A 144,179-nucleotide genomic window follows, 5' to 3' on the forward strand; every position below is an offset into this window, starting at 1 on the left:
AGATCTGCTTCTGTGGTGCGGCTGCTCCATTCCACAGGCTGCTGAGCACCAACTAGTCAGTAAGATATGCAAGGGAAGGGGTCACTTGAGTTTGAATTTTTTGGTTTCCTAAGTTGAAAAGTTCTCCCTTATTTGTGTGGCTCGTGGGCTGGTTTGTGCACTCAATAATCAGAAAATCTGGTTTACTCTCTCTGTCGTAACGTTTGGTTAAGTGAAATAATATGAAGAAACTGATGCCCGTGATTTAAATATTTTTTCAACATGCATTTTTTATGTTGAAACCTTAAACAGCATCTCTCTTGCACTGACAAATCTGTGTCAAGGGTAAGGGATTGCCACAAAATATTTCTGTTAAATGCCAGTGTATGTGTAGATAGATTCATGTATTTTCGCTATTAAGATGTGTTCTCAAATGTAAGAGTGCTTAAATCTGTTTCTAGTCTATTCTTTGACATTTAACCCAGTTTAAAAAGGAAAAATATAAGGTCTCTTTTACTAATTTGAAGGTAATCGTCAAACAGCTGCTAGAAACAACCTTAAAAGGAAATGAAAAATTGCATTTTCTTCACAGATATTTTCCATAAGAAATGGACACTACTGCATTTCTTATTCTCATTTTAGATATGCTAAAAATATCTAATACAACTTGCTAATAATTTATTTTTTAAAAATTTCATTAGCACGGCAATTAGTATGGCAATTTATTAGGAGACAGCTGGAAGGATCTCATCAGAAACAGAGTTTAAGAGGATGGTTGCATTATTACACTATTATTTTTCCCGTTCTACACTCCCTTTGTCATTCATTAGATGTGCTCAGAGCAGACTGTGCCTGAGCATTATGAGCTCCCATGGTTCAGTTCCTTGCCAATCTATCAGTTGACCTCCTGTCTTAATATTCTGACTAGTGAACACATTTGAAATGTAGTGAGTAAACCTTTTTTGATGCTACAGATACCTGTTTTTCAACTAACTGTGTTAATAAACTATGTAGTTAATATTATCCAGTTCAAAACCCGTCATGTCGCGACACAGCATCAGATCGGAGCAGTGTTTTTGCGTCCTGCAATAATCAAAGGAAAATACCAAGAGAAGCCACTCGATGTCAGTGTTGCTTCACCGAGTTTTGCCTAGCGCAGCATCCTTAAAAGCGCTGAAAAGCCCGTTTACAGAGATGTTTAAGTAGAGTCCAAGCCTTTTGAGGCATGTCTAGCTTCTGTGTTGCCTAGATGTTACTGTCCCCATAGTCTCCTAAATATTCTGTATGATGAAGGGATGGAGATTATAGCTTTGTCTGTTTTGTGAAGGGTAAGAATCACATCTTTGTCAGTTTAGGTCCACATTCAAGTATTTGGTGACTGAAATCAGGAGTACTTTTAAAGTTAATTATTACTGAAAATGCATTGGATCCAACTGTGGGAGATAAACTGGCAAGCTTTGGAATTTGTGAATTTTGTCTGGCTTTGATGCAGCAGAATTTCAGGGGGGGAAGTTATTTAAATATCAGAAATAAATGATTTGCATACTTACACATATGCTTCTTCTCTGCCTAGTGTTGTTGTTTAACCCAGGTTTACGTAATACATGTGGTTGATACCCTACTTTTTAAAAAATTCTCAAAGTTCAGGAATGCTGTTTGAACTGTGTGGATTTTTATCACTGTTTTTGTGGCGTTGTATTTGTCACCACTCTCTTATTATTTCATTAGCTTGTATAATATTCCCATATGCTGTGTTCTGCAATGTATGAACTGCACAATTTGGTCTCTCTAAATTAGTTCCTATCACCCCATTTTTAAAATTTGACTTTCATTCCTGTCCAGTTGTGCTTTGTCAAACTACTTAAAATTTTTCATAGGATCTGTCCAGGAATTTTAGCCATAGTTCCTAAAGACACCAGCTTTATGTGACCAAGATTTTTGCCTGTCTTATTTTCCTAAGTCTTTCATTTAGTATCACCTAAATCCTTTAGCCATACTTAACTTATTTGACAGAGCAGTACCAAAACTGAGTTCATAAAAATTGTTGGTCAGAATAGAGGACAAGGGTGAACAGGAAATAATTTCTGCACAGAATAAAAAGGTGAGGAAAGCTCAATCATTATATATTCATTATATATTAAGATCTAAATCATATATATGTTTTAGCCAGTGGCCAGCCAGAAAGGTGTGTGTAGCTTTGGATTAATGATAGTGCTTACTTCCCTTTAAGGAAGGGAAGGGAGAACTTGAGGAAGTGACTTGGATGCTCTGGATGTTCCTGGAGAGCAAATGATGCGCATCAGCAGGAATACAGGTTTAGTTATTTCACACTGGTTTAATACTGGATATTTGCAGGTATTTAGTTAAGTGATCTGTCTTCCTGAGAAAACTTACAAAGAGCAAGTCACACTGCAGAATCACAGTGTTTAAGGTTGGAAGGGACCACAGTGGATCCCCCAGTCCAGCCTCCCTGCTCGAGCAGGGTTGTCACAGAGAACATGGCACAGGATTGTGTCCAGATGGTTCTTGATTATCTCCAGTGAGGGAGACCTCACAGTATGTTCCATTATTTCCATCTATGCCTGTCTTAGGTGTTAATAACTTCATTTAGGTTCTATGAGCATGTGTAAACATAAGTATAGTTTTTGAAATTGCTTGCCAGTTTATGTGAAGTCTAAAAGCAGTTCTCATCCAAGAATCCAAAGATTTCCTACAAAATCTGCTTCCATGTGAAGTGGGGTTTAGGGCTTCTCTGTCAGAGTTTGCCAGAAATTTTTCCATTTGAGGTCTAAGTCGGAGTAAGGTGTTAGTTTGGCTTTTTTTTTAATCCCTTGAGGCCAGAGCTAGAGAATCAAAACTCCTTTCCTCACATATCCACCATGTATGCAAACTTTCCATATATGCAAACGTTAGAGGAGCTGATGAAAATATAGTCTGTCCCCACAGAGCTTGCCCTATTTATTTTTGGAACCTGTTGTAAACCAGGTTTTAAAAGCCCACCATATCTGATCTGTGATGCAATAAATATCTCCTTCTCTATACTACCTGTATTCTAAATTTTTGACTTATGGTAATTATCTTTTTAGCATTGTACTTAAATATTCTACTAGAATTATATTTTTATGCATTTCCAGATCAAACAAACAAACAACTATGTAATCACTTATAAACAGATTTTACTTCTATAAGATTATCAAAAAAGCTAATTGTGAAACATCTAATATTACAACAGTGTGTATGAATACACTGACTTAAATGTAGTAAATTTTCCTCATGCTTATCCTTTGGTGTTCCAGAAAATGAAGCTTTATGCACTTGTTTCAGAGCAGGAGAGGGTCGCATAATTCTGATAGCTCAGGTACATCATTATACAATTGAGCCTATGAAAACCCTGCAAAGTCTGGGAGTGCATAGATTAAAGATTTATAACTAACAAAATCCAGCTGATGGGAAAAATTTTCAACATTGTGTGTGTGATACAATGTGTTTCCATTAGGATACTGATGTGTTCTAGGAAAGTAGACGGGTTTTTATGTTTCTTTAAGATTTGAAGGTTGCAATATTGTGTAGTGAGGTATAGGCTTGTTGTCACACATACCTAGGCATCAGTTTTCCTTAAAAACCTTGATTTCTTTGGGGGTTTGTGAATGAAATGTTGCTTTGTGTCATTGCTAAGAGTACTTTATTAATTTCAGAGTTACAATGAACAATATTTTTCAATAGTGACAGCATTATCAACTTCAGATTTATGGATAATGCAGTTTTTTACTTATCAAAACAATTGTTGGAGTAAAACAAAGTTTCCACACAAATTCCACATCAGCTGTAAGATGTTTGCACTCATGCATGCACACACCACAGAGAGATACCATACTTTGTTGTCGGTGGGGGACAAATGCTAATCCTAGGAGTTCAGGTACTAATCTGGGATTGATGAAAACGGTCCAGTTTTACTGAATCTTCAATGAGGAGGTGGGGAAATCTCAATTACAGACTTTTTCAAACATCTTCAGCATTTTGGTGCATGAAGGTTGAGGAAAGGATAATATGTTCTTGTGTGTTTAGCAATGGTTCTTTGGTTTCCTACAGTGGTTTTTTTTTGCCTGTTTCAGAATACTCAGAGCTTCTAGCAAAACATGATTAAAAAAAAAAAAGAGGCTAGGCTCTTTTACACAAGTATCTATATTTGGGTATGTTTTTGCACATGCATATTTATGTGTATAAATGTATTTTGATTTTTATTTCACGGTAAATACTGTTATAGTTAGAGGTACTGAACATTTCATCAAAACTAAGCAGCACCTGACTGCTGAGTAGCTCTCACTGTAGCTGTAAGGATTCCTGTCCACTTCTGACTACTGAAAGTAAGGAAAGATCTGTGTTGTGAAACACTTGGCAGACATAAACACCTCAGTTATGATGTCCTTGAACTGTACTTCGAAGTTAAAAAACAGAGATAACCAAAAACACAAACCACAAAAAGAAAAAATAAATTATGTTTAGAGGTTTAATCTAATGAACAGAAGTAAGACTACCTGTCTTTAAAAAGTGTATGTTTTTAATGAGTGGACGGGGCAAAGAATAAGTATGCCAGGAATACTTATAAGTGAGGGTCTGTCTCAGACATTCTTTCCTTCTCTTTCTTGTTTCTTTTTTGCCTTTGCACTGCTATGGGACACAGTTATGGACATCAGCTGAATGTCACTCAGTAGAATTAACTGTGATGCATTTGTCCTTGTGCCAGGCTACCTGTTGCATTTGGAAGCAATCTCATTTTTCTAAAGCTGTTTTGGATGGAAAATGCTTCAGTTTTAGTTGCCTTAGTCTAAACAATAAAATGTAAATTAATTTCTATTTTAAAAAATGGAAATATTTAAAAATATATTTATTTTTATTGCTTACTGCAGAACAGTGGAAGACACTTCACCCATATGATGGATCTTGCATTTCAACTTAAATTTCTTTGCCATCCAGAGATACAGAAAACTTAGAGGAAAGCTTACTGTGTCCTTGTTCCATATCAGTCAAGGCATTTAAATGCCTGCACATTTGAAGCTCTTCCATGCCCTTATCTCTTTGTGTCTGAGCACTTTGTATCATACACAAGGTGCATGACGTTATTACCAGAACAAATGTTACTTGGTGAACTGTCTGTGCTGAGAGAGCCTTTGCTGAGTGGACAGCCAAGAGCAGAAAGGACTAGCTTTGAAGAAGAATGATTGTCACAAGAATTTTTGGCACTTCCCATGTGAAGCCGATACCCTGCAGTCCCTCACTGCACTTTGAGATTATTAGTCTTAAGTTTGAGGTTTCAGCCTACAGAGAGAGTCTGTGTATGTTTCCAGTAGGACTTATTGCTACCTGATGTTCTGCATTTACTACATAAATAAGCTCTTTACTGTAATTTAGAAGACAAAATGTTGGTGGAGTAAGACAAGTCTTCTAGCACGAGCTTTGCTGAGGTCTTAATGCCTTCCGCCTGCGGCTAGAACAGCTCCCCCCAGGAGAGACAAGGCTGCTCTCCCGGGCTTGGCAGGGAGATGCCTGCTCTGCTGGGCACTTCTTGCTCAGATTAGCATAGCCCAGCCTATATCACACACACACCCAGTAATACCTCATTTTGCCACTGGAATGAGGCCAAAAGCACAAGCATTACAGGGATATAAAGCGGGAAGTTACTGGAAAGAATTACAAACTAACGTGAGACTAGACCAAATTTTTGCAAACAGCAGAAAATGTGATCTTTTTTGTAGAGAGTTCTTGCATTTAATGTAGCTGTTTATATGATTGAAGCGCTTAATAAGTGTTTTCATTGAGTATAGTTACAGAACAGCTGCAGAAATCTTAAGTGCTTCTGTTCATTTTTTTTTCTCTGTAGTTTTGGAACTGAAAAATCTCAGAAGAAAACTGGAGGCTGACACAGATCAGGGTGATTCCTCAACTGTGCACTCTCCTGACAGAGGCACTGCTTTTGTGGGGTAGAAATGATGACAGGGGGAAAAAGGAAAAGAAGCACAGTCTGGAGGAAGATCCAGGCTGTTCGCTTTGAAGATATCAAAACCTGGTGTATGAGAAGGCTGCCTATCTTGAAATGGGTGCCTGTCTACAACTGGAAGGAAAATTTGGTTCCTGATACAGTGTCTGGGATGATGTTAGCCATCCAACAGGTGACTCAAGGTACAGTTAACTCATTTCAGATTAGTATTTTAAGTTTTTCTGGTCATATCTAATGTTGATTGGATCTAAATAAAAATATAAGGAAAAATATATAGTCTTAACTCATGTATAGAATGGATGTGCAAATGTGGATAGAAATGCATTGTGTTACTGTAGTTAAATTCTGGGGACCTTTACTATTTATCCCATACCTTTGACAATTTTTCAAACATTTAATATGGAAGGTGAGAGAGCAGTAACTCTATTCATACAGGATATGGTAATATATAATGTTTTATCAGTTAAATGACCACTTTTTTCTCTATTTCACATGGAAAACAAAATATAACTAAATGATAATTGCACTGTAAGATATGCTATTCTGGAAGAAACAAATGCATGATACTATTACCTGCAAAATTCCAAAACACAACAGGAAAAATTCACAACTTTCTGTGCATAAAGAATGTTCCTGCCAGAGACATTATCCAGGGAGAGGATCTGCGGCATCCATAGCTTGTGTGCTGATTTAATGCTGTGTTGCATTACCTACCACACCTCTTTTCAAGAAGCAATACAAAGTAGGGGTGGAGCTAGATTCCATTTTACAGCTTAAAAAAAATAAGAAAGGAAAAAAAAAGAAGGAAAAGGAAAAACTCTTCAAACCCTGCACAATGACCTGCAGAAAGCTTAAGTTCCAGTCATCTTGCTTAGTAAAGTGATTGGTACTAGGAAATAAATGCTTTTGTCAGTTTCTGCTGTGTCTTTGATAGTGTCACCTTCTTATGACATTATCTTATATTTATCTCAGACAAATCACAGCTTCTTATCTCAGATGAACTTTAGCACATTCCTTCATTTGAATGACATGTATTATTTCTTAACAATCTTCCATATTAGGTATGCTTAACTATCATTCATGTTAAATTATAAACACTCCTTTAATTGAGTTATGCTGGAGCTGGAAACAAATTATTTGTGTCAGTATTTGTGCTTTTAAAGTAATTAGGAACATCTGCACTGGCATGATTTAACTTTAAGAACCTTAATACTGCAAAGTACCTAATTTCACTGGTATGTGTGTATACAACAATTGTAATTAAAATGGTGCTAATAACACTATGTTGAAATTCATAAAAAATGCTACATTAAACAGCATTTCTGCAGTGTTGATAGTTTTAGCCAGGATTTTCGTGTTTGAGTCTTGTACCAAGAAGTCGTTTAATGTAACAGATAAATTTACAAAGATCCAGTGAAGACAAAAAATACAGGTTTGTGTTTTCTAGATTATTTTTAAATTCTCTAGAAACAATATTATCCTTATTTTATGCTGTTTAAAAAGAAATTGATTGAAACCCTTTCCTCCTGCTGATCTGTTTTTTCTTTCTCTGCTTGCTGCTTCTCAAGATTTCAGAATTATTTTAGGGGATGAAATAGGAGGAGAGTTAGAGACAGAAGCATTTCATCATGTTTGTGGTGCTTTAATTTGAATGCAAGATATTAGCTCTTTCCCTAGTGTTGTAAGCATTCCAGTTACCAGAACTATCCTGATATTTCCACAGAAAGATTTCATGCATGAAAAAATGTTCCATTTGTTATATAGCACAAAGCAAAAAACCCACATATTTTGAGAGGTCCTATTGTGACTGTTTCCTTCTACCCACAAGATAAACCAAGAAATTTTGTAATGAAATGAAAGGCAGAAATTCTAATAATAGCAGGGAAAAAAGGCAACCAGTGATAATTGACTTGTTGAGCATAGTGTCAACCTCAGCAACAGGTTTAAGCAAATTCAAGTATAAGGAAATAAACTTGAGTTACGAAGGTATTTGGAAAAATGTACAGCTGTATTTGTATGCAACAGTTTTCTGAGTGATGAAAGCTGCAAACTCCAGAGTAGAGAGCAGTCCAGTAGGCTGAAAATAATTAAGAAAGGCCTTCCAAATGAGCTGCATTTTTCACAATTTCCTTCTGTGGGATTTCTTACTCATCTGGCATTGGTCATATTCAGACTATTCAGGTTGGCAGCTGCTCCAATCTGGTGTAATGTGTTTGTCTTCCATCTTCTAATCTAAATTTAGATAAAATTGCTGGTTTCCCTTTGTATAGTGAGGAAGAAAAGATGAAAGTCGCTGTCCTTACTGTGTCATAGTGAAAGCAACAAAACTGGGCTGGGGGAGAGGAGACCAAGGAGTAGAGTGAGATGGGAAGGAAAGACAAGGGATTATCATGATGTGCTGCTTGGCATTTGTGATGAAAGAGTCATTGCTGAAATCAAAGAGTCATTCTGCAGTGTTCCTACAGTTGTTTCATTATTTGCTAAAAATGACAAATAAATATTAATTCAGGAGCCCCAAAATTCACTGCTGAACTCTTATATCCTGTTTACCTATTGAGACAATACTTTTATTGTCTCTGTATGTTTCCTCTAGTTTTAGAGTCCTTTATCTACTCCCACAGAATATGGAGAAAGAAGTGTCACAGATAGTTATGTTTCTAAAAATTTTATGAAAATATCACATAGGAACAAGACCCTACAAGTTCTAACAAAAAAACCCCAAAACCCTTGCAAATACACCAGTTGGTGGAAAGGCTCAGCTGGTCTTGCAGTCTCAGACTGCAAAGTCAGTCAGCTACAAGTCAAAACCAGTAAAGGAAATCAGGCTTCATCAGTTCCAGCTATTTAATATTAGTTCCAACTATAATTCAATAATGCTGACATAGAATCCTTATTCTTGCTTTGATACCTAAGGTTGAAAAAATAATCTTTGCATCTAAAATGAACATCATGATCCAGTCTTGAATTTTGCTATATGCTGTAATAGGAAGTTAAGAAATTTGAACTTTTATGTTTTGGTAATCACTACATAATTTATCTCAAAAATTTCTCAAAAATCTGTTATTGATGGACCAGAACAAGATGTCTCTAAATTAACAAAATAAATCCCTAATTTTCTTTTTGGATTAGCATTCATTGCTCTCTTCCATTTCCCTTTAAAACTTATTAATACCCCATCAACAGTGATTCTATGAAGATTCTTCTTTCCACTTAATTCTGTATCCCTCATCCTTGCAAACAAATTCAATTCCTAGATCCCTGTAGATGTCCCATAAATGCCTAATCTTTTTTTTCCTTTCCAAATTGAAATGGAAAACAAAAGGTCTGCAGTGCAGGTAAGTACTTCTCAGCAAGCTGCTTTTGTATTCTTCACTGGTCAATGAAGACTTAGTTTGTAAGAGTTAATGAACATTAAATTAGAGAACATCCAAAGGAGGGTAACAAGGATGGTGAAGAGTCTTGATGGGAAGCTGAATGAGGAGCAGCTGAGGTCACTTGGTCTGTTCAGCCTGGAGAAGAGGAGACCTCAACATCCTCATGAGGGGAGGTGGAGAGGCAGGTACTGATCTCTTCTCTCTGGTGACCAGTGACAGGACTTGAGGAAACTGAGGAGGGGTTTAGGTTGGATATCAGGGAAAGATTCTTCACCCAGGGGGTGTTTGGGAATGGAACAGGCTCCCCAGGGCAGTGGTCACAGCACCAAGCCTGACAGCATTCAAGAAGCATTTGGACAACACTCTCAGGCACATGGTGTGACTCTTGGGGTGTCCTGTGCAGGGCCAGGAGTTGGACTGGACAATCTTTATGGATCCCTTCCCACTCAGCTTATTCTGTGATTCTATGCTTGTGAGAGGTGGTGAATGACTGTGTTTACATCACTTTTTTTCTTTTCTTTCATTCACTTATTAAGTTGTCTATCTTGACTGACAAGTTTTCTCACTTTTGCTTTTTTGATTCTCTCCCCCATCCTTTGAGGAGGAGTAAGTGAGTGAGTGAGTGGCTGACTGGGTACTTAACTGCTGGCTAGAATCAACCCACCACAGGCGTGATTCATCTGACTAAATCTAACCATCTGCTTTGTTAAGGTTGATTAATTATATTAATAAGATTTCCTCTGAGTGTAACGGGATTGGCTCAGATGTAGACACTGATGAGGCAGACATCAAAGTTTAGGTGTCTTAACCATGATATCCGTGGCATTGTGGGTAATAAACAATTCATGTTTAACATGGCTAAAGGCAGGTCTTACTGTTGTCTTTTCTGTAATTCATCCATTGATCTGTCACAATAATAACAGAGTTATTTGTGGTTTTTTCATGTGACATGGTCACCCCATACTCATATAAGAAGAATACTTTGTTCAGCCTGGGTCTGAATTTTTCTTGGTTTCCTTACATGGTAAAATTAAGGTGCATTTTGATGCAGTCTTTCCATGTAGCTAAATCTCATATAACTGTCATCATGTTTTTTCTGTAGCCTTCTGAATATGTGCTATAGTCCCATCATATCTCTTCAGAGTGCAGCTGCTTAGCCTATTTTCACAGTGGTAACTTTTATTGCACCAAGCAATAAAATCATCTTTACTTTCAAGGCCTTTCATAGGTGATCTTTCCTGACATTATTTATTCATTACCAAGCTCTTGGTCCATCTATCATTAATCCACTTTGTTATCCTTCTTCAGTCTTGTCTTTTCAAACAAATAGCTTTGTGCCTCAGGATTTAAATTTTGCAGTGTATATTGGTTGGCAGTCATACCTCAGTATTTTGCTATTTAGAATGTGGGGTTTGTGGTTTGTTTTTTGCTCGTTTGTTTGGTTTTTTTTCCTGGGCAGAACTGCACACTGCTCACAAAGGCTAGCATATAGAAAGCAAGTAGTTAGTACCATGACCCATCAATAAGCTTCCCTGAATGTCCCTGAATGTAACAGAAGTAAAGCCAAGTTTTCATGAAAAAGTTTATAAAACAGATCCTCTGTCATGCAGCTGAGTTAATTGCCAGAGGAATTATTCCCCAAGTTAGTCTGCTTGGATATATATTTTAGTGTATGCAACTTATTTATGTTCTCTATACAGGTAGGGGACACAAATGTGTCTGAAGCATTTTGGTCATGACATGCTGTGAAAATTAAGTGCTCTGCATAACATCTGAAGTTGCCTTACTCTTTCTGGATGTAAATGCCTAATGTAGGTACCTAACTTCAGACGACGTCAACCCTTCTCCCCAAGCTTTTTCCAAGATCTCTCCTGAGGTTTTGATAATTATAAACCTCATCTTCAAGCCATTAATGATCAGAGAGGGTCCTGCTTACACAAATATATGACTTAAATTCTATTTTTTGGTAATTTTCTGGGTGATGATAATACTTACATCCTGCACTTTTCATTATAACAATTTAGAGCTCCTGTCCAATAATAGAAAAATATATGGGTAGGGAAATTAAACACACAAAAATACTTTTGCTTGAAACAGAGAAATGACTTATGCAATACTACATTGAGAGTTTAGGGTGCGAAGAATTCAGGTTTCAGTAGTTTGCTACTGATATGAATGTCCAACATTGCAATTGAGTTAGACCCTTCCAAAAAACCCCAAACCTACAAATGTTTTTCCAGCCTTCAAAAAGATGAGTACAAAACAAAGGCATGATACATTCTACTGAAGTATTTGATCTGAATGGAAGCCTCAGTGCAAAATTAGAACTTTGAAACTTCAGCTTCCTGAAGGATGATGACTTTGCCATGTGGGAAGTGGTCAAGCACATGGATATATAACTGATAGCAAACAGAGAAAATGAAACACATTCAGACTGAAGGCTGAGTTGGGTAATCACCGTCTCAGGATTCTGAAAAACTAGATGGGTTTCATTGTGGATCTGGTAAGACGTGCCCTAAATGATTCTGTCCAATTTGGAATTATATTCTGTGATTGCTAGTGAGCTTAGTGTTGTACCCCAGTTACAAGTCTGTATTGCAGATGAGGGACTGGACCAGATGCAAGCCATAGAGTTGTATATCTCTTTAGTAATAATAATTATAATTATAAGAATAATAATGCTAATGAAAAAAATATATACATGTAGAGCAATAAGGGATACCAGAGTGATTAATTCAGCTATGCAATTCTGAAGCAGGACTCTAGGACAGCTGGTGGGTTTTGTTTCAGATTTATGTATGGCTTCTAAAGACAAATCTGCTGCTGCTCTCAGTTAGAGGTAGTTTTAATGATGTGTTGGAAAATGATTACCCTATTTGAAAAAAACATGGGCTGCTGTGTGAGTTAGGAGGTGCAAAGAAGGTGATGACCACTGGTAGTGCTGTCTGTTGATCCATTATCACAAATATAGTGTGTTGTTTCGGTTGCCTCTGTTCATGGAAGATGATCTCAGCAGAATAAAAGGCTAGGAGAAGGAGCAGAAAAACAGAGATTATATTTGGGAGAAAACTTAAATGGCTCAGAGAGGTTAATTAAAACCTGGAAGGTTTTTTCCTTATCAGGAAAGGCTAATTAAAAGACGGTTGCAGCACATGGAGAAATGAAAACAAAGTAACATGAATATGTTTAGATTTAAAACTGGAAGTAGTTCTAAAAATATTGCATTCAAATACTGGGGTAAGAAGATGGATCTCCTTATCACATAATTCCATTCACAGATGTGCTAAATTACATGTTTGGCTGAGGGGGAGCAGACCACAAGGGAGGGTCTTCATAAGTTTATGCTCCCTTCCAATATCTGCTGCTGCTCAAAAAAAATTGAAGTTTTGAACTTGTGTGTATCTATTAGAAAGTTAAGAAAAATGTGTGGGAGTTTCAAAACTAAAATACTGCCACTGTATTTCTGATTCTATCTTTTCTTGCTAAGTTTGTGGATTCATAAACATTATTCTGTTTCTTTTGAAATAAACATTTTTCTGTGTGCTATATTGCATGTACTCAAAAGCTGCCTATTGGAAGCATGAGGGTGTAAAGTTTGGACTTTCAAATTTATCAGATTGCAGTGATGTCAGTGTTTGTAGTCTAAAAAACAATATTTTTTTTGCAGGCAGCTAGTTCAGGGATATGCTTCATATAGAATTTATATATACATTTGCTGCCTTTCCTATGACCTGTCATGAACAAGAAATGCTTTGGCTCAAGCGGATTTTGGTGGGCTGTTTTTTTGGAGGGTGGAGGGCCCTTGAGACATATTTCCTCTAAAAGTTAAATATGTAGATGGCATCTGATGAAATCAGTATTGTTATTTCTGCCAACTTCTTTTTTTTTTCATTCTCCAAGCCCAACAATAACTCACTGAGTCTTGGTGTGGTTTGTATGTTTTAATTAAAGTTAATTTAATCTGGAGCTGGATTTATTGCTGAACAACTAATTCCTTAACACTGGCTGGAGACCTTGACATTAAAAAAAATTAACTATACTGCTTTTCTTCATTCCAGAATGGGTGCCCAGTGTTTTGGAAGGCATGATGCCAAAAACTTATATAATTTTTTTTTTCTTAGCTTTTCATGGAGGAACCCCAGCTGTGTCTTCTCAAGGGTGATAGTTGCCGGGGGTTTATTTCAGGCTCTGATCATAAATGTAGACATAAATATACTCTGAGCTGACTAACTGGAGCTAATAATTTTATTAAGGGGTAAAGCTGCCTTGTAAATATACATCTGGCTTACAAATAACATGTGTAGATGAAATCAAATAAGCACATTTGGAAACAGAGCCAGAAAAACCTCCTGCAGAATGCATTGGAGAATCCATGTAGTCCATGATTTGTAGAAGAGTGTCCAGTTGAACTCTGTTATAGTTCTCCTATGCAAAGAATAATGATGTAAGCTGAATATGAAATTTGACATGTTAGTGAGTAAATGTGGGACAATGTTTCATACTTTACAGTTTTCCAGGAGAGGAGAAAGGCACTTAGGCTGCTGTGCATGCAATGTTTTATTTCTAGTGCCTATAAAATTCTTCCAAGTTACACATGTGCTAATACAGACCTGTCTAACAGACTGCTAGAAATGTGAATTCAGTTTCTGGATGACCTCTGACTCCTCTGGGGCCTCATGTCCAGGTACACTCTGGTGTACATACATCTTTGTATGACCAGATGAGCTGCGTGGATCCCTGTGCCTTGGGGTGCCTGAGCACCATGGACAGAGACTGAGAAACCCAGGAGATGTTGATTCTTGAAGGAAGAAATGACACCACATATAATCTTCCAGATCATAAAACTGTTAGTGTTCAGATCCTTGGCCACCAATGTGCCAAAATGAATGCCCTTTTCATGGATTTCAGAAAGTCCAGTTCATCTGGATTAAGGCCTGTAATCTCTCATGGTAGGTTTTTGTTTCTCCACTGCATTGATGCTTCTCAAAATATTACCTCATAGTTACCTGCTTGCCAGAAACTCCTTATGCTTCATTTTCTGTTTATTCTTACTGAAATACAGAGAGATTTACCTATAATCCACTTTCAAAATGCTTCGTTGATTCTGGAGGTGGCCGAATTCTTCAGGTATTATGTCTGACTGGTGGATAATAGCTCATAGAACTCACTGTAAAACAATTTAAAGAATCTCTGTGGTGTTCAGATATTGTGTCAAATTCGTCCTAAAGAGGTCTTAATGTCAAGACTGATAGCTTTTCTTGAGGAGCTCTATTAAAAGAAAACACTAGAAATTTTTAATGTTGGTTTTGTATGTATCTAAACTCTATTATGTACAGAAGGGTCAAGCTGTCTTGAATAGTGAAATCATAAGTGGGTCCTGCCATCAACTTGTTTCTTGTACCATAATGCTTGCATATTTTCCTTTTGAACATTTAAGATACAAATGTCAGGATGTGGAGATCTGTAAAGTGGCAGAATAGAACAGTGTTTTCTCAAACCTACCTTGGATGTAGTTGTCAGGTGATACATTGAGAGAGCTGCATTTTAGAGTCTGAAATACTGTGAATTCAGGTACTATGGCTAACAGAGCTGAGGTGTTTAACTCTCACCTGGCTGAAGGAGTCAGTTGCATGGGAAGGAACTGCACTGAAGCATCCTCCAAAAAAGAGGGTGGTTGCCAAATCAACGTTGTGCGGTCTCTGAAAGATTTTTGGTTCATTTTTGAGGATCTGTCCTTCCATTTTGTCGTTACATTCTTCATTTGCCTCAGGCTTGAAATGACAGAAGAACCAAGGAATGATTTTAAGCTCTGGGTACTTTGTCACAAAGTAAGTCAGACAGAAGGTACAATCCACTTGTGTAGGCCCAGCAAATGGGGCCATTATGTAACAGAGGTCTTGCAAGCATGAATGTGCATTGAGAGAACTGATACTGAGCTTCCCAGTTTTTGGAGGTAAATGACACTATTTCCAGAGGATCATTTTGTGTTAAAAGCTTTTACAAAATAGCCATTGTCAAAGAACCCTCCAGAACTGTAGGTTTGTGTAGGAAAACTGTTATGAAATATGATATAAATTTTTTTTTTCCTGTGGTGGGTTGTTTTTTTCTTCAATAGAAATTAGCTATCCTGGAGTTAGAAATTAAAGCCTGGGATACGACTCATTGGTTGTCTAATTTGTTAGTTCTCCAAGAAGCATTGATAGGAGCATCATTAAATATGTGTCAATTCTACATTTTAGGGCATCCTCAGAAATACCTTTTATACTTCATAGTTCAGCTTAATGAAAAAATATAGAAATTGTATTTTTCTGAAGCATCAGAGAGTGACCACAACTGCAGATAGCATTTTTGAGTGGGATAAGATGAATTAGTGTCATTTAGGGTTCCATAAACCTGGGTCTGACCAGCTTAGTATAGTCACATTTAAGAGTAAAAGGTTACAATTACAGAAAGTTATTTGAATATACACTCTATCAGAAAGACTTTTAAAATATATAGCTTTTTACAGTAAATACTAAATGCTACTAATGTTGATATTCCTCAAATTAATTATAGGCTTAATACTTTTCCTGCTTCTTCAGTTAATTTCTGGTTTGTACCTAGTATTTCCAAAAGACATGGTAGAGCTTTCCTCAGAATAGATGTATGTGTCAGGAGCATATTTCCAGATGCAGAAAATTGTTAACAAGTTGACCATACTCTGGTGATTCACAGCTCTTTTTCCTATGCGAATTATTTTTTTATTGCTGTACTTTTGGCACTAGTCTAATCAGCACGAACTACCAACTTAAACTGAGACGCTTCTCCTGTGGTCAGAGATGGCCTTGTTTCTCTTTGTATCAAGCTTGTTATTTTGTAGTTACTTGCATTTGACACTGATTAACAGTGGGGAACATCGCTTGCTTTTCAGAGTGGCGTGCCAGAGGATTGTTAAGCACCTGGTGCTAGTCACAGGCTATGGTTTTCGGTGAAAGTGTGTCCCACAATGTTATCTTATGATAAGGAGGTAGTTAAAACAAGCAATATTAATGTACTGTATCCAAACTTACTGTTCAATATTTGTTTGCATTTCTTTTCATGGAATTTGTATTCTTATATGAAAACCTTAATGTCACTGCCATGGGGGCTTCTCCATATTACCAATGAAGATTATGTGAGATCCTTACTTTATGATCTATTTCTTTTAAGTATTACTGTTTGGAATGAAAAAATAATGTTTCCTGTCTTTTGACAGGAAAGCTCTTGAGCACATGGAATGCACTGCAGTGAAGTTTAATATGAAAATTAATGAAATAAGCTGAAATATACTACTGATTACATCTTGAAAAAGTATTTTAACCTTTAGAACATTTGATGCCTAATCAGAAAGCCTGAAGTCTTTACTAATTCTATTTTATAATGGCTGTCTGTTCTTACACACTTCAGTAAGTGACATGCTTCAGTAATGGGAGTAAAAACCTAACGAACAGAGCCAGGACTCAAGTCAAAGATTGGTAATTTTAGCTCTGTCCTGATTGCAATGACCTCTCTATGAGAACAATGACACACTGCTTCTAGAAACTTAATATAAAAGAATGTGAAAGGTCTAAGTGAGAAATGGAGAAAAACAAGAGCTGAATTTAAGTTCAGATTATCTGCCTGTAAACAAGTGATATTTATCAACAGCAGATAATCTGGATTTATAACCATAACCAGGATTTACAGGCCCTTCCCAAAAATCTTCTAAAGTACATAGCTTGCTCGGCATTCAGTACTGAAACTTGTGTATTTCCCTTATGCTTGTCCACACAGACAGGTAAATTCATTTCAATTATGTTGCTATAACTAAAATGAGGCTGAAGTTATACTGATTCTTCCGATTCCTTTACTTTTTAGAGAGTGAAATAAATTAGCCTTGCAAAATGCTTTGTTGAAATGTTGGAATATCTGTGTGAGTAGTATTCAACTAATGAATTAGTTCCAAATTTTTTGTTTCCTTTTGGTTTTGTTCATAAAATGGTTATAATGGAAGAGCTTTCCAGCGTTAAACAAGCTTTAAAACATTCTTTCTCCTATTCTCTATTTCCCCCCCCCTCCTCCATGCTCAATTTTGTCTGGACAGGGTCATGCAGTTCTCTCCTGTGCTGTTTTTATTCTCCTCAGGCACACCCTTCTGTGTTGCTCTTGGGTCAGAATCTCCTTCTACCTCTATTGATCATGTGAACATAGATATCACACTACAATTTCAAAGATCTTTCTGGTTTATGATAATGCTGTGCTAAGAGAAAAATGCAGAAGTGGCTATCAGTAGATGCACTAATTGCACTAGATGAATTGGCTGAAAAGCAACCAAGTCCATTTCTGTTTAAAAGAAGTCTAAACACATTAAAATATCTCATTTCCAAGTCATAATTGATAGTGCTACTTTGCTGAGCACAATGTGGATGAAAATGATTCATGTAGGATTCATATCAGCAAAATCTGCATAGTGAGGTTTTTCTAAGAACAGATGAACTGCTTCACTGAGAACTTGACACTTCTGATCTTTTGGCATTTTCTTGCCTCCCCCCACCATGTGCACTTTGTTACAGACTCAAATGAAAATTTAAGAAGGAGATTTTGAATAAAAATATTCAGAACTGCCTCTGAAAGCCCATAAACAAAGACATTCTTTGGCACTCTCCATATTGTTAAAGCCCCATAACACCAACATTTCAGGTAAAGAATGCTTTCTGGAGCAGTTAGGAAAGCTTGGTGAGAACAATTAATCCTACACATTTAGTTTTCTTTGGAGATCTCAAATGAACACAGAAGGCAACTCCATTCCACAGATCTGAATCACCTCTGTCCCAGACTGCACATGGTCATTCTCCCAGTGCACACACGTCTGTCCTAGGCTTGTGAGAACACTCAGGTTGAAGGGGAATTTCAGAAAGGCATCTTGTGTGTTACACAGGCCAGTCCTTTCTTCCAGACTGCATGATTCCCCAAAATTAATGGAGCAACTGTGCAGGGCAAGTTCTCCTTCTTAGTTTCCAGTAGTAAGAGCTGTGAAATGGCAGTAGAGCCTGCAGATCTGAAGCACAGTCTGGGGAGTCTCCTTCTGATGACTTGCAAGAAGTCAGTGCCGTCTGACTTGCTATCTTAGGTATCCTGAGTTGAACAGCAACCAAATCTGCTGCTTTGCACGAGTGTCTCTGTTGAAAGATGAGTTCTTGTCGTATTCCGAGATTTTCTAGGAAAAGGATGGATGCTGTCCTCTATAGCTAAGTGGTGAAGGTAATTAGTAAGTCTATAAAGTTAAACCCTAACCAATTCAGTTTGTTTTCCATCTCAACATGAAAGTCAAATACTTTCTGTTTCTGAACTGACAGCTTTACACGATGAAAGAAATGTTAATATTTAAAGGCTTAAAAACCCCAGGCACCTAAAGAGGATGAACTCTGGAATATTTTTTTGTTTAAGAAATTAGAAGAAAGCAGACTGAAGGGGCTCCATCCAAACCAAAATTACAGGTTTTGAAGTATTTGTAAGAAATAACCATCCCATTGCCTGGAGACCTGGCAATCTCAAACCCATGTTTGTGAGGGTGGGGGTGAAACAATGCTGCCTCCTCCTGTGAGGCCTGGCTATTAAAAGAGGTTTGGAACCACTGATGGAGGCAACTTGGACACATGGTAGGATATGGGGATTTTGATGATGAAATGAAAAACCTTCCACAGTTCTTTCTGATCCTTATTTTACAGTAGTTCACTTGTAATCTAGGTTTTAATAAATGAAGATGATTTTTTTTCTGCTCTTAATAAAACTGTAGACATTTCCTCATAAAAATAAAAAACAACAAAGAGAACAGAACAGTTTTATCTTCATACAGTGAAGTAATTCTATTTAACTTTCTACAGGGCTGGCCTTTGCTATTCTGTCTTCAGTCCATCCAGTTTTTGGTTTATATGGATCTTTCTTCCCTGTCATTGTCTATGCCATATTTGGAATGGGACGTCATGTTGCAACAGGTAAGTGTCTGTTTGTTAAAATAATTTTCAAAAATAAGGAGCTGGATGCTGAAATTTATTTTTGTTTAAAGGTCAATGGAAGGACAATTATCTATGATTAAACAGAAATAAGATGTTTTTGTGCTTCTCTTTACAACTTTTTTTTCCTTCACTTCAAATACTTTAAAGAGCCTCATTAAGAATATATTGGAGTTACTCCATATATTGGAGTTACTCCTGCCATTATAATTTAATATTGCACTGACACTTCCTTTGTAAATGTAATTTACTAAGAGCTTTTGTATTTTAACTCTGCTTTAGAAATCTGCTTCAGGCTAAGAGTTTAACAAAGGCCTCTGCCAACAAGATGTATGCAAATGGAAATGAAAAATGTTTGAGTGCATCTTAAACCACAGAAAACACACGTTGCTTCTTACCTGTCTAAAACACAAATTCTGCATTTCTCAGGGGAAAAAAACCCCAAAAAACTACTTTCTGAGCCCATTACCTGCCATTGTATTAAAGCTAGAGACTCTCCCAATGAGGACTCTTGTCCTCTGCCAGAGTAGTTAGGTAGATAGTGAAAGGTGCTGGCTGGCTCATCTGCTGGTAGTTATGAGTTACAGGTTTACCCTCAGCAGAGCCTCAGCAGCTGGAGAATTGAATGGTTTTGTTCTCCTAATAGGTAGATGAATGCTCTGTTTCTGAGCCCAAAGAAATCAAATTATGGAGGGAAGCTGGAAATACTACTCATTAGATTGAACCCCAAATTCTTTGCTGTGCAGAAGTGGGCACTTGATGGCCCCTGAAGTTTGCAAGAAGGATGAGATAGGCCCAGTAGCAACACACAGCATGTCTGGGTAAAGGGAACCTGTGGCTGTCAGAAGAATTAAGCAGGGAGGAGGTATCTCTTCCTTGAAGAGGAGAAAATCTCCTGAAAGGAGGAAAGATAGTTCTGGGTAATCACACTCAAAATGAACTCTGCAGAGTCTGATTGTACAAGTGTATGCAATGTTTTAGTAAGAAGATAGCAACACATTTTGAGTACCCTTTTTTATCTAAAATATTCAGTTAAATTATAAAAAAATAAAATTCTGAACAGCTATAAATTGTCTTAGAGAAAAAGGAAAGCTGAAAGTTTGTATTCCCTTGATGCACAGAAAGTATTTAAGCCTTTTGATATGCAAAAAGGATCTGTGGATGTGTTAGTGTCTTAATATGTATGAGTAAGGGACTGTACTCAACTCATGTTAAAAAGGAAGCATTCCAAAAAAAGGTGAAAATTTAGAATCTGGGAAATGAATGTTACTCTTGAATAGAGACAGATTAGTACACTCATTAAAATTTTAGCCTATTTTAAAAAGCTGTTTCAAAACTGAAAAATTTAGCAGTGTATTGTCAGAAGTTTGTTGGTGTAAGATTATTAGGAAGACAAGAATCCATCATATGTAGGAAAGTAGATAAGTAAGCATCTGGCTGACATAAATTCTAGTAATGAAAACAGGTGATAGAATAGGTAAGCAGAAGCTCTTAAGTCTGACGTTTTATCCTTGGGAGGGAATACTGTTCAGAAAATAACTTACTGAGTTCCACAGCTTCATGTCTGCAGATTTCTGCACGGTCCTTGGTGTGGAAACCTATTCCATTCATAGGTCTCTACTTCAAAATTTAACCTCATTCAAAAAAAGGTAACAAAACAGTTTCCTTGCATTGATGTATTTTTTTTTTAATTAATAAATTTGTGTGACATATATTGTTGATCCTTTCGGTAGAAAGGTCTCATGCACTTGTTCCTCCAGCCTCAGTTAAGGCATCATGGTGTGTAGCTGAGTGTGTAGGAGGTATACTGCCTGCCTCAAGTGCTCTGTAATTCCTTAGGTACGTTGGAGACAATCACTTACCAGAATTTTCGGTAAGATCTGTGATGCTCTCCGTATGTACACAGGCTGTAAAAGTGCCCTTTGTTAGTGAAGGCAGTCATGTTAATATGAAATGGAAAATCCATCAATGGCCCTGTTCTGTCAACTTTTATTCATTTGAAATGCCTCTTCTTTGAAATAGCTGATCTACTTCAAAAGATTTCCCACCTGAGCAACAAACACCTACACCTTTTTCATGACTTTTTAAAATGTAATTGATTTTGAACCATCCTGTCAGACAGCTTTGTCTGTCATAGTAACACATACAAGTCTTTAATTTAAGATAGAATTTTATGTAAGCTCTTTTCAAATTCAATTTTATGTAAACTGTTTTTTTTTTTTTTTTTGGGGGGGGGGGAAGGGGGGTTAAGTAAAAATAAGAGAACAGCCAAAAGGAAAAAAAAGCAATCTGAAAAGCAAAATATTTAAAACTATCCTGAGTGTTTCTTGAAGAAAATGTATTTTAGGCCTAGATAAAAAAAGGGAATGTGATCAAAAAAACCACCCCTTCATGGTTCAAGGGCAAATTAAGGGGACTGTAATGGGTAACAGTGTGTAATAGCACTTGAAAAATTGAAAGCTTGGCTAAATGAGGTGGGTGGGAAAGCCATGAAATGTGACGGGTCAAACTTGTGCAGGAGTATTAAAAGGCTAAAAGAATTTGAAGAATTCTACAGAGAGTATGATCAAACTGATAGTTAGAAGTTCTATAAATACACCAAAATCAGGACAATGAGAAGTACACCGATAGGACACCTTTCTGACAAAGGGGTAACAGGGACATTCTGTGGCAAGGCCACAGGATTATCAAGTTGTCAGTATAATTTTGCAGGGTAGTTAGAAGGTCTCTGCAGGGAGTCCTGGGAACTGCAGACCTGTTGATAACAGAAATAAAAATACTGAATCATAGAATCTTACAACCATAGAATGGCCAGGATTGGAAGGAGCCTTAAAGATACAACCCCTCTGCCATGGTCAGGGACACCTTCCACTAGATCAAGTTGCTCAGAGCCCCTTCCAACCCGGCTTTGAACACTCCCAGGGATGGGACAAAAAAAGATATGTATAATCAGACCCTGCTGGAAAGGAATTAATGTGACTTCTGTAAAGGAAAATCCTACCTCACTACCTCCTAGACTACTGTATGAATGTCAACAAGCACATGGAGAAGGGATATACTTTGACTATAAGATATCAGAATGGTCAAACAGCTACTGATAAGGTTCCATACCAAAGGTTACTAAAGAAACTAAGTTGCCCTTGTGATAGAAGGAAAGTCCTTTTATGAATTGGTTGAAGGATATGAAGCAAAAGGCTGGACCTCATGGTCATTTTTCAGGGTGGCAGTATCCCTGGTGGGTTCCCAAGGAATTCATGCTGTGAGGTTTACTCTATGAAGGCCAAGGTGAGGGTAGGACTGTGTTCACCAGGTCCTGCAGCGGTAGAAAAAAGGCGAGTTCAAAGAGAATTCGCTTTAAAAGACTTCTAAAGTATTGATTAAAGAAAACAGTACAGCAGATGGTGAACTTCTGGAACCTGCTCTCAGAGGACACTATGGAGGGAGATATACAAGCTGGCTCAGACAAGCCTTTGACAAATTCATGAATTCTAGTCCACAAACAAAATCAAAAAAGGCCAGCTAAGGAAGTACTTCTCTATCACAACAGCTATGGATGCTGGCAATAAGGGCAATGGCCTGCAGAAAACAGCCAGGCCTGTGTGCTTTCCCCGGGTAACAGCTCTGATTTTCACAGCTGGAGGCAGAGTACTGGGCAAGATGGGCCATTGTTCTGACATAGCAAGATATTTCTTACGCTCTAATAGCTCTGCATGTTTGCGTCTTTCAATGTCGAATTGTCATCCTCATTTATCTTTGTGTTATTAAAAATGCTATACCTCTCTCAGCAAATAAATGTTTTTCTCATAATTTGCCTCCATTTATTAGAGTGCTAGGTACTATTTAATGGGCTAGGTGCTATATATAGTGGGAATTAATTGCCCTAGAAATTTGAGTGGTGAACACTTGGGATTCTAAGACAAATAGCTGCTTGATCACATCCAGGGTGAGTTAAAAGCATTTCTGATAACTTGAAATCATTGTAAATTGTTGTATTTGAATCTCTTTTGTAAACCTGTCTAAACGAATGTGCTAAAAAAAAAGGATTTATATTTAATTTGCCTGTATAAATGGTATTTTATGGGAAGAAATGTGTGTTACATAGAAAAATTACATTAAAAATTGTTCTTATGATGACAGGAATATACAAAATGGCACTTTTACTTATAATGGCTATTTTGAAAAAGAGACCATGAGTGATGAATACAGACAGATATACAATTATTGGTGATTAATGTGTGGCTTTTTTTGCAGGAACTTTTGCTTTAACTTCCTTAATATCTGCCAATGCAGTTGAGCGCCTTGTTCCTTCAGTCAGAGCTAATTTCACTGCAAACAATAATTCCGGAATTCTGGGTTTGTCGGAATTTGAAATGCAGAGGATTGGAGTTGCAGCAGCAGTTTCATTTTTAGGAGGAATCATTCAGGTTGGTGGTGATCACATTTTCTGTATGCTACTGATGTTCTGCCTTTGCAACAGCTGTGACATTCATAATACTTTTTTTACTTCTCTGAGAAGAACTAATGGAAACATCTGGTTCAATGGTCATAAATGATGAAATTAATGTGCTTTAAGAATTTGCTACTCCTTTGTTGAGATGTAGTAATTATCTGTATACATGCTCCTAATGTGTTACAATATGAAGCAAAAACCACATTCAGTCAGCTCTAATATAACGCTCACTTGCAGCTGGTGTCCCCTTTCCTTCTCCTTCAGAAATAAACATGAATCAGCTCCTGGTAAGCACTGACATATTCCTGAGGCTTTCTGTTGCCCTTGGCTTGAAAAGAAATACTATACAATATCCAATAATTAAAAACAGTAGGGAAAACTTTAAATTCTCTTTGGAGTTCACACACCCATCATTAAAGTGAAATAGTAAAACAGATGTCTTCAAATGATTCTCTAAAGTTTATTCAAATGATCAGAGGTCTTTTAAATTTCTTCTTTTTTCTTACTCTGGCCACAAGGGCCAAGTTCCTTTATCCATTGCCAGTTGCTTAGGTCTTCAAAGAAAGCTTCCCTCTTTTCTTGTAAATATTAAAATAGAAGAAATGTTCCAGCTTGCAATATTGCAACAACTCCTGGGTACCTGGGCTCCTGAAAGAAACCCAGACCCCTCCACTTGGTGCTTTGGATGCCTCTACCGTGCAGAGGAGGAGCAAAGGAGCCCATAATGGGATCTTCAGTAGCCTGTGTGCTTGGCAGGAACTGGGGTGCATACTTAATGTTAGTCACCAGGAAATATCAAGAAGCATTGTTATTTCTGTTGCATTTTTATAATTCTTTTATTGGTTTATGACCAGGATTCTTTTCGTGGATTATGGCTTAGGGTGGGAACATGAGGGACAGCCTACAGACAACACGGAAAGCAGAGCTGATGCAGATTGTGCGTGGCTGTGCCTGCACGTGCTGTCCCAGTGCACCACTATGTGAACCACAGCACCGCATCTTATGCAGGGTGCTTGCAACAGCAGAGCATGAATGCAGATCTTCATGCAAGAGACCTGTGCTCACAGGTTGGAAATCTCCTACATCATCCTCAGAGAGGCCAAAATGCCTCACACAGGAAGTTGGTGCCTGCATTCATTTGATCTCACTTCAAAATCCAGTGCAGAAATTATTTTGCTTGGTGGCTGTAGAATCCCATTAGATGTGTAAGTTCTCTAGACCTCTTACTCTTTCATCCTGAAAAGTTCTGCTTTTTCATATGACTTCAATTGCATCAGCTGATTTATCTCAGCCTATGTCCTGTTTAATCCTGACTGGAATGAGAAGAACTACAAAATCCTCCCTGCATCTTCAGAGCAGGTCTGGTAGGGAACTGTGCCATGTGCATGGACTCCTCTCTCAGGTCAACAATGTCACTTGCAATAGAATCATATTAACACAGGTGGTGCTTGTTGTGCTGGCACTAGTCCTTTCTGTGTGTTTAATGGTTGGAGACCAGAGTAAAATACTTATTTCCTAAAGAAGTGCCTTGAAGCTATTAATACTGTGATACGTAGGTGAAAGTCTGGATCAAGGCTGAGATTAAACTTTGCCATCTTCCCAGGTGCTGTTAAGTGTGGGAATCTATGTTTCTCATCATGATTCCAGTCTCCCAACTAACAGTTGCTGCAAACCCCAGAGAAGGTGACAGGGCACATTGTGCTCTTAATGGAGAGCTAAATCAGTCACCTTCTTCTATTTATCAGATTAGATTAGAAATTAATTAATAGCCTGGAGTTAATGTATATTCTGGGACAGGAAGCATTTGAGGCAACAGCTTTTCATTGAAGACATCCTGAAATACAAAAAGAAGTTGTATTTTCAGTGTAGTTGTTATTTGGGATGGTACTGCTCCGGGAAGGGAGCAGACCTGGGTTATGTTATCTACTATAAGACTTAAATTTTTCTGAAAAACAGTCAAAATGCAGCTCTCTAACCAGCCACTAATTGCACAAAACAATGGATGCTGTGACTAATCCATACCTTGGGCAGCCTCCACATGAAGGATGAAAAGTCCTTGCCAAAGCAGCTGTTTTGTTCTTGAGAAGAGTAGGTAAAGAGCTGAACACCCTCGGCCTAAAAAGCAATTTGATACTTTTTTTCCAGTAGCCTAAGTACTCTAAACAGCAAATAATGTTATAAAACAAGGGAAAACATACAAAATAGTGAGCAATGGAGGGAAAGCATGGGGGGAGATGTTTTTGAGATGAACTGCTGTTGGCTAGTTTGTGTTTAGTACAGACCACAACTGTGCATTTATGTGTGAGGCAAACTCTGAGCAGGCTCTGTGAATCTCAGCGCCATCCAGACATGAAATAAATTAGAACTGTTTTCTGGTCATAAGACAAGAACAGGTAGAGCTTATCAGAATTGAAATTTGGGGCTTAGCTGATTAAGTTTTTCTTAAGTAATATATTTCAGAGTCCTAAAGTGCTTCTGAAATCTAATGTTGAGGAAGTTTTCATAAAAGAGGAAAGATATTTAGTTATATTAAGAGGCATTCTGATGAAGATAAAATAGTATTAAAATAGAAAAGAATTAAACATAAAATAAAACCTGTAATTACCAAAACCATTTAATATAATGCTTTCATTATCTCATTTTTAAAAGCAGGCATAATGGAAGGCATAATGAAGATTTTTTTTAATGTTTGCGTAGCTGCTACTCTATAAGGAAAAACAGGGTATGAAAAACAAATCAACTTAATAGAATTCTTCCCTGATATTAAATACCTCAGAGGTATTGATGGGGAGAGAAAATGATGGAACATAACAGATACCTGTAATTTTGTAATTAAATTGGATAGTCCCTTTATAACATTAAAAGAATCCTCAAAAGAGCTTTTGGGTAAGATTTTTTTTCCCTAGTAATATATTATATGTGCAAGAATACTCGCATAAATATATGTGTCTCTAAAAAAATATTAGCATACTAAATTGAAATTCAAGATTAAGATTTGCTGAATTAATAGAGGAAAGCTCCTTGCAGATCAAATTGAGAAAAAAAAGTTTACCCTAGGAAAAAGCTTTATTCTCTTAAGACCACAGTGTTATAGACTTCAGTTGGGCTACTCTTCTGTAAATGAGAAATAGATGCCTATTGCATTCCAGTCTTGAGACATTTTTATCGGTAATTTTTTCATCTATTGTATTTTAAAAACTAATGTAATTAGTTTCTGATATACCGTGTTGGAAATAAAAATGTTTCTGGTTTTCAGGAGAGCAAATTTACACAGTCTATTATCAATTTGCTTAATAACGAAGGAGCACATTTGAATAAGAAGGGTGTTTTTGTTAGGCAATATTCTTGTCCAAATCTCTATTTCCCTGTGGGAAAAATGATGCTGCACTATTCTATGTTACACATAGTTCTGGAGGTAAAAACATGAGTCTATTGTACAGTGATAACCAGGAAAAAAGTTCATTTTTCTTTTAAAGTGGAAATACCTTCTTGCAGGCTCATATTCTGTATCTTGAAAACTACAAGTGGGCTGGGTGGATGCTCTGGTTCCCACAGTTATGGTCGAGCATACCATGTGTTAGTACAGAAAGAATATAGAAAATACTTTTTCAGGTCCTGGAATGAGGAAAGTCCACTCTGCACACCATCAGAAGCTACCAGACACCCTCAAGACACCCAGAATGAACATAAGAGCTTCAACTCAGAAGACCAAAACCTACTGATCTACCAGTTAGATGTCTATTGAAACAGGCCAGGGAGAGTTTTAAATTGGCAACTCAGTCAGGCTGAACTATGTCTGTCTGTTTTGTCTGGAAGGTCCATAGATGTCTTCACTTTTGCAACCTTTGATTTTGAGATAACGAATAAAATGTACTAACTGAGAGGCTCACAGTCTGTACAGTTTCCCTCCAAGAGATGTTCCCCACGTCTGACCTCATCTACCCACCCCATGCAGCAAATGATCAGAAAGGGCACCACCACTTTTGTTCGCTGTAATAGTGAAAAAACCCCTTCCAGCACAGTGACATTTTGAGGGGCTTAAAATTCATTCTCCAAAACTGAATCTGTGCAGAAGGTAAAATGATATCAGTCTTTCGATTTCTGTGGATAGAAAGTTTGACGTTAGTGATTTCCAAAGAACTGTTAAGTGATAAAAATTTTTACTGGCCATGAAGTTAAATTGACTACATGTTGAATGGAATTTTAATAATAATAATAAACTGAGCATGTTGTCATGGGAAGAAAGTATTGAAAGTGGACAAGAACCAAAGGTTCTGAATTAATGAACATAGAGGGCTTTGCTTTTTGCAATTGCTCATTTTTCTTCTACTGGCTGAATTCCCATTCTCTTCTACTTCTCAGTGTAAAATTATGGAACAGTAAAGACAGCTGCAAGAAAAGGTTCCCTTAGTATTATCTTTCTTCCAATTTGAAATGTACTTCTCTTTTTCTATTTATTTTTTTTAGAAATCACACCTTCCACCAGTTATGTCTAATCACTTCATTGTATACCTTGTTTCTGTGATCTTTTCTCCTTTACTGTGCATTAACTCAAGCCTGCTTTCCCTCATTTTCTCTTTATTTTTTCTCCTTTCCCTGAAAACTCTTGATTCAATTTATGTGAGTTTATTCAAGAATGTATAGCTGGTGAAAGCAAAATTAATCTCAAGAAAGTTACTTCTTAATGAGCCTTTTTTTATGCTGTTATGTACTGAAAATGCCACACAAATAACCAATAGCCAAGTGCCTTTCAAACCATTTTTATATTGTGCATGTCCTTTCCCTGAAATATGCTTTTCTTCTCTAGGAACGAAGTTTTTTAAAATTAAAAATTCTGAATACAATTCTAAAATATGTGAAAATGTTGTTTCTTTTACACTTCAAGAAAATCCCAGTATTACTACAAATAAGGGAGAAAAATATTTGCCTTTATTTTCTTTTTAAATTTTCTGTTCTAGCACTTCACTGTCACTTTTCTCTGTAATTTGTCTGCATCAGGAAGGAAGAGAAATCATACAATATACCAGAAAATAAAGTCGAAGACCTGCAAAAATGAGCATCACAACTGTAGCCAAGACAAAGCAGATTGTTAGACATTTCTTTAAGAATATTGAACTTTCTACATTTTGGTCAGTGTTACTGGGTGAAAGATTTTATGACATAGTGCAATGTAATGCAATTGTGTGGTGTCAGCTTAACTCAGTTTCAAATGGTGTTTATTCAAAATGCAGTGGCAGCCAAACTTACATGGCTGTTGCCCAGCATGGAGGGTTAATTGTAGAATCAAGCTGGGCTTGCGTAATTTTAAGTATATCTGTCAAGAAAACTCACATGGAACTAGATTTGGGAGGCTTGTTTCAAAACTTTTTGCCTCCTCATGATCTAATCGGTTTCTGTGCGTTACTCATGTTGCAAGGACTACAGGAGGTTCCCATACCAGCTTATGCTGAAAAGTACACCCTCCACCCAGGATGTTTTCTGTTCTGGTTGCTTCACTGTTAGACCTTCTCCATGGAAGATGTATGGGTGCACATCATATTTATTCAGCTATCATGTAAATAAAGAGTAGGATGTTCATGATGAAGAAGAACTGTCTTTATTTCTGGAAGTCCTGAGCTACCTTCTGCGATAAGGAGGGGGGACCAAGTGTAGTCTGTTGCTTGTTTAACTGAGTGGCTACAGAAATTGTCTAACTGAAACCATACTCATGGTTTGCATGTATTTTACATAGCCTACGGTTACAAGCAACCAATAAAATCTATATTTGAAATGTGATCTTTTAGTTAGTACCTGTGAAGCATCCTCTTAAAATGATGATTTAAAAAAAAAGTAAAAATAAATAAGTAAATCTGAGAGTGATGCTGAAGTTTCTAAGTTCAGCAATCATTTTCCTGTAACTCACAGTAAAAACTTTCTCTGAAATGCTAATAGTAACTAATAGTTCTTTGTGACATTATGCAGTACACAGAATTGTCTCTGCGGTTTAGATTCCAAAGCTAAATAAACATCCAATTTTCTGGAAGCTAAGCTATTACACAGTTAGAAATTTCACATTGAGACAATAGAAACTGATCTTAGAAAACAAACAAAAATTCACCCGGGAAGGGAGAATTTAATTCTTATTGAACTTTGCTACTGTGAGCAATGTTTTAAATATATTAGTAGGCACACTGTTAGAACAAACAGCTAAACAAAATATCTGAAATTTGTAATTATCAGTTTTAGGCCTGACTAAATAAATTACTACCCACTGAGGGTATACAGTAATTATCATTATTGGAGTCCAATCTTGAATGACAATCAATGTTCCAATTGCTCATAGTACAGAGCAATTTACATGCTATTAGTGGGAAATAGAAGAAAAATCTCAGATTTAATCTCTCAAATGGAAGAGGAAATTGCTCACTAGAGATTTTGTAGTAAATTAAAAGCCACTTATTTTGGTAATTTTGTTTCTTTTGTGGTACTATGCTCAAAGCTCACTGCATACAGGTGAGTTTTATGGTGAAAAAAATCAATGGTGTTCAGACATAAAGAATGATATCATCTGAAAATGATACTTTTAGCTTCAGAACAAAACAAAACAAAAAAGCAAGGGAGACTGTATTATATTCCAAAATTATGATATTTAGTATGATAAACACAAAATTAACCTCTTAGAAAATATGGTAACAAACAACTCTGTGCCAAGAGCATGCAACTTTTCAGGCAGAAGAACAGCAAATGCAAAAGACCATAGAAATAAGAAACTGCAAAACTCATTGTAAGGGGAGATAATGTCAATGTAACTTAATGTGGATCAGAAAAGCATTAAGCGTTACGTAAACCACAGCAGCAACTGTAGTCATGTGACAACTTTGTTGAAAGAATTCAGAGTTGTCAAATCTCATACTTCGGAGGGAAAGGCTCTTTGAAGTCCAGGATAAGGGGAGAAAACAGTTGAACACAATAATACTTTGTCCTGTACGCCTACAAAGTACCTACAATAATTGTAGATTCCACTGTAGTTTAAATTCCTGGATTAGAGGTCTCACCACAAGACTCTCCATAGCACCTCATAAATTTGGTATCTGTTGAAATTACTAATGTTGGGAATCCTGATAGTGACATGATGGCAACCAGTAAGCTGGGGCAAGATATGGCCCTTGGCCCATTGAGGTTGGATAGCAGTGGAGCAGGAATGAGACTTAGAACCAGTCTCACTTTTGAGTTGCTGTACTTCGTGTTGCAGTGTCGAGTTGATGTTTTTATGGTGTTTATCATGCTCACGTATTTGAGCAGGAGAGAATACTAAGAGTTTCTTTGAGTCTGCTTTTGTTACCAAACCAGTGTTAGAGTCTGGTAAACTAGTGAGTAAAATAGTGCAGGTAAACCCACAAAACTTCAGTGGGTTCCATTTTCAGCTACATTTGTCCTTCAAAGGACTTTTGCTTTGTACCTTTAGCTCATTTATCTTATAATTTATTAAAAGGACTCTGGCTCATTGTCCTATCACCAAGAAGCTGCATTTATAATTGCTGATCCTCCTGCCTTTGCCTTCTAGGTAGCGATGTTTATGCTGCAGTTGGGCAGTGCCACTTTCTTGTTAACAGAACCCGTGATAAGTGCGATGACAACAGGAGCAGCTACACATGTTGTGACTTCACAAGTGAAGTATCTGCTGGGAATGAAAATGCCATATATATCGGGACCACTGGCATTTTTTCATGTGAGTTCATTGGAAGAGATGGGTTACTTCATTAGCTATCATTTTATTAAATAACAACGCTATTTGTCTCTGTGTAAGAGTAAGGAATTTGTTATACACATGTGTGAATGAACAGAAGATGAGCCTTCATCTTGCTTTGATTGCTAGTAAGAAAAGATTTGGAAAAACTTGATAGAGAACTAGCAGGAATGGGCACAGTAATTAATTTAAAATAGATGTGTTAGGGCATCAATAATTCCATTTATTATTCTGAGCCATTATACACTCATACAGGGAGGGTAATCTCTTTCTGGATCAGCACATGGAAGGAATATAAACATAAATTTCAACATAGTTTCTTCATATGCTGCTGAATGAAATCTGACCATGATTGTGGTAAAAGGAAAATGACCCATGATTTGTGCATCTCCTATGCAAAAATTACTCTAGATATGTTGTTTATTACTTTATGACATGATACTACTTTGCCATAAACACAGCAAATGGACAGCTTTAAGGTAATTTTTATAAAATGCATGCAGCATTTCATGCAGTATTGTTGCAAATGAGCAGTTAGGCTGCTTAAAGAATCACCATTGGCAAAAGCAGGTATGAGCTTAATACGAACTTATGAAAGTGCGACTCTAACAGAGTTCAGTGGCAAGGTTCACTCACTTACTCCAAGGATGAAGCATTCATAGGAAAATTGCATTAGTATCAACTTAGAATGGATTGCATGGAGACCGAGGTTGAAAAGGGTAAGGGTGCAAAGGGTATGGATACAAAAAGATAAGGTGAGCCAAAGGGTTTAACAGAATTTCTTCACTGAGTAATTTAACATTTATGAAGTGATTAAATGGGATTTTTAATAAATATAACAGACTTAATTACAGTTCCATGGTAACAACATTCACACCATAGTAAATTTACACTCACACACACAGGCAGAGATGTATACATGTCAGTCTGTGAGTGTAAAGGTGCTTATCAAAAATTCCCCCTGGCTTCAGTGAAATACTCATGGCAAATGCCTGAGTGTTTCTCAACAGGCAGGTGTTGCACCTCGAAGAGTATGTGCATGTCTGTGTATCAGCCCAGGCCTCGCTGTAAGTGATGGTCTTTTGAGAATCGCAGACTTGAGGGTTCATGAGCTCTGAGAGGTGCCCCACTGAGGGAGGTGATGGCACAGCCCACTGTGGCCCAGAAGAGCTCAGAGGGACTCACTTAGGACTCCTGTGTCACAGGGTGATTTGCTTTAGTCATGAGTTAGTTTCCATCCTGGCCATAACCCACGCTGGCAACTACTGGAGTTTCCAAAACACTTGGAAATTGTTTCCAAAACTTCAGCAACAATGGTGCCGTTCTGCTTGGGCTCCAGGTCAGGTAGGGAATGTTCTAAGGCTGTCAGGGGATGACTGATCACCCTTTGTTCCCCACCTGGGCCGGACAGCGGATGTTGCTGTTACAGTGTTGCTCCCACCTGTATCACGGGAGAGCACCTGGTACGCTCAAGGACATGTCACCGCCCGGCTGTTTGGTCAAGGGCAGGGGGTGATGCACCACCACCACTGTCATGGTTACAGCCCTCAGAAAGTACATACTTTTGGCTGAAACCTTAAAGAGCAAAGTTGTATAATCTTATTACACAAAAGACATGAATATATTCTTGATGGTTACTTATTCCAGCAAGCCCTGAGTTTAGGTGCTGTGAGCACAATCTCTTGGCATTATTCGTATTACAACACTCCCTGCCAAAATGATACATTGCTCATAGTAAAACTGTATTTACTTGCTGAGGTGATATTTAAGTTGCACTGATAGTGAGACTTCATCCAGTCAGCCACTAAATTAGGACACCTTATTTAAAAGCACTGACTGTCTTTGTGTCCTTTATTTTTTCTTATTATTTTGGGAAATTTGCTAATGTGAACTCTTTGATTAGAAGATATTGCTTTTTAGAATGTTTTTTTTTTCATAGTATTTTATAAATTTGGCAGTTTTTCATATGTATAGTAAATTGGTAAGTTTTTTACAGGACCAATTTATTAATAAAAATTAGGGGCATGTAATAAACACAATTAATTTATCCATTTATCTTGCAGAGACATACCTAAAAGTGTCATAGCCATTTCTATGAATAGCCAGTTGGCTTATGAGACTATTAAAAATGATTCTTCATATATTAATTTTTTTTATTATTTAAAAACCTTTTCATAAATGATTCTTAATATAAAATGTGAATAGCCTCTTTTTCATGGTGTTTCCATGGAGACTGTACTTACATATAGGAATATTGTCATCTTGTAGAGATGACTGGTGTTAAGTACTGCAGCCAAGGCATAATCAGAATATACATTATGAGCAATAATAAAGAACTGCAGTGATATGAAGAAATATTTCCACGTTGGTGTGCTCATGATATCATAAATGAGGTCATTCAAATGCTTTGAAAGAAATCTATTCCCTTATCCCTTGTATTTTTAATGTATTTGAAACAAGTTCTTTGCCTTTCACTTCTCTTTTGAAATCAAACCCCTTTGAACACATTCCAAAGAAAAATTTTCCTGATTTTTTTTAAGGTTCTGAATTGCTCTGTAAATTGTGTGAAAATAAATTACCAAAAAAAATTTGCTCTGTACAACTTGAAAGAATAATAAAAAAGGGACAATTTTACTACATAAATGTTTTAAAATGTTTCTGGTATCTATTCAGACTTATGAGTTTCCTTAAGAAGGTACAGTATCTCAGTCAGAAACACCAGAGCTAGACTTTAACAATAATTTTCTTCTGTCATTGTAGTTTTATGTGAAAATTATATGAATTAGATATAAAGTAGTTTGCACATGTATCTAGAGAGTGAAAGGCAACTTTGGCATCTCTCTGGACATGTTCTTTACTTCAAATCCTTGAAATCCAAAGACTGGTACTTTTGCTTACATTTTTTTTCTTTGTCCACTCCAAAACACCTCCCACTCACAAAGCCCAGTTTTGCCTCAGGCAGCCTTTGGGTTGGCAAAGCAAGAATAAGAATGTTTAATAAAGTGTGATAGGAGAGTTGCAAGTATAGCAAGCCAGTGAAATGAATTCTTTATAGCATGTGAGATCATGGTTAAATACGTAGAAAGGGACTATGCATATGGAGAACAAATCTAGTACACTGGCCTTGAGCCTGTGGTATTTTTGTGTTTACACATAGTTCACGTAACTTATTAAATTTTGTTTTCCCTGTACATAATTTGTCACAATTCAGTTGAGCTGCACAGTGCAGCACCACTTGGTACTTTGCAAATGGAAAGGGAAAAGTGAAGGTGAAGAAAAATAATGAGGGAATACTGCGTGTGAGAGCAAACTTTACAAGGGACAAGAAAAGTGTCAAGTTTTACTCAGCATCTGAAAACAGAAGAACATACATGTATTTGCTCTTTATTTATGTATAGATATGTTTCTCTTTCCACACGTTTCTGAGAAAATACAATACTGCAAAATGAGCTGCAATGTAAGAAACTTGCTTTGCAAAACGGCGTCTTTTGTGGCCATGCTGCAAGTTTGTTGCAAAATCCTTGTGTGGTTTTGCTGAAATTATCTGAAAAAAATCCCAAACTTTCATGTTCTGCTATCAGTCCTTTTTTTTCACCCCTTTTTTACCCAGTTACTTATACAGTTTACAATATTTGCCTGTACATTTCCCCTCCAGTGTGACATATTTAAAAAAAATCAGAATGAAATATTTTTTAAAATGAAATGAGGTTTCACTCTTAAAATGCATTTTGTTAAATAGCATGTTCCTTTAATTCTTTTGTTTGCTTCAGCCTCTATACTTATTTTAGGGCTAATCTTTTGGGGTTTCATGTATACACTAAAAAACCCAACTCAGAGCATTTCATTATTATATCCAAATACACATCCTTTCTAGAATGTAAACCACTACAACATTCAATATCACCCTATGAAAGTATGTGAAAATATGGTGGAACTCGAAACTGCTGGTTTCCCACGAGAAAAGGAGCATTCAATGTCTGTATATATATGTGCAAAGCTGGAATACTTCTTGTTTCACTTAGGTCCAAATTTGCACTGATTACCAAAAAGTCCACTGATTGCTTATGATATTGTCAGATAGGTTCCATTAAGAATCTTTACACAAAACTAGCAGTAAAACTAAAAGCACAAGAGGCAAACAGCTCAATTAATATATTATTGCTGATTTTAAAAACTTTTAAAATTATATAATGAAAAAGATTGCTTCGTACACTGTAATATCAAGCTAAATTCTGCTGGATAATTTCCAAATTATTTCAGTAAGTGCATTATCAAAATATGGTAAATTCTGAATTTATAATTATGTTTTTGATTAAAACATTTGTAAATACTTCTTTTGAATCAGATGCAGATGCTACTGCAAGTTTTAGCTTTATGTACTTAGGATTTATAGTTTGATCTTGGCTAAGTACAGTAACTGACTGGACAGAGTACCATGTAAAATCTATAGTTTAAAGAAATGTCTATTATATATGGTAATTGCATTCATGTTAAGAGCCACATGCTCTTTCTTTCTTGTGAAAGGGTCTCCTTGCTTTACTGGTCATATCATGAATTGAGTGGTTTTAGGTTTTCAGAAAATGGTTACCCAGGAATCAACTAGTCAGTCAAAGCCCTTTAGTCTAATGCAGTAATTAATTTCATATTAATGTATTACTGCCAGAATTGTTTTAGTGTACTACAGACGCTTTGGGCATAGGGCTGTTTGGGCTACTGAATTCGAATGAGGTACAAAGTTTTGGTAGTTCCATTATTTTTCATTTATTGACTGATGTAGACTAAATACAGAAGGGTACGATTTCAAAAGAAACACCAAAGGATGTACTAGGCAGTTCATATAAAGATTCTGTTGCAAAGTCTGAAAAACCTATGGCAAAGGTTTACAAGATTTGGATATATATTTTTAAAATTAAATGGAAGTGTCAATGTGTCAATAGAAGTTTTTTAGTCACTTTGAAAGATGGAAATTATAGCTTGTGCATATTTCTTCACTAAAATTGTATTTATTTACTCAGTCTTTTGTCTCACTTTGTCTAGGAAAATTAGGTTTAATGCCACGAACACAGATAGCTAATGCTGACACTTTAATCGACAGCATTCATTTCAAAACAAATCACATCTCTCTCACTTCAGCAAGTAGGAATCAACCCATTTCTTCCCTTTTCTTGCCACTTCACCTTAGATCTAGCTCACTCTTTGTTGAGTTTGTGGGCAGTTTTCCAGATTGCCTCCTTTTGTCATAATTAATCACAGCTTCTGCTTGGGCACTGAGCCAAGTCCTGTCCTTTCTTGAAAATGCATTCTTGGAAAATTATGGGTACAGAGCCTAGTTCCAAGCCACTCAAGATACAATCCACATATTGTCTGATTACAGTAGGGCAATATGTGGTTAAAAACTGTGGTTTAATTGCCATTCTTCAGATTTAAGACATTTCTAGATCACATTACTTAACAAGTTGATTTTAAAATATTTTCCTGGTTTTTGAGAAATGTTTCTGCTGGGTTTTATTGTGCATTCTTAATTGAAACTCTAAGGCTAAATTTCAAAGGACTGGACTACTTTTTCCTCTTTATGAGGAAGTTACTTTTCTGTAACGAAATTTAGATTGGGTTTTTTTCCATTTCTAGATTTTGAAAATATTCTCAGAGAGAAAAAATCAGGAAGTTATTTTAATTTACTCATTCTTCAATATGAGCATCACCTCTTCAATGAGTGCCAGAATCAGAACAATAGAAATAAATTTTATCATCATATTGACTACCTTTCTGCTAGAACAGGGTTTTTTCCTAAGATAATTCTCTAGTACTTTTTCCTGTCCAATATAAATATGTGTATTTAAGCTCCAGACTGTCAAAACTTGTTAGTATTATACATGTATTTGAATATAAGCTCTCTGAAGCAGAAAATTATTAATCTTTATTTTGATAAAATTACAAGTGTCACTTTTGATTTTTTTAGTGGTCTTCTTAATCATTGCCGGAGAAAACACCTTTTTTTATATATCATTATTATTATTTCAAGCCCCAGTTGCTTGATTTTATTATCCTTAATGTCGGGGTTTTAAAAAAAAAGTTACTTGTGATGATGTCTAAATCTACATCCTACATCTTAACTTCTGTTATCTCTATGGTTTATATTTCAGGATGCACAGTAGTTCCCAGAATTTAAATGCAGAAGTCAGGGGATTGAGCCTACCTTGTTTTTTCCCCTACAGCTTTAGTAGGCATATGTATTGTATCCATATTTATGGCTTGCTGTTGTTCCAGGCAATAGACTTGCTTTTCTTCAGGAGTCCTGAAAATAAGTTGTGATAGAGATCTCATTATTTCTTTATTTATCAGGATAGATATTCTCTCTTTCTTCACCCCTTCTAACTGTTTCAGCAAACTTCTAATTTTTTTCATTACTTTCTGTTAATCTGCTATCATACTGATTTATGCCTTATTTCCTGAACCCACAAATTCAGCATAGAGGCAAAATTATAGTTCACTGTGTCATCTGTGCTGGTTTGAAGGCAACTGCATTCTTCCGAGTCTGTTACTTACAACATTGTATTCATCATCAAATACCTCGTTGCTCATCACTGTTGTTCATTCTACGCCTGTTCCATATTTTTATTCCCCATGTTCCTTACAATTCAGCACCATATTTCCTTTCTTCATCACAGATCCAACTATACTTTTCTAACTTGTTTTACAGGTTATTGCAGCACTTATTAACTGCTGAAAAGCTGAAGGCCTCCCATTCACAGCTCCATAGCTCTGGCCTGGTGTCCTCTTTCCCTTTTAGCTCTGCAGTCAGCAGAAAAGGAAACAAACTGGGCTAAAGAGATAACTTTAGTTATTTAAATCACCAATAACATATGTATGCAAGCTTGGCAGCCATTTAGTGTGTGCAGCCCCTGGACCTGGTCAAAGCATGCTCCATGGAGCACTGTGAAAGGGGCAAGAGCAACCAGCGGGGAGACTGAGGATGGCCTGCTGAAATTACTCTGGAAAAACGACCCACAGATTGCAGAGGATGCCCTGAAGAGGATGCTCATCTTGGAAGATTCCTGTTGCATCTCTTCCCATCCAGCCACTACTGCATTTTTCATTCCCTTTTCTTTTTTTCTCTTCTTCTCTTTCCCCCTCTTTTCTGTCTTTTAATTTTTTTTTCTCAGAAATAACTTTTATTACTAGAATTGGTGGATGTTTTATGCTATATCCGCTACAAATAAACCTTTGTGCAAGAAACTTTTCTCAAAATTTTTATGTGGCACTCATTTATCTCACTGAACTTAATGAGACTGAATAAGAAAAGGAAACATATCACATTTATTGGAATTTTATCACTTTCTTCTACCAATAGAAATGTTAAAATTAATTTATACAAATATTCGCTGCTTTTTTTTTTTTTTTTGGTGTGTTTTCAAAAATCCATAGGAGTAGTAAATTTGTGGATTTCCTTCCTTGTAAAATCTAAAGTACAGGCCAAAAAGTTGACCAATGACTAAGCTCCTGCAGTATTGATTCAGCTGTCACTGATTATTTGTCTGAAGCTGTGAGAAGATGCCATAGCATGTGATCCAGAATATATTTTTTTTGACGTGTGATTGTTATTTGCTGTTCACTGTAGATTTATGCCTATGTGTTTGAGAATATCAGATCAGTTCAGTTGGAGGCATTACTTCTCTCCTTGCTGAGCATTGTCGTGCTTGTTCTGGTTAAAGAACTGAATGAGAAATTTCAGAGAAACATTAAAGTCGTCCTTCCCATCGATCTACTTTTGGTAAGTACAAAATTATATATCAGGCTTTTTCTTACAAAGCTTTCAGTAGCTCAATCTGCTGAAGTTTACTGTGCTGTCTATAGTTACCCACACCCACACCTGCCACTTATTAAATGGACAGCTGATTTTCATGGCTGTAAGTTAATTGTAAGAACAGGAAACAGTATGGCTAAATAATTAAGGAAGAAATGACATACAGTCCCAATTTGTATAATATTTTTCATATGTTCAGTACTTTTTACATAATCACAAGAACATGAAGCCTAGAATGTTGAAGTGTAAGGAGTTTGAAATAGAAAATTAAAAGTAACTGGCACATTATAACTCCAGGCAAGTCTTGTTCTGAGTAGTTGTGACTTAGATGTTGCTTGTTATTTATCTACAACAAAGTTAAATAGCTATGCCATTGCTTTCTATCATTTTACTAACAGTTTTCCTTTAACATGGTATAGACAAAATTGAAATTAGCAATTGCATTATAAACCCCTGATTTAAGGATTAAGTTGTAGTCAAATGATCGGCAACAGATCACCATCAGAAGGTTTCTGTTTTTCTTTAGACCTCTAAAAGAAAATACAAAGTATGAAGGATAGTTGTCTTTTAGGGTGTATCATCGCAATTACTCTTTTACTGGAAAAATTTACAAGGACAAAATTCTGGAAAAGGAGGAAGTGTGGTCCCGGTCTCAGTGTTACCTTTTTAAAAATATTGGATAAAGTGTACCAGCAAGGTTTGCAGGTACTAAGGATTGCAGACTGGAACTCATACCTGTTCTATTGTGATTTGTGTATTCATCTCATCTGAAATATGAGGAAATGAGTTTGAATCTCCTCGGGGTCAAACTTTCCACTCCCTCTGCAAGATTCATACCTGCTAGAACATAAGAGGCAGACATATCTGCTGTGTTTTGTGCTGAAGTCAACACTGCCAGTCTGGATCAGATGTGCTCAGAGAGCATCAGCTGAATCAGGAACACCTCAATTATGAGCTACTTTAAGCTGCTCACATGAATGGCAGTGCTCTGGGGCACATGCTGAATAGAGGGACTTCGGACACTGATTGCCAAGGTTCCTGAGGCTTTACAGGGAGTCATACAAATCTCTTTCATTAACACGGAATGTACAAACTGCACTGTAGTCTCACTTCATTACTGTGTCCAAATCTTAGTTTCTTTTGACTCTTCCACATATGCAAAAAATAAATCATTATAATACTTTCCTGTTTTACTGGACTGATTTAAGGATAAATGTATGTGCCATGTACTTAGGTACAGCAACAATAGCGACCATGTCAGAAGCAACAGAAATGTAACATCTTTTTCTGTTTGAATCAATAGATAATTGCTACATCCATTGCTTGCTACTATGCTGATATGGAATACATCTACGGGATAGAAGTTGTGGGAAATATTCCTAAAGGGTAATGTTGGTTTTATTAGCTTGTGGCTTTTAAATATCTTTATTTCTGAGAAAGTCTCTGAAAAGGTCAAAGTAGTTTCTGAAATAAGAATTGGTAAAAATCTATTTTGTTTGTTCCCCGTCTCCTCAAATACTCTTTCACAATTCCATCTCATATTAACAAGTTATATGTGCATAGATATCATCACAAAAATGCATTCTTGTACATTTCATTAGCTTTTTATTGCTTTGTGGAATAAAAAGTAGGTACTAAGTACCCGATGATGTATGACAGGAGGGCAGGACAGTCTTTACAAGATTATTGCAACCTCCTTTTTGAGGGTTTCCTTGGGTTATGGTAGAAGAAAGGTTTAACAATGAGGTAAGATTTGTAGATCACTACACTTCATTCCTCTCCACCCATATAGAAATTTTAGAAAATGTGGTTTCTGAGGATATGTGAAAGATTTAATTATGCTAAATCTAGAAAAGAACATTTTTACTGTAGTTAGGGATACATTTTTCTCCATGACCTTGAAAAGAAGGCAAAAAAAAAATCCAATATAATTAACTGGAAAGAGAAATTAGATTAGTTGTCAGACAAAATGTTCAGACTCTACAGGTTGGTATGGAAGAGAGCAGCTGTTGTGTAATCTCCTGCTTGGATATAGCAGTGTTTCCCTAAATGTCACAAAGTACAGCAGGAATGCATGTGTGGCAGCTTGCACCGAAAGAAATAAAGTAAGGGACATTTCTGCGAAAGAAAATGCTTTTTAAGTATTCAGAGCATGCTATGAATCTGAGACTAAAACAGGTCTAAGTGTGCCCCTTCTGTGTGTAATGAATAGGTAAACTGTATTTGCAGCTTTAATCAGGAATTTATTTTCTGTCTAACCTCATACAAGTAGTGTTGAAAAAATAGAAGCAGAGCCTGGATCATTCCTGAGCATTTTTAGACATTTACCTGAAATACCTAACTGCCTTGTCAGTGGAGAACATCAGAAACCTTAAGAGCACAATTTGGTTTTCAGTCGGTGTGATTTGTGCTCTGGAAAGACCAAAGTCTTTTTGAAGAGTTCAGAGACAATCTGGGGTGGTTTGGTTCATAACTTGTTTCATTGCAACCCCCATTAGATGGAATAAATGTCCGTACTGTCAGTAACCAACAGGAATACAAAATTTTTTAAAGATTTAAATTTAACTTTACAGGAAAGTCAACTATATCAAAAAAAAGAGAAAATATACAGTAGTCTCTTCTACTGAACATTACAGAATTAGTAAATGGTTGCTAATTTTATTTGTCAGTCATGAACCTAATTTATCAACATCTCTTTATAATTTCTCAAATTAAAGTTTTCAAATTGAATAGTCCATCTGAAACTGTTTCATCTTCTACAAATTCTATTCTGCTCTTCCCAACAGACGGAGATTTTAATAACCTAAAATATTGAAAAATGTCACCTTACAAGTAACACAAAAATAAGCTGTTCCTGTAGAGATTGTTTCTCTGGTATTTGCATGAATTGCAGGTATATAGAAACTATGTATCAAGTTTTGCAAAAATTACTGTCTTTTTTTTATAGGTTGCCATCACCAAAAGCACCACCCATGAGTGTCCTGCCTGAAGTAGTCACTGAAGCTTTTGGAGTGGCACTGGTTGGTTATGTAGCCTCACTAGCTCTTGCTCAAGGCTCTGCTAAAAAGTTTAAATACACTGTGGATGACAACCAGGTAAAGCTCTTTCTCCTTAGTGTCACTGAGCCTTGAAATCACTTCACCATTTGGGGAAAGTATCATAGATGAACGCCCAGTAGGATAAGCTATTTTCCATATAGCATCCTGACACCTTCTAGTGCTTACTGTAACACCCAAAACTTGTTCAAATTGTCTCTGCAGAATGCCCTCATTGGCTGAACTGCTCCTTTTGGGGAAGCTCATCCTTCAGGATAATCTTGTAGGGCTACATTCAGTACAGCATTTGGATATTAGTGCATTTTCCACTGCTCTCAGATGAGACAACTTCTCCTCTGGCAGTTGAGCTCTTATAGACAAGTTATGATGTTAAATCAGCCACCAATTAATAAAACAAAGCAACTGTAAAACAAAACCAGGTACTTATAGCCCCAGGACTTATCTGATGTTGTGAGAGGAAATTATTTATACTTCTGCAAAGTGGAAGTCTCACCCAAAATGAAGGTTTATTTGTATATAAGAAGCTGTGTGAGTTCAGAGGGTGCTGCCAAATTTACAGCCATAGGAGCTTTCTGTTCTGAGTTCCACTTTGCAGAAGACATGCTTAAATAAAAGTGGAACATCTCTACACTACTACATTGCTTGTCATGGTGGGTGGGTAACTCCAAGCCAGCTGGAAATCCATGGAGACGATAATTCAAGCACTGTGGTAAGAAAGGCTCAATTTCAGAGAGCTGGCACTAGTACTGTGAGCTGAAAATGCTGCCTCCACCTTTCTGTTAAGTGGTTTGAGATAAATGACATAGGGTTGAATGAAGAACTGTTTTGCAGCTGGAGGTCTATTTGGACACCCTATCTAGACAGGTTGGTCTTGCTACATCTGTTCCTGACCTTCACAACTCTTATGTCATTGGAAAACACAGTGAAAACATTCTTGTCTATTCAGTTCTCTATAATATTTTTCAGTTTGAATACATTGGGCCATGAATTTCTGTTGATGCTTCAGAGCCACATTTCTATGGAGCAGAGGGAGAATGCTTTGAACTTAGTGCAGAACAGACTCCAGGGTGACATGCTGCTATGTTTCAAGGCAGTCCATGGAACACAGCAACCTGTAGATCTTTCTGCACCTTTGGAAGTCTTGTACCTTACTCAGCTTCATTACTGAAGTCTTGGAAACTCTGTGTATGTCTGCATCAAATAATGGAGTAAAGAGCAAAACCTCCATGACAGGAGAGCAGTGAGGGGGTGTGGCTGTGGTGCCCTCAGGGGCCAGGCACAGCGCTTGGCATGGGGGCTCGTGCGTGTGTGAGACTGCTGGGCCAGCTTTATGGGGGTGCTGTTCTGTGCTGTGAACACAAACTCATGAGCTGGTGTTTTCCTGGCTGGATACAGCATCGTTTGTGTCCTAAGCACTCTGAGGTCTTTTCCTACATGTTTTCCTCATCAGATCAATATGCTCCTTAAATTCTGTGATGCTGGGTGGCCATGTTGGAACACTTCCTTAAAAAACACTGTTCTTCTTAGACTGGCTTCTTCAAGGTGGCTTCTCCACTTTTTCTTCTACAAATCTTTGTTCAGACATGTCTGCATTTTGACTGTGAACAAACACCAAATATATTTGTGATGAAACACAGCATGCCTATAATGTGGCTACCACACTTCACTCTCACTAAAACGTGCTCTAAAAAAAGAGAAATCAGTGGCTGTCTTTTTCCAGTGAGTCATAAACCAGAAACAATCTGGACAGTTTCCAGATACCAGTACTTGGGGCCCTGGCCAGTTAAAAAGCACACATGGATCAAAATGTAAATATTTTGGTTGAACTTCATCTTCAAAACGTAGCAATAGCATTTATTCTGTGAACAAAATGTCCCTTCTGCTTTTGATGAATCTGGTTCAACAGCTCTATCATTCTATCGTTCTAAGTTGTGAGAAGATATATTCTGTTGGGAAATCCTTTTTCATGCACCTGTGGGATTTTCTTCCCTCAAAAATGTGTCCGTCCTTTATCATTGCTAATATTTACATAGGGGACTCCTATGTTGGCGAGAGGCATTGAAATGACAGAACAATAGGAAAAAACCATCTTCTATTTAACGACTTTGCAGGAATTTTTGGCTCATGGCCTCAGCAACGTGATTCCTTCATTTTTCTTTTGCATACCAAGTGCTGCAGCGATGGGACGGACGGCGCTTTTATACAGTACAGGAGCCAAAACACAGGTAACAGCTTAGAGTAAAGTACGTCGGAGAATTAAAGCTGTGATTCTGCTCACTGGAATTTGTACTGATTTATCCATTGTATTTCCCCTGTCTCCCTTTTCCTCTGTCCTGAGAATGACTCTGCCCTGTCATTTTTAACAATCTGCATTAAATTGCATTCAATCAGCGATGTCTTCCTAGGAAAGACAATGGTCCCTCTTATTAATTTTTATGTTTCATTCAATATAAACTGTAAGGTCTGTGGCAGCAAGGAAGTTAGGAGTTGTGTTTTCAGACTGCGGAAAACTACATAAAAGCCCTTTCAGTTAATGTGAATTTGTTAGCATTGTAACAAAAGTGCCCTCTAATGGTGTTTAATGGATTTAATGGCACTGTCTAAACCGAAGTTTTAGGAAAAAATCACGTTTAATTTAGTGCTTCTATCTGATTTCCAAAATAAAATGAAAGTAACCTTTAGAGCTGTTTGTTAAAAAACCACAAGTAATCTCCCAGCTTCTGCCTTGTGACATGGTGTACTTGTCCTATCCCTCAGTGTACACTGAGCCCAGAGAGATGACATTTAGATTTTTGAGGATTTTTTTTGCCTATTTTCTGCTGTAGGAAACTAAACCCACAAGTTCTTATTACAGTCACTGAGGAAAGAGGAGACTGTAATTGCTGAAAATAGTAACTGTGACCCTGTGAGCCCGTCATCTGTCTGAATCGTGCTTGCGAACAAGAGAGGTGGCAAGCCACCTGGGGCACCCCCACAGCATTGCCTCTTCCTCTGAAACTCAAGGGCCTTCAGTGGCAACCTGCCATCAATGCTATGCCCTTTGGAGTTCACTGCTATTCTCCCAGGTAACAAGTGACAGAACAAGAGGAAACACCACCAAGTTGAGCCAGGGAAGGTTTAGATTAGAGATCAGGAATTTTTTTTTTTCACAGAAAGGGTTGTAAAGCACTAGAACAGACTGCTGACAGAGTCACCATCCTGGGGAGTTTTCAAAAATTGTGTGAATATGGCATTTGAGGACCTGGTTTAACGGTGAACCACCATGGTGGTGGTGCTGGGCTGATGGTTGGACTTGATGACCTAAAAGGTCTCTTCTAACCTTAACAATTCTATGATTCAATGATTCCATTGTCATTTTATAGCTGGTGTTGCCTGTAAAAAGGACATTAGCTGCAAGGAAAAGGTTCATGAGGTACAAGACTAAGTGCAATCCATAGGTACTGTTTCTCCTCAACCATCTCCTGCAATTATTTCTCATGCAGATGCCACAATATTAAGGAATTATACAGGGCTTTACTTCAATACTCTACATGTCAAATACTTGCTCATTAGCCTACAGAGTACTCCGAACTCACTTAATCATAATGAACAATCTAACAAATAATAATCTGGAAAAGTATTTATATGCAAATATTTTAGCTACCACTTGGCTATTAGTTATTTCATATATTTTAGTTGAATTTGATGTCACACCATGTGCCATCATCTCACAGACATTCTCTTCTGTAACCTGTTAATGTACTCATTTTACAATTTGCAGTTGTACTGCATCATGTTGTACTAGCTTTTCCATGGAAGATTTGAGGTAACCTGCAGACCTATAATGTGAAGAAGGCTCATAGGGTATTTGAGCACTTTGGCTCTGGTTCACGTAGACAAAGACCCCGATAAAAGGTTATTCAATACATGAAATGGAAAAGAAACCACTATAATTTGATTTCAAGATAGCAAACACATGGTAAAAGTCTGCTTGGTTTATCCATTGGTTTCACAGCATAGCAGTGCCTGGCTCTAAAAGTCAGAGTATGGCTGAGTTAGCACTATGAGAGCATTTTAATAGGCATAACAATTTCTCCCCTGCCTTCTCGGAAAGCAACACATCAGCTTAATCCTCTCCTTTGTGGCTGTCTAGGCAGAATGAAGACACGAGAAGATCATCACTTATAAATATTGGTGAGGTCATAGGCAAAAAGAAGCCGTGCTTTAATTACATAGAGGGAAGTCAGTTTGGCACAGGGCATGGAAGAAATGCAGAGAGCCTTTCAGGGGCACAGAGCAGCTCTTTTTTTCTCAAATGGCTATACCTGAGATGCAGTTTTGCCATTTGTTCCTCAGTGGTATATTTTCCTGAGAAAAAACAGAAGTGAGGAACTCTATCATGGACTAGAAGTGTCCTTCAAATAGAATCAACACTTTTTTTCTTGCTCTTCATGAAGGCAGAAAGAGGGAAAAGTTCCTTGTGACTTTACCAGCAGATTTTCTGTCCCTTTTTCTGTAAACACTTTGTCTATCCTTCTTGATGGTATTTTTAAGTACACCATGACTTTAATTTTCTAGTGTTTTAACAACTTGTCTGGTTTTGTTTTTAACAACTTGTCTCTTAAAATGAAACCTAATTATTTTAGTAAAGAAACATATTATCAATATAAAAATAAAGTGAGCATCTGTCTACTTACCGTCAAAAACCTTCTGTGAATCTCAACTGTATAAGACCAGAAGTACTCAGTGAGCACTCAGAACGGAATAGGACAGTGCAATTTTACTGTAGTTTTCCATCAGATTAATACCATAAATACTGTGAAGAAATGTATAATTATTACACCATATATTTTTCTGAATTTATATTACCTGCATTAATTATAATCTTTAATATATATTTTTAAACTGTGCCTACATTTTCTTAAGTAAATAAACCGATATTAACATGAAATTGTTAGTGGTTTCTGGTTTAACAATAGTTTTCTTTTAGTGTTAATCCCAATAAAATAAGTTAGAAGTCTTCTCTTGTGGAAAAAATGATAGCATACATAATTCTTGCTTAGTGCTGTGACAAATCTGTTATTTAGTACAATATAGGGTGCATGGCTATAAATAAGTTGCAGAATGACAGTAGGTGCTGAGAAACTTCTGGGATGAGATATTGCACACACATGTTCCATTGAATAACCAAGTGTGTAAGTGATGCTCTGATCTATATCAGTGGGCTGGCAGCAGGGTCAAGCACAGATACTGCGATCTCTCATTACGTTTTCACTGTAGTTGATTAAAGGTAATAATCAGAGATTAAAATTGAAATTATATGCATCTTCAATGCACAGATACATTAACAGCTAACACCTTCAACATCTGATTCTTGACTTTGTCTACAATATTTTATAATTTATCCTTTTCACAATTTCTTTTGTTGTTGTTGTTGTTGTTGGACTGACTGATCTGTAATTCTTGTTTATCGTTTTAGGTGGCTTGCCTTATCTCTTGTGTATTAATTCTTGTGGTGATCTATGCAATTGGACCTCTGCTCTACTGGCTTCCTATGGTATGGTACTTATCCTTTTTAAAGATTAAGATGTCAAACATTTTCTAATAGTTTCTTTCAGGGAAAGATAGTGCAACCTCTAAAACAGCTCTATTTAATTTCAGTGGCTGAAAGAATAGTCAGGGCACTACAAATCTCGAAATCATAAAATACGGAGGTGACAGCATAAGACATACAGATTTTATACATATATGGTTATATATAGGCTATCATGTAAGCATATAGAAGTGAATTTCTCTTCTACATAGTTTTGGCAGGTAGTTTATGAAAAATATACATCCAGGTTGTTGTGAACTTGTAAACTGACAAAGTGTGGTAGAAATTAATGAAGATTCATTATATTTCTCCAAGATATGCATATGATACACAACTTTGCATTTCAAATAAATTCAACACAAATTATTTTAGATAGTGATATAAGCTTACAGAAAGATTATGAAGTATTCCTATATCTCTGTCATGGAATACATCTACACTATGACTCTATGAAGCAGGGTGGCATCTTTTCACATAAGCTATATCTAGCTTTTGGTATTACAAATTAATAGTTAATTTTAACTAGAGGCATGTCAAAGCTGCAAAATACAGCTCTAAAATTATCCACAATTCTGCCATGTATGTACATGAAGTTTTAACTCAACCATGTTTAAAAATTACTTTGTGCTATTGTTTACATGGTGTCATGAAAGTTCTCACTTTTCAAACACAGATCCTTTTATAGCTTATTTTAACCATGCAAAGTAAGGACGCTTGAAGAGGGGTGCTCAATATGTCCTGATTTTTTGCTATACTTCTTCCCTACTTTCATTTGTTTTTATATGGATTGTATGTGAATTTTGACTGGTTTCCTGTAGGCTTTTCCCCCATATTTTAAAAATACTTTTTGGTTTTTGCTTTCTTGATAATTTATTTCTCTTCTAATATGCTTTTTCAGCCCATCTATACACTGCAAGTCCATCAGTTTGTACTCTGTTCTTTTTGGCTCTAGATGATTTTTTCATCCATCTTCTCCTCCTTCCTGATTCAAAGAACAAAAATTTATTTTGTTTGCTTCAAAATTAATGGACTTTTGCCCCAGAGGCCTTCTCTAGCAGAAGGGAAGGAAGTGAGGAAGGGGAATTAAAATTCTTCACTGCGTAGAAGTTGAGTGCTGACTTGCTTTTGTCCTCCAGACTGTGGCAGAATGTATCTGGTCTGCTGATGCATGGAAGAGTCTTGGGTGGTCCTGAGGCTTCTGTCATTTTTCTCACAATTAGGTAGCCTGTAGATTGCCTTCACAAAAAAAAGAGGGATAGGGGGGGTTGATGCTGTTAGCATCTGTCACAAGGACGCCTGTGCTTATGTCATTTTCTAAACACCTACCAGTTTTTCTACAATTTAATTATGATATCGACTGCTAAATTAAAGAAAAAGTAGAAAAATTGTTTTCACTAGCAATTCTGCAAATGGCTTTTGTTTTTATGTCTTTGCAGTGTGTGTTAGCAAGCATTATAGTTGTGGGCTTGAAGGGGATGCTAATGCAGTTCCGTGACTTAAAAAAATATTGGAAAGTGGATAAAATAGACTGGGTAAGTAAAACTTAATCTAAGGAGGTTTTCCTGAGACTGTTTGGCAAACACCTGTTAGCTAAACTTTAATAGTTCTGTGGCCCTAGAAGAGACAAGTGCAAGGTATTTAGTAGTACTTTTTGCACACTATCAGCTCAGAAGAACAGCATCTGTAATATCACTTGTATTAAAAAAATGACATTTTAGTAAATGATAAAGAATCAAACCTAATGCTACAGATGTGTATACAGACAGATCAACTTAATGTCAGCAAATACGTGTCTAATTTTTATGTCTTCTCTATCTGTTTAACATACTTTTGCTACTGTAGCATTATTGAACAGATTTTGGTATCTTCATCCTCTGGGAATACGGAATGACCATACAGGTCAAACAGAACTGGAAAAATAGTGATGCAGAAATATGCATATTGAGGGGTGCTGTAGGTAAATTGCCTTAACTCTTTCAGATTTTGCAAGCAGAATATCTACTGTCTGAACACAGTGAAAGATTCTGCTCTATGAGAGGAGGAGTACATCAGAAAGACAAGATAGGTGAAAAGAGATATAGTATGAAAATCTAGTTTAATGCAAAATCTAAATAGTCTGAGAGATTTTGCACAGAACGCCTAGCAAATTAAAGATGAATCCATATGTAAGGACACTCCTGGATTTCTCTTCTGTGGGAGATTTTGGATGTAATGGCCAATTAGTGGAACCAAAATTTCTATGCACTTACATAAATACATACATGCTGACGTCCTATATGTTTGAGTTAACAGTACTCAGAAAAGTATTTTGGCCATATAGGCCTTTTCTGTGGTGGGATATACAAGTAATTGGCGTTAATAATGAACTTTGTTGACTTCACCAGTGACTTAGTATTCTACAGCAGTAATGGTTAAGTCTAGACTGAATAAAAATTTTTTTAATAGAGTACTGGATTAAGTATGGGCAACAGAGCTGAGTAAACAACACCAAGTTTGACTGTGAGATTTTTTGCACTTAGTTGCAGAAAACTAGAGGTGCAAAAAACTTGGTTTTAAGGGTTTCTTTTGTATTATCCAGAAAAAAAGCTCTATCTTTCATTAAATCTTTTCTTCCTCAAGCAGTAAAATTCTGAAAATATTTTCTGTCTCTTGTATTGTATTTGATCTTCAGCTTAACCCATAATGTCAGTGACAGAACTGGTGGATGATGCAGATCAAGAATTATTCTGGGAACAATGGACTTAAAATGTTGATAGTTATGGCAGAGAGATATATCTTCTCCATCAGTTCATTGAGATAATAAGTCATTATGTTTTCCAGCAGGATATTCTGGAATCTCACTAGATTTGACACATCTTCACAGATAGACTAGCCTGATTGATTTTCGCTTTTCTGGTTTTGGCAGAAAAGGTTGTGTGAGTGGTTCGTTACTACATCTCTGACATCTGTCATCATTTCTAGGAGAGGTTATAGAATGGGGGAGTTTGCTGGGTTCATCTTTCTGACTAAACATGCTCGAGCAATGATTTATCTTCAAGTAGTTTTACCATCAGTCCTTAGCTTGACAGGATAAATCATCTTGCTCAAAATAGCATAGTTTAAAGTAAGCCTATAAACATTGATCTTGCATTGCTGCCTGCTATGAGGATCTCCACCAAGGCCAGTGATTTGTGTAACTACACTGGTGTTATTTTGGCCTGAAAAGATTCACCCCAGAAATTGACAGAACACTGGAAATGAATCATTCCATCACCCAGGTTATCCAAAGTGTTTTGAAGATATAAACCCTAACAAAACATTTGGAAATAATTAGCAGTTGTCCTTTCTGGAACTGATTCTTTGAAGGGTGTGTGTCATGTAGCATTGAAGTCAGGTTTGTTTTGCTTATAAGTCTGGCAAATGATAGCGCATGGAAACAGAGTATTATGGAGTTTGTTACCTTGCTCCTTCTTTAAGCATCTCATTAAACACAAGTGGTATGAATAATATTTATTTGTTGATTAGTTCTTTATAAACATAATCCTTTTACATGTGGAAGGTAAGATAATGTTCAGGAGTTGGACTTGAGGATCTTCATTGCTTCATTCTATCACAGGATATTCTGGGTTTCTATGAAATCTCTTCTTTCAGCAATGGGTGGCTTTTTCTTTCAGATTTACATCCTGCCTCTCAAATGACATTCGACTGCTTTTTAGCTACTACCCCACTGTCCTTATTCCAGAGATCTCTTTCCTGCTGTTCATAGCATCCATATGAACTTCAAATGTCTCCTGCTTCACTTAAGATCTTCTGTCAGTCCCTACACCTTGGTTGGAGGACTTCAACAATCTCAGATTAATAATTGCACTATTCCACTATATATGTTATATGCATAACTGAGAGTGATTTGTCTTATTTTTTTCCCTCTTTTTCTGGGAACTGCCAGAAAGCTAATCTGGCATTAGTCTGTAAATATATCCCATTTGTCACGTCTTCAGGTCAAAATTTGATTTCCTTGTCCTTTCTATAAGCCTAATTTCTTATGCAGGCCCACTTGACTAATTTGCCGTTTTTATTCTCCAGCTTGACAGTGCACTTTCCTAGTATCACTAAAAAGGCCAGTGAAGCTCTTGTTAACTCTTGATTTTAAGGCTCAGCATCACAGATAAACTGCCTTTTAAGACAGATAAAACTACTGCCTGGCAATGGACTGCTGAAGAAAAATGTTCTCTTTGCTGTTAACAGTTGGACTTGAAAGTAAGATGGAGGAAAAGTATTTCAGAAAGTGATGTTCTAAGTGAAACATTATAATAAAATAAGGATCATTTTCATGAGTTAATTATATAGCAGGGATTTGGGAAGTCCAGCAATGGAATACTTTGGCATTTAAAGAGAAAAAAATGTTTTAAAGTTGCACATATGTCTTGACCAGAAAATTACCACAGCTGAGACAAAGCCAGGTTGCATGCCTGACTTGTAAGGCAGGAAGAATGGCAAGAATTTGTGGTAAAAATTACACATTCCCAACATGGCATTGGGATGACAGGTAGTTATGGATGCATGAATTGTAATTGTATGTACATATATTAATATTAAAGGATGTAAGGAATTTTACTAATTCAGTGATTAAAGTAGATCCAAGAATGAGGGTCTCATTTTTGACCAGTATCCTCCAGGATCTTGCCATTGCTAATTTCTGAGACATGCATAAAACACCCTGCCAATCTATTTTGTCAAAATATTTAGAGGAGAGGGCCTGGAAACGGTCTTCCTTGAAAATTTTGGAGCTCATTAGTGCAATTTCTTGGGGTTTTTTAGAACTTCTTCACATATTATCCTCAGGAGGAAGATGGCCTTTTAAATTTGTTCATCACACATGGGTCCTGAATCATGAGAGGGCTCTGAGAGCTCTCAGGGCTCTGCTATAAAGACAATTTTCTATGAAGTAGGAAACCATCTCTTCTGTGAGAATAATTTTACATCAATGCCTCTAGCTTACGACATCCTAGGGAGATTTTCTATTCTTCCTGCATTAGTGAATATGCTACTATGAGTTATATTACTTGTGCTACAGTTGATCTCAGTGGGGTGGGAAGGAATTTGCAAATGCTTAATCCATTGAAAGTATGATTACCATATAAATTATTTTTAAAGAGTAATATTTGTATCAGTCCCTCTGTTTCCAGGGCTGTTTGCAAACAAATACTGTCTCAACCATTGTGGATGGAATGCCTGTGAAAAATTATATTAAAGAACTACCATACCACTTTATTATCATAGGATCATTTAGGTTGGAAAAGACCTTTAAAGACCACCTAGTCCAACTGTTAACCCAACACTGCCAAGTCTACCCCTAAACCATGTCCCTAAGTGCATTAAGCAGTTCCTGCTCTATGGCTGTGGTGGTCTTCACTTGAATCCAAGTTTTGATGAAGGGTGTGCTGTGGATGAATGCACACATTAGTCATTTGTTTGCAGAAGGATGTGGGAGCATGGCCGTGTCACTCAGTCCTTAGAGCCAGAACCAGGATTCCAGCATCTTCCCTGCTGAGAAAGCTCCTGAATAAGCAGGCTTTAATGGGATTCTCCTTCTGGCTACATGGTGGTGGCTGCAGCATGGGCCTCTATCTGAGCAACTCATCACAGCCTCGCATTACAGATAGTGCAGAACTGGTCAGTTGAGTCATGTTCATCTCTTCCTCCATTAAGCAACACCATAATCAGGTAGGAGTTAGATGAACTGCGCCTTGAATTTTCTTCATCCTCATAACCAAATCCATTTATTATGGTTGGAAATCAGACAGCTGTGTTGCAGATAGTTAAGTGCAAGGAACCCTACCCATTCAGGTGATAGCTGATCATATCCTCAGTTTGCAAAGAAAAAGGGAAGTGCGTAATCTGGTTTCAAACTCATACAGAAACATTTCTTATCACCATACCTTAGCATTGTTAGCCCTAGGTTCAGAAAGTATTCTGCAATTTATTTATATGCTTTTTCCTACCAAGTGCCAGTTTTAGACTGTCATCAATGGTGGATGATTAGACCCTATGGAATGGAAAGTCTAAATGGAGGCAGCTGCTGTACACAGTCATTGTACCTCTCAGTGCTTCTGATACTTTCTAATATATACAGCAGTTGACATAAATCCATTTCTTCTGCTTGTTTCTTTTCTCCCTCTTTAGAGTTTTTCTCCAAATTAGTACAGTACAAGGATACTTAGAAGGTGGATTTTTTTTTATTTTTGAAATTAACATGTGCCTATAATATATTATTGCTAAGATTTGAAGAATGATTAGATTCTATCTGTTGTGGAGTATGCAGTAACCCTCTTGAAGTAAATTGCCAAGGAAAACTTTGGTATTTTTATGACTTCTTTATTGAACTTTGCAATAACCCATGAATTTAAAAAAAAAAAAAGTCTATCAGATCAACATAACTTCTTTCTACAGGTTTGGTGCTACCCTAATTAAAGAAGTACTGACTCCAGGCCAATACAAAGCACTGAAAAGGTGATTGACTAATGAGCATATGATTGTTTTGGCTCAGGCTCTACAACAATGGCAGTCTCTGATTACAGTTAAGATGTAAGATACTAGACTGCTGGAGAGGCACTTAACTAGCTTTCTCAGTACTCAGCAGTACTTAAACATTTCTGGCTTTGATTCTTCCTATGCAGACTTTGTATTGGGGTTTTATGCTTTCTGTTTTTTTCTGACACATAAGAATTTTGCAGGTCTGCAGCAGTGATTTAGTTAGATGTGATGAGGTTCAGGTCTGCAGCTTAACTGGATTGCACTGAAGTGGATTCAGGTGTTGTCAAGGGTTCAGTCTTATTAAGATAGGCTAATTCTTGATCTCTCAGGTTTTTAGTAGTTTTGTTAGCTTTTCCATGTCCAGGTGAGTTTCTTTATAAATGTATATTGGATTTATAAATCTTAGCATTACTTTCTTATTCATGAATCAGAACTCAATATCTGTTGCTCATATTGGTAGTCTTTGCAAATATATGCACAACAATTTGTGTAAGATGTCATGTTAAAATACAACTGGCGATTGAGGACAGTTTAAGTCTACCTGTTTGCCTAGCAGCCATCCTGTTGAAGAAATGAGAACTCTTTTGCAGTAGTTAGGAATCTTGAAGATGAAAAAGGCTTCTCGATAGACTCACATAACACTCTGTCCTCTGTGAAGCACAAGTTAGTACGGTATGACTTACATTTTATAATTCATAAAATAACAGTTCTGGGATCTGCTTGAGCACAATTCTTGTGGTTAGGCTGAAAGTATTGTCTCTGGCTTTCGTGAGTTAAGTGAAAGCATGAGAAAGGATAATCTTAATACTGATTGTGCCATTGTAATGTGATCTGTTATTCTGCAAACATGAACAAGAAGCACTGCAATTCTTGAAACAGGCACCTGTGGGGATCTGTATATCCAGAGGAGTGAAAATACTTTCCATTCTTCTTTAACACCTTTTACAGAAATATTAGATAGCAGTCCTTGCTTAAGGCTCCCTCAAGGAAAGAAATATGTACTTTATTATAACAATTGGGTTGGTATAAGAAATCAAGTAATTTGTACTTTTCTTTTAATTGTAAAATCTGCATGTCTCTTAGCTGTACACATCATTGTAGTATGGAAATAAAAGTGATCATTTCTGGTTAGAAAATGATAAAGGAAAAACTGAAATGTGAAAGTTTTTAAAAGTTTTTTTAACATTTTAAATTTCTTCTCAAAGTGACTTTAGTTTCAGATATGCTTCTGTGTATTTTTTAAACTTGTATTTAAAATGAGTCCAAAGTTTTAGTAATCAAATATTGAAAGATGGGGAAGTAATATGAAATCTTACCATTTCCACTGGAAGAAATTAATTCCCTAGTAATTTTTATTTATTATAGAGTTGTTTTAGTCAGCTGTACTCTGATAAACGCCACTTTTAATCAGCCTCCTTGCAAATTATAATTCCCACTTATATGATTAGTGGGAGAAAAGCTCTCTGTGTGTGACCTCATTAGGGCACCTCATTATGTGAAAGGAAAGGAGGATTTAAAATCTGTGCAGTGAAGAAGGTGACGAGAATTTGCAATGTGAAAAATAAAATACAGGTTTTCCAAACAACTGAATTCATTGTGAATTAAGCTGTTAGCACAAGCACAAATGCTATTTTAAGTAACCCTGGAAGGAACCTCTGTGAGCACTGGGATGAGCTGTGCCATGCTGTATGTGGCCTCCCACGGGGAGGTATTATTTTAATTGCTAATTCAATCTTCAGTATTTGCCAGTTCAAAGATCCAAATGTTCACATCTGAGAAATTATCTTAGTTTTAAAAATCTTTATTTCTGATTCATAAAGCGCACATTATTATAAAATTTAAAACTAATCACTTCTTTTTGCTCCCCTCCTTAAAGAGCATATGGGTTAGTACCTATGTGTTTACAATATGCTTTGCTGCTAATGTGGGACTGTTGTATGGCGTTGTCTGCACTATATTAATCGTGATTTTTCGCTTTCCCAGGTAAGAGACAATTCATTGAAATGTTCTACTAGCACATCATTATGTATTCTTTCTGCATATTGCTTCACAGTCAGGATAGACATACGGTATACTAAATTTAACAACTCAACTTCAGTTTTTTAGTTGCAGAAAATTGCAAGATAAGACAATTCAAAAGGAAAAGTCACATCTGTGCATTTACTGTAGACTAAGGATCTCTAAAACATTTTATAAAATGGTATTATTTTGTGATTTCTGTTATTATTACACTTCTGTATGATTCATTATGTGAAGGTAGCATAAAATCAACAGGAAGATTAATAATATTTTTTTCCATTAGATATTTATTTGCTCCTTAAGGAGAAAGTATGTCTGGGAAGCTTTAGTAACTAAGAGCCTTTATAAACCCCTAGGTACTATGTTGCACAGGAGTTGGTAGTTGACAATTGCACTGCTAATATAGATTAATGAAACATAACTGTACAGCTATTCTAATGTCTAACAAAAAGTGTAAGTTCTGTGTATCAATTAGAAAAGTCAGGATAAATAAACTAGAGCAATCAGAAATTCTTCTTTTTTTTTTTTTTAATATATTACAGTTGCTACTTTGGATCACGAGTAAAGGGAAATATAGCTGAAGTTCATGATTGATTTGTGTTACAGAAATAATTCACAGCTCACCAGTCCTGGAAATTACTTGCTGCTTGCATGCAGTTGTTTGCATGATCATTGAATCCCACTGAAATTAAGCACAATATAGACAGCTCGATTAAATGCTTGTTAAAGTTAATGGTGTTAGACATTTGTGCACAGCTCTGTTCTCACAGAATAAGTTGCAGAACCAGCATGAAAATAGTTCAAAATTTCAAGGCAGTTAAAAATGATGGGAGATAGTTTCTGCTTGAATCAATCAGTACCTTTGTGATAACATTGTGCTACTCAGCAAACTAAAATTTTGATATATTCTGGTAGTAAAACAAAAGGCAAGTTTTCATGTTGTTTTTACCCTGAGCCTGGATGTTAGAGGTTCTCCAACAGCAGAAAGGGATGGATATCTAACACAAAAGAGCCTGATCTAGTGGAGACCTCAGTCTGAACCTGCACTAATTAATGTAAATAAGACTCTTTCCAGTGATCTCTCTGCTCTTCAGTGAAGCTGCACACACTTGTCCATGCCATCTAAACGCATTGAACAAGGTAGCAGCCTTAAAACTGGTATGGCACAGATAGGGTTAACAAGATAACCTGTAGTAAGCCATACAGTCATGAGCAAAAGCGCTAGCAGGAGTGAAGCAAGGAAAATACCATGGATTATTTATTGTAAAATTTCTGTTCAGATGACAGACCATTGGATGTGGTAAATATTATGTATCAGAATGTATTAAAACCAGCAGCAGCCACAGCTCCATTTATGCAAAGATGAGAGAACAGCTGATATTTGAAAGGCTTGTTTATCTGGCCCCAATACCTGCAAATACTCCTTGTATATTGGTGCATCTGTCTCGCAGGCTAGCTAGTTTCACAGTCTTCTGCAGTTAAATGTGTTCCTGCAAAGGATGTATTGAATCAGAAGATCCTACGCTGAGCGCCCTTTCCAAGGCAACTTTCTCTTTTCACTGTGTAGAGAGCACAGGAATACTGGCCCTTTCCAGTAAGTCCCCCATTTTGATGGCTAGAGTGCAATGTTCTGCTTCTTAAAGATGTGTCCATTTCAATGACAAATAAAATATCTTTATTTTTCATGACCCACAGCTATTCTACATATTTATTTTCCCTTTCATTACAATATGATTTTGCAGTTAAAAAATATTAAACTTCTTAACTTTTGAAGCTATAGGTTATATATGAGCTACCTTGACTTGAAAATAGCTCTCTTGCCAGCTAATGAAAATTAAGATTTTCTTCACCAGAGAATTTCATTATTCATATTTTCAAAATGATATAATTCTAAAATTTTTACTCTTTAAGTGGATGGTTATCAGAAAAGATAAGGTCTGTAATCACAAAAATATGCAGATTGCTTTGTCAGACCTTTAAACTGCTATGCTGTAGTTTGGGGTGTGTGTCTTTTTGTTTCTGTTCAAGGCTTCTAATGATTTACTGTACAGATTTTTCTCTATGTATTGATTACAGAGCAAAGACACTCAATTTGAAAAATATGAAAGAGGTGGAATATAAATACAAGGCAGAAGATAATAGTGTAAGTTAATTTTTTTTAACCTTTTTTGTGTGTGTGTGTTTCACTAATTCAGATTTGTTTGCTTTCTCTAGTTAGTTACCAGATTGTAATCAGGGAATCAAGGGAATGTGTTTATGATATGACCACTTGAAATCTAAAGCCAGTATAATATAATAAAAACAAAACTAGTTGCCCATCAGAAACTGGAATATTTTCAAGGTTCTGCTGCTTGTCTGCAAAGTGAAGTTAGGCAAGTCCGCTTAGATTTATCCACCTTAGTTTATTTGTCATTTTTAGTTACGAATTGCTCTTTCTAAAAGTTTCCTAATTCCTAAATTTAAGGAAATATCTTGCCAGGAATGGCAAGGGCAATCTGAGCAGACAATAGCAGTCTCCATATTCTTATCATATTTCCTAAAAGTCCTCTGGTATTCTCATCATCCCCAATCTCTTTTCTGAGACCATTTCTGCCACCAACCCCTCCTGACCAGACTGTTTCAGAGGACACCATATGGCTGGGCAAAGAGGGGCAGCACCACAAAGTTGTCACAGACTGCTTCACACATCTCATCACCCTTTGCACATGAAAAATGGATGGAAGAATCTCTCCCAAAGACTGTGCCTTTAAAATTTGGCTTCTTACAAACCTAAAGCAACCACGCAGATTCTTTTGGTTGTTTTCATTGCAATTATCATCAAAGTTGCTTTTGCTAAGGTCTATGGCAAGAAGAGAAGGGTAATGACCCACAGAGGTGAACTCCCACCTCCAAGATGAAATGGTAGGTCAGCAGCCAAGAGAGAAGTAGAACCATGTGTCCTTTGAGCACAGAGCCCCATCACTGGGACATCCTGCCTTCTCCACCGTGGCAGTTTCTCTTACGTCCTTTTTCCTTTCCTAGCGCTTATGAAAGATCTTATGTATCAGTAAGCCACATGCTCAGCAGTTATTGCTTCACCATTAAGCAGCTCTTCTTTAAGGAATTTATTATTTCTGGCAAATGTCTTCCATCAGAGCTAACTTGGGCTCAAAATCTGAACTTCCAAGGGCTCAAGGGCATTTACTGTTTTGGCATGCTGAGCAATGTTGGAATGTGAAAGGTACATAAGAATGGGGAGGACTCTGAAATGTGAATTAAAAACACTGTTGTTGAGGCTGGCCCAGCTGTCAATTATTATATCACTTTTCATTCTTAATAAAAATGTTGGAGTAACTTTGTCAGAGATGGGTAACCAAAATTTGATTTGCCTGCTATTTTTCATATCGGTTCATATCATGAAGCACTTTGTAAAAATGCCTATACATTTTTTTTTTTTTTAAGCTATCTGCTCCCCTGCTATTTTTTTCCCCCTTATTCAGTAAGATTAACGCCAGTAACCTAGTAATAACAAACTAGTGTCTGCAGACAGTGGGGAAAATAACATTATGTTAGAGAAGAAAATTGCTCAAGAGCTTATTACACAAAACAAAGAAGGAAAATATGCCTTTAATTGAATTTAGTCACTGGGTTGCAGCAGGCATTTAGGGTAATTTTTAATGTATGAATGTTAGACTGGTCCAAGTTTCCCTGGTAAGTAACAGATTAGACATAAACAACAGGACATTTAAACATGAAAATATGCAAGCTTAATGATCTACCCTGCCATTAAGGTCTGTGAATTTATAGGGGTTATTTCATCAATAAGAGAAAAGACACTTTAATGTGGAAAAAAAAATCAAAGGGTGTTTAGAAGCTTATGTGAAACACATTTCATCCCAGGCATTCACTGGCACTGAACTCGTACCCAAGCAGAGCCAGTGCTGTGCTGAGTGTGCAGGGCAATCGCCTGGGGCCTTCTAAGTGTTGGCAGGGACTGACACGTGAGATAAATTTCCTACTTTCTTTGCAAGGACTCAACAAAGAGGAAGTTCATTTTTCTCTGAGCAGTTCTTGTTAACAAAGAATCAAACCAGACCCAGGAATAACTGGCTGGTCAATTTTAGGCACAATTGGCCTTGTCCATTCTGGATGAAAAAATTATACCTAAGACTGCTATCTGTTTGATCTGGCCTTATGGTTTGACCCTTTCAAGTTCTGTACCTTGTACTTTTGGAAGCTTGATCATCACTGGATTTGATCTTTGCACATCAGTCTTCCTTTTTTTTCTTAGTTTTTATCTTCTACTTTGCCAGTGCTGCTATGGCACTGGTGTCCACTTGTCTCCACACCAAGCTGTGTATAACATAGTTTTTATGGGAATTTGTGGGATGTCAGAGTATTTCTCTGTTCAAGCATATACTGTCCTCTGTTTTGCCCTTTAGAGCTTTATTCCATATAAACAGAGACATTTTAACAGCCAGTTGAGCTTTGCCACTTGTCTGACTGGCATGTCAGTGATGTGGTATTTACCACAATCACACTCATAGGTAAATTGCGCAAAGTCTCTATGCGTACTCTGGGGTTCTTTGCCTCAGTTTGGGATGTTTGAAATGTTTCCTTTATTTGATGGTCACTGTGGTGGTGTCTGATAGGTCATCTCATTCCCAGAAGTCTGAACAGCAGTCTACAATAAGGAGATAGTTTAGGTGGTTTGTGGTGAAGATTTCCATTCTTGTTTTGCTTGAAAGTCTGTTGGGAAAACTGCATATCTTCAATGCAATCCCAAGCAATACTACTTAAAAAATGGTCTGTGCCAGCTCCACTTACTTGTGTTTGACTGTGACCTTGTTACACGACTTTTGTTAGGAAGAAGAGAGACTTTTTTTGACCTATTTTCTCTTGCAAATTCTTGATTTTTACTTCCATTGTCACACAACCTGTGGAAAATTGGGAGTTCAGTAGAATTACCTTAATTCTACCTCCTACAAAACCAGGATTTAAGCATGTCTTCCTGCTGTCTAATATATTTATATATAAATACTAATTTTCTTACTGGCTTTTGAAGGTGTTTTATAAGTACACCTTGAGAGTGAGAGAAACAGCCCTTGTTTTGAGCAAAATGTCTCCCACTTGTACCTGGGGGTTTCTGGACATTATCTGGTGTCCTTTCAAAATTGTTCTGCTGTGTAGCACTTGTGTTTTGAGCTACACAGTCTGACTGAAGGTACTGGTAAGCTGCTTGTAGCTTATTCAGTGAAATGCAGAGACAGGATCAAGGGCAACTGATAGTTCTCATGTAGATTATTGTGTTGGTTGCAGATATTTGCTGGTAAAGCTTTAAATGTGTCACTCAAGGTTGATCTGGATCCACCAAGTATTTTCATAGAGAACTATCTGTACTAAGGTCATCTTCAGATGACCAAGATGAATATTGCCAGCTTTCCCCAAATCACCTGTAGTGTTTGCCCTAAATCCTTGTGTACTTTTTTCAAGACGTGTTTGTCTAATAAAATATACTACCTGTCTGCAAATGTTACCTTGTCTATGCTTGAGGATCGCATCAACTGAAATAGTGCTATTATAATTGTTAGCTCATAGTTCTTAGTATTATGCTTTATAACATGCATGCTTTTTCTCATGCTAACTAAAATGATAGAAAATTTTCATTATATATTACTTATATTTCCATTCTTAATTTATGTGGGAAGACTGATCAATAGAATTATCTGTTAAATTAGTCTCACAATCCAAAGCTCCTCCTGGGTTAATTTACAGGTATTTTTAGGCTTTTTAGAGAAATTAGTCTGGGGTTTGGTCTCCAAATCCAAGATGACCTTTTCATCATTATGTTTATTTCATTCCACAGGAATCATTAAAACAGGTAAAAATAGTTTCAGTCAACAGCCCGTTAGTCTTTTTGAATGCCAGAAAATTTCATGCTGACCTGTTAAAGATAATCCAGAAGGATGGCATGAGCAGCCAGGTATGTGATATTGTAAATGAGGTGGCATGTGCTTTATGCTTCAGTAATCACCATGATTGGGTTGAAGATCGTGTTTGCTCTCCTTGCATTTCTTAGAGAATGCAATCAGATACTGTAACAAGTATAAAAAAGTAACATTAGAAATGATTCATTTAGAATAAAGCTAATCCTAATCTTAATCAGATTCAATATGGACTATTCTCATATTACTACTTGAAAACAGTATCTCTACTATTTCTGCTTGTGATCCTGTAAGATACATCAAAGCACTGACCCAAAACTCCAAAATTTCTGCAAGAACTTACATAACCTCAGCTAATGTAAGACTGGGATTTAGACAATGAGTAGCTTTCATATTTCAACAAATATGCTTGAATAAAATGTGATTTTCTTTTTTTCTGAAAATAAGGCCATGAGAGATGGACGCTTCATTTTGAACTATAAGTAATTTTGGGAGAATTAGGAAGAAAGTGGCTATGTTTTTTTTTCAAAAGTACTGTTTCTTTTTCCTCTTTTGCACTGATTGTATTAGAAAAATAAACAGCATACAAATTACATATAACACGTTTTTGGAGAATATTCCCATAAACATAGTATTTTCCAAGTTTATCGGCACATAACTACTGCAACTTCCTGCAACACTTCCTAAAAGGCAAAAAATAAATTATCATTTTTCTTTCAGTACCGTGAAGACATTCCAATACTATACAATGCTTACTGTAGACAATTTCATCCAGTTTGGCAAACTGGGCTGAGAAAATCACAGCCATGCCTTAGATGGGTTGTTAAGACAGCAACATGTGTCTACTACCTCTGCTGTCCCTTGACAAAGAGTTGTGCTAGCCATATGCACGTGGATGGGTGGAAATTCAGCTCAGAAAATGTGATGCTTTTTTCCCTTGGTTTTGCTAGGCTGACTGATTTGGATTAGTATGATAAAAAACCTCCAAACAGAGAGAAATTACTTAGGATTTGCATGGAATTAATTAGAGTCAATTCAAGAAGTTAATTTAATAAGTTAATTTATACATTACTTATAAGGGAGATTTTATCCTTTGTCTCTTCTGTAAGGTACTCAGCAGTACAGCTGCCTGAAATACTGTGCTTCTTTTTAAATTTTTCTTTTGTTTAATAAATGTCTTTCTGTAGCACATAATGGGTGTGAAAAAAATGCAGTTTCATTTTTTTTTTCTGTGCTTTGTTTCTGGTTTTAATTCATGTTTCTACTGAGAACTTGCATGTTGAAATAATTATTATAAAAATTCTCCAGATAAATGTAATTTTTAAATAAATTTACACGTCAAAAATGTTCTTACTAAAATATTAGTGTAGCAGATGAGATTGCAGCAAGTAGAAAATTAATCAAAAGTTAATCTTATAAAATCACTGCCTAGAATTTTTCTTTTCAAGAACATCTCTCCCATCTTTTGACCACTTCTTAACCACAAAAGCACTGTATCCAAAATATGCTTTCTAGTGAATCCAAACATGACAGAGGTTGCGTCATGTTTGAAATGAAGTGCAAAATATCAGTTTGAGAGGGTGCCTCTGTATTCTTCTAAAGTTATACCAGAAAATATTATACATCCAACAGGCTGTTGCATAGCACATGATTTTGGAGAGAATGAGTTAACTTTGATACTGAGAAACAGAATTCTTATGTATTGCATTGATTTTCTCTTGTTACTGTGCAATGGGCTAGTTTTCCTTGGTATGTAAATCATTTGTTGCTTTTATTTCAGTGTGAGCAGAACACATTGCTCTGTTCATTTTCCAATGGAAGTTGTCATGGTGAGTTTATATCTACAAATCATATTAAAACCAAAATGGATGTAAGTGTGCAAAAAACGGCTCCACATTTTTCTATATATTTCTAGGTGCACACAAGTTTTATGGAAACAAATATTTTCAGTTAGACCAAACATTCAATGAAGCATTAATGCTAAACTATCTTAAACTATGTTAACCTTGGCCTAACAAGTCCTGGTTTTCATTCTGTTTTAGACTGACATTTTAAGATTTCAAAAGCAGGGAACCCCACAAAAAATGTCTTTTCTACAGGAGTGGAAGGTTCGTGGACGCCTTATGGCCCATCACAGGGGGGTTGGAACTAGATGGTCTTTAAGGTCCCTTCCAACACAAACCATTTGCTGATTCTGTCCCTGCTTGTTGCACTGGAATGACGGTGTGTGTAAAGAGACATGTACGTAGTGGGGGAAACACTTCCCGTGTTGTTGCCTGGACTCATCCTCAGACCAGGCTGAAGAGACTGTTTTGCTAAGCTCTGGTCTTGGGTATTTTTGGCGTTCACAATTAGTATGAAAAAGTAAAAGTAAGATTAGAATCATGCCAAATCTTTGTGATCTTTAAAGCCACATAAGACAAAACCTCAGAAAATGCCAACTCAATTTTCAGTGATGCCATAACCACCAATATTATACAGTATATCAATACAACATATAATAAAAAACCCTAGAGGTTTTTTTTTTCAATTAAGGTGGGTAACTCCACTCTTTTCACATTTTGTAACATTTAAACGAAATCAGAGCGCATACATTCCCATGGGAGAGCTGCAGCAACCTTTTGCAGTAGACACTTTATACTGATGACTTCATTGTGGCTAGAATTAAAACAGTGTTTATTTAAAACACTTATAAGCATTAAGGCCACAGTAGAAAATCTGATTTGGAGGTTGTTGTCTGATTGTTCGTGTTTGTTAACTAGACTCAGGACATTTTTATGAAACTACAATTTAGTTTTCTTGGGGGTGACAGAGTGCTTTGCTGTAGCATAGCAACCTATGAAAATGGCTACTGAAGATTATATTGTATTTTATTGACTATATTGTAAAATACTATGTCTGAGAAGGTCTTACCAGTACATATTTCAGTCATCTTGAAGATGAACTGGTTTCTCATATTACAAAAAGTGACAGAAGACACAAGACCTCTTTTCTGGGAGCCTAAGTCCTGCCTTGAGGACTGAAGTGCTGTTTACTTGGATCAACCAGTCTATGGTGATTCTTCATGGGGTCTTTAAAACAACAAACAGAGAGAAAAAAGAAAAATCCCTATAAAGAGAAAAGCAAAATGTGGAACTTACATTTTCAAGAAGGAGGGGAGCATGAGGACACAATCCTTAAGCCTTATGGCAGTTGTCCAGGAAAGCATGGAAATTTATGCCTTTGTCAGAATCTTTCCTTTCTCCCTTTGGGGAATACTGTCTGTATCAGCACCAAATGACACAACTGCTCTTGCTCATGCCACTGATACAAAGAGGTTGCAGGTCTTTGCCTACCCCCTCATTTAGAGGCCAGGCATCCTCTATTGCAATTCAGGATGCAGCAGGGAATTTTTACACTGAGCCTGGGAGATCACATGAACCCTTTCTGGGTTTCTATGACAGTAATTTCAGGCAGGAGATTCCCCTTAAAATTCTATGTTTTTGTTTGTATGTATCTATTCATGTGTGTTGGACAGTACAAAGAGAGTAAATGTCTGGAGATGCAAGTCCAAAAGTCTTTGGCTTTCAGACTACTGTCAGAAAGGAATTACCACCATTATAAATTTGCATAATGGGGAAATTCCAAGTCCCCTCAATAGTTTAAAATCTTTACCTCTGCTCTGCCAAAGCCATTTAGCTTAACTCGTCTTTACAATCAGAATTGCTTTCCTTCATATTTTTCTTTTCTTTTTTTTCAGTTGCATGCATTATGATAACAAACATTTGCTCAGAGAAAAATGTAAATAAGTGTGCATTATTTTCTAGTTTTTCCTTTATGAATGCCAGGGATCATTTATCTATGTGCTAGTTCAGGATGCATTTAGAGCAGAGTATGTTTCAACTAAACAAAAGATGGCCTGAGGTTGAAGAATAAGACCTTTGCAAATCTTACCAACACAATTTTCTTCTCCAGCATCAATATGTCAGAGTGTATTAAAAAATTAACCAAACAAAAACCAGCATAGTAAAACCTTAGGAAAATGAAATGCTCCACTTTACATATATGTCTTCCTTATGGGTGTGAATATTAAGTTAAGCCATAGGCAGGTGTTTAAGTACTATGGAAATCAATGTCATATCAGGACTTAAAACAAAGAGATATATTTTCTGTGTATCCCATGAAAAATCTTCCAAAGAAGCCAAGCTGACTCATTGAGAAATTCAAATTTGAAGAAACAATTGTTTAATTCTTGAGACACTATTGCTGCCTAAAACATCTCATTAGTATGTTCTGTCTGTCATCACTTCTTTCCATTGCCCTACATGTTCTTCACTTGAGCTTCTAAAATGTGGTATTTTCTTCCCTGATACCCTAGCACATAACAGTAAAAGTTTTACTGTGATAGTTTGGGCTTATTTTGTTGCACTATCATCATTCTTATACCCATTTCTTAAGTATTCTCCTTTTAATTAAAGTTTTTCATTTATCAAATGTTTAGGCGAGTCGGTGCAGTCATGTCACAGTGAGCGACGTGTTTTGATATTAGACTGCAGTGGACTGAATTTTTTTGACTACACTGGAGTCTCAGTGCTTCTTCAGGTATTCATGACAAACATTCTGTATATGTTATAATTACACATATGAGTTATTGGGGCCAACTACTAGTCACTTCACCTATATCAGTGGATAAATATTTCACCCATAGAAAATATAAGCACAGATTTGGTATTAAATTGTACTGTGTATATATATAAAATTACATTAAAATATTTCTAAATATTTTGGGTAACAGTGCAAATGTATACATCTGCATGTAATGAAGATGAGCTTCAGAACTTCTCCTTTTTTTTTTTTTTAAGTTTGTTTAGGTCATATTTGACCCTGCCGTGTCAGTTGTAGGGACACGTGTAAATTTACTGCTTTAAAGTTTCAGCTTTAATTCTGTGCTTTTATCTGTGTGTTCATCTTTTGACCTCTGGCTTAGCAGAAAGTAGATCTCCAACCTTTCTCCCATGGGCAACATATCTTGCAGACTGGGTTCAGGCATTGCAGGAGTTCCAAGATGCTCCCAGAAGACTAAACCCAGTAATCACTGGTTATTGGGGTGAATGGAACTAAATCCAGGTGGCAGCTGGCCTCACTTGGTGTTCCCCTGGGGCCAGTCCTCTTTAATATCCTTGTTGATGATTTGGACAAGGGGATTGAGTGTGTACCTTCAGTCAGTTTTCAGATGAGACCAAGCTGGGTGGGACTGTTGATCTGCTGGAGGGCAGGAAGGCTCTGCAGAGGGATCTGGACAGGCTGGATTGATGGGCTGAGGCAGACGGTAAGAAATTCAGCAAGGCAAAGTGCCAGGTCCTGCTCTTGTGTCACACCAACCCTGTGCAGTGCTACAGGCTGGGGGAAGAGTGGCTGGAAAGACATGGATAGTGGTGGACTTGGCAATGCCAAGTTAAGGCTTGGACTCGATGACCTTAAAGGTCCTTTCCAACCTAAACAATTCTATGAGTCTATGGTTCTGCATAATAAGCAGTTCTATAGAGTGGATAAATATTATGTTCAAAAGCTATTTCTTACACTTCCATCAGCTCTGGAGTTTAAAAGTTGTGTAGTGACTACAGAGTTAAGTGGGTATGGAAGGTTTGGTTTGCATAATTTTTGTGAGTAAGATAAAGGACTAGATTCAAACTTGGGTCTTAGCCCAGGTTTTTCTTGCCCTAACAATTTTCTCAATTTACCGCAGTGATTACACAGTGAAGTAAGTGTTGTCTTAAAAGAGTTTAAATTAGAACTACACATATTGGCATGGATATAATGAAAAAGAAAACTGGAAAAATAAGGTTAGTGGGAGTGACTCTTTATTAGCTATCCCTTAGAAATATAGGGCATTCAATATAGTATTAATTTTAAAAATTATGATTTCCAAAAGGTCTTAGAGACCTCCAAATTACAAATTACTTTAAAGAAGTGTTTGACAAATTTTTGAGAGGTAAGTCTGGTGTGGGCTATGAAGAGCACAGGTTGGTAGTGCAGCCTCTGGATAAATGGTTGGTCCAAAACCAAGTTGCTCAGAGAGGACCACACTCAATATGTCCTTGTTGTTACACTCCTTCCCAAAATATCATCACTGATGCCAGAGATGGATGATTTTTGAACTGAGTAAGGCTTTTGGTTTACTTTTAAAAATAGAGTATTCTGACGGGGTCCTCACTGAATCTCTTCTCTCAGAATTTTTCTACTTCATACGGATTATTTAAATTTTTTTTGATGCAGGAACTGCTTTGGATATTCCCCATTTGGCAGAAAAATGCCCTACTCTGGTTTTGGAGATATTTTCACTTTTTTTTTTTTCTTTAGCTTTCTATCTCATCAATATTTTGTCTCTGTGGAGTTGACCAGTTTCAAAGAGAGAATAAAGAACAACTTAGTTCTGAATGTAGCATGATAGTTATGGTGCTTTTTTGATAAAAGTCTCAGTTTTCTAGGTCTGATTCCTGTCTATGTGGACTGGTAGTAAGCATATGGTAAGGACATGGGAAAACACGTTGAAAAAAGAGAACTGGAAATAATACCCCTAAAAATTAGAGTAAGAAAATGCAAAATTGTTAATCACATTCAGTTTTACTTCTCAGCAGAGCTGTAAAGTACTGCGAAGAGGTGGTAGGAAATAAATGTGGCTTGGTAATGTTTGCATTATAGAAGGGCTCACTCTGGTGGCTGCTGGCAGTACAGCTGCTGCAGCAGCACTCCGGGCTCTGCCTACCTTGAATATGGGTAGGCAGGAATTTCTGTGTATTTTATTTTCTGTTGGTACTTAAAACATGGTTGGTTTTTTTTTTTTTTTAATTTCTTGTTTTCAAACATATAGATTTACGTGGACTGTAAAAACAGATACATCGATGTGTTGCTAGCACACTGCAAAGGCAAGTATCAGAGTAAAAATTTTAACATGATGGTTTATATATCCTCACTACCTTCTCAGTGTTCATGTGTTTGTTTTATTGCAGCTTCCTTGATGAAAGCAATGCAGTACGGTGGAAATCTTGAATCTGACAATCCAGTATTTTTTGAATCTATTTCTTCAGCAATTGAGGCCATTCATATTCACAGGGTAAGACTTATAAGCAGGAGTAGGTGAAGCCTGGAGGGCTTCTTGGATGCTCACAGCAATTTGTTAAAGTCTGGGAAAGTCTTATTTACCCAATGAATCCATCGTGTAGAAATCTTTTATCTGTCTGCACTCTAAAACTGGTCCTCAGCCTCAGGAATGCAGTTTTCCATTTTTTTTGCTGCTAGCACTCTCTTCCCATTACCCTGTCTCTTTTTGCATCAACTTCTTGATCTTCTATGGTAGATCCAGAGGCACTGTGTTGTGGTGCTTTAATCTGGGCTCATTCTCCACTGGAAAGATTTATGTCGTCTGGAAACACCTAACACAGTCTCTTGGTGAAACAAATTCACTCACAGCCAGCTCTGCATTACTGAAACTACACTTCTGTTTCTCAGCCTGGGGTGCTTGAAGCTGCTTCACACAGCACCGCACTGGTCTGACTGAAATGCTTCTGGATTCCCAGCAAGTTTGGTTTGAGACAGAAATCTTGTCTCTGCCCTGCACTGTAGCATGCTCTGTTGGCTCACTGGTGGAAAGAGGGGAAGAAAGAACTAGAGGGAGAAGGGAGGCTTGAGCATCTATTTACTTGCTCAATTATACTTGCATTCTTTTTTAAAAAGATTGTAAACATTTCTTCTTGAACTATGTGATCCTTTTCCACTGTCATGCCAGTGTAAGTGAGCATGCATTACAAGCAGTGTGCTTTCCTGTGGTTTTATTTATGATTCATACATGGCTAGAGTTTGGCTCAGAGCCTTCTCCAAGAGACGTTAAACTCATCATCGTCTGTGGTTTGGTTGGTTGTCTTTTTTTCTTCACTTTGTATTTTACCAATTAAATCAGAGTTGCCTATGGACAAAACCACTTTCCATTGATTTATCCAGATTAAGGTGAGTTGGCACAGCTGGTCTAGTGAATTGACCAGAAAAACATGTTCTCTTCAGAGCTTTTCAACATTTTTCATTATGTTGTCCTACAAAAAATAATTTATTGAAATGGTAACTGCAGGGCAAAAATAACGGGGTTGGCTATTGTATATTTTGTCTGGGTCTGATTAGATGAATTAGAATGATTGTTGTGTTATAAAATGTCTGCATTTTTTATTGATATTAATTAACTTTCCTAACATTCTTGTAAGATAGTTATGTACTAGCATTCCCATTTTATGGAAATGGGACATGGATAGACCAGGACAAACGTTCATAATGAAAAGCGGTACCTAAAACTCAAAGTCCACTTTTTTTAGGAACTGATTGCTTGTTTCTACCAGAGCTGCTAGGCAAATCAAACCTCTGTATAATGGCTCAGCAGTTTAGTCTGAAAGGCTTGCATGCAGTCTCAAATTTTAAACATAATTATGAACAGTGTATATATATACTGCTGATGCTTCTTCTTCAGAGTATTTGTAGTACATGCTTCAGGGATTTTTATGTGTTCATTGTGTTTAACACCTGAAGATAAGGTGGACAAGAGTGACAAGGCAGGGTGATGGCAATAGCAGCACCACACTGTACCTACCAGTCTATGTACTCCTCCTGCACCTTTTTAAGCTGCTGAGGCCAGTAGGACTTTTGAGTGTTAACATGACAGAACAGGCAGAATAGGATAGAAAAAATATGAGGAAGGGGCTGGAGACTAACAGAAAGTGATTTGTTCTGATTTACATTTCAGCTTCCCCATACAACAGTCTTTCACTGTCAGAAAGGTAGAGGCAAGAGGGCTTTGTGGTTAACTTTCATCTCTGATGCTGTTCAGAAATGCAAAGATGTTCTTATCTACATCCTCCAATGAAAATGTTGCATCATTCTCATTTTTACGTTTATAAATTGATAAGAAACTTGACTATTACTTTATGCAGTTAATAATAAATAACTTTTTGAAATATTAGTTTTTATAATGGTGGCATTTTCAAGCTTCATCTCCTAATCTTATATTATTTTCTAAGAAAACATTATAATACTTTTTTTTCTGTTTCTCTCAATTTAGAATTACAGCAAGTTCAGTGAACAGAGTGAAGTGTGATGCCCACCCATTGAGCATCACTAGTTTCATCTGCTCATATTCAAAATGAACTACATCATGCCTTCTTAACTTTTTTCTCCACTGGGTCTCATAGATGATCTTTTATATGCCATGTATATTTAGCACATTCAGTAATGACAGATCTGCCTCTCAAAAAGAAAATCTTTCAGATGCAATCACTCAGAGAATGTTCATGCAATTGCTCTACAGTGGTTTTATATAATATTTTTATATACATTTAGATAAAAATTATTAGAAAGCAGACACGAGGTATTAACTGTGTTTACCAGTTAGGTGTATTCTTTTAGATATCTTCTATTGTAACATTAGTTGGAATAAGCATTTGTAGTTTTGTGTATGGAATAGAGACATTATGAATCTTTAAAAGAGCATGCTATAATTGATACAGTATCCACAGGAAGGCATATACCAATGCATACTGTTTCTAATGGCTTTACTTACTCTCTCCTCTGTTCAGGCCAGCCATTTGCAGTAACAGCATCATATCACAGCTATCATATGCTTCCACTTTTTTTACTTTGGCTTTGTCTGCTTTTTAATGCCTGCCCAGATCAATGGGAGAACTTGCAAGTATATGCAGAGAAGGCAGATGCATGTTCACTAAGAACCCTGGATTGCTTCCCCTCTATTAGTTGTCTTCTGCTATTATGGTTTGCTACATTTTCAAAGCCACAGGTATTCTGTAGCTGAGGTAGCTGAGAGGTGATTGTAGGGACACATAAGGTGTGGGCCACATTTCAGCCACAATCCTGATGTGCAGTACTGTGTGTGAGCACACAAAGTGGGTGGAGGAATTCACAAGTTGAGTATTTGGTTTGTATTTATGAGTTTTCAGCAATCATGTTAGATTATATTATCACATCGATATCATGTTATATGGCAACATATTGAGGCCTTCCAGTACCTGAAGGGAGCCTACAAGAAACATGGAGAGAGACTATTTACAAGAGCATGTAGCGATAGGACAAGAGGGAATGGCTTCAAACTGAAAGAGCGTAGGTTTAGATTAGATATTAGAAAAAATTCTTTACTGTGACAATGGTGAGGCACTGGAACAGGTTGCTCAGAGAAGTTATGGATGCCCTAACTCCGGAATTGTTCAAGGCGAGGTTGGATGGAGCTTTTAGCAACTTGTTCTAGTGGAAGGTGTCCCTGCACACGGCAGGGTGTTGGAACCAGCTGATCTTTAAGGTCCTTTCCAACCCAGGTTATTCTACAATTCTATGTATGACTTTTTTCTCTTGCCTTTGTTCCCTTATGTGAACACCAGCAGTAAAATGTGAGTTGAGCAAAAAGGAATCAACAAATGAGAAAGATGAGAAAGTAGGATTTTTTTTCATAAACTTAAAAAAATCTATGGAAGCTAAAGGTAAATGAATATGGCACAGCCATAATGGCCATCTTAGCACTACAGAGAGGAGGGAAGTACAAGGATGCTTTGTGCAGCTGACACATATAGGCAAAATCTAGTGCTAAGCATTCTGTTTTCAGCAGCAATTATATCTGTGTGCTCTGCCCAAAGCTGCTGCCTGCAGGAGATGAGGTGGCTCATGGAGTGACTTTTGCATCTCTACATAGTTAAGAAATTGATAAGCTTTTCCTCAAGTCTCGGTAACTCCACACTACTAGATGATAATGGGAGAAAGCCGTGGGTTTTTTTGCCCTTTCAGTTATGAGTGACTCTTGTAGTTATTCTCTACTTTGTCCCACAGATAACCAGAAATGTTCTGTACAAGTTCTTCTGAGACTGCTTTGGTAATTACTATGCAAAAGGTTGATAAGTAACTGTGAGAAACTCATTATACCCAAGAGAAATAAATTCTGTGTACTGTCTCAAGCACATTAATTTCAGATGCTGTAGTTGATTGCAAATGGCTCATTACATCACTGGACTCAGTAACAGGCTATAACATTTGATTAATAATTTCCTCAAACAGTTTTAGTAATTTATTAACACTTTAGAAACTATTTACAATGTACTTTAATCATAGAAGCATCAATTTTATGTCACAGCTGAATGGAGATTTCTACTTAACTGCAAACTGAATAAATGAATAAATGGTATCTTTTCTACTAGGTTCAGCATTTGTTCTTTGTCAGCTAAATGTTTTTTCTGAAAATTTACAGATAAGTTGATTACCGAAATTGTCAAAAATAGGGTCATTAGCAAAGATAACATCTACCAGGAGACTTTCACTTTTGTTCTGAATGATCTTGTAAATGGAACAACACAGATACTTTTAAAATTCCATGTAGTATTAGCCTTTAATGAAACCTTCTGCATTTAATGATCAATTTTGTAGTGCTTATGAAAATTGCTTCCAATTTTTACTGCTTTCAATCGGAATAATTTTTGCCCAGTTAAATGGCTGTTTTAGGGATGAACATTTATCTCCCATTAGTTCCAATCTTCCAACACTGGGCTTTGGGATAGTTGTAATATTTCTGTAATCTCTTTTGCTGCATATAATAAGTCTAAATAACTTTCCATTTCTGAGTTAATTATATTCCCTGTCTGACAAGTGGCATCACTCAAGATAGTTGTTTCTCAGCAGAACAGAGTGTTTAAGGGACATATGAAGGTAGCTGCCCTTTCAATTTCTTCTAAAATACCTGTATTGAGTTTAAGCTCTGTCAAACCAGAACTGCTCTACAGAACTATGGGCAGTGAGTGAGGGAGTGTCATTTTTTTTTACCACTGACTTAGTAGAGCAAATTGCAAATGACTTCACTACTGATTCAGTTTCCATTTCTCCACCACCTACCCTTCTGAGCTATTGATGTTTCCTAAAACATGTTATTGTGCATTGCCTGTCTTCAAAAGGCTGGGATACTGATACCATGGCATCAGACCTCATGGATCACCAGATCACTGGCTACTCTGCTGGTGGCATGGGAGTTGCTTCATGTCCTCCCTGAGTTGCTCTCTGCGAATCCCTGATGCTGGTGTGTTTGTGCCACTCAGAGTCAACTAACAAACAACTGCTTAATTCTTTGGTGAAGATTTAAGGAAACACCCTAATACTGGATTAAGTTTTGGAGGCAATTCCCACTATTAATTTTAACCCTTCCCTCAATGCTTTTTTATGCAGACTGGCCACTGGCTTTCCTCTGGCTCTCAGAAAGAATTATTATGTAAATATATGGAAGCCCGACCCAAAACATCACAATTAGCTTCACTGGAATAGAATGGAATGGAATAAAATAGAATGCAGTAGAGTAACATTTGAAAGAAACCAACAGTGATCACCTAGTCCAAATGCCATAATTATAGAAGAATATCATAATTAGAATAAGCCATACTTATTCTTCTCATCCAGAAGGGCAAAGGGAACCAAACTCATCCTGTACCAAAGAGCCTGCACCAAGTCTGTGTGTCCTTATGGCTGTGCAGGCTCTGGCCTCACTATCCCAGTGGAGGTGAATTACAGTCAGGAACAGTAAGGGGCTTAGTTATTTGTGCCCTGCTGAGGCAGACATTCATCTTTGTACCTTCAGCCTTACTTACTGGAACATCCCTAGGGACTTTTCAGAATAATGCAAAGTTTTACTAGCTGTGGTTATGTCTGTGAGCTTGTGCAGTGTTAGCAATAAGAGCAAAGTGTGGAGCTCTCTCTCTCCTAAGTGATTCCTAAAGGTGCAAGAGAGATACTGCACCTGCCAGCAGAGGCTCGAGGAAGTCTCTCATTTACAAAGAGGTTCCAAGTAATGAAACCAATGAATTTACTACTCTGAGCAAGCAATTCTGAAAATCTAACCATTCACTTTGATTCCTGTGTGCACACTTAGATGCTCAGATTTTATACTGCAAAATTCAGTATGTGTGAGTCACCTAGCTTTTGCAAATCAGTGCTTCAATTTTGTTCATTTGGTGTATTCTGCACTTCAGAGGAGAACTTTAATACAAGATTGTTTTCTAGAGATGGTCCAATGTTATCAGAGATGACATAACATATTTGCTTGATGTGTTTAGGAATTTTTAGCTATTTTTAGGAACTTGTTCTACATTTTTAATAGTACATCATGTGAGTGAAGAATTTTTATCAATACTTAAGATTTGCTAACCAGAGTATATTAAAATGGTGATCTGATCATATGCTTCTTACAGAATTTGTTTCACACATTCCAAAACAAAGGAAGCAATGAGGAAAAAACTAGGGAGCAAACTGATGTTAAAGAATGAGTATAATGGCAATTAAAAATTAGGCATAAAATATGTAATAAGGAAAAGACTGTTAACATTATATTTATGCAAATTAAATGTTTCTAATTCTTGTCATATGTCTTTCATTTTAAAGGTTATTTGCCCTGATTCTATGATTCAAGTGTCACAAGGTCTGGCTTTGACATAATTTATTTGACAGCTCTGTGTGTCATAAATATATAATGTAACAAGGAAAGGTATCTTCACTGTTGAATGAAAACATTAATGTGTCAATACTGCGTATGAATACTGTTTGACATTTACTAGTTTCAAAAATAAAACACACAGTATGCCTTGAAAATATGGTATTCCTATTTTTGGAAGATACTTTCTTTGTCTACAGAAACTCATAAATAAATGAAGGAGCACAGTTCCAGAGTGCATAATAAATGGTGCATTCATCATTAAGATAGATTTTTAGTAAAGATCACATAATCTGTATGTTTCCATATGTTTTATAATGCATTTAATTATTTTTCTTTTTTCAATTCTGTGTATTAAGATATGCAAGAATAAATTTATACTTAAATAAATTTGAATATGAGACAATTGGCATGTAGAAGGAGGAAAATGCCCTCATTATTTGGGTTTTTTTTTTTCATTCTGTACTAGCCAGTTTGTAATGAGATATTTTGCCTTCTTCAACCTCAAAATGTATTAAATCTTAACAATGAACAAAGAGAAATTGCCTTACATTCAGAAGTTTTATTTCTTCACAGCTCTTACAGGAGTATGGCATATAACAGACATTTTTACCTCTATAAGAAATACAGAAATCTTGGTCCAATTCCTCCAGTATTGGCTCTTTGCATGCACAGTCATTTGAATACGTCTTTTTTTAATTGTCATTTGCATCTACAGATGGTGCACCTCATATCCAATTGGCACATACTGATGGCACTACTTATATACAGTCTGTGGCTTATCCCAGTAGAGACGAAATGATGGGCAAACCTTCCCACCACCTCCCAATAACTGTGATGACATTAATGAAAAATGGATTGACATATCTTTAAAAATTTGGCCTTGAAAGTAGCAGCTTAATTTTTCAAGCCTGGTAATTTATGAAAGAATTTGCTTCTACCAAAAGGAATGCAACCTCTAGATTTTTTTGAATTTACAGTGGCTTGCAGAAGTATAAACAATTTACAGTGCCATCAACTACTAGATGCTAGACAGCTAAATACTCTTAATGTTAATGACACAGGATATTTTCTAGAGCTTTTCTTCCCAATTGCACTCACACAATAGCAAGGAAACCTCCAAGTTATCTCAATTTGGAGTGAGATAACAGAAAATGCCATTATTTTTATTCCCAGAATGGGCATGTAGAAGTCCAAGATCGGCTCTCACCAGGAACTTGAAAGGTAACTTGAAGTGCAATTCCTTCCCTACTGGGAATCCTCTAGTTCCACAGCAGTTCTGGAGAGCATGACAAGCAAAAGCAGAGAAATGGCTGCTTGGTTAATTTTTTTCTCATGTGTTTTCCAATAAAGAGGTCTTTTGTGCTGGATACATTCAGGTGGTTAAAAATTAAGAACCAAGAAAGTGGCTCATGTTGTTGCTCTGACTGACTTGATAAGTATTTCTCATTCCCATTGTGCTTTGATTGTGATACTGTTGTAGTTTAAAAATGCACAAAATCTTAGGAACTCTTGAAAACTCCACAATGCTGAATTAATCTGTACCCTGTACATTCACTTAAATACCACAAAATATATCTCACTAATTTGGACATACTGTTTTATATTCCATTTGAGAGGCAAAATTATCTGCACCCTTAATTGTTACTTGCAACTAATAGTTGTAAGATTTTGGGGAAGGTGCTTTTTGCACATTTGCTCTCATTTGTAGGCTCAGGTAGTATAGTCAAAAATGGCTGCTGCTCATTGGATCAGGAAAGGAGGTCTCTCTCAGTTCACAGGCAACAGTCACTGAAATTGTGAGTTGATTCTCCAGAGTAGTATCAGAGTAGTATACTCCAGCATAAATTAATAATTTCAAAAACTCCCAGCATTTTGCTTCCTTTTTCTCTTCTCTCTCTCTGTGACTGTTTTTAAATCTCAGGAATTTCATTACTTTCTGATTTAGCTTGGCTCCTACTGCCAAATTCTTAATTCAGAATACCTCCATAAAGGAAGATACGTTTTGAAAGAACAAGAGCAATCCTTATCAGTTAGGGAAAAAAATACGCTTTTTTGGTTCTGGAGTGCTTCCAGATTTGAAACATGTTTTGGAATATTACCTTTGCAATCTACAATTTGTGATCATTTTAATCTTATTTTTAGTAATAAAATTGTGTTTAAATCTGCTGATCACAGCTCAGGTTTGGTGCTGGCCTGGCTCCACTGTTGCCCCGATTTCATAGGTCTCCAGTACACCTCTTGTCTTCAGTTCCCAACCCCATGAAACAGAGACAGTGACTTGTAGGTGACCCGTGATGCTCTGCAGACCTGGGGACTTCTCGCTTTGCTCCTTCCTTCTGCCTCTCTCCTAGCAGGAGACAACCTGCTCTGCAGACTGCAGAGCACTAGTGGCTGCAGTACTGATCAAAACACAAGTGAGATGCTGCAGATGCAGAGCTGGAAACCAGGGCTATGATGCTGGTGGGCTGTGAGTCTGTCATGCATGGGCCTGGGAGGAGAAGGGTGCTGGTGTGGACAGCAGGATATGGGCAGAGGCTATACAGGAGAAAAAGACTCAAGGGAACAAGACTGTGATATTGTGCATGAATGAAAAAGCTGAAGAGCAAAGGTGCAGCTGGGATGTCAGGCTGCATGAAGGTATTGGATGAAGGGGAGGCAGACCACAAAAATTTGAACCAATTCCTATTGGCAGGCCCTTGATCACCATACAAGGTCATTTTCTTCCGAAGTGAAGTTTGTCTCACACAAAGATAACTTCCCCACACTGCCATTGCTCCTGTTAATGTGGTTTTAGCAGCATTTCAATTACTTAATATCAATAAGAGTTATTTGGTTTTTTTTCCTGGAGTCAGACAACTTTTTCAGACAAAATGCAGCATTTATAGGTGTTTCATTCATGTAAGCATGAAGTACACGTATAAAAAAGCTCACATCTGCCTCTTTTCAGCCTCACAGACTATACCTTTTCAGTGAGACAGGTGGTCCATAAGGAGTAACAGGTGTACCCCAAGTATTGCCACCTCCATGTTATGAGCAGCCCTTGCAAACACTGTGCTCAAAGCACTTCAGTCATTTCTCCATCATTGTCACCACTCAGATACTTCTCCAGGATCCACCTGGAGTAGTGGCAGCTCCATTCATGCAGTGCATCAAAGAAAATTTAGCACAGGACTAGAAGTGTGCAACAAAAAGAAAGAAAGTTAAAGGGGAAACACTTTCAGTTAAAAGATTAATTCCAAGCTAGGATAACAGTTTTAGAACAACCAGTCCATCAGGACTAATCAACAGTTAGTTATGGGCAATGCTGAGTTTCATGGGAACATGGTACCCTGTGCCTTGGTGTGTGCCACCACTCTGTCTGTGCAGGGAAAGGCCGAACCAGGTAGTGCAGTAGAGTCTTCAGCACCCTCAGTACTCTTCGGAGCTGCACTGAGATGCACTTGCCCTGGAGATGTGCAGGCACTATACAGAGGACAACTGTGATCCACTTAGCACCGGGCAACCAAGCATTAGGGTAGGCAGAGACACTGTTGCACCTTTTATCAGGAGAGAGACATCCATGTGGGCTTGGACAGCTGCTGAATCTGTCTTTATTAACATGGTCCTCAGCTTAGAATGGCATCATCCTGCCTGGGCTGTGTGCATCAAGGTGTGGTCTGAGAACTTGAACCGAGTATTTCCAGATCGCCAAAATCTACTGTGCCCAAGTCTGGACTTACCTCAGGAAGGTACCTTAACTCTTCTATGCTTTCTCCTTCCTGTGGACATTATCTGGCTGCATAGAAAAGAGGACAACAAGATTCACTGGTGACAAGGGCAAAGACAGCAGACGGCATGAGCTGGTGATAGAAGTTCCTGGAATCTGATCTTCATAATGGTGGTTTAACATTAAATATATATATATTGTCCTGGGAAGAGGGAATGGTACCCTGAAATTCCTCACTCCTATGACTTCCCCAGGCACTAAAATACAGTGTCTCCTTTTGCCAGGTAGGCCAGTTAAGGCTTAAACTCTTTTTGGCACAGTTTTGTTGTAAGGTATCCTCACCCACCACTAGGAAGGTTATTGCCCTGAAGGTAAAATGGTAGACGTGAATTTTGTCAGCCTGAGAAGGAAGTTGTTTCTGGATTTCTCAACTCATATGGCAGAACCTGGGCTATTGTATTGAAGGAGCTGCCCTATCTTATGCATGAAACGAGGACTAGCAATATGTTAGCTCTCTGCTGTCAACACAATGGACACACTGGAAAAATCCATGAGAATTATCTCTGTATTTCTGCAAGGGGTAAGGGAAATGCCTCACTGCTTGGTCTGGTCAGCTGTGGACAACTCTGGTGCCACAAGAGCCACTAAGTAAAAGCACATAAAATGTTCTAATACCTAAACTCATAAGCAACTGCCAAAACCTTTTATTAGGTGTTGGAGGTACTCCCTCTGCCCCCACAGCTGTCAAAAAGGAAAAAAAAAAAAGGCAATGTTTAACTCTGCAGCATGTAAAGCATTTCTGCATCAGTGATTCCTCCCCCATGGAACACAGCAGGTAAGTCTTGGTGACAGTCAAGCTTAAGCTTTTTTTTTTCCCCCTTTGATTTCCTGGCATTTGCAAATCTATGATAGGTCCTTAATGTTATATTAACATAGATTTTTATGTGTCAATTAACAGATAAATTCATTATGAAAACTCATTTAGGAAAGGGCTGACACCAGATAAAGCCTTGAGGCAGCTGTGGAGTACTGGGATGAAACATCTGCTCCATCAAATTGCACTCAGATGCTCCCGTTTCTCGGCTGTTCACCCCTGCTCCACAGCATCTCAAGCAGCCACCTACCTCCTCGGGACATACAAGTTTGGACACAGACCCACAAAGGCCAAATGTCTCCATCAATTCTCCCAGGCATAACCAGCTAAAGAAAGTTGTCAAGATATGCAACCCTTTGACATCATGAAAGAAAAAAATCTGTACTACATGCCATGTTCATTTTTCATGTGAGATTTGCTTTTGTTGACTTATTTACTCAGTATTGAATTTGACAACCATCTCAAATATTGAATCTACTATTGGAACCCACCTATTTTCTGTGTTATGGACCTCATTTGCTATTTTAGCTAATGCAAAAATGCCTTCTATTACTAGCTGTGTTGCTTCTTATGACATAATAGAAATTGACTCAGAACATAGCATATGCTGTTATCACCCATAATAGATCAGCCACATCTCAAGGATTGGAAGCCAAAATTACCATTTGGCATGTCTGTAAATTCAAATAAAACGTCTGTCCCAAGTTGAAAATTAATGGAATTTTATCTATTTTATATATATATGTATCAAAGGCTTTGCTTTCACTACTGCCATAAAAGATTTTTCATTTAGTATTTGTGTTAAAGTAATTCTCCGTGGGTGTTTAATGTTGTTGAAGAGCTCATCAGGCTGCAATTTGTAAAACACATCTCCTTCTGCCTCTCTGCAGATTGTTTCCTCCACTTTGAGGTTCAGTGCTTCCAGAAACACAGAGCTGGGAGAAGGCCCTGAGAAGCTGCTTCTCTGTCTCCCTGTCCCAAGGCAGAACCCACTAAACCATTTCCAACAGTTTTTTCTTACAAAATAGAACGCAATACTAAAATACTGTACATTTATACATATATACATCCCTTCATATATGTGTAGTGTACATCAAAATTTCTTCCCTATCGGTTGTTACTATTTAGTTTTTAAAGGGCCAGTAATTCAGAAAAGAGCAATTACTGAGGAAGAACCTTACCTGAACACTTTCAGAACAGACAGCTCCCTGACAGCAGTCAGATGTTCATGCACATACATGGCAGGATCAGACCTTCCATGAGTAGCTCATTTCTTACCTGTAGCTGGGGTGCATTTTCAACCAGCACATGAGCTCTTTTTGAGGGTGCGGATTTTTTACCCAATTGTGCAGAATTTTTTTTCATCCTCTGCCACTCGTGTTTTTGATGAGGATTTCTTTTCAACAGCTATGGTTTCTAGAAGGGACAAATTATGCGTCCAGTTCTGCAAACCTGCCTGCAATGAACGCCTTTAGAAATCAGTGGAGCTTTCACATGGCAGATGGCTCCCTAGGATTGAATTCTACATAATTTTGCGATATTTTAGCTGGGGATATTTTAGTGGCTTTTTCCCTATGCATGACAGCACGATTTGCTAGCTGCTAGAAAATGTCATCAGACCCTTTCTCATTCCACAGTGAAACCTTTGGATTTTTTTTTTGAACGGGCAAAAATGTTTTCTTTCCCTGCTGCATAGAACACTCCTATCCAACGAAAAATATTTCCAGATAAAAACAGTGACAGTAGAAGGGTAGAAGGGTAAACCAGCCATGTTGTGATTCAAAATAGATGTAAAGCCAAAAGAAGGGGGAAGAGGTTTTGCTAAAAGCCTTTAAACAAATGTTCTATTATTGAAAATGCTTCCACCCCCTAAAATCCTTGTGGATGACTTTCTAATTATTTCATTTGTGGTGTCATCTGATTTCTCCTACAATGAAATAAATGCAAAAATATTATAAATTCACCAAGTTTAGCTTTTTTGCATTTGTTCAAAAAGGATGAATTCAATGATTATTGCATGTCAGTCCACATCTAGACTGCCTCCTACAAAAACACAACAAAAGAAAAAAAAAGTTGCTGCAAACTTCTCTCTATTTTGCCAGCATTTGTCCCAGTCCCAGAAAGAATTAATTCACTATATCTGGGCAGGCCTATAGCTGCATACAGAGATTGCAGTGGATTATTTTATACTAGTTTTGCCAATGGACTCTGCAGGGAACATTCTCCTTCAAGCTGGTCACACAACTGGTTAGGAGTAACAAGACATGTTCTAACCAGCTACTATAGTGCTTAAAATGGACTTGCATGTCCAACAGATGTTTAAATTCAAAAGACCTGTCAGAGAGTGAAGTAAAGGTTACCCAGCTCCCTGGGTAGTCCATAGAATGAAACAGGAGTCCTATTTAGATAGTTTACATTTCCCAGTGTGTCATTCCCATAGAAGATATATGTTGCCATGACTTACCGTCTCTGGCTAGTAAGACTGATTCTACTGTCAATTTTTTTGCCTTTTTTTTAAATATAAGCATCTATGTCTCTATTCTGAAGCAAAGCAGATATTCTGAATACATCTCACTCCATCCTAGAATTTGTAGTCTGTAATATCATTTACAGCACACACAAATACACAACTCCTCTTGTATTTTTTTCCATTCTGATCTTGTGAATAATTATTCCTTTCAAATGTTTCCACTTGTTTTCATAAGGCATTCCTTCTTCTTTGACCCTTCAGTATGATGGCTATTCAACAAAATTAAAATTAATGTGGCTCTCTTCTTTCCTTCTTTATACAACAGTGTAATCAATAACATCATCTGACTTCTGGAGACAGGAACTGTTAGTTAACCTTCCTTGCTGCTCTTGGCTGAACAGCTGCCTGGCACTGCGGCATGTAAGACATTGTAAATTACAGCAAAATAGCGCCTATCTTCAAAAATATGGTGATACAACAGTCATTTTAACAGCAGGATATTTTGATTCATTGTTCACATTCACTGTTCACATAAACAACACTTCAGAATTTGAGTCTGGGCTATTGAAGAGGGGTTTCTTTGTGCAAAATAATTCTTAACCACTGTACCAATGGTATTCTGAGGCAGACACTTGATCAGAAAGGTGTGGAGTCTTGGGAGACTGTTACAGTGAGGATACTGCAACACGTGTATCAAACAACGAGGCCCATGGAAAAGAAATAGATATGGACTGATAGATGTTTCAGAGATGTTTATTTCTCCAGCCGCGTGGCCGGGATCTGCTGAGGAACTGCCTCAATCACGGGACCCGAGGGTCCTTGCCCGCGCAGGGGAACACAAAACAACCAATGGGAACGAGGCTGACCAGGGGCAGGGAAACCCCGTGCCTCCCGCCCAGGGCCCCTCTCCCAGGGCTACATGGCAGCGGGGAGGGCCCCAACATTTCACCCGTTTATTTTTAACAAAAAGAGATTTAAAACTTAACATTGAAAACAACTGGATAAACATAACAAGAACAGTTTCAAAACAAAACAAGCCACCCTCCTGAGTCTTTAAATGTCCAAACAGATTCTCTGGAACATCCTAAGGCTGACAGAAGGGAGACAGGACTCTCTGAGCATGCTTTGTGGGGAAACTGAGGCACAAGAGGGTTTCTTCCATTTGTAGCTGTTGGAACTCTAAACAATAGTTAATTTCTTCCCTCCCCCTTTTCATCCCTCACTCAGCATTGAAAAGGGATTTTGGGGGAAACAATTGGCAAAGGCATGGTTTTGTGAGGGAAACCATGGGTGAAAAAACAGATTGGGAATACACTGGGGGTAATAGGATATAGAGTAAAAGGGAAAGGTGGGATTAGGAAAGGGAGACTGTAGGGGGGCTTATAATGGAGATATTGTCTAACATGACTATGATTTTTAGCATATATACTGCCTTTTACAGGAACACCACCAGGCCCAGTGACCTCTGACGCTTGTAACCCTTTTCTACCTTGCACAGTTTTGAACTCCACCACCTCTCCATCTCCCAAGCTTGGGATGTAATTTTCAGGGTTATTCTTTTTAACAGCAGTTCTATGAACGAATGTGTCTTCTTGGTTGTCACATCTTGTTATAAAACCATAATTTTGTTTAACATTATACCATTTTACTATTCCTAAAACCTTAGCTACGATGATTTTTTCCTTTTTCCAAGTGGCTGCTGTTTTCTGTCTCGCTGCATTTTTGCTTTCTCTTTTGTTTTTGCTTGCTTCCGTGTTGAAACTGCCAGGGTTGTCAGTGCTGCCGGGGCTGTTGGGGCTGCTCATGCCTGCGCACTCTTCCCAGGGTTGCATTCGGGGCCACGCAGGCTGGGCTGGGCCACACCGCGCCGCTCAGCTCCCCACGTGCCGCTGTCTCCTCTGCTTTCAGCTGCGCTGCTGCTGCCTGGGGCCGCACCCATGTCTCAACCAGGCCCCTGAGCGGCAGCCCCCCTGCGCCCTGCTCCAGCGCGCGTTTCGGCTGGGGGCAGCTTCTCTCCACCGCCGCCAGCCACCGCCCGCGCGCCGCCCCTCTCGGTCGGGCGTTCATGGGGCTCACTCCACACGCATGGTGCGGGGCCGGGCGGGCACTGCCGGGTCACGCTGCTCCTGCCGCGCCTCGCTCCGCCGCCGACGCTGCGGCTCGTGTGGCTCCGCCCGTGCACGGGAACTGCCTCGCTGCTGCTCGGAGAGCGCTCGGTGCACGTGGCCTGGTCGCACGGACTCTGAGGCAGGCTTCCCTTCACCAAGACACAGCTGACATTGCTCAACAGTCTCAGTAATTAAATAATATTCACGAAAATATTCTTCCATCGGCATATATTTTGACTCAGAAATTAACTGTGTCCAAATGGTGTTCCAAAAGTCTTTGGTAAGAATCAAATCCCAAGAAACGTAGAAAAAGTCCTTAAACAACCAGGAAAGGAAATGTTTCAGTTCCTTTTGAGCTTGAATTAAGCTAAAATTTACAAATTGTGTTCAAGAATCTTTTAAAGTTTAAGATAAATGTCCATATGTGGCTCTGAGAGCCAAGAGTCTTTCCACGGTTCCTCCATAGTTTAGAGATGGAACAGCAAAACAAAACAAGAAGAGAAATCCAGAGTTTACTCACAAATCAGTTGCTGTCCGAAGGGATCGGGGATCATTCTGCTTGCAATTCTCTACCATTTGTTACAGTGGGGATACTGCAACACGTGTATCAAACAACGAGGCCCATGGAAAAGAAATATCTATGGACCGATTCTTGATAGATGTTTCAGAGATGTTTATTTCTCCAACCGCATGGCCAGAGGTCTGCCGAGGAACTGCTGCAATCACGGGACCCGAGGGTCCTTGCCCGCGCAGGGGAACACAAAACAACCAGTGGGGAACGAGGCTGACCAGGGGCAGGGAAACCCCGTGTTTCCCGCCCAGGGCCCCTCTCCCAGGACCACATGGCAGGGGGGAAGGGACCCCGACAGGAGACTATTCGGACTCCCACCTGAGATCTCCATGGAAATTTCATGTGCTGTTCTTCCTGAGCATGGAAATACAAATGGGAAAAATACTCACTAAGAAAACAGCACTAGGCATGATAAGGGATCTAGCGTTTTCATTTTTTTTTTTTTAATGACGTATCAAATGGACAAGGAAATGTTATAAGAAAGGAGAATGAATAAAAAATAATTTGCTTTGGCAGTTGAGAATCATGAATGTGTTTTGCAGCTGGTAACCAATACAGCTAGGGAGGAAGAGTGCTCATTATTGCACCAGAGACAACAAGTCAGTACATGAAGAGTTAATAAGACCACATTTAGAAAATTAGGGAAATGGGACCTTAAGGAAGCACTCTAAGGCATAACATGCAAAGTCATTTTTGCTAATCAAAGAGGCATTGGAAACTTGGCTGACATTTGCTTTAATGAAAGACTTTCATTTTTCTCCAGCTCCTCCACAGAGCTCAGAACTGTGTAGCTGAACTCTAAATTGTCTGGTATTTTGTCTTGAAGGTCTGAACTTTTTTTGTCAATAATGCAATGGATTATGCATTCCCATTTTTCAAACTCTGTTCAGCCAGTGTAGGTGATCTCTTGCTTACAATCACAGACTTGTAGAGCTATGTTAGTTCATGAGGATGAAAAGGGAATTAATTTTGCTATAGGATTACCACATCAAATTTAGCATTCTTTGTACAAACTTACTGAACCAGAGCAGTAACTTCCTTTATATACTCATTTCAAAACATTCCAATTTCCTAAATATAGAAGCACTGCTCGTATTTTGGAGGAACCTCTCTATTGTCATCTAAGTAGAAACCTACACATACACGTGTACAATATTCTAGAAACAGGCAGTCTCTTGGTCTCCTTTTATAGTCTGAAAAATAAGTTACATATTGGATTATAATTTTAAAACTGATATATCCATTTACGTTTTTCTCTGCTAAGGTTCTTAAAAAGTTTAGTTTGTCTAACTTAGAATTCAATCACAAAGGAGAGAAAATAAGGAATATTTACTATCAGAGGTAGTGTTTTCAAAATTGTCATAATTTTTGTAATTTTTTTGTGGAGTCAAATCTGGAAAAAAGGCAGTAATGCTGTCTTCTCCAATCCGAGATTTGAGGGGAACTAGGTCTTACCATGGCAGAAAAGGCAGAGCATCCCCGAGATCAGTTCACTGGCCATCAAAAAACATCATCAAAAAGGAGCTGGATTTATGGATTAAATCTTACGAAGAGTTGATGTGCCTGAGATATTCCCTGCCCTGCCCTCGTAGGTGAATTCTGACAGTACCCAACAGCATCCCAAATCAGAGCTGGTTAAAGAGAGGGTAAGTATGTCTGAACAAATTAATTCTTATATTTTATTCTGGAAAAAAACCTTTATTTTCATTCTTTGAGAAGGGATTGGGCAGGGGAAAGAAACTGTTTTGATTTTAAAAGCCCCTTGTTCCACCAGTTATACTGGTTTGGTACCTGAAACATGAAAGTGAAGTGCTTTTTGTCCACCAGTAACAGAAAAAATATTTAGTTTTTATTTGAAATTTTGTACTAATTAAAAGGATGAACAGTTTTAAATTCTTTTAGTAAAATTTCATGTTAATTGCAAAATAATTTTTCACTGGGGAAAATATCTTGATAGAATGTTACCAATTTAACCTAATGTAAATGAGAATTAAATCCTTCCATGCTGCTAGAGATTAACAATGATGTAAATGAAATTATAATCTACCAGGGAAAAGTAAGTTTAATTTACAGGAGATAAGAGCCTCATAAGATAAGAACTGTTCAGTTGAAAACCCTTAACATCCTTCCAAAGGCTCAGTCTGAGTTGCATCTGATGCTACAAGACCCAGATTTTAATTCAGAAGATGGAGCTGTCTTGACCAAAGCTTCTGTGGTGCTGTGTTTCCAAGTCGTTTCCCATTCCAGGAGACGCTAACACAGGCAGACTGTGAATGGCTGACACCCTTTTAACACTTTGATGCTGTTCCATGAACTTAAACCAAGCTGAGCTATTTTTTTGTTTTTTTCATCATCCATTAATGATAAACAGCAACTCGGTTAATTAATCCATGTATTTCATGGACTGTCAATGTTGAAAAAAGGTGAGTTTTGGTCAGTATTTTGCACCTAATTCTTACTAACACTTGAACAACAGACCTGTAAAGTTTCTCTACTTCTTTGATAGTGACTTTGAAGAATGCACAGCTATGCTTGAACTCTATTACCAGGAATGAAATGCAAAATAAAAATGCTCCTAAATCTAAGAACAGAAACAATGCTCTATTTACACTAGATGCTTATAACAATAACATTGATTATGTAATCATGACTAAATTATTTATTCCAATAATTTGTTGGTATTTAAGGAGATTCCTGCTGAAAACTCCTTGCACTCAATTTGTGTTTGAAAATGTTTTAAAAAGCTGAACTAAAACTGAATAATGAACTCTATGGGTATTTCACTGACTAACCAGACTTGTGACTGTCTATCTGAGAGAAACAGAAGACAATTTTATGAAACAGCTTCCTGATAAAATTGCAATTTCATTACTCTCAAAATACTCAATCTATTGATTTTGAGCAAATGTACCATGAAAAAAGTAAAAACAAAATTGATTTATTCTTTAATTGGTTTTATTTACTACCTTATTCAAATGCATTGAATATCATGCTATATGTAAGGGAGACTTAACATAACATAAAGTCCAAACAAAATATCTAGAATTATAACTGGAATCTCAAGAACTTTTACAATTTGAAACAGAGTGATTTTTATTTTGCTAGAATGGTATTACTGAGATTAGAATACAATAGCACTAGACAGATTGCCAATATAGATTGCTTCAACCAGCATGTACTACAGACTTCTGGAATTTTCATTTAATGAGAAATACCAGAATTTCATCTCTCCCCTTAATTTAATTCAAAGGAGAAAAAAAGGAAGAAATTATTACTCAAAAATTTGAATGGCACTGTGTAATAATGGAAATTTAAAACTATGAAAAAAGATGTAATGTTGTGAAATCTTGGTCTATAAGGTTGCATGAAGACTGATATTTCTTATTATATTAACAAATCTGCATATGTGCATATGTTAAATAAAACCAAGGATTTGGGCCTGACAGTTAAAATATTCGGGGGTTCATAATCTGTATTGTCTTAACTTGAGTATATTTATCACTTTTATGAGGGCACATAATTTATAACTACTCTTCACTTGACTTGAGCCACTAAAGCAAATGGATTACCATCAGTTCAAGTCAGTTTATACAAAGATCCTTTTCACTGACAATGCACTGCTCCAGCACAATAACCTCACAAAGGCCCCACATAAAAGACTTTGTAGTGTATTTTTAAGATACTTTGTATAATTTTGATCTACTTCAGTATACTTTGCATACCTTCTCTGTGTTGATATTATTTGAGTTTTAAGTACAATAGACTTTGTATAAAACTACAGAGGAATGAAATAGGGAATTAAAGAAAAAAAAGACGAATCCCTTCAATGCTTTCATTTGTGGTCAGTCACCACTGTACTCCCTCTTACTTCTTTTGAGATTTGTAGCCAAGCCGAGATCTACGGCCATCTGTTTTTAATCTCTATTCAGGATGATAGTCTGTGGATCAATGAATTCTAGCCACAGTCTATAGAGAAACTGCAAATCTTTTTAGGATAATTTCCAGAGGATAATAATATTCACAAGAGACTTCTTTTGCCTTCCTTATCTCCAGCTATAGTTTTTCATAAAAGAATGGTATCATAGCTGCCTGTTCCAACAATTGCTTCTATCATGATGCATTATTGCCAGCAAGCTAAACAATTGAAGTCATAAATCTTTGAGCTTTTAGCTATGCTACCACTGCCCAAAGGAGATTTTGTGAGACACAAGTGAGCTAAAGAGAGTCAAGTGACTAAATGCAAGAGGGTGAAACGGGACAGAAAAGCTTTCCTTCTAATATATTGTCTGGATTTTCTTGCAAGAAAAACATACCATGAAATAAAGGTCCTTCGCAAGTCTGAAATTAAGCAGGGTGCACTTGCTTCCACCAGACACAACCATACTGACAGAAATGAGTAATTCTACTAACTGTACATTACACTGAGAAACAAATATCAGCAGAAAATAGTAACTACTGGTTCCTGTCCTGGTGCCCATTGACTTGGCATCTGCTGAGAGTAAGACGCACAAACGCCTATGCTAAGAAGTGCTAATCTTGCTGGCTCTCACACAGTTCAGCTGCTGAGCCCTCCCCTCCACGCAGTTTGTGCACGACCTGCAGCCATCCTGCCAAAGCCAGAAAGCGCAGGGCTTTGTAAATCCCTGACGGTCCACACTGCTGCTGCTCCTCCCCTCCTCCTACTGAGGAAAAAGTGGAGAGAGCATCTGGGACTGAAGGAGGCACAGGTTCCCCATTCCCAAACTAAATCAACTGCAGTACTGGTGGACAGCACAATACTCTTCTCAGAGCTGGCTGAAGTCGCCTGACTCTAAAGGGTTATAACCAGATAAGCAGGTCCATTCCTTGCAGAGGGGCATGAGGGCATTACAAGTCAGCCTAACAAAGTGCTCCAAAGAAAAATAAATAAGCAGCAGTCCTTAACCCTTAGCTCTCCCAAGTGTGCTTTGTTATTTCTTTCAGAAATCTGTCTGAAATGAAACTGGCATAAACGCAGGAATTCTTTCTGATCTGAGATTCAGGCCTCCTATCTGAATTGCATCACTGCACTTAAAAAACCACATCCTTGTTGATGTGAGTATCCATCTTTTCAAATTATTGTTATATATGTCATGTAAGTTGCAGCATTCTTATCTCTCTTGAGAAAAAAACCTAAGCTGACCACTCTTTCAGATTCTTGCAACATTTTTTTAGGATGTTGAGATTCTACATTTTAAATATGAACAGCTGAATTCTCCCCTTAGATACATAAATGCAATTCCCACCGAAATCAATTAAAGCTGTCTTGAAATCTCAGAGTACCCTAAGCTTTATATCCATTTATATCTTGGAAGTAATTGGACATATATCATGTGAATTGACTAATGGAAAGATGAATTGTCCCCAGTTCACTATCTGGAAGGAGAGTTTGGATACTTGATACACAGCTTTTCACTTCCTGTAAATTTTCAGAACCACAGCTTCTCTCTACATCTCCATTTGTATAAATTACTTCAATTTCATGGTGCTAATCCTCTCTTTTTTGTGAGCTTTACATGGTCTTCCTGCCAAGAAAGGAAGGACTATGGGAAAAAAAATTTAGTTCTTAACTGTCTACTCTCATACAAAGTATTTTTACTCTACAACATTATGGGGAATGTTTTAAAACAAAACAGACTTTATAAGAAAACAGCAAGGCTATGGTACTAACCAGAGAAGTATTTAGAAGGAAAATTACTACAGAGATGGAAATTCCAGTTGTTCCAGACTAGTGCTTACCCCATCCAAGTCAATAGATTTTTTTGTCACTGATTTTTGTGCTGGACAAAATTTCACTCTGTTCAAGGTCTGGGACTTCTCTCTTGCCAGTGGAATCTTTAGAGCATGTGAGGAAAAAAAAAAGAAATGGAAATTTCTTGCAAAATATTATTTCAAGAGTCCATAGAAACACTGATAAGCATGTTGCTTATTCTGACTTTTTAAATTCCAAATTATCTCTACTTTCCATCAAAAATAATGACGCCATTATACAAAATACTTCAAATTAATTGCAAAATATTTTTTCTGAAGTAATTTCTGAGATATTAGTTTCATTGTTTAAATAGAAGTGTTTTCTTGGTTTTAACAACTTTAATTCCAATTGAAATAAAGTCAGGCTAGAGTGGAAAATCCACTTTTAAAGACGTATCTGGCTGGAAGATATAGGTACAGGTCAGAAGCTATCAGAAGCTATTTTAGATAGCCTGTGTGAAGCATCATTCCTGGGAATGGAGTGTGAGTATAACCAGGAGGCAACATCTGGAGTCAAGGACCAGGGGAAGCAGCTTTTCTGTCTTCCTTCCGTTTGTACCACAGACCTAGTTAGCTTTGGCTTTACATATGAAATTGCCTTCCTGACCATACTTTTAATAGAAGAGCCATAAACTTTTAATTAAGAGGTAATCTGAAAGAAACAGCATATTTTTGTAGAGTAATAGTCTCTTGCTGGCGGCAGACAAGGCGTTTACTGGAATGAGATTTATCTTCAAAGCAGAAGGTATCGATCATATGCTATTACAATCACAGCACTATTTCTTTTACCAGGTGACTGATGGTGAAGCAATGATCTTGATTGATGGATGCCAGTACACAAGAGAAACAGTGGTTTAATGCATTTTTTCAACAGCAGACCTCTGAACAGTTCAAGTCATAATTGCCCCTTCTGGGGGCCAGAAAACTAGGACAATTTTGAAATGAGAAAATAATGGATATTTCTTCCATTGAACAAATTTTCCATTTGAAATACCATGATTAGTCTATTTCTTAATCCATAGGCTCATAAGTACTTAATTACAACAATTTTAAATTATTTCAACTTTTTTTCCCCAGAAATAAAACTATTTCACTAGTAAAGTATAATAGAGAATAAAGAATACTTTTTTTTTTTTTACATTCAGCCTCAGAGTTTCACCCAGGATTCATGAAGTGTTTCTATGAACAAAGCAGTCCTGCTGCAATCACCTGCTTGTGCCTTTTTGGGTGTTGACTTCATTCATCCACAAATTACCTACCGGGAGTTCAGGTTTTCCTCTCCTGTGGATATGAGAATCTCAATTATCTCTTAAGATCAGTGAGGAATTCTGTGTGTATCTAAGAGGTGTGGGATCTCCGTTCTAATCACTTCTTGGTGTACAGCTCTGCCTAACCCTACTTGGTCATCCATTTGCTCTTTAAAAACATCCACAGTTCGTTCATCCTTTCTCAACATATAAAGAAAGTATATGAAAATACAATTCTTTAAAGAGAAGTGAGAAAACCCAGGTTTCTTTTATGCTGGCCTTTTTGTTCTGAAAGTTGTAGGCAGGATATCCTATTCAACAAAAATGGTAAGAACTCTAGCTATGGCTTCCTTACTCCTTTTCATCTTTTTTTTTCACTTCATTTTATGTCTCGCTCCTGAGGACTTGTTATACCTCACAAATCATGCGATCTGCTCTAAATATTGTGGTCTATTAGCTTTACAAAGTTCTGGGCCTTTCTACCCTGAAAAAAATGATACAATAATATGGGTAAAAGTGATTAAGCATTTTTATCTTTATTTCTACTTCTTTAATTAATTTATTCGGGATTTAGAAGCTGTGGAAAAATATTTTTTTCCTGTGGCCTATATTATGGTGAATTGAGAGCCTTACAGAAAACAAGAAATTATACTCATATCTATTTTCACAAGTTTATTTGGTTGACTTCAAGTCCTTCAAAGAAAAACAGATGTAAAAATAAAGCATTTTTATATTTGGAAAAAATATTATGCAAAATAGGGTGCATGATAGGTCTGGCACTGTCTGCCAAATGTAGATTTATGCTGTGGGTACCTAATGAAACAGTCCTGCTAAACTCAGTGCTAATATTCCCTAAGCAGGTGACCAAGAAGGATAAGGGGCTTTGAAGACCTCCAGAGGCAGGTCTTTTCTGGCAGGTTGAGGTATCTAATGACCTCCTCTCTGAGGGCTTGAGGGGGAATCTGGGGTTTCCTACTGATTATACATCACCATCTTTGGTGACCCCCTTGCCCGAATCCTGCATCCCTCTCGCTCCTGCTGTAAGGAGCGGAGGACAAGGGCAGAGACAGGGAGCATGAGCTGGACTTTTGGCTTTCACTAGGCATTTTCTTGGCTCACATCTTGCTCTCTTGGTTCTACTCTGGTATCAACCCCAGCAAGTGTGGACTTGTGTTGTTAGTAGCTTTGCTACCGTGGGGTATAGGGATGGACTGAAGTTTGGGCATGAAATGAGGAGCTGGGACGCAGGTAAGAACGAAAATGGAACTTGCCTTCTATTTTTAAACCTGTCTTTGCTGCCTTGCTCGGTAGGATCGGCCACGTTGGTGTTTCGGGGCCACGTCGGTGTTTCGGGGCCCGTGGAGAGGCAGGAGCGAGCTCTCCCCTCGCCCGGGTCTGCGGGCCATCCCTCAGCAGCGCAGAGACGGGGCTCCTGCTGAGGGGCTAGGGCAGCTGCCCAGCCCCGAAATGCCGCGGTGACCAGCCTTGTCCGGCTGCTCCCAGGCGCACGGCTGTGTGCGAGGGTGCCGGGACGGGCCCTCTCGGCTCTCCGGCTGCCCTGGGGCACGGGCCCGGCTGCCCAGCTGCTGTCCCGGCCGCGGCCCCGGCGGGCTCTGCGGGGCACGGGCCCTTCCGGAGCCCCGAGCCCCCGGCGCGGCCGGCCCGCCCCCGCTCCCCGCCCGGCCCCGCGCCGCGCCCCCGTTTGAATAAAGCCGTCATCAAAACCATTGGGCTGAGTCAGCTATTAAACCACTTAATTCCCAAATCCATACCGTGGGTGATTTAGAAAGGACAATTAAAAAGCCAGGGAATGGTCTCTATGCTTTTTTATTGTGAGCTTCATCAGCCCGGAGTGCTGCCTGCCATCCCCTTCACTAAAAAAAAGCCTCGATGCACAAATTGCAATGGTATTTTATAGGTGCCTTCTTGGCTTCCCCTCCTCTGCCCCAGACTGTCAGCAAATGTTTTCTTGGATATAAATCACTATTTTATTTTATCATCATATTTTATTTTATTTTATTTTATTTTATTTTATTTTATTTTATTTTATATTTTGTTTTATTTTACTCTGACTGTAGATTTAAGGCTGGATTGAAAATAATCGTGGCATAACCAACAGAAAGAGAATGGCAATGGTCTCATTGGTCAATTGGACTCATTGGCAATGGTCACCTAGTGTGAGATCAGCCCTGACTTGCTGTGAGCTTAACCACCCTTCTCCTGGGCAAAGTAAAGGAGCAGCAGGGCTTGGGAATGAGCCAGCTCCATCACAGCTCTGTTATTATGCCAGAAACCCTGGAACATAACCCTCCTCAGGTCTGGGACCAAGGGTTCAGTCTCACCTTGCCTGTCAAAGCCAAAGAGGATAGGAATTATACTTGCAATTAAAGTGGACACAATTCTGCTTTAATATCTATTAATTCTGGAGTAATAAAGCTAAGAGTAGAGTGACTAAAACAAAAGTCACAGCACTATTAATCTGAAATTAATTTTTTGTTCTCATGTTGTCCTCCTGGCTACTCAAAAACAAGCTAATATCATGCTAATGTTCCTTTTAATAGACACTGCATGAAACTTGCCTGTTCACACCCTGCAGTATCTGAACAAGAACCTGGCCCAGATCGTATGTTCTGCGTCTCCATCTGTGCTGGTGGGTCAAACTGCTCTGTGAAAAGAGCTCTCCAGTAGCTCCTGGTATTCAGCTAAACTAGCGAGAATCTGAAGTGCCAGGGATTTGGTTTGAATTCAGCTTTCCTTTTGCCTCAAAAAAATCCAGACAAACTCCCAACTGAAAACCTTCCTGTCTTTCCCAGGTTAAAAAGGAGAGTGAGTTGGAGGAGTATGTGGGAAAGCCTTTGCTTTCTCTGCTGGAGCAGAGCAGGTCATGGTGCTGGAGCAGCAAGGGGGAGAGATGCCTCTCATGCCTGGAGTGACTTAGCAGACAGAAGTTCCCCCAAAAGAGGGGATCTAGTCCACAACAGAGGTCCCTGATGGTGCTGTGTCCAGTGTGTGGGCCTTTGTGAAAGCACTTTCTCTCTTGCTGTTTCTCTCACCCCAGACAATTCACGATGCTCAGTGGATAGCATTAATGGACTTGTGTTTCCTTGCATTTTCCACAACTGTCTGTTTTTCTACTTGTCTCCCCTTTTCCGTTTCCTCTTGGCGCCGCATCCTAAGCTCCTAACCTCTTACACACATGCACTGGTTTTTTTCTCTTGCTGGGGGAGGTGCTGCACAATGAGATCCATGTAGTGAGAGTTCAATTGCTACATGTCGGAGCACGGCATATGCTAGCCAGTTTTCTCACCCACACCCCTCTCCGTGGGATTTCTCAGCACATTTGCTTCCCAGCTCCTGCACTCAACATGTGCTGCAAAGCGTAGTGGAATATCCGGGTCTAAGGTCCTACAGTGTACAGGAGGACTCTTCCTGACTTGTATTAATATTGCTGCCAGTGAAATCTGTGGCATTTTGATTGCTTTGGAGCTCCAGTGCTGAAACACGTTTCTTTCTGCCTACCCATGTGACTCTCCTTTCAGCTTTTTGTCTTCACATGAAAGAGAGGGCAAAAAAAAAAAAATCTTTTGATGTTTTTTGAGAATACTGCAAGATATTCTCATGAAAACACCATTTCATTTGCTCAGGCTCTTGTTCATACAGACTTACATGACTTCCAGGATTGACTATTTTAATTTGTTCCTGGTGGTGTTCCAGATTGTTTGCTAAACTGGCTGCAGATGGTTTTGAATGTTGCTGCTGCCAGAATTGTTACTAGGACTTGATCTGCAGATCATATTTCTCCAGTCTCACGTTCCCTCTACCCTGGTGCCTGTTAAGCAGCATATGGCTTTAAAATTCTTTACTGACTTTTAAAGCTTGCACTGGCCCTGATTCTTTTTACCTTCCTGGCCTTATAATGCTTTAGACTTTGGCTTAGGCTCGTGGCTTATCTGATTTAATGGCCACTGACAGTTCAGAGCCAGCATCCAAAAACCAGGGTCAAGTATTGCTTTGGATTTTGCTCCCTGTCATACTTTTCTGTCAGTGAAGTGAAGGAAGTGAGTAGATTTTTTGCTTCTATTGCCTAATATTATAATGATTATTCCAAGCTTTTACACTAAGCTTTTCTACATAGATTTACACACAGATGCAGACGCACATGAAGTCAACACATAAACCGTATGCTCCTCCTTTAAAATTCAAAAGTGCAAACAAAAGAAGCTTGATTCCCAGCTGATGTACTAGAGAACTGGTCTAATAAATTCTGGAGAGCCACTTCCTGATGACACTAGGTGAAGAGGGATAGGTCCTTGTTTGTGCATGGCATGAAAAGATTTGGGAACGTCACCTTCTCTTATTTGCCTGCCCTTCAAATACTGTGATCACTGAAAGCTGAGGAGTGTCACTCTTATCTGTCTATCAACTTTGCATTGCCTCAGCTGAAAAGGAGGTGGGCAAGAACACTGCCTTGCATGGGTATATTTCATCACACAGTGTTTGTTTCTCCCCCTGACTAGTGAGACTCTGCTGCTGGTTTTGATCACTGCCAGATGCAGAGCAAAGGACAATAGAAGGGGACTGGGTTCTTTTCATCTGTTACTGAATGTGCTCATAGAATTTTTATTAATGGTGGTACAGCACAAATGCACAATGGGTAAAATTTTGTATTTACTGAAATCTATGGGAATTTTCTTGGTGGCTTTATTAGAGCCCAGGCTTTAAGGAACAAGGTTTGGAAGCAGAGGTGGCTTGGATTGCAAGGTTAGCAAGTGCATGGAAAGAGTACTTGCTCTCAGTAAATTAAGTCAGGATTGCTCTGGGGGTCACGGTGGTGCAATCAGGGGTTGCCATAGGTTTAGATCCTCTTCCCGAAAGCCACTCTGCAAGCCCAGCCACTGGTGTTTATTCTTCAAAGGTTAGTTCAGGGAGAGTTCCTGTCCTCGTGCTATCTTTGAGACCTTCTAGACACTGTCTCCATCTGGAAAGAATTCACAGTGCTCCCTTCTGCTCCCACCTCAACCTGCAAGGCCACACCAGGACCCCAGTGCATCCCATTCCTTTACCTTTACTGACTGCAATGCAGTTTTTTCTGAGAATATACATAGGTCTTTCTTTGAACTGAGTAGTTCTGAGTTTACAGATCTCTTTTTCTTATTAGCCTCCCCAGTCTGTCTCTTGGTGAGGTCCTATGTATTTTGTACTTACTCCTTTATATTCTGTCTTTCAACAAAGTAGAAAGTTCACAGGTTCTACTTTCCCTATGGAAAGCAATGCCAGACTTTTTTGCTTCTTTCATTTCTTTCAGAATTGACCATAGTTTCAGATTACATAAATTTCTAGAAATGAAAATTTTAAAAAAAGGGGGACGAAAATTTGATTAGGGAAAAAAAGGGGGAAAAGAGGGGAAAAAGGGGAAAAAGATAGAAGAACTTGAACACTTATGTCCACTGCCATTTAATCTGAATGTATTCTGTTTTGCTTTTTTTTTGTGTTGTTCTATCAAAAAAAAAAAAAAGGCGGGGGAAGGAGAGGGAAGAAAGAATGGATATATCAGCACTTCTTCATAAAAATCCTTTTCTCAAGAGAGTTGTATATTTTATGAAAGAAAAAGTCAAAGTTCAGATTACTTTTTGGATCACAGAATATATTAAATTTATTCCTGTGTGGTAAATTCATCAAGGGAGAATTGTAGTACTCTATAAAAAGTTAGAGTGCCCTAGTAAGGTTAGAAAGTATTGGAAAGCAACTGTAGCTATAAGGCAGGGAACACAAGGCAAAGGACATGGAGACTCATTAAAGTTCATGACAATTTACTGCCATGATATTGAGGCCAGATGACTTATGAAGTCCCCAGGTATACAACCAGGTCAGTGATAAGTAGAAATCAGGAGTAACTTTTCTCCTGTGTGTGCATTTTAAGACTAGCATGAGAACATGACACATAGGACTAGAGTTAGCTATTTAAACAAGGTGTTGTGCAATTAGAAAAGAAAGAGTTAAGGAAAATTAGGAAAAAGAGTAAACAAAATTTTCTGAAAGCTCGAGAAGTTACTTTTCCTTCACGGACCGGAAGCAGAGTGTGTTTATTCAAGTGAAAAGGTGGATGTTTAAGTAATCTTTAATCAAACAGATATGGCTACAGCAAGAGTTATGGCTGGAAGCTCTGGCCAGATGAAATCGGAAGAAAACGTGAAACAGGCCCTGAGCAGCAATGGCAAGGAGCTACTGCAACACAATACTGAAAAAGCCCAGTGATACTGCCTAAACAGGTCTGAATGCTTTTCTGGGAGACCTGTGTTCACACAAGTTTTACTTTAGTCATACATATTACTGAGTTCACTCACTGCATGGACACTGAATAAAATGCTGTGCTCTGGGACGTTCAGGAGAACAGACTGAAAGAGATGTTGGCTCATCCTTATCTTAAACTTTAGCAAACTGAGAGGTGACTTTCTGGATCAGGCCAGGTTTCTGTTACAGCTTGCTTCACAAAGAAAGGTGGAACAACCCCAAGACATTACTTGTCTTTGTATTTTAAGGGGGAAAACAATGAATATCAATATTTTTACAGAACTAGTTAAAATGCATTTCAGCAGATCCTTTGAATTCCTTTGACTGAAGTTAAATTTCTTAACAATGCCAAATAAAAACTGCCTAATTTTATTTATCAAAATATCATAAAAATGTTAGTTCAGGACTCAGAGGGACTTCAATTCCTCACAGGAACTGTAGTTCAAATGCAGCATCCCCATTTTTCTTCTGGGGTTTGGGGTCCCCAGTTCAATTGCACCTGGTCTGGTGTTTCAGCTTCAGGAATGTCTGTGGTGTAAGTCAGACAAAGAAGCTTTTGCAAAAAAGAACTGGGGCATGTATTATCTGAACTAAACTGCCATGAGACATTTCTCTGACTTTTGTGACCATGAGGTATGGTCTAACTGATCTGGTCTGAAGTGTTTTAACTAGCCAAAATATTTTTCTTGGAGTCAGTGTTTCCCAGTGAAGATTCAGAAACTTCAAGGAATATTATTGTTTCCTTGCAGTAAAGTTCAGTTTTGCAGAAAATGCATTTTATATGAGAAAGCATTTGTGGAAATTTCCTGACTAGTTTTATTTAAGAACTAGAGAACCAGCTCTTAATTGAAAGGGGGAGAGTGCCAAATATTAACACCCCCAGGGACAGCAAAACTGATTAAATATGTGTCTAATGTTCTGTTTTTAATCCAAAGGAAACTGCTTCGATTGCATACATGTTGTTTTAAGTTTTTTTCATTTTCTTGAAAAAGTGTCTAAGTGAAACAGCATGTTCTTTATGCTGGGGTCCCATTCCCTCGGGTTATTCTCATCATGCTCACAGCACATAAGTGCTGCTCTTTCCTCTGAGCAAGCAGACACGCCAGCAGTGTGAGGGCTAGAAACAATGAGGGAAACACTGCAGTGGTCCTTGTGTGTGCCTGACTAACTGCTGGGTCATGAGCTGCAGGGATTGGAGACCTGAGCTTTCTTAAAATTCTTCTCCATGGATATGTCCCTTCCTGAAGTTACAGCTCTTATGAACAGCCGCACTTGATGATTAAAATGAATGGCGGGACACTACAAACGGCAAAGTTTTGCTGCTGAAAAATCCATCTCTTTTCAAAATCACAGATTCACAGATTGGCTGAAGTTGGCAGGACCTCTGGAGGTCATCTGGTTCAGTTCACCCCACTCAAGCAGGGCCACTCAGAGCCAGTTGCCCAGGACAATGTCTAGATAGTTTTTGAATGTCTCCAAAGAGGGAGACTTCACAGCCTCTCTGGGCAACCTGTGTTAGTGCTTGGTCATCCTGACAGTAAAAAAGTATTTCCTGGTATTCAGAGGGAACCTCTGATGCTTCACTTTGTGCCTGTTTCCTCTGTTCCTGTCACTAGGCACTGCTGAAAAGTTCCTATAGACATTGATAAGCCCTTGCTGAACTTCATGAGGACTTCCTTATAAAACTAGGTGTTACCTGATAATAATCTTTGCTATTCAGACACAAATTACATTAAAATAGAGTGGATAATTTAAATAGAATCATTCTGATCTTTTATCAACACTTACTGTTTATGTATTCACCAGCAGCACTATCAGAGCCATACCAGATTGACCTTTTCCAGAAAATATCCATGATATTGATCATGTGCTTTAGCAATGAAGAAAATCTAAAGAGGTGGAGCTATTGAGGCCATTCTTAACTCTGAAATAACATTACCAAAGCTTGCAGATCTCTGCTGCCAAGAGAAGAAAGAAAACATCTTGATTTTTATCCTTTGACTTACTACCATTGCTGCCCATGCTGAGAGCCCAATGTACCATCTCTGAGAGAAAACCCACGTCTCTGTAGGACACACCTTTTAACTTACAGACAGTGATCAGATGGTCTATTGCAATACCAGGTGACTTAAGGAGATACGGATCACAGTCAAGATTGCCTTGGTAGCTCTAGCTTTTCAATGCTTTTAAGTTTGTAGGATGAGTTGTACCAATGTTGCTGTAATATCGTCTGGCTTAGTGCTTATTAAGCTGCATCAAACTGCATGATTTTTCTTGAAAATCATTGCATATTTATATGTATGTGCATATACAGTTTTCTAAAATTAAATTTGTAACATGAGCAGCTGTTATAAATCTAGGTGCAGTGCCATACACTTTATGGTACTTACTTCCCGGAAAGGCTAATGAATAATGGTAATTCTGGCAAATATATTTGCTTTGGTGACTCTAAGGCTGAAAGATGTCTTTATAATCTGGTGTTAAATACCATTTAAGAAAAAAATATCTCATCCAAAAGTCGTGTGCAAATGTAGACAAGGGTTAAATCAAATCTGAATGTCTTTTGCAGTACAGAAATGCAGAGCTGAGGTCACATTAAAACCACAATCCAATTCTGTAGACAACATCCTGAGAAAAAGCAGAAATTCTGAGAAAAACTCATCCATCCATAACAAGCAGGTTCTTCTCATCAGTGAACACAAAACCAGAGGAAAAGACCAACAAAGCATTAGTTTACTTTGACCACTAATTTGTAGATGACTAATTGGAGATGACTGTGTAACAGCAAGCAAAAAATGCATAGTGTTTATATCAAATAATCCAGTGAAATGGTCAAAGACAAGCCAAATCATTTACAGGAGGATTTCAGTGTGGCAGAGGGTTTCAGAGTGGCTTTGCCAGTACACGGCTAAGCTCTGCTGGAGATGTTGCAATTAACTGATTCTTCGTGACTGATCCTGGGCTCTGCATGCAGGACTAGAACCATGTCTGCCTGTGTAAAAGTATTAGGTTTCTGGCTGCTGCTATCTCTCAGATGGTTAGGAACATGGAGTTGGAAACCCCTTTTGGGAATGCCAAATACAGTCTCTAGAAAATAAATGCATTATATATTTCCTTTCATATAGGCACCTTTAAAATATGATACAGAGCTAATAAATTTTGAAGTCACAATAAATTAAAATTGGGAAAGACAGGAAACCTTTTGAATAGCAATGTTACAAAACAGATAAACGTAAGAGTTCAGTGTGTACAGGTAGGAGTTCATCTCTGATCTGCAATGCCAAAGACATGTCTAAGGGAGGAAGCAGAAGAATTGTGGTGATTGGCACTTGTTTCCAGATCTGCTCCTGGATTAGATTAGGACTGCTGTATTTGTGACAAGGGTTTCCTGGCCAGAAGTATGTGTGCATGAACCACCCAGGTGGCCTACATATGAACTGGAAGTGCATCCCAACCTCAGCATGTCTGATGTGCTCTGCATGTGCTGTGCAGCTGTGCACACACAGTCAGTCAGATGGATCCAGTGCACGCTGCGTTTACACTGTCATCTGTACAGTCTATAAACTACCGGGGGAATCAGGCAAATGACACATGTACACAGCGTAGGATTTCTGCTTGCTTTTGGGCTTCCTGCATCCTAAGATTCATTATGGAGGTAAAAAGACGACATGCCTGGGACAACCCAGACACATGGGGAATGTTCTTTCTTACGTATGATTTACCCAAAAGGTGATTTTGTAGAAGTTGTAAAAAACCTGTTGTACATATATGGACTTCAAAACAGACAGTATTGTATGAGCTAAAGCAATGCATTTTTCACCCAATGAAAGAAAGAAAGTGTTTAATACATGACTCCTGGACCAAACTGAGAATGAAATCATATCAAAGCAAAAATGCACCATTCAAGCAATGCAACACAGCTCCCAGATGCATAAACCTTTGGAGTAAAATAAAACCACATGATCCCCATTCATAAAACCAGCCTTTGGTGGCATTTGCTCTGCCTTTGACTTGCAAACATTCAAGTGTGAAAGCTTTTGTTCATGAGGATATCTGCAGGGCTGTGAATACTCCTACACATGCACTGCTGATATTAAAAATTATGTAGGTATACAAACCTGTGTGTAAATAGGCATCTCCTGTAGTGATTCTCTTGAATGCATCTCCTCATTTTAGGAGTCAGGAAGCAGGTAATATATGGTTTTGATGAGCAAAGGCAGACTTGGAAGAACAGAGCAGATAATCAGTTCATGTAAACTGCCATTATACAGAAATATTTGAAGAAATGTGTGAAAATTCTGTACTTTGGTAAAGCACTGTCTGGGAAAGGGAATATAAAGGAGACAATGCATTGCTTATAGGGATACGTGTGCACAGTTTTCAGCTGTTTGTAAGGTAACATTTTATTGTTCACAAGGAGAGAGGCTTGAAAGATTTACTGGAAGAAAATTCACAATAAAAATGCAGTGAGCATTTTTGCCAAAAGCAGAACCTCTTTCAGAATGTTTCTTTCCCTTGTCATTTCAATTCAAGACCTAAATGTTATTCACTGACACACAAACTAACAATGACATTTTAAAGCTTGCACAGTGCACATGCATCCAGCTCCCCTAGGAAAAGTCAGGCAAACACCTGATGCCTGCTGGGAATTTCGCTGTGGGTGCCAGACAGCTGCTGCCCATCAGTGCTTCCAGGTGTGCTTATTCGGTTGGGAGGTCGCTCCAGCTGCAGACACAATCATAACAGGCACTCAGGCAGGCTGGAGAGACAGAGGACATGCTCAGATTTTGCTGCTTGGGCTGCCTTGGTTTTGCCCTGATTTAGAGCACCTGGCTTGTTTCAGGATGCAGATGTTTGCTCTGTTGCCCAAGAACCAGCACTTCATTCCCTTTATAATGAGCACTGTGACCTGGGGGAGTTATTAAATCTCTGGTTCAAAAGAGTCTAGTTTTCCTCTCTTTTTGTTTCTCAGCTGACAGTCTAAAGTTCACAAACAGATTAGTGGAAGGAATACATAGAAATTAAAAACCTAATTTTCAAACTCCTCTGAGTGAAATCTAATTGACAATTTGAATTATAGCCTGCGCTGTTCTTTGTTTCATTTTTCTTTGGGGAAATCCCTGCTTATAGTTTTGCTTTGTCCTTTACTATAATTTTACAAGCCTATATTTAAAAATTATTCTGAAGCAACTTCTAGAGGCTGAAGCAATTTTAGGGCTACTGCAGCGCTGGTGTGAGACCATGCAATATTCAAAATTGAAAAGATTATACCTTACTCAGGAGACTAGGTACCTTTTTTAAGACCATCAATTTAATTAAAAAACACAGGCTCTATATTAGCAGCAAGCTTATGGATCACCATATGCCAGTCAAACATAATGAAATACATGCAAATGTTAGACGGTGTATTCTTTTGTCTCTGAAATTAACAATTTCAGTGAACAATTTCTGTGCTGTATGTGGAGATTTTCTATTTTTTTTCTTTATATTTAAAGAAGTGCCTATCTGAGTACATACCTTTTGAATGATAAGAAAGGTAAGAAATAATCTATTGTCAACAATGCTGTCTTTACAGCTTAAGGCTTGGCATTCCTTTCTTCCATCATGAATGTCTGCATCATGCACAGCATCGACATCATGCTGAGGTGTCCCCTTTCCTATAAACACATTTCTGCCTTTGGAGGTTGTTTGCATCGAAGGGGAAGAAAGTCATGAAATTGAAGCTGTGGAGAAAATCACTTATGCTCAAGAAACACATTTCAGCCTTTCTGTCTGAACAGGTTTGTTTTCTATTCCAACTTCATTCTTCATCACTGTCACCCATCCACTTGGCCATTTGTGTTTGAGAAGTCAGGGGACAGGAGAACGTTTGCTCTTTGTGTTGCTGCCACCGTCATAGAGAGCTGTAATGTAACAGTTCCAGTGACTGAGAATCTTAATAAAAGCAAACCAAGTAAGGGACAACCTCACAACTGATAAGTATGCAAATAGAGCAAAATATACTGGGAAGAAAATCTAGAGTGTGAACCTGATGTGAAGACAACTGCAGAAACAATGTTTCTGATTCATATATCTGATAAGAAAACAGAGCCTTAAGACAAGTTCTTCAGGATGTCACCAGTATATGATGCTAAGTTTATGCCAAAGGGAAGGAGTTCTGAAGTTCTTTTCTTCTACAGAAAATTATTCTGTTATTATTGCAAGGCCTTTGTAAAGTTCTGTTAGTACAATTTTTGGAAAATGTTTCAGCTCTATCTAGAGATACTATTTCTATCAGTATAGGATCATCAGAAGTTCCATAATGACCAAAATAACGTCGTGTGAATGGGTCTCATGAGGAAATTACCTTTTAAATCAATATATCAGATTTTTTTTTTCTTCGTGAATATGGCCATGCTTTGCTCAGTTATTACATTTGCTTGTGCTCTCAGCTTACCCTGGAGATATGCCATCATATTCTGAATAAAGTCTAGTCCTTCAAATACATTCTGGCAAAAGTGGTAATCAAAGTATTTCCAAAGACAGTAAGCCCAAAGGTGCTTATGAAAGAAAGGCTTAAATACTAGGCCTGATGGGACTTTGCTTTTCAAAAGCCACTTTTCATACCTATTTTTAAATTTTGTTCTAAGTTATTTTCTTTTATTATTAATATAATGTAAAATAATTCTATTTTAATTAGCATGAAGCTAAAACATCACATTTATTAAATATCTTCAATTTCTTTGTGCCTGTAATCCCACATATACAGAAAGATTATTGCCCATGTAAAATGCTGTTAGGGTCTATCTATCCCTTTTTTTTTTTCAGAGCCAAAATTTAGATTCTATTCTTGCTAAGTTATATAGAAAAAGAGAAAATACATCCAAGAAAAGATAGCGATAAAATGTATGCTTTTCCTATAGTTGAACCACAAGATGTCACTGTTCCTCTTTCACAAGAAACAAACTTCAGCTGTGAAAGTAGACCAGATTCTTCTTAAAATTACCGAAATGCACAAAAATGACATAAAAAGCACAGAAATTAAGTCAGACATTTCTTTTTGTATGTGTGAGTCAATCTAGGCAATGTGTTGCCTATGTAGAATAACAATTTAATATTCAATTCAGTCTCATCATGTACCAAGATTGATATATTTTTGGTACATCCCTCCAGACAGAACTGACACATATCAATATGTCCCATATTGCATAAAGAGTCAGGCAGAGCTGAATAGAGTTCAGGCGAAAGTTAGTGTAAGACATTAAAACTTCTTGTAGCCTTCCCTAGTTAGCACTGAATTTCTAAAATTTAGCACCCTTTGCAACCACAAAGCTGGATCTTGACAAACACATGCTGCTTCTAGAGGTTTAATATGATCCCTCCATAAGATCCTTGGTTGCCTTCATATACAGAGTTCCCCATCCTAGATGTCCCAGTAGGCTGCTGGAAACTAGCTCAGAGAGGCTTTAGGATGTCAGTGTGCTTCAGGCAGTGTTTTTCATAAGCCTCTGAGGGCATTGCAGAATAAAGTCCTCTTCACATGGTCATCCTGGTGCTTTTCTTCACACACTTCCATGTGTCTGTCTAAAGATACTATTTCTATCAGTACAGGATCATCAGAAATTCCATAATGACCAAAACAACGTAGCGCAAAAGGATCTCAGGAAGAAATTACCTTTTAAATCAGTGTATCAGGTTTATTTTATCCAGGTCTTTTCTTATCACAGTACATGGGAAGACTCCCTCACTCCCTTCAAATCTCCTTTGAAACTACCTTGTTCAAAACTCCAGTAATATTGATCTGCCAGTTTACACAAGCCCAAATCCAGTTTTTTCAATTACTATTGGCTATTGATTCCACTTTTAGATTTCCTGCATTTTCTTAGGGAGTTATCTTGTTCTTTCTGAATTATTTCTCTATCCCAAGCACATTGATTGCACAAGATACACGATGAAGGAATTGGATTAGTGTCAGAGATTTTAAGAAATATTCTGTGTGGAAGATGACTGCTCCCTGGTTTTTCTGGAATGGCTTGTGTAAAATGGAGGCATTCTGGCATGTTTTACTCACTTTTCTGGTTTCTATACTCCTCACAGCTTCGGTAAAATGGACTCTTCTATTTTCATTCCTTTTGTGGGATGACATGTAAAATATATGGAAAATGTGTAGGAAGACTTTTCACAATCGCCAATTTCATCCCTGCAGCCCACTGAGATCTCGAACTGAATCACACCCCATCTTCTACATGTCTGAAATAATTTCCATACTATTCTTTAAAATGGCAGCCAGGAGTCAGTGAGAGGCGGGTGCAGAGACATGAAATAGAAGAGAGTGCAGTACCTGCAGAAATCTTTTTTCTGAAGTCATTTTTTTTCCTAGTCAAGACTAGATCATCTGGCATCTCTGTCTGAAATCTAGATTTTCCTATCACTGAGGAACTCCTAAAAATAATTACGCTTTTAACCTTCATTGTAAACAATGAGGGTACTTCACATGAATCTGTCTTCGTAGATATTCTTCCAAAAAAATAGAGGAGGTAGCAGTTTGGGGTGAGGGATTGTGTGGTGGTTGGCAAGACATATGGTGTGCAACATAAGGACCATACTGGATACAACTCAAGGCAGTAGCAAAATTCCCACCCACACCACCAGATCCAAACCTGGCCCATAAATACATTCTTTATTTGACAAACTGTATTATATACGACTTTTTATTTTATAAATGGACTCTATAATTCCCCCTAAATAGAGGTTATTATGAATGGCATTGAACTCTGCCATGCCAATGACACCTCATTGCCATAGGAGCTAATGTACTTGAAGTGTGGAGAAAATGCATGAAGATTAAAAGGGTTTGTAGGACCTAAACTAAATATGCAGTTACAAGCATTTCCTAGAAATATTTCAATATTTTGGGGAATATTTAGCTGAATTGCACGGAGGTAACCATAGGCTGGACAACAGGGATACAGCATTTAATCTACTGATGCAAGTTGGCTGGATGACACATTTGCTCCTTGAGCTTCCTGTTTCCACAAACTGCAAGGAAAATTGCCTCCAAACACTAAATCTGTTCTCGCATGGGTCAGCCCATGCTACTCCTGCAGAGTAACTGGGTGTCTGACAGCAGTGTGACAGATGCATCTTCAGTAGCCTCATCAAGGCTAAAATAGAAGTAGCAGAATGGAAGATGTGGAAGCACAGATATCAACATAGACTACCAGCTAAACACTCCTCTTGTGTGACAAAGTGTAACTCATGGTCTCCACTGCAGCATTCTTGGGGCTGGTGAAACATGGCATCTTTGCTGCAGTCATACCCTGTGGTGCAGTAATAAGTTGTTCTGTGACAGCACTTTCACTGGAGCTTTTCTCCACATACACTGCTGGCAGAATATGCAAATAAACACACCAACAGTCCTAATTTCACAACAGACACAGTTACGGCAGCAATATTTTTTGCTTTTTCCAGACCATGTGTCAAATTTTACTTTGCTTTGAATGAAAGCAGAATTTTCTCCAGAAGAAAAGACAAGGGAGATCCCATTAGATTGAAGACAAAACACCATAGGGAGACTGAGGGGGCTGAAAAAAAGACAACTCTCCAGCGTCTTTTTTTCAGCTGTATTGATTTTTTTTTAAATTTCTATTTCATTTTAAATGAATAAAAATAATTTGTAGTCCTTAGGACCCTCAGGGGTACTGAAGCCTGCAGCAAATTTAAGCATACTTACCACTTCAAAGTCATCTGGGCTTTCTCTCATAGCAGACTAGTTAGCACTTCAGGGGGGGAAATTCCAGGGTATTTCTCACTGGAGATGAGCGTGGAGGAAATGTGCTTGACTTCCAGCAGAAATAAGGTGTTTTTGAAATGTTACCTCTTTTTATATAAGGCTGTTCCCTTTAATGTCTTCTCAATCCTCTGTCGTCCAGACAGTCACAGCTTCAGTCATTATGACCTACACCAGTCAAAATCTCTCCAAATCTGAGCAAATGAGCACTCTGAGGGCTTTCAGATCCAATGAGTTCTGGTTTTGCTGATCTTAGGGATGTGTGGAAAGCCGTTCTGGTTTGAAGAGAAAATTACCATAGATTTTTTTTGATATGTTATGGCTGGACTAGAAGATCCCATTGGAGATGTGTCCCCAGCTGTACAATGTGTCAGATGATAACGAGGTCTTAGTCAGTAAGGGAGTATCCAAAACACGTTGTGCTTTCAATGTTGTTCACAAATTGTTCCGGTGGGGAAGCAAATTAAGAACTTGCATGGAAAATCCTAAATTTGACTCATAGTCTAGCCAAGAGTGATGGCTGAAAAGAAACATTTCATGGAGTTTTAAGTGGCAGAAAATGGGCCAAACTCCATTTTTTGCAGCTGGAGCATTGTTACCAAGCCATGGAGGCCACAGGAGCTTGATTTTGGCCTCCTTGGGGACTTCTGCCAGTACTTGAGAGACAGAAAATTTGTTTGGTGCTTGATGGCATGTCAGCAGTTCCCAGTGTCAGAGACTTAGTATCCTCAGTACCTCAGGCACCTCCAAGATAAAGCAGCAAGTGAGGGGAATGGACATAGCTGCCAAGTCCCCTCCTGACTCTACCTATACCTGAAAAATTCATAAATAATTTTTCCCAGCTCCTTTTTCTCCAATATCAAGACTATGTTCGAACAGTAACTGATGTCTTAAAAAAAAAAAAAAAAAGAAAAACAACCCTGATTCATGTGTAAATCTTTCTGATCAGCTGAAAAGTGACATTTGTATTGTGCTGAATGAGATCAGTTCTCAACTGGGTACAAATAGCAAGAGAAAAAAATAAACACCTTGGTTCACTTCAAAACCCATGATGAAGCCACATCAACAGTTTTGTATGTTTCTCTCCACTCAGAAGTACATAGGCCACATTTTTGAAGATCAAAACTTCACAGGCTTCCTGAAATAAACAGGGTGCAGAAGAGAAGGGAATAATACTTGTGGTTGGATACTAATGTCCTTCTTGCTTAAGCTAGCAGGTCTCATTATGATTTTGCATCTTTCAGCTAACTCTGAACTAAGTCCAGCTTTCAGTGATATTGTGCTCATTTATTTTATGGTCTAGATCTCTATAGGCTTATGAAACAAGGACTGGGTGATGCTTATTCAGAATTTATTATATTTCATTTTCCAGTACAAATATACAAGAAAATACATCCAGATTTCTTTGTCATCCAGATTTCTTTGTCATAAAACTAAAATAAAATCAATCTAAACCACAACTAATTTCAACCATCAGCAAAACATATATTTCATTTACTCTTTCAAGGCCTTTCCTGTAACAATCCTCAAGTCTTTAAAGGCACTGGGAAGATCATTAGAACTTTTTTTTGACCAAGTGGAAGAAACAGGTTCAAAGAAGAAGGCTTCCCACAGAGAACAAACTATCCTGTGAACATCTGAGCTACTGGAGTAAGAGTTTCTATTAAACTATGTCTTATGATTGAATTTGGTATCTGAGAAGGTGCTATTTTGATCGACATTTTGGGGAAAATTGTTTCTTGCTTGTTGGGGTTTTATCCCCACCCCCCCCAACGATAGAATAATGAATTCTCTCTCCAGAATAGATTCTTTGGTTGTTTTCACGTGGCTGTCTCATAGGGAGTCTCTCCTTAACTTCTCATATTTTTTAAAGATGTTAATTACCTTTGAATCCCTGCATCTGTGTCAAATTTGTTTGAATCAGTCCAGAAGGATCAAATCCTTTGTGTCTGTGTGGAAAGCTGGATTTGCAAAACACCTGCAGACTCTATTTTTAGAAACCCAGATTCTTTAATAATCTCCCTTTCTAAGTGATAAGAGATGACCATTCTTTGCTGATGGTGGCTAAGGCAGTATCCCACAGGTGTGGGATCCCTCCTCTACACAAGTGTGGTATGAACATGACATAGCTTGATGAGCTATCCAGATACACAATGAGAGGTGACTTGCAAGTAGGATCATTTTACACAGGAAGCCAGATTTGCTGTCACTCACATTCACTCCCTTTGCCCTGTTGTGGCACCAAAGCTGACTTCAAAGGTAGCTCTGTCAGCAATCCCATCACCAGTGATTCCCTGGACTGAATGGTTTCCTTTCCTGTGGGGTAAACTGCTAAGTGACTCAGACTGTGCAAGATCCTTCCTTGTCACCTACACGTTGCTTTTGCTCCTCACTCATCTCAAGACCGTCTTTATTAAACAAACTACTGAATTTCCAAACAATCAAGCAGAAGTTTTCTCTTCCCAGCCTCCCCTGCCCAAATATCTGTTTTACAAATCTAAGAGCAAGGTTGGCCTAGAGACATCTGTCTTCCTTTGTGGTGCAGCACCACCTTATGACTGATGGCTAGAATTTGACAACACAGTGGGAGATCCAGCAGTTTATTTCTTTTTATGGGCAACAGGAAAAAAGTTGGAAAAGTGGCAAAGGAGCAAATAGAAGGAGGAGGTAAACTCCAGGAGGATCACCTCAGGACTGAGCATAGTGATTCTTTGCTCTTTAAACCACATCCAGCCCAGAGTGACTTGTTTTGAAGCACTTAAAAATGCAATTGAGTGGAAATTGCTGAACAAAACACATTGTAATGAACATGGGAGTTTCACTGAAGTGAGAGACGTTGCACAGTACTTTATCTACTGACTAATGCCACAGTCTAAGGGACAGGCATCACATCAGCAGAGTGCAAGAAAACTCAGTGGCAACCCCCACTCACCCCAGCTGTGCTCTCTTGGCTCTGTACTGCACATGGAGATCATAGTCTGGCAGAGCTGCAGTAGAAAATGAGGTCTGGAACACTTAAAAACATTTTTGAGTGAATTCTGTTTATTAAACACCATTGAGACCTTTTATATCAATTTTCAATCCTTTCAATAACTTGTTTTCCAACAGCACTAAATCACCCACCTCTTCTTCAGATCTTAATTAGGCCATCAATTAGGTAAATCACATCTGCTTGTCCTTTTTACCACAGTTCCTCATGTACAGTAGCTCTGGGTATTTTAGAGTATACATCCATGTTGGCAAGGCAAGATTGGCACTGCTCCCAATCCTGTTGCCACCCAGCCTCTGTTTTCGCAAGGGTGCGCACAGATGCAGCAGGGTTGAGGATCACTTCTGCTGCAAATGAGTTGGGTCTGAACAAGGGAGTTACTCTTGGCTGAAAACCCCTTAGTATAGAGAAGTATAAACAAAATCAGCAATAAACGTGATCAGTTTGCATGACTGTGCACTCAGACTAATGATGAAATAGTTGCCTGGGCTTAAGCTGCTGCCAACTGCTGTCACTCTGCATATCCCATGTTGTGTACAACTTTTCCGTGGCATGGAGAAGTAGGAACTGTTTCAAAGAGGATGCAGGTGTTGACTCACACCTGGCATGTTAGGAGGAGGTACCTCCTTCACCCTGCAGGCCCACCATGCTGCTGGCAGATGAAGTGTCAGGAGCTGAACAGCTCCCCGTGGCTCCCAAGTCACGCATGCTGTGTGCAGGGTGCCAGGGACATCCCTGCAGGGCAGGCTCTTCGTCCTGCCTCCAGCCTACTGCAACTGCCTCCTGCTGTTTCTGCAGGCACCAGCTGTTTATCTCCCTTGTTTGCAAAGGGGCTGAGCCCACCCAGGGCTCTCCATCAGTTTATTAGTCCTGACCAGACTCACATTATGAGTCTTAAATTCTTGTTGGTGTGGATGGTATCAAGAAGCCCTGAATTCTCTTATGCCAAATTTCTCTCACTCATCAGATGGCTTTCACTTCAGTACCTCCCAAATTCAGGTTTCTTGTCTTACTGGACACAACTGAGGAAAGAACATTCAAGTGGGTGAAGGTTGCAAAATCTGTCTTTGAGATTATAGGTCCTGATTCTTCTCATCTGAGCTCCTCACAGTCATCGCCACTAAGGAAATATAAGTATGGAGTGGATGTAAAAAACTATTACTTAGAACTCCCCTCTCAGAAAGAAATGTATTTATTACACTTCCCACACTTGAAAACTACTTACCTAATATAAAAGGCAGTGTATAATTGGTCCTTCACATTCAGTTTTCTTGTGGAACATAATAACAGCATGCATATTACCAAATAAAGCATATTTTACAAGGATTTAATAACTTGAAATTGTTGGACAAGACGTTAAAAATATGCTAGGCCTTTCAAAATTCAAAAAATACGTTTCAATTTTAGCATTCAAAAGTTTAAAAAATTGCTATATTTAGATTGCGTCTAAGATTATTTTGTTGCACTGTGTGTGCACTTTCAAGAGGTTTCAGGTGCTCTGGTGTTATGATGCTGCAGTGAAGGAGGGTGCCATTACCTGGAAAACCCTTGTTAAAGAATTTGGGAATCTGATTGGATGTGTTGTAGCAAAGAAATTATTTCATGCCAGTTCAAAGAAATGCAAATTTAGAGAGCTGGATCTATGGCCTAATATTCCTCTGTGATGCTAGAAAAACCACATAAAACCTTTTTTTCCTCTGAGGCTCACTAACCTGTCTGCTCCTTGTTTTCTGGTCTCCTAGTGCAAGTTCCTTAAGACCAGGCTAACAGAGATGCAAGGTGCTCACAAAGGTAGAACTGATGGATTGGAGCCATGAGAGAATGGGTTATGGGCTAAAAATCTGAAGAATCAGGACCTCATCACCTCCAGTGTTCATCCAAAGGAAGGAGCTTGCACTTACCTGTGACTCAGTTCCTCAGAGGTTAAATTGTAGGGGTGGCAGGAATGCCATACAACTGATATTTTTAATGTCCATGGAAGAACCAGAAAGAAGAGCTCTGTGACAATTGAAGATGTGATCAGTATTTAATTTAAATGATGTCTGCTAAAGCTGTTGTGGGAGTTGTGGGCTGTGTGCTGAATGGGGAACACTGAAGAAGGTACTGAGTGGGATCCTCTAGGATGAAAATAATGTGGTGGCTTCATTAGAGTGCTAAACCCGTGCAGTGGGTGTGCAGAGGGGAGTGTCACACCTTCATGGGCAAGATAGACATCCTTAGTGTTTCCCTCGGCAAGATCTACACCCCAAATTCACCTGGCCTTTGTTAAGTTAGGGAGTATCTAAGGCATTACTAAATTAATCCTTCTGAGGTAAGAGAAAGTCACATATATGACACAGGCCAATCACATCACTCCATAATCTTTTGGAAAGCAGCACATGGTACTGCAATGAGGGATTGAGCTCTACTGGGAGGTGCAGTACACTAATGGTTCCATGGCTCATGGCAGCATAATTTTGGCAATTAATCAGTTTCTCATTTCCTTCCATGTTTTCTGCTCTGTTGATTACCACCCTCCAGTCTTCCCACTCTTCTTTTGAGATGGCATGGATCACAACAGCAAATATCACACAGGCATCAAAAAGGGCTTTTCCTTCCTCTCCTTTCAGCAAAAGAAATGCATTCCCAGGAATCCTTACCTGTCTCTGAGAGGGCTCTGAGGGGGAGCATCCCCCTCTGGGCTGCCAGCCCAGGGCTGGCTTAGAGACAGGCCAGCCTTGGGTGGTCCATTCCTTTGGAGACATGGGAAGATGGTCCCAGACAGCCTAAGCTCTTGCTCCAGCCTTGGCCACCACTTGCCCCAGGGAACTGGCTGACGCCCAGGGCTGGGTCTGCCCAGTCTGTCCCCTGTCCTGCCCTGTCCCTGGCTGGGGCAGTGGGGCATGGCAGGCTGTGAGAGAGCCCCCAGCCCATGCAGTGTATTTACAGGGAGAGAGAAAAATTTCATCAGAAGTTGCTTGCTCATAATTTCTTTTGATTTTTCTAAAATTAATTTCCTTTTTAAAATACCGGCATGCAAATGTTCTGACAAGTTTATACCAGTATATATAATGTACAATTTGAAGTTAAATGTGATGGAGAAAACAATTTTCTGCACCCATATACAAAACCAGGGCACAAAAGTTGACCTTTGCTAATAAAATAACGTTTTTTTCTACTCTGCTCTCCTGACCACAGCTGTATCCAGGTGAACTCTGGTTTGCAAGGCTGGAGATCATGAGACCATTTATTCTCTTGGTGAGGACAGTGTTCTCTAACTCAGTGGATTGCCACAAAGGTTCGTGACAGTGCAACAAGGATCAGTTGAGCCACAGACTTTACAAGTTAAGCCTAGATCACTGCCCTTTTCCTGAAGGGGGATGCAGAGGTCTCCTTTCTCCAGATCAGGTCTTCCCTGGTGCCATTTAACACAGTATTTTTAAAGAGGCACGACTAGTTTTAAAAGTTTCCACTTTCTTCCCACCAGCCTCTCATCAGCATCTGTCTGCCTGCTTGCCCTCACTTGTGCTGATTTAATGGGTTGTGAGAGAGCAATGTCAAACAATCAGGAGAAGGATTCAGACACACACGACTTTGCTAAAACATTTTTCAGATTTTTTAAACTCAAATTCTTCCTGTGGATCCCAAGATGGGAGAGCTGGCTTCAGCATAATCAGGGTCACAGCTACAGAGATGTTGTCGTCTGTATTGCCATGAAGTAGATTCTGCCAGCCTCAACTGTTAATTGCCTTCTTGTGGTTGTGTATGTGAAAAGCTACTCCAATCTATTTTTAACACTTCATCTAGTGTTAAAAAACTCTACAGTAATAATGGGAAAGATCAGGGCTATACACAACTTTCAGAGCAGTATGACAGAGAAGTACTACCATCCTTTCTTTTGGAACACTCTTCCTTTACTAACTAGTTGTATGCCCAAGTCTTCTTCCTCCCTTGTCTCTGTATTTACTGTACTTTTCAAATGCTAGAAGTCACAAGTTGCACAAAACCAAAGTGTTTCTCCAGCCCAGCTGCTTGAATTCTCCAGAGGTTTTTTTCCTGGCCTTTCTCAGCTGCAGAAGGGAAGACTGCCTCTTCTTTAAATTCCCAGATGAGTCATGATAAAAATAGTGTGGCATTTATATTCGTACTAATGCACCTGCAGTATCATCTGTCTCCCAGCTATGAGGCTGCAAATTTCTGCACTTATCAGTGCACAAGTTAAAATGCTTATAAGTCTCTGCCAGAAAAAAACATGTCTGCAACTCTGCAAGCTCAGCAGAAACTCTGCAGAGAGACAGGAGAAAGTGTATGGCCGGAACAGTCCTGACTGATGGGAAATTCATAAAACATCATACAAGTTATTCGGATTCGCATGATTAGATTTAGATTTAAAACCATGTGATTTAAAATGTTTTAGGCCAGTCTCCAAGATATTTTTATGCTCATACAATGTTAGTTCCATGGTAATATGTTAGTTTCAGTTATTCTTTTTTTGAGTTTACTTACTTTGTTCTATATCTCATTTGTCAGTGCTAGTTCTAGTTTAATCTCCAATAAAAATATTTAATCAAAATTTTATAACATTTTGAATTAATTTTCAATCTACTGTGCCACACTAAGACATCAACCTTGAATATGCTTATTTAAAATTAATAAATACATAATTGCTGGATTTTGTATTTGGTTTGATTCTGTCTAGTCGACAACACCCCTCAACACTGTTCTTGTTCTCCTTGCATCCCCACAGGCTCAGCATGCTGCTCTTGGTTCTGTTTGATTCTGACAGCTCTGTGTAGCTCTGCCCCTGGGCCCACAAGCAAATTGTGTGGCTTTCAGTTCCAATACACAACTTTTGCTTGTGCTGCTACTTCTTGCTAACTTAACCGTACTGCTGGTTCTGGGACATATTCTGAGGACATTTTCAAAATCAGCGTTAGTTACTTTGGAGCCTAAACCTAAAAACGAAAAAGAGTTTGACAGTTTCGAAAATTCCTTTCCTCCTTTATCTTCTGTGTAACCTTAGTGCTTGCTTCATGTTCAGTCATTGAATCTTGATGCATGCAGCAGAAAAGCATGTGGAGACACTCAGCTGGTGGATTCAGTAAGTGTAGATCCTGCTTACATAAATGAAGACTCAAGGGCAAAAAAAACCCGACCAAAAGCACCTTTGGGGACACTATAAATGTATGTCATGATATCACAATCTCCTCTAAGTTAACAAATTGTATTTTAGAACTGTGTTTGGTAATTATTGCATTCATACCTCAGAAGTAAGACCCAGGCATTATGGTTGGTTGGAATTCATCTGAATAAATAGCAGTTTGCCACATTCTTAACAAAAACATTATTCATTAGAACTATTACGTATTAGCAGCCCTGAATAACATTTGGCAATAGCTTTGGGTCTGTGTTACTAAAAGGTCCACAGACGCATACAAATTGCTCAGTGCGCTAATATAAAACAGGAGCAGTAATGAAATAGTAGAGTGAGTATTAAGCTCCAGGACTGCAGTTTTATTCTGCAAAATGTTCCTCTTGCAATTTGTAAACATCTTAGAAACTCGGGTGTTTTTAAGCTATTTAATGATTGTTAGTCGTAAGACTTGATTTGTATTTTCTGCCTGTCCCTCTCCATCTGCAAAAGGCATTAGTGGCAAGCTGAGTTGGTCAAATGATTTTTAGGCATTGCAACAATAAGCCCTAAGTACTTCAGAGTTTTTAGAACACAGATTCCTGCAGGTGGCTATCGAAAACCTCTCTGAAGAAAGTAGCCAAATGGGTGCTATGGTTAGCCAGGTGTAGCCAGGAAGAAAAAACAATTTTCCTTATCCTACACATACTGTCACAGAAAAGGAAAGGAGGCTCCAACAAAAGAATTGCTGGGATGTCAGTATAGTATCTGGGCACTTCTGGACCTTTAGAGAATTTAATTATGAACACTGCTGTGAGATGAGTCTACTCCCCAAAAAACTGAAAAAGCTAGACACACTTCCTTAAAGATACTGGAAATGCTTACATTCTATATCAGATTAAACTGCTTGCTCTAGATCTTTCAGAAAGCCTCTGAATGAAGAAGAAGCTGAATTTTGTCACCTCAAGTTCTATGGTTTATGACTCCAATTCAACCGCTGAAATCTGTGCATAATCTATTAACCAAATAAAGGATCCTTCCTTTATTGCAATCCAAATGGTTTCCAAAGCATCTGCTTCCAGTTCTGTCAGCAATCTGGAGGATACATTGCAGGTACTTTAAGGTAAAAATAAGGCTCAAGAGCCATGGATTTATATACAAGTTACCCCTCACTGTGACGATGTATGGGAAATGAATCTGCAATGACACCAAGTTGAAAAGTTGGAAGGAACAATATATTTTCTATCAGGTGAGAGGACTAGAGTGCTTCTTGTGCTATCCATTTAAAAAGGATATAGAAAGGCAAGACAACAGCTTGCCTTCAACTGATTTCTAATTCAATGATATGAGATATTTGAGTGAAGGGAAGGACTAAAGGAGGGGGAACAGGGAAGACAAGCACATCAACATCCAATCGTTTAATGTATTCTGGGTGATAATGGTCTGTGGGTATGGACTTGTGGAAAAGTGTTTGGGAGAACAAAAATGCCAAGAAAAGAACCTGAACAGAAAGTGCTTTTCCTCTGGTGTTTGCATCAGTCTTGTGAACATCTGTTAGGTTGCTTTCAGGGCAACCAGGATTCCCTTTCTCTAAAAAGCAGTGGGTCAATGGGGCTCTACTCTAGATCAGTTCAGAAGCAGTCAGGCACGTGAAAGATGATATTCATGACAAATATTTTCTCCTTAGTTTTGGAAGTTTTTTGCTCTTACCATCAGGAGGAAAACATGGTAAATGAAATGTGTTCCTGTTTATTGCTGTAATTCCTTGATGCGAGTCTCTTGTTTGTTTACCATCAACATTTTTGGAGATTATCTAACAGAATCCAGAAAATCACATGTCATAACCAACAGTTAATTTCTTTTAGGTTTAAGAATATTTTTTATAAGGTTGTGGTAACAGAAAACACTTAGCCTTAGCATTAGTTCCATAGCATACAGTAATCATGAAAGGGATGTGAGTGGGATAGAGAATTATAATTTATTGCCTTTGAGCATCTACTCTGAACTGAAATTAGCACATTTTTATTAAGGTTTCCAGTGATGAAATATTTAATTGCTGGGAATAGCATCACCTCTCTATGTTTTAGAAATGATTGTTGTCTGGTTTTGGCTGGGATAGAGTGAATTTTCTTCACAGTAGCTGGTATAGTGCTGTATTTTGGATTTAGGATGAGAACTTGCCTTCTGTGTTCCTGTTCTGGGTTTCCCGCTCAGTTTTCACAGAAAACCAGAGGCTTTACCTGTACTTTTGCACTAGCATAATTCAGCTCTAATTCACACAGTGTCATTCACTCTTTTATAGTTTGGCCACAAAATTAGCAAAACAGATTTTAAATACAGCCATGAACAGCATAATGTTTCTGCTTTTTGAAAAGGGGAGAGAAAGAGGGAAACCGCTTGATTAGATGAGACTGCACTTCACTTTGAGATGTTCTTTTGGCACACAAGGCAAGTAGGTGACACACAGAGCTCAGGTTTTATTCCCTATAGTCTTGGGTAAGCAGGCTGGGAGAAGCATAGGTCAGAGCTGCTTCCAACAACAGCTGGCAAAGTCACTGCTTATCTTTTCTTAGAGGGGCCTGACAGGCTGCTCTGAGCAAGAGCTCATCCCTCTGAGCCTCTGTGTCCACTCGTTCAGTCGCACAACACAAGGAAAAATGGGACCACTCCTAGGTGGGTGTAAAAGCATCGTTGGAAAGGGAAGACCTTGGGTTAAGAGGGCAGTAAAAAATGGCTAAAGGTGCATGCAGTTTTCTGTCAGGTGAAGATTGATAATTACTGCTCTGGGATCCCTTTCTATATAAGGAATAAAAAAACCCTAAAACAAACCAAACAAACTCCTCAGGGAGAAACTATTTTTATGCTAATAGATATTCTTTCTTTATTATACAATATTGATACATTGGAATTCTTTTAAATAAAGTGTGGCCATTTAGAAAATGCTGAGAAATTTGAGGTTCCACTTAAATAGTGCTAGTTACGTGCATCCATATACAGTAAAGTGTCTGTTAGGCACTACTCATAGCATATATAACAGATCACCACTGAATGACTGACAACCATGTAGAGACTATGAACAAACCCATCAGAGTACTTCTCTCAGTGTATGTGGAAGCTGAACAAAGAGCATTGTGCTGCATGAACTAGCGTTCGAAAAGACAGGTTTATAAAAACTGTATTTACTGAGTTTCAGGTTAACATGGGGCACCTGAAGAAAAGAATGATCACAGGCTTGCCTGTCTTTTAGCTGTAGGTAAGAGGGCAGTAAAGAGAGGGAACTATTCATGCTTTCAGCCTGAGTATCATTGAATTTAATGAGAGATTAGTGCTAAAACCTCATGCAGCACTTTGAAGATACAGGGGTATCTCTTATTCTGTTGAAATGACTGATAAACCAGCCAGGAACTATGTATAGTTTTTAAAACAAGTAAATATGTCAGAAATACAGTAACACTGATATGTTTAGCCAAATAAATCAAAATATTAGGGGAAATTAATTATGCAAAAATAGGGCAAGTTATAACTGACTACATGACAGCTGAATTGAGCTACTATGGGACAGTTTTGAAGATATCTTCATCAATTTGCAAGATGAAAATAAATTTAACAAGATTCAGAGCTGGCCTTTAATTCCTTTTATTTAACGTGCTTGTTTAAAAATATGGCATTAGAAAGCACCTGTATGAAGTGCACTTTGATATTCATTCTGGACTTGAGCCAGCGATGTGTGCTCACAGCCCAGAAAAGCCAGCTTTATACCGGGCTACATCTAAAGCAGTGTGGCCAGCAAATCAAGGAGGTGATTCTGCCCCTCTGCTCTGCTTTCATGAGAGTCCAGCTGGAGTGCTGCACCCAGCTCTGGAGTCCTCAGTAGAGGACATGGACCTATTGAAGCAATCCAGAGGAGAGCAATGATCAGAGGGATGGAGCACCTCTCCTGTGAGGACAGGCTGAGAGAGTAGGGGTTGTTCAGTCCGAGGAAGAGAAAGCTCCAGGGAGGCCTTACTGCAGCCTTTCAGTACCTACACGGGGCTTATAAGAAAGGTGAAGACAGACTTTTTAGTAGGGCCTGTTGAGATTGGACAAGGGGTATTGGTTTAAAACTAAAAGAGGGTAGACTCAGAGTAGATATAAGGAAGATGAGAGGGATTAATCCTTTGTGATGAGCGATGAAACACTATAACAGGTTGCCGAAAGGGGTGATAGATGCTCCACCCCTGGAAACATTCAAGGCCAGGCTGTATGCAGCTCTGAGCAACATGAACTGGTTGAAAATGTCCAGGTCCCTGCCAACCCAAACTCTTCTATGATTTGACTCACAGCACACAAGAAATTACAAACCTACAGCCAGAACTCAGTCCTCGGCAACAACGTAACAGCAGTGAACAACAAATAATTGCAGAACAAAATGTTCTCCCAACAATTAGAGGTACCCAGTTATCAAAGTCTGCCCTTACCTTCTTACCTTCCATCTCCGGCACTTCAGACGGCTGTTTAACCAGCTTGGCTTTGCCTGGAAGCATTCCCGGGGGCCAAGAGACTCAAGATACTCAGTACTTGCCTATGTAAGCAAGGACTTTGTCAGCTACTTTATTTGGGCTGGTTTTGCCTGGAGGAAGAACCTAAGGCAGGTAAACTGAGTAGGCAGACTCTAAATACAAATTTTCTACAAAAATAATATTCAGACCACACTGGTAAAGTGAATGAGGAATGGGAAAGGTTGTTGAGCACTTTTAGCTGATAAAATTTCTTTTTTGTCATTTTCTCCAATGAACTGTACTTATTATTTTCACCTAGAACAGTCACCCAGATTGAACTCCTGGTTGGTTGGCACATTTCACTATCCTTCATAGGAAATCAGAGATTTTTATGGCCAACACTCCCTGAGGCTTTCTTAGAACTTGCCTCTCCAGATGAGTTCTTGAGCAAAAGTGGAAATGTCACTGCAGCCATGACAACCCAGGGGAAGATTTCTAGGGAGTCATTTTTCTTTAGAAAAACTGGTAGAGCTGGAAAAATAGGGCATTTTTGGTGCACCACAGTTGTTCTGCTCTGAAGAAAACACATTTGGCCATTTGTGTGTATTGAGCTTGACAGTTTTTACACAATGCTTCTTTGAGTCTTCTTGTTAAATACTACCCTGGTTATGCAGAAGTAGCCATCAGTGTCTTAGTCCTCCATTAGTGTTCATATGAGCCTGTTCTTTACTATAAAAAAGGTGGTAAGGGATCCACATTTATTGTGCCTGAGTGACTTGAATGACATTTTCTCAGTTTAGAAGCATCTCCACTTGCAGACTCAGCTTGGGATCTGAAAGTCAAGCTGTGCATTTTCTGGCTCATGCAGCTTTGCCATTAAAGCTTCGTTACATCAAATTCTACTCACAATTAAACCTTTGCAAATAAATTTTCCTCTGAGTTTGCAAAGGAATAGTTGAGGAGGCAGCATTTTGGTCCTGGAAATGAAAAATATTTAACAACTCTTTTGGTGACACATGAGTCAGGATGGAAACCAGCTTTTTTCTCATAGCTTTGTCAACACTAAGAAGTGAAAGAAAAAAAAGTTGTAAAAATTAATTTGAGTACTAAATACATTGGATAAATATACAGACAGGGAATAGATCAATTGAGTGAAAGGATGAGACTTTTTAACAGTCACTTTTCAGAATAAAGACACATTTTAAGAAAGACACAGGTGTGTTGGAATAAAGAATTTTCTTTCATATATGAAGGTGAGTCAAACTGTCTTGGGACTTCATTTGCTTAACTGACAGACAGAAAATAGGATTCTGGCTAGTACTGCAGCTCCTCTAGCTTCATATGGGAGTTGAAATTGAAAGTAATAATGAACTGTAACGTTAATCACTACTTTATTAGAACAGGGACTGAGGATCAAGGGGCCTTAGTTCTCTCTTTGAGTCTTTCATTGAATCCTTAGCTGATGTGAAAAATATTAACTGAAATATTAGTTTGGTGGTACCAATCACAAAAAGGTACTACTTGGTCCTGTCCCACAGTGTCAGGGCCAGGCTAACAGCCCAGCACAGCCAGCAAAGGAGGCACATACGCCCATATATAAACAGGGCACCTCTTTACATTATTTCTCACATAAGCACAGTGCCAAGACATAAGTCTACCATTAGAAAGTGCAAAACACCATTTCAAAGCACCTGGTGTCTGAGAAAAATGTTCAACAGTCCCTGTTAGTCACAATATTTTTTTCCTATGGCAGCATCTCTGTTTCCTCAATAAATTTTTTCCAGATTTATTGCGATAGCCAGGACAAACTGCCAGAGGGCCTACTGTGCCTGCTATGCAGGACACATCTCCCACATTACGAAGGAGGTTTAACCTTGTTAGAAATGGAAGGACTTTGTTGTCCTGGGATGTCATATCACTGGGGACAGTGGTGAGCACTAACAGACTGAGGGAAAAATTCTTTATTCATCACCGTTATTTCCTGAAGCTGCAGCAGCAGGTGCTCCATATTGTGACTGCTTTCAGAACAAAGCTTTCAGCCAGGCTTGAATCCTAGCATTATTCATCCTTCTCGAAACTCTTCCCAAGCACTGACAGCTAAGTTGGATGTCCTGTGCCTCTGAACAAGTAGCAGTTGGTCTATCTGGCATGGCTACTACAAAGCTGAGTGTGGTAGTGTTACCCACTGCAAATGGCTCATGTATTTTTTCAGACTTGTGCAATGGTCAGGCTGACCCACCTGATAGTAAGATTTACAAAGAAAGGAAAGAAAACAAAAACATTTCAGGGAAAAAATATGATTATTTGTGCACTCAGCACTTACAAGCAATCCTTTCACTCATTCAGGCCTACAAACTGGATGCTAAAATGCTTTCCAGGAATGATCTGAACCAAAACTTTGGAGGATGCTCATGTTTTGATCCTGTTCAACTCTCTTGCAATCACGCCAACCACCTGCCTTCCTTGAGTCTTTATTAACTCAGCTGGACTCTTTTTTTTTTTTGCTAAAGTTGAGAATTTCAATGAAAACCAGATGTGTGGTGTGATCCAAACTTTCTTGGGAAAATATATGCTCACTCTGTTCCGTCCACTTAGTTATAATACACCAAACCATCTTTAATGGAAATGCTTCACAGGCCATTTAGTAAAAATAAGGTCCCACTTCTCCTAGAGAGACACTGATCCTCTGTGCTAATGCAGGAAATGGTGGCAAGAATCACTCTGCCCTGGTCAGTGCCTGTGCTTCCTGTGTGCTGTAGTGAGGTCTTCTTGGAAGAGAAAAGAGCTTAGCAGAGACCATGAAAACCAATGGAAAAGCCTTGAGTGGACTCTGCAGCGTAATTTAGTGTAAATGTTAGGAACGTGGGAGGAGATTGTGCATGGAGGTGTTTGGAAGAGAACACGTAGCAGCATGGATCAATCATGCAGGAGAGCAGGGCCATATCAGCAAGCAATAACTATAGGAATATTTGGAGACAAAATGTGCTGAAGAGCAGCATTTTCCTGCCTTCCTGGTAGTCCACCTTTTCCCCCACCCTCAGGCAGGGAAGCCAGATGTCCCCGAAAACAGTTCATTAAACTGATGTAGCAAAAGACAATTAATTCTCAGTGGCAACATTTGGTACTGCCGTTGGTTGTGTTCACGTCACAGACACCCTGCCCCACGGCAGTGGGGGTATTGCTGAGATCTCATAAACAACCAGTCAGGTGAAGCAGCAAATGCAGGGTCCCCTGTACACAGTTCACAAAACCACTCTGGTCTTTCACTCCTTCAGCTTTCGCAGTCACCTCTAGCAAAAAGGTGACAAAGTGCTGCTTCTGGTTAGGATGCAGGAATCAGGAGTCTAACAAAACAGCTCTGTGGTAACTGAGACCTATCTCCCTGGTCTTTGACTAGTAGACAGTGCTTGTGATGGCTTCATTCAGCACTTAACTAAAATTATTTGTATATGAATAAACAATGCTCATTATTTTAGAGAGAATGTGACAGTCCTTTGTTCAGGGAAGAAATAAGTATTCCGGCTCCTCTCTGCTAAAGAGACTGTGGCTTTTATGGCCAGCCCTAAGATCAGTGCTCTTTAGCATGAGACAGAGCTGACCATGGCATTATTTTAGCAAACCTGTAAAAATATTTTTATTGCCTTAGACTTCCAACATGAACAGATTCTGCTTAAACATGTTTATAACACTTCATACTAAGCAGAACTGAGAATCTTAGAAGACAACAGCAGACTCTTCCAGGCATTACATTAAAATCACTTTATGTAAAAAAATAAAGAAGATGTATACCTTTCACTATATTCCAATTGTAGTTGACTGCAGTCCATTTGCTCTTGCTGGCAGCTTTTTATTTTCAATATTTAAAAAGGCTTATTAAGAAGTTTTGCATACAAATGCAGACCATCTCCAGGAGTCCCCGGAAGAGCTCCAACAGCAGGGAACTGGCTGAGCTCTGTGGGAGGTGGGCAGCAAGTCTACCTTTGAAAGAAGGGCACTGCAGGCCCTGTGTGCCCTGTGTTTTGGTCGTGGAGAGGCAGAGGCTGCCTGGGCACAGTTTTGCTGTGCTCTGAGCTCACAGGAGCTAGTGACGGCGCTACCTCTTGTGAGGCAGTAGTTTTTATCCCACGCCTCTCACTGACTTATGCTGTGAGTCAGGAAGATAAGTTGGGGCTGGAACCTGTACTCCACGGGGGCAAAGTACTCCCAGTCAGCTTCAGTGGGAAGGGGCTGGTTGAACCTAAAGACATCCAGATGATTTCTTGTACTCTTTTGAGTGACTCTTCTCATCACTCCCTTCCCAAATTTTTTGTTTCAAAGCCCCACATGAACCTGATATGTACCACAGCCTGTTCTGGTTGGGATGTATTTTATCTGAGGAACGAAGAGTAGGGTGACAGTTACCTCATCATACATAATTTTGAGTGATAAGCAAGACCCAAGCTGCCTGTGATGTTTTGTGGGAGAATTTTGCAGAACATGTTGGCAAGAACAAGGAGGGAGAACAAGGGAAAAATAACCCATACTGTATGTAATCTCTCAGGGAATATGTTTTGGAGGCTCATAGAAGAGTTAGGAATGGAGAACAATGCAGAAAACAACTTTATACAGTCATATCCATTCTTGGAGGGAGCTCTTCCCCTCTAACCCCGAATTTCATCTTTGTCCCTTGCCTCCAGTGGGACACAGTAAAGCTCAGGGACCAGCAGGGAGAGAGGGCACAGGCTCTGTGCACTGCAAACCCTGACAACCTGTCCTGATGGGCAATCTGAGCATCTATTCACCTCCCCTGTCCTCACTCAGAACAGCTCCATTAAAACAGGCATTTGCAAAATGCTGCCTGCTGAAAGCAAGAGAATTGATCTCTCTTCACGTTATGCCTTAAGGCCAGTAAAAATTAGTTTTCCCATTCTGCAAAGAAGGAAATGAAATGAAAATGGTTAAGTGACTTGCTCAAGATTGAAGAGGGAGCCTTTACCGGAGCTTGGAAGGAACAATGGAAATCATGCAGTTCGTTTCTTAGGATGGATCCTTTCTGAAAGAGCCACACATCTCATGAGACCCTCTCTTCTGCTCAGAGAAGGACAATCACAGTTTTAGTCAAAGACGTAGAATTGTTTGGTGACATTTCTCTTAGTCCTGAGGTCTCAAACCTCTTCAGGCTGTCTGAAAAATATCTGGACTTGACGTAAAAACAAGGGGAGCTCTGCTTCTCACAGAACACAAAATCCAGCCCCAGAAACCCCCAGAGAGGCCATGACCTAAATGTGGTCAGGGGAAAATATGAAAGGTTTTTAATCTAAGGCTTTTCTTCTACCAGATCCCAAAATGCTGGTTTAAGGTTGATAAATTGAAGATTAGAACATATATAGGGTTTTCAACAAATTATTCAGTCACGGTGTATTGAAGGATTTTTTAAATGAGAATTAAATGCATTTTTAGAAAATACGTAGTGTTGTAGAGCCACTCTTTAGCTGGAACAAAACATGTTTTCTTTATTTAAAATGTAATTTTTATGGATGCATTAGACTTGGAGCCAGAGAAAACATATTTAACTGCTGAGGTTTTACAGCCACTCTAGGGTTAGGAAAGAAAGCTGAAAAAATATTCTGCCTGGCAGATTTTTTAACGCTTCATTTAAAAGTAAAATAAAAAATATTGTAACTTTTCCACCTGTACCATAGTTCATCCAAGTGAAAGAAACACCTTTCATTTCATCCCTCTCTGCTGCAATGAGCCCAAACTCAAGACAACTTGTCTTGTGTAAAGAAGATGCCAGCTCTGGGCTGAGAACAACAGCAAAGGCACTGGGGCCAGTCCTTGGTCCATAACAATGATGAGTCTCTTTGTTCAACTGCAAGCCTCAGTTTCTTGCATTTAAAATGCAGTGAAAATGTTCTTCTTTCTATCTGATTCCTTTAGGTGCGTTGGGAAGTAATTTGGGCTGCCACTGTGTCTTTATATAATGCTTTTTGCAGAGAAACCTTCAGAGTTACCTACCTTTTGACATAATTCAAGGCAGTTGATGCCAGTCTGAAAATCTACTTCTGAAGGTTAAAATGTGTCCATCTGCTTAATCAAATAAGTTAAAGGGAATAATATCTTGAACTGTTAAAAGCAAACAGTTTCCCTCTCTAAGTGGTTTTTAGGAGAGGACCTAAAGAAAGCAAACAGGATCTCCCAAAAGCTTCAGCATGTTAGGAAAGCCCAGGGCCTGCTACATGCATTGCAAAGGGAGAGACACATGCCAGACTTGTCTATAACTTGGCGTCTGGTGAGTCAGAGATAAATGAGGCTTTCTCTCCACATTTCTAGGCACGTTTTTGACATGTTGAATTCTTGAGTGTAGAACCTGAAGATCCATTGGTGAGATCAGATCCTACAGATGAACATACTCTGTATGAAAAGCCAGAGGAACAGATATACTTTTTTGTTTATGTGCAGAAAGAGATTAATCTCTTCAGGTGAGTAACTGTGTGCTGTTCTCCCCTGCTTGTATGAGGACTTGTGCTGAAGTACTTTAATTTCACACATGGTAAATCAGAAGTTGGGCATCTTCTCCTGCACTTTGCTCAATACAGAGTGGCTGAGATTTTATTTGTATATAGAGCTTTTACATACATTTCTTCTGAAACGTGCAGGTTCTTGAACTGGGTGGATTAATCTGTAGCACATGGCAAAAGGCCATTCTTACAGTGTGATTATGTAGCCCACAGAAGCAAAGAAAATAGTTCTGAAAAAAAGCAGGGAAGGCCATCTAAACCACTCCTTTGTTTCATGGGAAGAGCAATGTTAGCAAATTACACCTCATCTGACTCTCTCTGAAAACAAAAAATAGCTATGTGTAAGGATGATAAAAATTTTTCTCTTTGAACTGCAGAACTGACTTCTGAGAGGCAGTACAGTCCACCATCCCTCAGGATCTGAAGTCTGTAGCAAGACATCAGGTAACCCTTTCATCTTTCCGTGTTTCCATCTTGCACGTTCTACACTGTGGACCATCTTATCCAAGGTCATATGTAGATTACTCTTACAATCAGTAATGAAGATTTGTTTTATTTTGTCTTCAGTTTTCACTTTGAGATTATAGAATGTGTGCTGAGTTCATAGTACAGACTTTCATAAAGTACCTGGAGATTTCTTGGCATTATTAGGGGCCAGAGAATAAAGCTCTTTGTGCTTTAGGAGACAACCAAAATTGCCAGACAACTGCTCTTTGGGAACCCTCAGAGCCCTCGTGATTAAGGGTCCAGATAGACCAGGGAAAGAAATGAAGCAGCTACACATATGGTTTGGGGAAGATGGTAATTTGAGGCAAAAGAGAGGGAGGTGAAGGTGAGGAAAGATCCATATGGGTAACAGTCTTTAAAGAAAAGGATGGAATACAGAAAGTCAAGCCACTGGAAATGTTTACTGAGAAGCTGAAGACAACCAGAGGAATGAAAGGTGTATGCTTTTCTGAGCAGAATTTTCAGAGAATGGTGAGAAGAGGATGAGGGTCATTGCGGGAACACCATGGAGAATGGAAGACCCATGGATTTCACTTACAGCGTGACTGCAGCCCTGACTGAAGGCCTGCTGCAAAAGCTGAACCCAGGACCTAGAGGAAATGGCAGTCTGCATCATGGATGCTGTTGGACATCCTTAGGAAAAATAAAATGAAAATTAAGGGAAAAATATGGGACAAAAGCAGGGAGACAGAGATTTAAAAGCAGCAGCAGTGAAGGGACAAGGCAGTGTACTTTTGGAGTTACATATGAATGTTGTCTCCTTTGCAGTAAGTGCCAGCACTGCTAAGTTTTGCTTCATGGTTCTCACACCTATTCTGCTCATGAGACAACACTTTAATATCACCAGATGTAACCCAGATGGTACATATTAATCCATATACGGATGCTGGAAAATACATATATACTTTGCATTTGAAGTCTTTTAAGTATGATTTTTATATTCATTTGAAAATTGTTCATTTTTATTTGAGCCATAAGGCAGCTAAAATACAGCTCCCAGGTGAATGAAAATTTATCTATTCCACCCTGAATGATTCCAGGTTTCTGTGAGACTACTTTCAAAGGTGTGTGATCACTTCATTTCACAAATGATTCTCACTGGCTCAACAACAATGCGTTACTGTCAAACATCCATTATTATGCTTAATGGAAATGTTGGGGAGATAAATTTAGAACATCTTTCATCTCATTTTCAATATTAACAACTGTTCCATATACTTGCCAGCCGACCCAAGTGTGTGACAAAGTAGAATGCCTTAATTTAAACATTTAATTATTTTTCTGAGTTAAACTTGATTTAATAAGTAATGCTAATTGGAGTCGGACATGATCTTTAGATAATCAAGCAATGGAGCTCGCTCATCTGAGAGAGCAGGAAGAAGTGGTGGTGGCATTTGTCATAATAATCTATGCAACATCAGCACCAGTATTTCTCCAGTGTTTGGAATCACTGAGAAAAGGTGATGAAAAAAGAAGAAAATATAAAACTACCAGTAGAATATCAAAACAGTATTAAAGAACAAACTATGCTTCTTTGTTGGTAGCTCCCAGTTCCTTCCATCCCTTCATTCCATTTCTTATTCTCTGTTTCTATCCCAAAGTGTACACCATTTCTGCAATTGTATTTTCTAGGCTCAAAACTGGACTCCTAAGTACTGTGTTTCTGCCAGAGATGGACCCTTGGCCCTAGAGAGCAACAAGGAAAAAGTAAGCACTTCAAAATATCAATAAATAAATACATTCATTTTTAAAGCACTAACCCACAGAGTAGTCTGCTATTATTTCTGTTGTATTAAACGGTCATACAGAAATGAACATAAACCCAAAACATTAATTTTTTACCCTTAAGAACAACTGAAAAAGAAATTTTCAGGTCATTCTTGTCAATCATTGCCACAGATATACATTTTTCCACTAGACTAATGAAAACCATTTCCTGCAAAGACCACCTTTCCATCAACAAAGCAGACAGTGAGGCTGGTGCAAGGGTGGAAGGTAGGCTTCAGTGTGTGTATCTGAAATGCTCCCCATGGGATGCTCATCTCACCTGCTCCCAACTGCTTCTCTTCCAAAGTTCCTCAAACCTCAGACCTACTCCTTTCCTTCCCACCAGCCCATGCAAAGTGTCTTCACTCCCACCAGCTCCTCTCCCATAAGCATTCTGTGCTTACCAAAGGTGGTTGGTTCTCCTTTCACATCTACTAGGTGCAAATTTCCCCTCTGATTTGATGCAAATCTAGACAAAATGAAAAGCATTCAAAACACATTAAGCTGTTCAAGTGGTTAGCAGGATTACATTAGAATAAACAACGAAATGGCAAATCATTCTTGCTACTTCAGGATGGAAAATACCACTAGTTCTACATCTTGGGCAGAAACTTCTCCTACAGGTATATTTTTCTATCATGACCTGGTGCAAAGATATTATGCACCTTGAACAATTTGCTGTTTGGTGCTGTCAGAGAACAGCCACTGGATTAGATGAATTGTTGGTCTGATGAGATAGAACAATGCCTTTACTCCATCCCATGGGTCCCATAAGTAATCTCCTAATAAAATTATATTTAGCTACTTCTTGTAAGTCACTGATACTTCCAGTTGTTATTTTCTGAGTTTTTTCTGGTTAGTGGTGTTTGGTATTTACAGCATTCTTATGGTAATGCCAGACTCTAGCAGAGTATTTTAGGTATATTCACAAGGTATAGCCATATCTGGAGAAAGTACCAAGGGACTTCCCTGCAGTAGACAATTAATGACTATTAGGAGGACTGTAAGGTATCCTGCAGTAGCAATGGCACACATTTTACAGCAATCACTGCCCAGTGCTTTAGAAACAATTTCTCTCCTGTTATGCTGCTGCCTGTTAAATATCTTGGCATTTATCTCACAGCAGAGACCATTCGCCTGTGCCAGGGTTCTGTTCCATTGACAATGCCTCTTAATTGCCTTGTTGTTTAAATAAACAAGACAAGATAATTAAGTGATAATGACAAAGAAATAGGATGTTAGTGATAATGGGTGGTAGATCCCTTTTTCACTCTAACTTCACTATCTAGAACAGCCCAAACTCTCTGCCTGCACTAAATCTCACAGCAACCTTCTGAGTTTTGAAAGGGCCCTTTTATCCATGCTCTTTGAATAACTCAATAAAAGTGAAAAAGTCTGGAGGAAGAATTCAAGACTGTGAGAAAGAGAGGATCAGGTGATGCAAAGGTTTTGGAATAGTAGGATGTATAGGTGGCACAAAGAAAAGCAGGTCTGCACGGGGAATAACCCAGCAGGAGGAGCTGCCTGTTTGCTGCTCCAGTGCTCCTGGCAGTCCAGTAGGGGCTGGCCCGAGCTGATCTGTTTCTGCTCCTGACCAAAGCTCTTCAGCCATGCAGTCTCCCCAAGGGCTGGGCGGCAGGAATGCCTCCCTGCTGATGCCAGCTACCTGGGCTGCTGTTGCACATGCTCTTTCCCAGTGTCTCTGCTCACACTTCACCTTGCTATTCTCCCATAGTGGGGGCTAATCAAAAAGGATGAGTTTGAGCAATCCTTTAGGCAAAGATTAACCAAAGTAGGATTTTCAGCTATTTGGCTCTAGGAACAAAGCAATTTTAAAGTGTATTCATACACCTGGGACATTAATGAAATAGATTAGTGGTCTTTTCCATTCATTACCTTATTTCCTCGATTGGGGATAATAGGTGAAAATACAAATCCGAAAACATTTGATACAGAGAAGTCTGGAAGTATTTTTTGTGTCTGGGATTATTTTTTCTGACAGCCTATCTTTTCTGAGATTTTTGATTTATTTTGGTACTTATTGGTGTGTACAGTTGACAGAGACCAGTTCTGCATATGATGATGCCATTGTTTATTTCAAGGTATCAGAACAATCTGTTCTGGCAGAAACACGTAGCTGAGCAAGGAGTGGTAGTGAAAAGAAAGAGAAGTTCCTTTGAACTTTAAAATTCCTATTCTCTCTCCTGGCTTCCAGCTCAGCTGTACACTTTGCTTCAAAGACTAAAGCAGTATCATAACAGATTTGCTTCCAATTTTCTCAGTTCAAACATCTTTCCTGCTGGTTATTGATATTGATCTGACAAGCTCCATGAGAGGTTTTCAGGGCATTCTTAAAGTACTTGTGTTGGCCTCAAACTGCTCAGGCTATTTGAATGTAAAAAACCACCATGTAGACCAAGGACCTGCTTTTGTGTTTGTCCTAGAACAGATTACACCTTACCAAGAAAGTTTTAAAACTGGGATTAAAAAGTGAAATTTTGAGACAGAGGTGCAATGTTTGCTCCACAGTCATGCCTGCCTATGCCATGAGCCAGGAGCTATGACGGACTTGAAGGACTGGCTATGTAGTCTTGTCTGTTACTCAGACATTGAAAACACAAACAGAAATGTAGACAAATCTTGCTGAATGATGATTTCTTCAGCTATTGATTATTGCTTTAAGGTCAATCAAAGGAGGGGTGAATTTTGGAAATTAAGGAAATATGAGAAAGATTGCCTCTGCTGTAGCAGTAGATCTACCAAAACACAAACTCTCATCAACACTTTCCAGCCAGCTTCTGACAACTGACAGTGGTTTGTGTCAGGCTGGCCTGGAGCAGGTTGAAGAATGAGTGCTAGCTTCAAAACAGTTTTACTAGGACTGAAGTACTTACGTGATGCTACAGAGACATTAGGAAATTCTGTAGGTATTTTGATCTTTGATTTTTTTGCTAACCATTATCTTCAGGGTTACAGGTCAGATATCTGGGTTGATGAATAGGTAGCTTTCATGAGGGCTGGGCTTACGTTAGAGAGGCAAATTAAACTGCAGCTCAGAAAAAAAATGAACTGTGGAACATTTCCATACAGCAGAGTGGGAAGCTGGTTTATTGACATTGAGGAATCTGACTAAATCCGTACTATAGTTTGATGGCAGCACCAAACCTGAAACCTGCACCCTTAAGGTCCTAGAGACACGCTCTGCATGTTTGGATTGCTTTTTAAAGGATAATAATTAGGATACTTTTTCAGGCACTTTGATCAGGCAAAATGAGGATCCATGGTGCATGTATCACTGATACATATATGACACGTCTGTGTTTGTGTGAGGTGGAAATAACAGGCAAAGAGCTGATAAAAAAGGGTGTTACAGCATGCTACCATGCTGCCCACGCTGGCATTGCTTTTGTGAAGAAGACCCTGAGAGACAAATGCCTGTGATTTTTTGGCAATAAGAACTGTATTTTTGTCATGTCATATTCATATATTTGATTCTGACTTGCATTTTGAACTTATTCACAGGAAAAGATATGGGTTCATTTTATTCAGGGGAATGGGAACTTACTCTGTTCCTATCCCCCAAGAAATCTCCAAAATAATAGAGTCACTGGGTTTTAAAATAAATGTTGAACACTTCGTGAGCTAAATATGCCTCTATTAGAAAGAAACAAAGAAAAGACAAATAAAATGGAAGCTTATTTGCATCTGATTTACATTATCCTATGAGCATTGGTTTCATTTTTATTTCATTCCTCTTAATACTATTCAGATTGCAGACTACAACCTTGCTGCAAATTTACAGCTGAGTTTCATTGTTCATTTAATCATCTCAGGTGTTACTGAAATACGGTACACTGGTGCTTGAACGATTTCCCCTGAGGTTCATGGGAGCTGCCTGTATCCTGAGGCTGGAGGAGGGGGCCTGCAGATATGTTCTGGCAGTTGCTGCTCTGAATTTTGATGATCATCTGTTGAAAAATTGCAGGGGCTATCCTGTGTCAAGACAATCATTGCTGTCTCCTCCTTTTAGCCAGCAATTTGTCTTCAAGCTTACTACTTAGGTTATGCCTTTTTCTCCTCCATCCCTAACCCCTTGCTTCAGCTTAAATATTTGCAATAACTCACATTTCCCTCTCCCTCATTCCTCTTGTAGGCAGGAACAAACACAGTGTCAACACTGTGCAGATGTGTTTTAACCCAGCAGAATATTTTGGTGAGTTTGATGATGAGTTATTAAATCTTTGTGGTTGGCTCACAACAGAAGAGGATTCTTTGATAAACACAAGTAACTGGAGTTTACCATGAAGGTATCTTTGTCAGGGAATGTTTTTCTTTCTGTTTCCTGCAGCTTTCCTTTCTCTGGTTCAGAGAGTCGAAAAGTTAACAGTCTTGGGCAATGGGTGGTACTATCCATGATCTGAAATTCTCTTTTAACTAATACATTATATTGTTTGCTTAAAATCTACTGTGTCTACAAGCAACCCCTCCTATAAAATGATTTACCATTGAATATTTGCTGAAAACAAACACAAAAAGCATTATCAAGTTCTATATTAATATGTTTAAAAATTTAAACAACTGAGAGTTAAAAATATTTTGAAATCTTTGTTTAGCTGTAGTCTGTTTCTATTGACATAGGCTTACAAGAATCTTGTGGCTCGGTGATCTGATGTTTCCTTTTGAATTTTTCAAATCAAGTTTTGTTCCTGATTTTTGGACAGGTGAAATTGTGATGGCATCATAATGAAAAAAATAATGAATACATAAAAATGTAAAAATTTCCCCTTGGGCAACAAATTTGCTCATATTAATGCTGGAAGAGAGGGTTAAGTGCTGTGTGACAGAAACTGTATTAGCTGTTGCAAAAGGAGCTACTCATTTTGATCAACAGCAAAACGTTTGCCTTTGAATCTCCAGTCCCAGTTGGAGCAGCAACCTTTCCCCTATAATTAATTTTTGTGTGCTGTAGTCCATTAGAGAAGAGAGTGACAGCCTCTGGACACAGATTACTGTCTTAGGTATGGCCCAAAGGAACATTATGGTCTTAATTAAAGGTGGCTCAATATGTCAGCCATTGCAATAGTTTGAGCATTTTTAATACTGTGTCAGTATCTAACCACCTTAAAAGAATTCTGGTAGCAAGCAAACTAAGTAATTTAAAGGCAGCTCATGTTCTCTGTAAGTTTTGCAGGACTGCTATTGGGAATACTTGATAATTTATGAAGGCTTACACCACCAAATTAATTACATTTTCCTGATGCCACATGTCTTTTTCATACAAGCTAGCTCTGAATTATAAGTAACAATATTGTCCTTGTTCACTCCTTCAGTACAGGAGACAGCTTACTAATAGCACCGGTAGAATTCAGTTGCCGTATTTTAGAAGTGTCATTTATTAAACACTGCTACAGTTAAGGTGGTATATGCTCCTCTAATATTAACCCTGATTTCTGCTGTATGTATTACTGCATCTCAGTTCTGAGCCTTTGGCATGGGTTTGATTTGGGAGCATTTTTTACAGTTTAGAAAAAATAAGTTCTGAGGAAACGACCAATGCGTAGACTTGCTGTGACTTGCAGGGGGTACAACACCACACACTCTACTGTTTTATGTGGGAATTAGGTTATACTTCAAGCCACTGTTCTGACAAACAAAATAACCTTGGTGTCTTTACAATAGGCAACTCATTATCTGTGGGTTTCTTCTGAGGTTCTGCAATCTTGAATTTTGCTCGGGTTTTGCAAAGCAGATACTTCTTGGAAAGTCTGACAAACTCTCCTGATGTGATTAGCTTAGAAAAAAGTGAATGCTTTTCAATTTTTCTTTAAATTAAAATAAAATCAATTTGAATAGGTGGTATATGAATATAGATAACCCCTGAACTTCAATCAGCAAGGAGAGAAATAAATGGACTGTCTATTTTCTTTAATAAGATTTTAGAATATCAAAACTTTTTTTTGTGCCTCTTCCATTTTTTTTTTTTCTGATTTGTATCAAGATGATAGAAGAGCATCTAGGGCTGCTTTTGGAATAATTTCAAGTCAGTGATTTGTACAATGAAGCTATTTTTTCCCATGATTTGCTATTACTTGAAATAAGAATTAGATTGGAGATGAAATTCCAAGAGGAGAATTTTTCACAGGAAATCTCATTTTTCTGCAGTTCCTTTAAATACTGAAGTTTGATCTGTGAAAGAAGCATGTTGTTGTGAAGTTTCATCAGACTCTGAACAGGATTGGAGTGAAAAGACCCTCTTTCACCTCAATTATTGGAAAATGCAACTGAGAAAAACCCAAAAGGTACTGTGAAAGCAGTATGTATAGATATGCCCTTTTTGGAACATGATGGAAGATCTTGCATCCTCTTCTTAGAAGGGAGTGAAAATGTTATTGGACAATGACACTATAGTATCAGTGCAGGAGGAATAACTTTGGAGCTCACAGTTCTCCAGCGCTTAGGCTTAACACTTTTCCCAGTGAAGTCTTCTGCTCCAGTATTTTCCTTTCTGATTATGGAGCATTATGGAGCCACGCTTTACTTTTCAGCCGTATCACTCACACATGTTTTAATGGTCAGCTTCCAAACATTACTGATTCTGCAGAGAAGACCATGCTGAACTAACGGTGAATTATGTTTTCTGCTGCATTTACTCTTCAGCTCTGAATAATGTTTGGTCATCTTCACATTATGTTAAGTACAATGGATGTTGAAGGCCTTCCAGGTAGCGACATCTGGTTGTGCTACTTTACAGTACAAAAATTGCCTCAAGGAACTAAGCCTCAAGTAGTTCAGCATCTGTTTCAGGTTGTTTCAAGAGATGGTATACTCCTTGTAAGCTTGCCCATGAAGAATTCTTACATGAGCTTTGATAACAGAAACATTTTTCTGGTTTTTCTGCAACATGCAGTTATTGGTTTACTTTTATAATAAGTATTTGTTTGTGCTCTGAAATTTAAATCTATCTGGAAGTGGCTGGTGAAAACTTGTGTTAATTGAACATCAGAAATAATATAAATACTTGCAAGGGCAAAGGCCCTTCACACAGTCAGGACTTTTTAACTGTAATGGTACTGATCATGTTTTGTCCCCATCTCTGCTCAAAAGTAGAGGAAATCCAGGTCTTTGTCAGTCCATATTGAAGTTTGCCATCTATTCTCACCCTGTGCCTTCTGATAGCACTAATATCCTTTAATTTCTCCTTACTCAGAGTAAAATTCTCTGTAACAGTTGCACAGCAGACAATAAACCAAACCTTCTTAGAAGACATTTGGATTTCTGACCAAAAATTAGATTCTCCATATTTCACTCTGTCTTGAACCAATGCCTCCTGATTTTACAGAGTTTGCATACTCCAGATTGATTTATTTTGAACAAGATCTGAAATCTAACAAATTGGAAAGAACACCAGTTAAATGGTATTGTAACTTTTAGTGTGCAAATAGAAATTGTCAGCTAATGGCTGCCCTTGGTCAGGCTGTATTAACTGGGAACCACAAGATGGTGCTGCCATAACTGACCTGTTTAATCTAGCTAGGCTCAGCAAACAAGAAAACACTTTGCCTTTCTCGCCTAAAGAGGCAACAAGAAATGACTCAACATGAATCACTCACTCTGTTGTTCCCCAACACATTTACAACAATGTGCTATTTGTTTTGAAAGTGTCAGGATGACACTTTGTCAGGATGAGCTACATCCTCTCATTTTCTCTCCTTCAGTACCTCCAGTGGCTGAGCAACTTTACCTACTGGGAGATTCTTTATAAGATATAGTTATATTCCGAGCAATTGTCTGACATAGAAAGAGCTAAGGAAGAAACAATGTGAGATCCTTGATGATGGCATGTCTAGACTAAATGCTGCAGCCAGACCTGTGCATATCATGGAAGCTGTTGCCATAACTTTAATAGGTGAAACATCCCACACTTGTACTCATTTGGAAGGGAAGGCCAGAATAGCTGAGTATTTGCCAGCCACATCAGGATGTGAATAATTCTCTCGGCTCTATACATAGTCATTATAGTCCTCCTTAGAGCCACATAATATCTGGGGTCCAGAGCTGATCCCGAAGAAAACAAACAGTCACAGACATTGTATCAAATGTCTCCAAGGATTATCATACAGGTCTTCTGCTGAATCTTGCTGGGAAGCCCAGAAGGTAATTACCTTTACCTGCCCTCTTGCTGAGTTTCTGTTCCTCCAGCTGCCTCTGTCCCATGGATGCAATGATGAATATGTGCTGGTCAACATGAGCAGAAGGCTGCTGTGCTGATTTAAAAATCCCCCACGTTCCCCCATGTCAGTTCTTTTCTGCTGGGGCTGCTGTGTGCAGTGGGAGGGAACACGTGCCTGAGCCTCAGGGCCACCGTTCCTACAGCTGGTCAGCAAAGGTGACTGTGCTGTGTCTGAGGGTAGTGCTTGGGGGTGTTCACTGGCACACACTTCTGCCATCTCTGCTGTGGGGTGATAACTGCTGGCAGATGACTGTGAGCATCTAGAGGCTTTAAAATGTCCCAGAAAATTCCCCATGGCTTTTTTTGTCAGTCTTTGCGTTGTGCCACCCTCATTAGTTTCTATGTATTGCTTGTCCTAGTCCGAGTGAAACTGCTGAATAAAAGGGATGTCTTCTGTGGTAAAAATAACATTAATCTCTGTTGGATTATGATTTCATTTATCTACCTATTAGCAAAAAAAAAAAAAAAAGACATTAAAAAGGTGTGTGCAGGATCACCTTAGACTCATAATAGACTCATAAGAAGATTGTCGTTGTTGTTACAGTGAATTACTCATAAATAGCCTGTTGGCTGCAATGAAAGAGGAGCTTAGAATAAACTGTTCCAAGAAATAGCATTGATATGTCCATATCAACCATGAAGGAATCAGGAGGGATGCATAAGAGTCAAATCTCTTCCTGGAACTAATATACTGTTGCTTTGAACACATACACGCACATGCACAGTAGTGTACAATCCTTATTTATTGCATGTTCACCAAAGAGTACTTCTAAAATGTTATGAGAGACAGATCTGAAAATATATGACTTATCAGGAAGCAGAATGAATTTGATGTGTTATGTAGTTTGGGTTTGAGTGAAGATGTTCCTGTTTCACACACCGAAGACTGGTATTGATTTGATGCATATACAGCATAAGCCTCTTCACAGCTGTTTAAACTGTGCCCTCTACAAACTTCTATGAATATTTAGATTCATGTTGCCTTTCTCATCATATCAATGCTATTAGGAGGGTTTGTGATTGTCTTGGTTTGAAAGACAGGTGTCTGCTAAGGAAGGCAGGAGCCATCCATCGGAATGGCAGATGCGACCCCCTTCCCTCTGAGTTATTATAATTTTGAAATCAAGGGGCTTTTAGGCAAAGATGTGGGAAATAGGAATAACAGTTCTTTACTATTATATATCTATATGTGTATAACCAGTCAAACAAACAACAATAACTATGGCAGTAACAGCGAACAATCACAAACCCAGTCCCAGCCTTCTCGGCTGTCAGGCCCTTTCCCCTCGGGTGCAGTTCCGCTCGCAGCCGGCAGGGGCGCTGGCGGCTCCCGGTGAGCAGGGCAGGTGCGATGGTTCCCCCGCGGCTGCAGGGGGCGCTCCGGAGCGAGCTCGGGGAGCACGCGGCACCGGTGCCCTGGGATCCTGGGGAGGGATGGGACAAAGGCTTCACAAACCCCTGGGCAGCCGATCCCGGTGTCCGGCCGGACCGTCTGGAACAGCAGGCTGGAACGGCAGGGACGAGCACGAATCCTGGGTGGCAGACAAGGTGTATCCGAACTGCAGAGCTGCAGTGGGAACCCCCTGGAGGCCTGGGCAGGCAGGGTGAGCACGGCTACAACGCAGCGAAGGCTCGAAGCAACGGTGGGGGCAGGACGGCCATGGCCCAGCTCCCAGCGGGGCAGGGAAGGCGGGCTTGGGATCCCGGGGTTTCTCTGGCAGAAGGAAAAGCAGCCAAAGAAAGCAGCCTCCCTCTCTGTCCAAACGCTGGGGACCAACTGCCCACACACCCAAGTGAAGCAAAAGAGTAGCCGATGCACCCCACTGCAGTGGCTAGGTCTTTTGTTTTTCTTAATTACCCAGCAATTTGTCCCCCTAGCAACATGTATGGGGAAAATTCCTTTAACAGAAAAAAACCCAGGAGAGCTCCTAATACCCCAACAGTGATACTCAGGGAAGCGGTTTGGTTTTGCTGGGTCTGCATGAATTGTGTTTTAGGAAAACTCCTTTGAGTGGGAACAATCTTGTTTTAAAGTGTCATGTGTGGTTTGAGCATTAGAGAGTTGCTGGAATGGACATGGAGATATTAAGCAGTTTGGTAATGCCTTTGTGATCAAACAGAAGGCAGCATTTTGGCCTTCTGGATTCTGAGGTTGCTTTTCAAGTTCTATTGGCGTGTGACAGTTTACTACCAGCTATCCTATACACAGCATACTTCTCACATGGTTTGCACAGAATTTTAAGAAAGAATAAGGATTTCATCAAGCCTGTTGTGTGGTCAAGAAATGTACTTCTTTACCTTTAAAGTCTGTGCTAAAGTTGAATTGACCATGGACAAGTAGCTGATTGTTCCAAAGCTATTTACAACTCCTTCCTAAAAGAAAAAGCTGCCACTCTATTTATTGTGTTCTTTAGCTATATTACTTTATGCTCTTTTCTGTAACAATTTTTCTTTACAGTTTATTTTCAGTTTATCTAGAAGACCACTGGCAGTGTGCATCACAAATGATTCAAGTCCTTTTGTAATTCTACCATTTCTGTTGTCAGCAGGAAAGAAGTGTTTGAGAAAAAAGGTGAAAGTCAGTACCAGTGTTTTTCCTCATAAGAGTCCAACGTGAGAAGCTCTGAGCACAGCAGCTTTGCTGAGAGCTGCCTCACAGACTCTGTGAAGATTTATCCTTTATTAATATTTCTGGTTTCTCGTCTGTGGGCAGTTATGTAGAGGTCAGTGGTCTCCCCCGCATCAGACAGGGAATGGACCTCTTGGGTTCAGGATGAGCTATTGGGTTTTCCTCCTTGAAAAGATGGGTGAAGAGGAGAGAAAGTCAGATCTGGTCCTGCAGGTTAATCTGTGGGGCAGTCCCAGTGGCAAAAGTGCAGAGGTGTCACAGTCTCACAGCATTGCTCTTGGAGCCCTAGGAGCCCACTCTCTTCTGAGTGCACAGCTTGCTGATGTGCCTCAGTATCCTCTCTATTGCAGCACCGTCACTCAGAATATTTGAATTTGTATTTCTTCAGTGTTACCCCTTCATAAAGTAATAGTCTGTGCTTTCAAATGTCCAGTCATATAGCTGAATGCTCTGACAGAGCCAGCATCCTTTGGTTGGTGGTGAAGAACGTGGCATTTGAGCATTCCCATGGGATGGTGACCAGGTTATTCTGTGCTTGGCACCGCAGTGCAATGTGTGGCTGTTGGGTTGGTGAAGAAGTACCTATGCTCGGTGACCTTTCCTACCCTTCGCATCCTTCTCTGCCATGCTTTTTCTGCCCCTCTGCCAGGCATCATGCATATGCTGGAATAAGCAGATAAGAAGAGGAAGATCCCCTGCCATCAAGGTCCTGTTTGTGTGCTGGGGAAAATCTACCTCCAGCCTTAACCCTTGATGGAGAGCGTGGTCATTTCAGAATTACACCTTATACATTGATTTCTGGTGGATTCAGCACCATAGAATTCCTCTGTTCTGAGTCTCTCACCTTTGCTTCTCCTCTGCGTTTGGACAGAGAAGGATTTCTTTCTGTTGCTGGCTAGAGGAGGTGAGGTCAGAAGGAGAAAGAGCTTGGGTGGCCAAGTCACAGGTGGTGAAAGAGCTGGGGAGGGTCTCCAGATGGCTGACGTAAGGGTTCATAAGCGGTGAGGACACAACCCGCAATGTTCCTTTAAACCTAAATGTTTGTATGTGTTACTAAGCCAGCATGTAAAAAACTTTATAAACATTTTCACATGTTGAACTACAGATTAACTGTGGCACTTATGATGATAATTAAAACCACAAACACAGCATATTGTGAAAAATTCCACATGCACATTTAAGTTCCAGTCTTGCAGTCAGGGAAAGGCATTACTAAGTTTCTCTTGAATGTTGTTCTTTGTATTCAGCAAATCTTAGGTGAAGCTGAAGGTCTTGCAGGATTGAACGACACTATTTGTAGAATTTGGAGAAGGTCTTTCATTATTTCTGGAGGTAGTGTTTAGATCAGAATTTTTTTAAAATACTTTTCAAAGTGAAAGAAACTGACACAGGAGTTTGGTGTGATCCATATAGAGTATTCATATCAAATGGTTAGGCAGGAAACTTTAATTCTTGATTATTTCAAGCCATTAAGAGCAGTGTAAATCTTCAGGGGTGGAGAAAAAAAAGATACTTCAAAGGTATGTTTTATTTCAGGCTTGTAACTTTTTATTTAATTCCTGCAACAGCAAGACAAATGTTTCTGAATGTTGCTTTAACTATCTTTGGGGATGGTTTGTTATGTTTGTTTCCTGTGCCACAAACTTTTCTGTGCAACACTGAGTCTACAGCTGGCTATCAGAGCTGAGTGAGCCAGACCTTTACTTAGGGTACTGCTGTTCCATGATGAAACACCAATTACTCTGAAATGTAATAGCCACATCACCAGCTGAAGAAAATAATACTGGACCATGAATAATTACTTTTTTATGTGTTTTTTGATTTTTTTTAACAAGTCTCATAAATTTTTAAAAGTTTGAGATGTATTTCTGAATGTTGGTGGTGAGACTAGAAATGAGGCAAGAAGCAGTATCCTCTCTAAAGCAGTTGAGAGGCCAAGACCAGAGGTCATGACTCCTACCAACAGAATAGAGACAGGAGAGTAACTGCCTGATGTAGGTAAAAATATAACCTGGTTTGCTCAAACTGCAGCTCAAAATGAGTCTTTTGACTTCTCCAGCCTCATTGAAGTGCTTGTATTTTAATGCGATCCTGCACTGATCTTATCTATTTCGCTGATATTTCTAATTTTGGGCCTAATTCTCCACTAAATTTATGCCTGGACAGTGCAAAGTGGCACTGCAGGAGAAAGACTGAGACCAGTTCCGAGCAAGCCAGGAGTGTCTCCATTGCCCAGCACTGCACTGTGTTGCCAAAGTGGTTGACAACATTGGGGATGCCATAATACAGGCACACTGTGGATGGGGCTAGTTCAGGGATCTTTTCACCGAGTAGCAGAGATGTACCTAAACTACGGCAGCAGCAGCCAAAAAAACAGTAGCAAAAGTTTCATGACACAGGAAAACCAGTAAAAATACCAAAGTTGGTGGGAAAGTTTTTCAACAATCAGAAGTGTTCAAAATTAGAAATACTGAATAAATAGAAAAGAAAGAAAGAATGACTTTAAGCGTCACAGGTCATGTTTAAGATTGAAAGAGAGAACCTAGGCTATTTCAAGTGGAAAATTCTTAAATATTTCTTTGTTTTAAAGAAATGAACCCTTTATCTGCTATAAAGCATTTTGTCCAAACTGTTGATCCTACTTTTAAATTTTGTTTAATGCAGTTGTTTTTATTCTCTGTTAAGTTTCTGAAAATTTTCAATTTTTTTTTTTATTTTAGGCGCGCCATAAAAAATCATCAAAAATGAGCAAAGCCATATTTCTTCCCATTAATTTTTTTTAAACACAGAAGTTAGTATTTTAAGAAATCGACAACAGTTTTTGTGAAATAGTTACACTTCACGGGGAAAAGAAAAACAATACACACAAAAATACTTCTGTAAAAAAAAAGATGTGATGTTAAATTCTGAGCAGCTGCAATCCAAAACACCACCTTGCAGAGTGTTGAGAAATTATAGCTACAGAGTCAGCAAAACACAGGTGTAAAGGGCTCCCTCTGTGGAGCAAAACTAGCCTCAATGTTTGCTGTGTATTTGCATTTATTGGGATGTTGTCTTGGGAAGTCTTGCTGGCAATCTTCCCTGGGAACTTGAATTCAGAGTGGGAGAAACATCACACTGGGCTGTTCAGCTTGAACCTTGCACTAAGCCTGCCCTGACACATAGCATTATTATTACTATTATTTTTAGGTCTGGGTTGTGGGGTTTTTTGCTCTGCATTAATGCAACTAAGATCATAACAGCAGCATATGCACAA

General features: G+C 38.5%; 1 protein-coding gene across 1 annotated transcript; it reads left to right on the plus strand.

Annotated features, from left to right (window-relative positions):
* The first annotated feature begins 5,697 nt into the window (after positions 1 to 5,697).
* On the plus strand, positions 5,698 to 72,523 carry SLC26A7 (solute carrier family 26 member 7). Its single transcript, XM_010404993.3, has 18 exons — positions 5,698 to 6,156; positions 19,230 to 19,340; positions 23,610 to 23,782; positions 31,352 to 31,516; positions 39,153 to 39,305; positions 40,642 to 40,724; positions 42,286 to 42,433; positions 44,506 to 44,619; positions 47,853 to 47,930; positions 49,403 to 49,498; positions 56,356 to 56,462; positions 58,575 to 58,641; positions 62,344 to 62,460; positions 64,203 to 64,251; positions 66,903 to 67,003; positions 69,273 to 69,327; positions 69,412 to 69,515; positions 71,502 to 72,523. The coding sequence occupies exons 1-18, from the start codon at positions 5,964 to 5,966 to the stop codon at positions 71,535 to 71,537; spliced, it is 1,950 nt and encodes a 649-aa protein (XP_010403295.1). The 5' UTR covers positions 5,698 to 5,963; the 3' UTR covers positions 71,538 to 72,523.
* Positions 72,524 to 144,179: the final 71,656 nt, after the last annotated feature.

Source organism: Corvus cornix, chromosome 2, assembly GCF_000738735.6.
Source record: "Corvus cornix cornix isolate S_Up_H32 chromosome 2, ASM73873v5, whole genome shotgun sequence".
Classification (NCBI taxonomy): domain Eukaryota; kingdom Metazoa; phylum Chordata; class Aves; order Passeriformes; family Corvidae; genus Corvus; species Corvus cornix.

Bases quoted from the DNA above. Each gene is read 5' to 3' on its own strand.
- SLC26A7 (XM_010404993.3), top strand. From the start codon at position 5,964: ATGATGACAGGGGGAAAAAGGAAAAGAAGCACAGTCTGGAGGAAGATC. The intron at 58,642-62,343 runs GTAAGTTAATTT...TTCATTCCACAG, and splicing joins ACAAGGCAGAAGATAATAGT to GAATCATTAAAACAGGTAAA. The intron at 62,461-64,202 runs GTATGTGATATT...CTTTTATTTCAG, and splicing joins AGGATGGCATGAGCAGCCAG to TGTGAGCAGAACACATTGCT.